We start from the raw sequence: 144,179 nt of genomic DNA, 5'->3' as shown, positions 1-144,179 counted from the left end.
AACTGATTTCAATGCAAATGAATCGACGATTGTACGATTCCTATCAAAATCAAATTTGTGAGCCTTCCGATGGCGAACTATAATACCACGCATCAGCCGAGAAAAAAACTACCACGATAAGGACGAATTTTGCAATACCCCTAAAAATTGAATAATAACACGCCTAGGGGACTCTAACGCCAAGTTTGGACGAGATGAATTCTCTTGATTTTCCTAATAGCAGTTGGTTGCATATTTAATTAAAATTCATCATCATCATCAACGGCGCAACAACCAGTATCCGGTCTAGGCCTGCCTTAATAAGGAACTCCAGACATCCCGGTTTTGCGCCAAGGTCTACCAATTCGATATCCCTAAAAGCTGTCTGGCGTCCTGACCTACGCCATCGCTCCATCTCAGGCAGGGTCTGCCCCGTCTTCTTTTTCTACCATAGATTTTGCCCTTAAAGACTTTCCGGGCTGGATCATCCTCATCCATACGGATTAGATGAGAATGAAGAACATCACCGATAACAAGAAGGAATAATATCAGTGACAGGATGCAATCCTGGCGGACTCCACTGTGGCGTACAAAATCCTCCAAGATTCTACTTGGGTGCAGCGCTTGACATTTTAAACTATCATATGCCACTCTAATAATAACTATTAATTTCTCCTCAATGTCTTTCCTGCCTAGGGGACGCCAGATACGCTCCTTGTTCAGACTGCCTAAAGTTTTCTTCAAATCGATGAAGAGCAGGTGTAGCAAAAATTTAAACTCCTTGCATTGTCCCAAAATAATCCGTAGGATGTTTATATGGTTGATGCAGGAGGATGGAGAGTGGAAACCAGCCTGATCTCTGTCGATCAAGTTTTCGAAATCTACCTTAGTGGTACCATTATCTTTCCGTCAGCAGGGAGCACGGAGATACTCCTCCAACTGTCACACTCAGAACGGGTACTCTTTTTTGGAATCTTAACGATAATTCCCTTTTCCACTCTCTGGGAAAGATCTCAGATTCTCAAAATGTCGGTACTAGTAAAGTAGCAGATTTGTGGTAACTGTAGGTGCAGCGATAAATAATTCTGGGGGGAGACCGTAAAAATCTGCGACTTTATTCTGTTTGAGTGCCTTGATGGCCGAAATGATTTCTCTTCACCTTGAAGGAACAGTCTGTATCTGCATGTTACGGTGAATGGTCATTTCATCCACAAGGAACGGAACCTCATCGGATGTCATACGGTTAAGAACCATGGTCAAGGGTTTTTACACCTCTTCAGTTGCTCGTTATCCTAGATGAGAAGTCGACGGTTAACTTCCGTCAAAGAACCATCGACGGATTTGCGAGCACATGCAAGCTTTTTCGTGAAGCGGTCTATACTTCTGAAATCAGTGCGTTCTGCGGCATCTTCCACTTCCCTGATTAGCTCAACGCAAATTCTCTCTTATCATGCCGCACACTACGCTGAATTTCTCGGGATTTCGCACGGTATCGGAGTTTGACCTTCGATCTTTTCCATCCATCGATCCTCTTCCACTATTATGCAGCCAGCCAGATCGTATAATGACCCTTCGGGACTTGCCCGATGACTTGCGTAGCACCCGAGAAAAGAGTATTTTTGATGGCAGCCCAATACTCACCGATATTTTTAGGTGGATCAGTCAGTATTTCTGCCATCCGATCGGCAAGATAGCTCTTCCACTGTCGAGCGACAGCTGGATCATACAAGCGGGCGATATTGAACTTGGTTAGTAGCAGCCCTCCAGCTCTGCGAGAACTGGCGGACGCAACACGCAAGCGAACGAAACCGACCAGCAGATGATCATCAGGTGACCCCTTCGTAGACCGATGTCAGCATTTCTCTTCTTTCCCATATCCAACATGCGACTTTGAACGCGAACGTTGTAAAGATGGCTATAATAATAATCGTTGGCGCAACACTCCATATTGGATCAGGGCCTTCAAGTCTGTTAGAGCACTTCATTCAAGACCGCAACGGTACACAACAGGATTACAGTACCCTGTAGGAGGCAATATGGTCAGTATTGCGCTTGCCCGAGATTATTACTTATTTATGGCTATAAACTTCTCTATTTTAATAGCCCACACACTCAATATGGTGTTGGGATTGCTATCTCAGAGGATTTCCGTGATGCCATTAAAGAAGTCGAACGATTTGATGATCAGCTGATGAAGCTCCCCATTATATCAGCTGATCGCATTATTCATTTCTTCACCGCGTACGCACCACAGACAGGTCGCCCTGATGCCGAGAAAGATGTCTTCTGGCAACTTCTCGATGAAAAAAGTTGTCACGTGCCTGCTGCCTTAATGGTCATGTGGGTGAAAAGGCAGACGGTAATAGGTGCCATTGGGGAAAGGGGTTCGGAGCGTGCAATGACGACAGCGAGCGTATAATCAATTTTGCGGACAGCCATGACCGTGCACTTATGAATACATGGCTCATCAAACAATTGTCTCATCTTCCTACATTTTATGGTGGTAACAGTAAAATGAAAATCGACTATATTCTCATAAGACGCCGACATTTGACCACTGCCACTGATTGCAAAGCCGTTCCCTATGAGACCATCGCACCTCAACATCGGCCATTTATTGCCTTCCTGCGAATTAAGCCATCGATAAAACAGGGTGAGGGACGCACTGGTCTCCCGCGCATTAAATGATGGCGATTTCGTGAGTAGAAAGAAGAAATGATCTCACTTACGCGATTACCAACCATTACGAATGTGGAAGAATCGTGGAACCTAGTGAAAGACATGATTCACAAAGTGGCCTCTGCGACCCTCGTGATCACCAAGCCGAGTAAGCGGTATATCAACCGAGATACTTGGCTTAGGAATGACGATGTTGAAATGAAGGTCCATGAAAAGAAAAGCCTCTACCACAAATTTATCGGCGATAAAACACTGGTCAATTGACAAATTTATAAGAATGCCAAGCGGGAAGCAAAGATAGCGATCGTTGTCACCCGAGCGAACCATTACAAAAATCTTTACGATAAACTGGACCCTCGGGATGGCGACATCTGTATCGACTTGCCAAAAGTCGAAACGACCGCACACAGGATATCGAATACTTCTGTTGCGTTAGTGACAAGAACGGTACTTTCCTTACCAACCGTCGAGCCACAACGGATAGATGGCGAGAATATTTCGAGCAGATTTCAACTGAAGAATATGTTCATCTTCCACTTGCACAATCATTGGCGACATTTGGACCAGTTCGACCTGTCAGCACAACTAAAGTCGAGGAGGCAATAAAACGAATGAAATTGGGGAAAGCCACAGGAACTGACGACATCGTATCTGAGCTCTGGAAAGCGAAGAGCTGGGACCCAACACTGAGGCTCAGTGAAATCTTTAATCGGATTATTGGGGAAGGTAGAACACCATCTGACTGGCAAGAAAGTATCACAATTCCAATATGGGAAAAGAAAGGTAGTCCAGCAGAATTTTCAAATTACCGTCCGATCCGGTTACTTTCCCATACGATGAAGATTTTTGAACGCATTCTTGACAACCATATTCGCGAAATCGTTGAAATAACCGTGAATCAAGCTGGATATGTCAAAAACTGCGGAGCTACTGATGCAATACACGCTGCGCGGTTACTTATGGAGAAACACCGTGAGAAGCATCGCCCTCTTAACATTGCATTTCTGGATCTAGAGAAAGCGCTTGACCGTGTGCCACACGAACTCATCTGGTATGCTTTACGACAACACTTCGTGCCAGAAGAACTCGTGCGCTGGGTTCAATTGCTCTACCACGATCCGAAAAGTAAAGTTCGAAGTATGGCGGGTGTATCAAAACCGCTTCGTGTCTCTGTTGGTGTTCATCAAGGAAGTGCCCTCTCACCACTCCTCTTTGTCCTTGTTATGGACACCGTCACACGGGATATCCAACGTCCAGCACCCTACACACTGCTTTATGCAGATGATGTTTTCCTAGCATCTGATAGCAAAAATGATCTCGAGCAACTTGTCCAAAAATGGAATGATCGCCTCTTGCAACACGGTCTCAGATTGAATCTAAACAAAACTGAATTTTTGACGACCGATCCCCATGAAACAGGCACAGCGGCAGTGATCTGCCCAGAACTGAGCGATTTAAATACCTCGGGTAAACGCTATCAACCAATGGAAAACTGCATTATGAAATTGCTTTACGCATTAATGCAACCTCGATGAAGTGGCGTTCCACAACTGGTGTTCTTTCTGATCAACGTATCAACGAACGTCTCAAATCTAAAATTTACCGCAATGTCGACCGTCCTGTCGCCCTCTATGGTTCTGAGTGTTGGCCGACTATGAAAGACAATGAACAGTGTCTTGCGGTAATGGAGACGAAGATGTTGCGTTGGACTAGTGACGTGACACGTTTTGATCACATCTGAAATGAGGATATCCGCGATCGTTATGGGGTTGAATCGATCGTGGAAAAACTGCTAGTGAGGCGTTTTCGATGGTGTGGTTACGCAATGCGCGCTAATGAGAATTCACTTCCCAAGATTGGTGTGAACATCGAAGTCGATGGTAAACGACTGAAAGTCCGGCCGAAACAACGGTGGCTTGATACGCTGGATGGGGATTTAAAAGCCTCGAGATTGCATCCAGATCAGGTATTTGATGACCAAGTGGCGAAACCGATCACGACGAGCCGACTCCGCTTGTGAACCGGACAAAGGCCGAAGAAAAAGAAGAAGATTTTAATTTCATGCTACATTTACAATAGATGGATAGACTCCCAGATTTAGTAATAATGTAGACATTTATTAGAGAACTTTATAGTGAAGTAGCTATAATAGAAAAGCTATTTGTAATCATCCTTCCACCGTGCTATTGACGTCAATTGGTCTGCAAAACAGCAAGTCAATTTTTTCTCAAGCAATTACCAGAATGGAATCTACAAGGCCAATCTAAACAGATAAACAAATTATCAGGGGATTAGACACATGATACTCGTGTACTCCACTCACATCAATTGAGTATTTACACACCCTTTCAATTAGCCTCCCTCCTCTTTGGTAATTCACTTTCAATGAACTCTCTCCTCAGTCCAGTTACACTTGCAACTCTATAGATCTACTCATTGGAAAATTCCCACTTTGATGCTCAACGGGAAATCCCTGGTGACTCGAGACCTTATGCAAGGAAAGCAATGCCCGTTCGCCCTTTATTTTGTCACCAACCCAACTACTTGACTATGACCAAATCCATCCAATCCAATATTTATAGTGTTAAACATTTCAAACTTAACTACCCAACATTTTTCACCCTCTTCGCTAACAATAAAACTGAAAGAGGAATGGAAATCTGCAGGGTAATTTCAATAAAGGCAAAAGAAAAGGTAAACGTACTTTTCACTTCAACAATTACTAGGATCAACCTTTTTCACGAACTGACACTTAAGGGCCGCACAAAAGAGAGATAATCAAGTGGATTGTAGCGGATATTCAAATTCAGAATTAGGTGTTCCTTTTCCCCTCATTTCGTATGCAATTGTAAAAAAAATCCTTAAACAGAATAGAAAAATCAGGAGCGTCGGCCGAGAAAAAAGCTTTTCATTTGTAGGTGAAAAACAAATGATTTGATTTTATTATTGCACTGAACGTGGAAAAATGAATGCTCGGCCTGAAATGTTGCTCTTTATTGTCGACCATCCCCCGGCCCGTTACATAATTTATAATGCAAGGAGGGAGTAATTCAATAAGTTTCCTTTTTTGATACAACCTTCCCAGTTTTCCACCGAGTGCCTATTAGGAGGTAAAGTTAAATTTTGATAATTTATTTTAGGAAAATTGTCCCGTTTTGTTTCAGGGTTTTCATTGGAAACTAACTATGTGCGCATCTATGTACGTCCGAGCCCACTTCGTGTATTTAAGGATGCACCCTAAATTTACCATCGATTTGATTTTGCACTCTATTTCAAATCAATTTATTTTTCACCCTCATGAAATATGGACGCGAGTCCATTCGTCCGTTTAAAATTTATTTCATGATTTCTCTATCATTCAGCACGTTCGCTTCCAGGCTACGAATGGAGCCATGAAATTTTAAAACGTAGGCAGAGGAGTCAACACATCCGTTGGTTCTAATCAACTTGATCCAGCACTGTGGAGTGTGACCTGCTTGAAAATGTATTGACATTTGATGATTTATTGTGTGAACGGAAATAGAAATATTTAGATGCAACCAGAATTCTTTTTTCCAATCTGAATCTGGATTTCAGGGTTGTTTTGAATTTTTTGAAAAAATGGGACTTTATCAACGCAATATTCAATTTCTTTGAAATTTCTATGAATTCGGTATCAATCTAAGAACTACCCCACGGTTAAGAAGTGTGGAGTATAGAGACTGCACGTTAAATCTCAATCGGTGGAAGAAAAGCTAAATCCAATTGCCCACGCTATTGACCGGGACGAAGGCTAACGAAGAAGATTAAGGTCAATCTAGCATAAACTCTTAAATAAAAAGCTTTGTCTAATGTGCCAGCAAGATAACAGTTTTCAATGGGCTGCAACTTTTCGACGGAGGACAATGAGAACGGGTGTAAAGCAGATTTTTGTAACAATTTGGAACCAACGTTCGGCATGAAGGCCCCAAATGATATCGACATAGTCCTGGGTAACTCCAGTCCGAAAATCGGTTCGAAAGAAAGTCCTAGGCGTATAATATTAAAAAGTCTTAAGGAGTAGGGATGGGTCGACCCCACCCGGGCTAATAGTACTTTCTACCAAGACGGGATATAGCCTTCTATGCCTGTAAGAGATCCTTTGCAAAGAAATGGGGTCTCTCGCCGAGGATGGTTCTCTGGATGTACACCGCTGTAGTGCGTCCGATCTGCTCTATTGTATGGTGGCAGGCTTTGAAGAGGAAATACAATAGAACGAAGCTTAATAGAATTCGAAGAACCGCGTGTGCAGGTGCTACGGGGGCTCTGTAGTCCTGCCCGGCAGATGCTCTTAATGTACTCCTGCATCTCCTCCCCCTACACCTCCACATCAAATATGTTGCAGCGTGCAGTGCCGTCAGACTACGTGAGTCCGAATGCTGGATAGCGAAGTCCTACGGCCACAGCAACATCCTAGATGAAATACCTCGAGAAATCTGAGCATCCCCCACAGACTATGTCACACGCAAGCTGAACTTCACGAGAAACTTTGCTGTGGACCTTCCAACCAGGGCAAAGTGGAAGACCGGCGGCGTGTTGCAAGACTACGACACGGTATTCTTTACGGACCAGTCAAAGATGGCCTATGGAGTTGAGGCGGGGGGGTTTTCTCGAATACACACGGTGTATTCAAGTCGTATGGTCTCCCAGGTTTCGCCAGTGTATTCCAGGCGGAAGTACCGGCGATATTGGAAGTCTGTCGATGGCTGGAGCGTGATTCGAGCCCCAAGCGTAACATAGCCATTCTCACCGACAGCCAAGGCCTTGTACTCAACGACGATATCTTCCCGGCTGGTGGGACAGTGCAGAGACGCGCTCAACCATCTGGGCGGCATGCTCAAGATCACTCTCCTCTGGGTTCCCGGGCATAGGAACATAGAGGGGAATGAGCGGGCTGACGGATTGGCCAGGCAAGGCTCTGCTCTTGGCAGTCCCTCGGTGAATACAGAGCTCCTGTGCCAGACGCGTGCAAATGCATTCAAGATTACGGCGGTCTGCACGGGGCACTGGCCCATAGGGGACCATGCTGTTAGGCTCGGCATACCCTACAGCTCACATTGCCGAAGCTGCGGAGAAGGAAGGGAAACCCTCATGCACTTTCTCTGCGATTGTCCAGCTCTGGCTAGAGTCAGGCTGTGGACACTGGGTAAACCATTCTTTGGGGACCTCAGAGAGATTTCTAGTTACGAGGTCGGAGAGCTGCTTTCCTTCGTGAATGCTACAGGCTGGCTCTGAAGATCCGAGCCGGCTGGACTCTGCTTCCCTGCTCCCATAACAACAGTCACGGTCTTAGGAGTTTGTGGCATCAAAACGCTAATTGGGTTCCTCGGAGCGGCCACTGATACCTACCTACCTACCTACTAAGACGGGAAGTCGGTGCCCCGCTGAAGTATTGACCCCATGTGAGTTGGGGATAGTAGAATTCACGTAAAGTATTCCTTGCTTGTCGGCGGCATTAAAAGCGATAGCGATTTGTATGCTTCCAACCTGGACGTCTCGGAAGTCCTTATGCTTCAGAAATGGCTACCAGCTCTCGGAATTGGACTGATCCTTCATGTGAATGTGCGATCAAAAGACTGTTAGCTGAGAGTGTAACATCTAAGTGGCAGCGTAGATGGGATGAATGTGGGAAAGGTCGGGTCACGTATGAGTACGTTAGAAACGTGTCTGCCAGAGGAAGTTCCGTCGTGGACTTTGGACTCGAGATGGACTTTCTCCTGACGGGGCATAGTAGCTTGAATGAGTTCCTCTTCAAGCGCAATCTTGCCTCCAGTCAGGGCTGTGTTTTATGTGGGGCTGACTCGGAGGACTGGTTACATGTTCTCTGTGTCTGTCCAGCGTACTGTGACATCCGCAATCTAGACGACATGGGCGTTCACGTATTGAACGGTATCTTCGATGTTAGCCAGTGCCTTGCTAGCAGTGGGACATTTAAATGCATTAATGAGTTCGCGCGTGCTGCCTTCCGATGAAGAAGGGAGCTCCTCGACGCTGCTTCGCCTGCAGTTCATGGGCGATTGGCCTAGTGTCCGCGGTGGTCAGCCACCAGTCTTGCGTGTTTGGTGTTAGTGTCGTCTTGTGATGTCCTTTGGGTTGTATTGTCCGCAGAGTGGTAGTTAGCTGGTGAAAGGTTCCGTTGCGGTTCTCCAAATCGGGCTGATTCCAGTTTGCCCGTTGGGGAGTTCCGTCCCCACGAACTCGAGGAGGGCGATCAGACCCGAGTCTGCAAGGGATTCATCTGAAGTGGCTCTGCCACGAAGCCTCACCGGAGGTTATCTGGTACCATGGGAACGGGGATGGCCCTCTAAGAGCATATGCTCCAGGAGAATTACTGGAGGATGTATTCTCGGCCCGGTTATTTGCGGTTGGCTCCCTAGTGGGAGTTTCATGGTGGTTGTGGTTATGCCTACATTGCGGGCGGAGCTCCTCGGAGCTTAAGCGTGGAGTTGCGCTGTAGAACTCGGGTGCCGTACCCCTTAGTTGAGGCAGAGGTCTTAGATAGGTCTCGCATCCACTGGTATGAATGCTGAGCCTGCACTCAGTATAAACCAGGACCGCTGTGCTTGCATGGCGGGGCTCTGATTGTGGTCCCAAAATCAATCTGTGTCCGAAGAGGACCGTGGGTTTATGCGTACACGCCAGGTACTAACGTTAAACTTTCATGTGAATGCGCGAGTGCTTCTCGACGACAACAGAAAATCTGCAGAATGCTCGCTTGGTTCAACGAGAATTTCAGCAATGCAAATTAGACACTCTGGGCACTGTGCTGCTGTATTCTGGCAAGTCAGCCGGAAGTAAGCGTGAATCTGTTGTCGTATTAATGCACAACACATTTGCTAGATGCGTTTTCTTCTTCTTGGAACTGCGACTTTTCTATCCAGGATGAGGAACATCTCGATATTGTAGGCCATTTATAAGCAAGTCAACGGACTCCAGGAGAGGCTTCCTAAAGTGGACATTGCGATGGTGACACAATATCTGAAAGCCAAATTTTAATAACATCTTCCTGGGAAATGAAATGGGGAAACACGGTATTGGGGACTATTACCACAACGGTGAGATAGGACGGTTTACGGTTTTCCAGAGCAGAGGTAACTCATCAGAAGCTGTCTCACCTTTGCGCTAGAAGCAACGAAAGTGGCTATAAGTGGTAATCGCTCCTTTATATATATTCACAAACACGATATAACTGCGAATTTGATTCAAGTGAAAACCACCTTATAATTAGCCTGTGGATACCAAAAATAGAAGAAAATTTCTTTTTAGTAGGTCCAATCCACCATCAGCTGGATGTGAACTTAGAAGTCCCTTAATCCTCAAGCAAAATAATGGTGAGAGGTTTGCGGTTTTCTGTAGCTTCCACCGCCTCAGCGTTGGTGGCTCTTGTTTGAGGACAGAGTCTACCATGAGGCCAGTTGGGTTTCAAACGACCGGCAGTGTACATCTAATCAGATGAGCAGTAGATTTAGGAGTTTTCTTCGGGATTTGCGAAATAAGAGTGACGCTGACATTGGCTTCGAATGAGAGGAACATTTAACGGCCCCTGCTTTCGCCTGCTTACCGTATCCGCACCTTTTCGCACGGGCAGAGAGATTCGATTTCTGAAGCAAAGCATGGTTTACTTGCGGAACTTTGGTAACGTCCGACAGTTGGAAAGCTATCTTACTGATTGGACGGCAGATGTATGGAACAACTCGTCGGATAATGTTGATGAACCGTGGACCACCATCCACGTGATTCATTATTGCACTAGTCAGGTAGACAGAAGCTGCTGCAAATAATTACGATTTCGCCACCACATGCCGTATCACGGAAGAAATGGCAGCCTCTCGATTGACCTGTGATTGACATCAACGGTCGGCTCCTTAGTAAAGTGGACTAGCAGTTTAATAGGTGAAAAGACATTCCACCGTGGTTCTCAACCATATAACATCAAGTGGTGAAGTTCCACCTCTTGTGTATGAAATGGTTAGTCACCATAACATGCGGATATTGACTACTTTCCCAAGCAAAATGGAAACCATCTCGAGCATCAATGCACTCAAGCGGGGCTAGATCCTTGGCGATCTCATTGCGGAACAATTCATTGCAGTTCGGGCTAATGTGCAGAGCTGCTTCTTTCACTCATACTTAAATCCTGGGAATATATGATCTTTTCGAGTAAACGGAAGAAGAAGATGACGGTCAACATTCCAAAGAAGAACACCCGTCGTGGCTGCAAAAATTGGAGGGTTATTTGCGTGTTTTCTGCAGTAAAAATGCGGTAATAGTTAAAATTATCCTGGAATGCATTAAAAAACATCTCGAATCGAATCTGCTCTCTTACTAAGTTATGGATCTTGCCCAAATGGCTCTGCATTTGGAAAGAAAGGCAAGTAAATTTGGACGGAAGATAAATACCAACAAAACCAAGGTTCTTAGTCAGACGGGGGAGAACATAATATTATTGTCATAATTTTGTCTATCTTGGTACCGTCGTTTCTGCAGATGGTGGCACCGAACTCGATGTCACCCAACGCATTAGCACCGATTGCTACGCTTCAACTGTGTGAAAAATGCAAATACCTCAACACAAATATTAGGTTGAGGTTGTTTCGCGCTAATGTTTTCTCTGTGCTCTTATATGGGAGTAGCCCATGACAAATGACGACCACTGTTACTCGAAAGCCTCGAGTCTTCGTTAACGTCTGTTTAGGCAGTGTCATCCGTATACTCTGACATGAGAAAATTTCGAATAATGATCTGAGCGGGCGTACGGTTACTGGTAGATGTGTTCATTAGAAGGCGGATGTGGCAGTGGACAGGTCACATTTTAAAAAAGGGCGACGAATGCATTGATGGATATGTCGGCAGTATAGTCTTCTCGGAAAGATATGAAGAAAGGTATGCGTGGTGCACGCAATATGCTCTATTTAGGAAATAGTATTGATTGTGGTGCGCTTAGCATTATCCCCAGTACAATAAAATAAAATGCTCTGATCCGAGAAAGATTATTAAATCCTGACTGATCTATTCTTATAACAGCTCTTGCGATAGATCTACCAACGAAATGCATTAATGGAAAAATAATAGGACGTTCACCTCAGGCGACGGAGAGAAAGGAAGACGGGTATTAGTGTACATTAAATAATGGTACCTTCACTGGTGAGATCGAGGAGCTAACAAGAGCCTTCCCCAAAAAACCATCGATATATATTTGCGAGAAACTAGATGGTGTGGTGCCAAAACCTGGAACATAGGACGCACTTTGCTACTACATACACTGAACATGGTCCTAGCATTGCCACCTTTAGGAGTTCCCGGGATGATATCAAAAAATTTGGGCTGACTATTATCGCACCATTCATCTTTTCGCTGTTTAGGTGCCACGGGGGGCCGACCCGATGCTGAGAAAGAGGCTTTCTAGCAATTGCGACACTTGCTAGAGATGTCGCTGGGGATTTTTGCTTTGGACTCCAAGCTTCTAGTCGCAGTTGGGGCAGTGACGATCAAAATAACTTATCTGATCGGACTGTTCAGGCTACTCGGAGAGGACGGGTTTTGTTCGTGGTAAGAAGAATGGAAGAGGAGGGGTCATGAGAAAACGTATGAAAAGTTTCGCCCAGCGGAGCGTGTTCGGAAATTGACAACAATCCGAGAGACAAGCTAGAAATGTTTAACCAAATCAACAAGTGGCACCCCAATATAAAATTCACGATTGAAGAGGAGTCAAACGGTGGAATTCCCCCCTCGGCATCAAAATATTAAGAAGAATAACATCTTTCAATTCGACGTATATAGGAAGCCGAAAGTGGTTTCCAAAATATTGGTATTGGCAAGATCAATAAATGCTACTAGCGAAACGAAAAAGCAAGTCTTAATTATTTCACATCAACAGGATGTTTCACAAAGATTGCCGGTAACTACTGCTTTTGGGGCGACCCACTCGTCGGCCATCTTGGGAGAGTGGATTCTATTGCATGGCATAGCCCGCAATGCAATCGTCGCCCCTCCTTAATGTGTGACCTATCCACTGCCACTTCCGTCTTCCTATTACATCGCATACGAGTGCCAAATTTGTGCGCCGAACAAGTTGTCCGTTTGAAATAGTGTCAAAGCTTGGAGCTTTTGAATAACAGCGGAGTTCACTTTCCATGTGCTAATCCTATATAGCAACACAGAGACAACACTAGCACAGAACAATCTCAAATTGATCTTAGTGTTGCGATAACTCCATTCCCAGATTTTAGAAAAGGTAGCGAAAGCAGATGTAGTGCAGTAGATACGTAGAGGAGGAACTAGGTGCTCCCCTTCGTATTTACGACACTACATCTGCTTTTGCTGCCTTGTGCCGCCGTCGGTAGAAACCACGCTTCTTAGATATACAAATTGATTGACGCTTTCGATGCTCTGCCCATTAAGGGAGTGTGCAATGACCCGTCAGACTGAGAAACTTTGTTTTGTTGGTGTTTACCTTCAGTACAACTCTACTTGCCTCTTTTTCCAAACCCAAAGATATTTGGCCAAGGTCCGTGTCCTGCTGCGAGAGTAACCAGATGTTATCAGGGTAGTCGAGGTGTTTGAGGAAATATGTCATCGTCCTCCACGTCCTCCGGTCAAGGCAGCATGAAAAACGTCACTGATAACTAGAAAAAAAATATCGGTGACAAGATGAAACCCTGGCAGACTCCGCTTTGCACCTCAAAATCCTCTGAGATTTTACCTCGGTGCAGCGCGTGACATTTTGCGCCACCATATGTCACTCTGATAATAGCTATTAGTTTCTTCAGAATGCCCCTCCTATGTAGAGCGCTCCAGATACACTCACTGTTCACGATATCGAAGAGCAGGAGCAGGTGCGAAGATCTAAAGTCCGCGCATTGTTCAAAAATGATCCGTATGCGGTTGAGGTGGTCGATGCAGGAGAATCCGGAGCGGAAACCAGCTTGTTCTCTGTCGATCAAGTTTTCGAGATATTTTTTAATGCTTTCCTGGGTTATTTTAGCTATTATATTTGCAACGGCAGTGAGCACGCAGATACTCCTCCATTGGTCACACTCAAAACGGTTGTCCTTTTTTGGAATCTTAACGACCATCCCTTCTTCTTCCACTTTTTGGGAAACGTCTCGGATTCCCAAGATTTTCGTATGAGTGGAAGCAGCAGATCAACAGTTACTGCAGGTGTAGTGATAAATAAATCTGCGGGGAGACCATCAAGTCAAGCGGCTTTACTCCGTTTGAGGGAATTGATGGTCCAAAATGATTTCTGTTCTGCTTGGAGGACAGTGTGTGTCCGCATGTTACAGTGACTAAGGACGATTAAGGACTCTGGTGAAGTGTTCTTTCCACCTCTTCAGCTGTTCATCATCGTGGATAAGAAGGCGAACGTTAACGTCCGTCACAGGATCAGTATATATTTAGATTAAAGATATTTCTGGGTTTATTCTACAGAAAAAGGCAGCAAGTGGCCGCTGAAATACGTTTACGGAGAATTACCAGAACCTAATTGAAGTTGAAGTTGAAGAAACAGAGATGAATAAAGGTGAGGAAAACAACTGGATCTAATGTTTTTGCAGCTGAGTTCTGAAATGGGAAGGGTTGAGACCCGTGTTCAGTGAAACTTTCATTCGTGCTACTGAGGAGGATAGAATACCAACCGTCGGTACGCTTTACCGTCGAAGCTTAAACGATCGTCTCAATTTCAAAGTCTACTACAGTGTGTTCGTCCTGTTACCCTCTCTGGTTTTGAGTGCTGCTTGACTATCAAAGACAAAGACTACCGGCTATGATAATGGGAACGTTGCATTAGTGACGTAACACGCTGTCGATTTGATGTAATACCAATCATGGGGAAATTGGGAAAGAGGCCGTCTTCAGTGTTATGGTTAGGTAATCGCGAAGTCGATGGGAAACAATCCAAAAACCAACCGAAACAACGATGGGTTGACTAAATAATGGGGATCTAAGAAAGGCGGAGAAAAATAAACAATTTAATCAGGAACCACTATTGGACGGGATAAAGGCTTAAAAAATGTAAAGATCGAAATAGTCCTTTGGCCGAACTACTGCTTCATTTGACGTTAGTAGTGAGACGCACTTAGACGAATTCCTAGTTTGCAAGGGAGTGGTAATTCGACAAATAACTAACAGGGAAACTCTACTCGGTGAAATTTCAGAGTAGGTGGTGAAAATTTCACAGAGGCTTATCAGAGGCTTATTATCAAAATCGTGGATGAAATAACCTTCAGATTAAGGTAAACCAAAAATGGCATTACCTTTAATTTTTTAGCTGTTCAGCAATTATCCACCCCTCAACTTTCATGAAACTACCACGGGCTAAAAAAAACGATTTTGAAACCTTCAGCAATTTAATCATTTAATGGCACGAACCTTTGCAATGACATGAACTACAGATTCACTATCAGAGGAAGGTGGAAACACAAAACGGAACAAGTACGGTTGAATGTTAGCAACAACTTTCCCATTACAACACCCCTGGTAGCCTGTCATTCAGCTTTGTTACAACTACACGAACAAGGACTTTCCAAATGCAATTTCATGTTTTTCGTTGATCAACACCAGCAAACACGAAATCAATTTCGTTTTCACCCTTCTAATCTACGGACAACAAACAAGCGAAGCAAGCCAACACACAAATTCCTTTTGGCCAAGTCGAAAAGGGGAGAGTAGCGACACTGTAACAGGACACCATGAGAACAAGTGAATGACAAATACAATCCTTCCCTTAGCATTAGATCTCTATCAAAACTTCAGAGAGTTTATCCGACGAAGATGAGAATGGAAAGTGAACAAAATTGATGATTCGTTTGATAAAGGATATTGGACTGACCTCTAATTTTCTGACCAAAGCCTATTCAAGGTAGCAGACGGTTCCAAATTTGATTTGCCAAAAGGGATGCATTAACTTTGTATTTGAGACTTGCTGCATAGATGTAAGTGGGTGGCAAGTATGTAGCCTAAGTGTTTTGGCCAATCTTCGATTAGGTCAAACGTTGGAGAGTTTGGGGTGTTAAAAAAAATTGTGAGATGCATATTAGAAAGCTTTAGTATCAGGCACTTTTTGGAAGAATTCAATGGTAGGAAAAAGAGGGATTTTGCCTCAATAGTTATCTCTCTCATGTTTACTTCGAAAAATTCAATCTCACATCCAATTCCATTCCACTTTGAAAAGCATTGACTGCAGACATACAAACTACATTGTATTTTCCTGACATGGTCATTTATCCTAAATGTTTGAAGGGGTAACTGTACGTTGAACAACGGTCAGAAATATGCCAAACAATAAGACATAAAGAGATTTGGTAAACCAATTGCCTGTCCACATCTTCGTCTGATAATCAATCAAACTGTTCAGGTCTAAAGAGACCCCCAACGTCCAATCCATACTGGCCATTGCCCAATGGCTACTTATTGGCTTATCTTCTGGAGAAGGAAAGCCCCATATAGTAGGATAACATACAGATATGTGTACATGCATTCTCATGATAAAATGAATTTCAAGGGTGTGTCAAGTTTGTGGCCAAATTGTTGGCCATTAAACAAAATGAAAAGAAAAATGAAGATATGAAAAATAGCCCAGCCGCGTAGACCTTTCTGAAACGAATTACAATTTTGGAAGGATTTGTTAAATTTTTCATGCAAATATGCATACATTCATCCTACCTTTGTATGTAGGACCAGTTGATTTTATATAAAGGAAATTGCTGATAATTTAATCTACATGCGTAAGTACCCAAAATATTTTGGATTAATCGGCAGTGAAATGGGGCTTTACTTCATTTATGTACAATAAAGTGCTCTATTAGTAAGTCATGTACTTACTAATAGGATACTTATTGAGTAGATACTATCGATGATGCCGGTTTCTGACTACTCTGATTTCTTGAGAAGAAGTTGATGGTCCTTCTAAACTGGTCTACGCCATGTAGACAACCCATTGCTTAAAAAGAATAGGGTTACAATACTAAAAGCAACACCGACTTGACGGCCGGCATTAGTAGAAAACGGGTGTTCCCACAAATTTGTAAAGAGTTAACGGATTGCCTCACGATCATTTATCGGTTTATAGGGTCGCCTGAGGCAATACCTCTGAAGGACATAACAGCACAGTCTGGACTGAGAGCCTCTGTCGAGAGTGGATTCCGCGCTTTGGTATTCCTGCTGTTTTCATCACAAAATTTACTCTCTTCTTGGAGCTCGGAAAGCTCCTTGGATTCAAAAGTTAGCGGGCAACTGCATACCATCCGCAGTCCAATGGGATGCTAGAAAGTTGGTTCCGGACGCTGAAGGCAGCCATTTTGATGCGCTACGAGAGGAGAATCTTCAACTCCTTGGCAACCTAGTCCTCCACGAAAGCGACGGCCTTGGAGAGACCAGATTGTTGCGCCTATTACGAGAGGCATCTCGTCACACATCCCTGGGAAACTTGAAGTTTGTACCCACGTTCTGTTGAGGACTGATGCCCTCCGGCAGCTGCTACATCTATCATACGGAGCTCCTATAAGGTACTAGACCGTGGGGAGTCTAAACGTGCATCGATGGCAAGCTCAAGAGCCCAAGATATCCTCTTCCTGGTAGCAGACGGCGCTGGAAGGAGCGAGAGCGGCAGCCGAGTAGCCTCACCGCGGGTTCACTCACCGAAACCCCTAGGATTCAGTTGGGGAGGAGTGCTGTGGCGGAGCGATATAGGGCGCACTGGGCACGAGATCAATTTGAAAGATTGGGGCTACTTTACATGGAGTAATCGTTGTCGTGTGAAGTAGTCTATCCCGGCTCAATTGATTTTAAAAAAAAATAATTGAATTGAATGGGTGAGAAGTCAAAATCCGAGGAGTGAAGAACTCCTCTCTTAGGATTCTTTAATTTAGTTTTATAGTTGTTAATAAATTAATTAAAAATAACAAAAGTAAAATGTTTTAATTGAATTAAATGTGTTCTTAATTGAAAAAATACGTCCTTTAATTCGATAAGTTTGAACACACCAAAACCTTAAATAGAATAGAACTTCTTCCATCAAAATTGAAATTCACAGCAGCAGTGGTTGAATTCTATTATATCTTCAGCGTAACATGATGCTAAGCAACGTGACTTGACGACATGGACCGTGGATTGATGTAGAATATAACTATTTTTTCAGGATTCTTGCCTAAGTGGGCCAAGAAAAACCAAGAAGACTCCGGGCTGAACAACACCGCGACAGGATCTTTTTCCCTTTTCGGATCATAGTGAACTTCACAGGAGTGTATTGTGTAGATGTCAGCAGAATGTCGTAGAATGTCAAAAGACAACCGATATAAATAGAAACTTGTCATTTTGGAATGTTCACTTGCTTATTCAGGGTGGCTTTGTTTTAACTCTTCCCCATCGTTTGCCATATTACTTCAGGCTAGTCACTGAACTCTTCCACCTAGCGGAGCCTTCAAAGCAGGGAATTCCTTCCACCAAAGGGAGGGGAGAGGAGGAAGGGAACTGCCAAGTTAAGGAATCTCCTACCATCTTCTTTGCAACGAGAAGGGTTCGAACGGAATGGGCAACATGGCTCCACCTGTCAGCGCTCCTAAGCATCTCCCCGATAGTGTTGTCTAGAGAGAGATCCCATATGCTTAAATAGAGCTGCTTACGAATTCCATTCCATAAGAGAAACAAGCCGGGAAACCGGAAGTTGGACGCTTCAGGTACGAAAGGTTTTGTGCATTTCTTATTACGTAGCACGTAATATATCCATATATTATATGAGAGTATCCACTTTCGGGTGATATTGACATTCATAGTCTCCAATTTTTAAAGAAGCAAAACCTTGGAAGTATTATAACTTTGCTAGTAATAGTGCGATTTCTACCAAACTTCGGAAGATCATGCTCTATATTATAGTCTACATCACTGCAAATTTCGTGGTGCTAGGATGAACTTAAGGTTAAGGTTTCCAGCCAATTATAAAAAAATATAGTAATATACTATTATTAACTTTATTTGCACAGATATCGGATGGAGCGATGGTGTGGGCCAGGACGCCAGACAGCTTTTAGGGATATCGAATTGGTGGACCTCGGCGCAAAACCGGGATGTCTGGAGTTCCTTATTAAGGCAGGCCTAGACCGGATATCGGTTGTTGCGCCGTTGATGATGATGATCGGCATGGAAGGTATTTCGGAGCCCAAGCACCATATAGTGGCAGCCTTCTGATTTTCTTCAGATTTGTCTCTTACTGTATGTGTGAGCGTTCACAGTTCCCACCTTTCTACCAAATTTGGTGTCAATCGCTATAACCGTCTCCGAGAAAAATGCGCGCGACGGACAGACAGACAGCCAGACGGAGAGATAGACAGGCAGACAGACAGTAAACCGATTTTAATAAGGTTTTGTGTTTGCACAAAAGTCTTCCAGAACTCGCCGCCCGTCCACTAGCGATACAAGGTTACGTCTGGAACTAGCAACCTGGAGTGAATCAGGTGTTTAAAACTACAAGTCCAGTTCTCGTCTCCATTTCGAGAAGTCGTTTACCTCTGGAGTCTGGGTGCGGTATGCCCTATTCAAGTGCCCTGGCATTGAAGCTTTCCCAATGATAAGGCTCCGCCCACCTGTGCCCAAGAAAACTTTCTCCGGCGCATCAAGTCTGCGCCGAAAGTCCGACATCGTCTTATTCAGTGTTAGATAGACATTAAAAAATGTTAACAATGAATCCAAACAAAGCCGTCCTTCAGCCTTGAGCAAGAACTTTAAGGTGGGTGCCGTCCCAAACCCGGATGCCAGCGGTACCTAATATGTTAGGATGCCGCTCCTTATTTCGGTACTGCCCAATGATGAGCACTAAATCAGCTTTGGTCCTGACTGCGTTCTAGCCTTTTCCAGTTCTTCTCTGAAGACTGGACACCGCCCCGAGCCTGCAGGGTGCGTAACATTCTCACCAGACGCGCCACGGCCCTTGCATAGGACGTAACTATTCTTTTCGGTGCAGGTGCTCGCTTTATAGCCTGCCTGACCACATTTGCGGCATGTTGCCTTTTTTCAATTTTCTTTTACTCTCTATGTCCACCTGCAGTACGAAATTCTATCCAGGAGCTCTTCCAGCTCCATCAGCCCGTTTTCACCCCTTTGCTGATGTTTATCTGGAGCAACGACGCAGACCGTATGCGCTTCACAACCCGCATTTCTTAATAAGCCTGTTCTCTTTAGCTTTCGCCAGAAGTCGAGAGCGCTCCCACTCGGCTCACATTTAAAACCCTCTGGTCGGGCGATGTCGGCTTTACGGTTTCTTAGTTTCTGTGCGGAGGCAAATCGTCAAACGCTGCCTCACCTCTGCCCTGGGAGCAGCGTGACGGCTCGCAGATGGTTAGCGCTCCTTTATATAATTCGTAGAACACAACATGACTTCGAATATAATTCGCGCAAATCCACCTTATTGACCAAAGCTTGGCCAAAGTTGAAAATATTTTTTTTGAGAACTGTGAGGTCCTAAGTCCGCATCAACTTAATGCCGTACCGGACCAAAAAAGAGGAAGTAAGTTGCTCCCCATTTGGCCCGGTCCGGCATTAAGCAAGGCATCTGGTCGGTTTCAGCATTTTCCACTGTGCCTCTTTTCGCAACTACAGGACTGCGTGGTACTGTCTGAGTTGTCGTCTCCGTCGCAGGTGCCGCATCACTTTGTGAGTCTTTTTCTCTATTTACGCATTGGGATGTCTCGTCGGGCATCTCAGGGCTTGCGGTGTCCTTCGCTGGGCGCTGGGCGATCGACGCATTTTCGTGCTGCATATAAACGCAACTAACTCATTCTCGATTCCCACTATCTGCTCGTTCGTATTGTTTGTGTTGGCTATTTAAGTTTTTTACCAGTGCATCCTGTGCAAGGGAGTAGGCTGCAATAGTCAGGAATGGGTATGCCCTCGTAGACATAGCCCCTACCCCAGTTCCCTGAGGCGTGATCTATGATTAGCTGATCCTGGAACTCACGGATGAATCAGCGCTCGTTCGGGGCAACGCGCTCTAATAATACCGGTTCAATGTACACTACCCGACCAGGGTCCCGAAGGAGCTGGCTCCTGATACTTATCACAACTACCACCTTGGTAGAGCTAGGCTCACATCACCCCATCAACGTCGACAAGGACTCCCAGTGTCCCGGCGTGTATCGTTCATCAGCAGTTCGCTCTTCACCGAGAAATTTTCTCGAGGCTACTACCCAAGACGCAGGTATTATGCCAGCTAGGGGGTCAGAACTACTTGCTCAGGCACCTCGGGGACGCCACTCACCCGCCCCGTTTATCGTAAGCGACCCAGTAAGGATCGTTGACGACCGGCGAAGGTATCCTTGGGAGTGTTGAGCTAATGGTAAATGCTTTATAATGCTTTTTGTCAGCGGGCCCTCCTTTTATTTTAAATCGCATTTTCCAACTTTTCTACGGTCTGGGTATCTTACCCAGTTGATGGTGTTCCCCTGAGGTAGATATCCGATGCTAATTATGCCTTTATGATACCAAAAGATGGATGCCATAAGTTTTTTTTGGCTGAAATTGTGCTTTTGTATGTTAAAGGTCTGACGTCACGGTTGAAACTATCTTTTGGCTTCAGGCGTGTAGTAGGCAACCCTTGTAAACAGTTTTAACCTCATTAAATACTTCCACTGGAATTTTTCCTTTCACAAACAGGTAGTGAGGTAGTGGATGACTCCTCGGATTTCGCACTTGGAGGGAAATTGGATCGACATTTTTCGCAAGGAACATACTAACCTCGAATTGGTCTTATTTTGAAGGGGAGGATTCAAGTCAGTAGTGGCCGAAATGTGCATATTTATATAAAGACATGTCATTCTTTAATAATGCGAAAACGAAAAGATTCGGAATTTAATTTTAATTAAAAGAAGTATTGACATTGGCTTTGAAAATAAATAAAAAAATAAATCTTTTGAAGAAATATGTCAGTGGCTTTCCATAGATCTTTCTTATGATTATACTATTATATATTCGGTTAGAGCAGCAAATTTACTTGATTATATCAAATTTTAGTCTTCTGGGTAAAAATTCATCCGAAAATTTCCACTCTCATAAAGATATAGTACTCATTCAGGAAAAAGATTTCCAGTATATTCGAATGTTCTCCACACGTGGATTGATTCATTTGATTTAATGGGGGCATGATTCTGTAAATTTATCAATTTAGGGTAACAGAATTGTCGGTATAGAAATTTATGAGGAATGCAAAAGATCCTGCGCCAGATGCAACTCTATTCCTTTTTTCAGATTTGCCAAAATTTTAACAATAAATTAACATTTCTTATATCTATTGCCGCGAGAGTGAGAAACAAATAAAAGGCTTCGGAAGGACACATCCCTCCATATGACGGGAGCGTTCTAGAATGATGAGTATCTTTATGTCCTTTTAATATCGGAGAGAAAATCGAAAACAGAAAAATAAAGGAAAGCCATTTTATATTCAAAATTTAGGTCTAATATAATTTCGTTTTTAGTAGTCCATATAGAGATTATGATGATTTTTATTTCTAGAAAGTAGTAAACTAATTTGGATTCAGAACAGAGCGTCGTCTTCTTATTCCACCTCCATTCTCTGACCTTCCTTCCTCCAGGTCTTTCCTTTTATAATAAATAGAAACTTTTCAAAGAAATAAGCTTCTCTTCTTACAAAAATCCCACTAAATTTATCACTTTTGCCCTTAATCTTTCTCAGAATTATGTTTAAATGTCGTAAGCATTCCGAATATCGCCTGCCGTCCTTTATGAACCTCCCTTTTAACTCGTGTCTATCTCAATGACAAATAATTTCCACGAAATTTCGGAATTTTCTTGATCAATTTATAATGCTCCTAACTACAGGAAATGCCTAATCGCTTAAAAGGACACAAGTAAACTATAAATGTGAATCGCGCAATCTGCTGCTCATGGTTAAACTAATCGTCGTCAATTCGTTTCTTATTATCGCAAGACAAATTACAGGTGAATGATCAGGTCCTGCAGTGCGAGAGCTAGTTAACTATAAATGACTCACCTGACCATTCATCTCTATGGCGGTTCCGAAATACGTGCAAGAGCCATTAATTCGATCATATTGAAACGCGGTGGGTCTGTCTATTGAAGGCTGCCTAAAAACAGTTCCGCGCCTCCGAAACATACGGTCATTTGGCCTATGTTTGCTTTAGATGAGTCCTTTTTGATCACACTGACCCGTTGTAGGTTTTAACAAATAAAACAAATTAAAGAAGGATGTAATCTTATCGGGATAAGATGAAAAAGGAAGTCTCCTCGAAACTGTGTTTGGTTTGCGCTAACCAAAATGACCGTCACAAATTGCGCAGGTCCAATAAAATAACGATAAATTTCGTTGATCTCGTGTTCAAATTGTATAGCGGTTGATGATCAAAACGCAATCTCATGAACTTTATCCCTCTGAGTTGCATGTGTGCATCGCTTGCGCCCTGTATTTAAGAGATCCGGCAATTATTTCCTAGTGTCTTTGGCGGTATAAAAGTGCATTATCAAACATATTTACCAGAGGATGATAATGGCGCTAGAGGAAGACACTCCTAATTAGGCATTTTATGTCATTTGGATTCGGTAGCGCGAGTCTTTTAGCATTCCTCCAGGCGATCAGAAGCTCCGGAATAATTTGTTGTGTTCAAGAGGGTTGTCGGATTACAAGATTTTGGGTCTATATAAAAGTTAACTATAAATAGATACTTTTTAAAGGTTTTGTGTAAAACAAAACCTTATTAAAATCGGTTTACTGTCTGTCTGTCTGTTTGTCTGGCTTTTTTTTGGCGCGGGGCTGGATCAGGATTTATTCTGGGCTTGAGGTAACATTTGCGTTCATTCTTTCGGATGACTTCTTCCTGCCTAAGCTTCTTTTCGATGGTTGCAATCACCTTTTCGACTTCGGTTCATATCCCCTTTGCTTTCACCATAAGTTCCATTATATCTTCCGGTGTAAAGTGCTCCCCGGTTGTAGCTTCTAATGTAGTCCCTCTTTGAGCTTCAAATATAGGGCAATGAAAAAAAACGTGTTCTGCGTCCTCTGCAATATTTAGGCACTTTGGGCAATATGGCGAATCATCACGTCCAAATCGATACAGATATGCTCAATAGCCAACGTGTCCGCTCAAGAATTGAGTTAGGCCCATATGATTTTGTGAGTCCAGCGACCTTTTTCTGACTCGTCCCACTTTTTCTGACATTCCGGAACAGTTTCAGTTCGTGCGAATTGTCACTGACGGGCGGGAGATTCTCCTGTGAGATCCGTTCGATCGTAAAGTCGTTGTATTTCTTTCGCCAGAATCTCAATCGGGACCATTCTTGCTATTACGCAAGCTGCTTCATTGGACATTGTTCTGTATGCGCAACATGTTCGGAGTACACTTATGCGATACGCAGCTCCAATCTTTGTCTTAATTGCTATATTTTTCAGTGCATCTGCCCATACTGGGGCTGCATACAGCAGGATCGAACTGAGCACCCTCGAAATAAGCAGTCGACGACTCTAGCGGAATTGAAGGCGATCTTTACATCAAGTGTGATCACTGCACAACATTTGTCCTCGTCAAGTGCCGTCTTAGCTGACAACTGCATCCGTTGTAGACCTCCTCGTTCGAAAACCAAATTGATTTTTGGAGAGACCGCCATCCTTTTCGGCAATTGGAAGTAATCTGTTATAGATTACTTGTTCGAATAGTTTGCCAAGATTATTTAGAAGGCATATATGTAGGACGAAGCACCCTCAAAGATTTGTTTGGCTTGGGGACTAGGATCAATTTCTGCTTCATCCATTGTGTAGGAAATGCTGCTTCTTTAAGGCATGTGGTGAACGCCTCGGCAAACATATTTGGAGCTATTTTCACTGCTGCCTTGAGACCTTTCTTGGGGATGTTATTCAAGCCAAGTACTTTATTTCCAACAATTTTTTCCGCAGCTTCGAGGACCTCCTTTTCACTTACCATGGGAACTTCGGTGGTGTCTATCTCGACAGTGGGAAGGTTAACGGTACTCATATTCTGTGGGAAAAGATGCATTAAGCAGAGTAGGGCAAGAAATCGGTGGGGAGAGTTTATCTTTGACTTTCGATATTTTTGCTTTATTGGCGCCACCCTAGGGATCCGTGTCAGCTTCCTTACACAGTCGCTTAAATTGTTCGCTTTTACTTTTTATTATGGCCACATGTAATTTGTTCCGAGCGTTTTTGTATTCTTCAAGTAACTGCTCGTATCCAGATCGGTTTCTATTTCGCTGCTTGCGCCTTCTGACCTTGCGGTAGGCCTTGCGGCATTCCCCGATTTCAGAGTTCCACCAAAAGTTCGAAACTTGCTTCTGGATACAACAGACCTTGGCATGGAGACGTCATATGCTCGCCGCAGCTTTATTTTCTGCGCTTCCTTCAAGCGCTGTATTTTGCTGCAGAACTTCCTCGAAAATGCCTTCGTCAAACTTATTAGCTGCCCACTTTTCAGTTCTCGCCCGAGACCATTTGATTCGCGTACCATGCATGATTTCACAAATGATGGCCTGGTGGTGGCTATGTGTATATTCTCCACTGATTTACCACAGGAGATCCTTAGCTATAACATCGCTAACAAAAGTGACAGTGTTAGCACAAGATTACAAGATTCAGACGAGAAAGAGTTTCAAGTAATATTCGTCCTCTTGCGTTCCTTTCTCGGCTGCCCCATTCTTGAGCCCATACATTGAAATCGCCAGCCACTATGTTAGGGCTATGGTTGCTTGCTCGGAGATTATAGCAGCGGTTGACACCAAATTTGTTGAAAGGTGGAAACTGTGAACGCTCACGCATACAGTGAGCTACATCCTTTTATGTTGAATTTACGGGGAGGTCCCCATACATGCAAAGAGGGGTGTACATTTTTTTTCACCAAATATAGTCATGTGGGGCATCAAATGAAAGGTCTTGGTTAGTGTTTAGTAAAAGAAATACACAAAACATTTTATACCTGAAGCGTCCAGCTTCCGGTTTCTCGACTTGTTAGTGGTTGGATTTGTAAAAGGCGGACATACTACTCCTCTTCTTTTTCTTCAGCTTTTGTCCCGTTCACAAGCGGGGTCGCCTCGTTGTGATCGGTTTCGCCATTTGGCTCTATCGAATATCTGATCTGGGTGCAATATCGAGGCTTTTAAATCCCCATCCAGCGTATTAAGCCACCATTGTTTCGGCCTCCCTGTTGGTCGTTTACCATCGACTTCGATGTCCAGACCAATCTTGGGAAGTGAATTCTCGTTAGCACGAATTGCGTGACGATACCATCGAAGACACCTCTCTCGCAATTTTTCCACGATCGGTGCAACCCCATAACGATCGCGGATATTTTCATTTCGGATGTGATCTAAACGTGTCACGCCACTAGTCTAACGCAACATCTTCGTCTCCATTATCGCAAGACGTTGTCCATTGTTTTTTATAGTCGACCAACACGCAGAACAATAGAGGGCGACTGGACGGACGACATTGAGGTAAATTTTAGACCTGAGATGTTCGTTGATACGTCGATCACAAAGAACACCAGTTGTAGAACGCCACTTCATCCAGGTTGCGTTAATACGTGAAGCTATTTCATAACGCAATTCTCCATTGGCTGATAGCGTTGATCCGAGGTATTTAAATCGCTCAGTTCTGGGCAGATTACTGCCGCTGACAGTGGTTGTGCCTGTTTCATGGGGATCGGTCGTCAAAAATTCAGTTTTGTTTAGATTCAATCTGAGACCGTGTTGCATGAGGCGATCATTCCATTTTTGGACAAGTTGCTCGAGATTATTTTTGCTATAAGCAGTGTATGGGGCCCTGGCCGTTGAATATCCTGTGTCGCTTGTCCCTTGTCCATAACAAGAACAAAGAGGAGTGGTGAGAGGGCGGACATACCACTGTTTGCTACATTATAATATTATAATAAAAGTGGAAATTATTGAAATTGTTCATAACCAATCGTATGGACTTCCTTTGGCTTTCTGAAAAGATTTTCACTAGATATATGTGAAAGGTAGGTAACTCCGACAGAATTCTGCATCACTACGATTGTTTTCGTGCGACTTCATAATTATCTTGACAATATCCAATTTGGGTTTCTGTTGGCTTTTTCCTGCCAGGTATCTGGCGCTAAACAGCGTTTATGTATCTCAACCTGGCTCGGGCTACAATCTGCACAAGTGGCTACATCCGACCATTATTCTTAAACAATAATTGCATCTGTCTATCGATTCAACTATTACAACGACCAGACCTTCCCTACGCATGCTTATCAAATTAAATACATGCTTCCTTTTCAAATTGATTAATCAAAAACATCTTTCGTTTGTCATTGCTCACATGTAGCCAGGACAGATTGCAACTTTGCCAGTATCTAAGAACCCTGATAAATTAATAAGAAGGCATCCCCTCATGTTTTCCATGCGAAATATTAAGTCACAAAGCGTAACGCATCACGCATCCGCCTCTGAACGATTCACTCGGCTTTAGGCGGGATATTTGAATTCATAACGAGATAATCGATCCTTAGGGATTTTCCAGCCACTGTGCTTTGGGGTTTTGGGAATAGACAGGGCACTTTTGGATGTATGGCGGAAGGCATTTTCCGTCGCACGCCAAAGCCGAAAATATGAACGACTGCATGGATTGTAATTGCATTTTAATGCAATTAAGGGTCCTCTATTGGCAGAACAACGGCTAAAATGCCAGGATGATGGAATGCACGTGTGTAATTCCAATTGAATTGTCGGTGTCCTGGTTAAGCTCCTATTGGGATGATGAATATTACAAGGCAACGGATCTGCTGAGTTATATAGTTATCAAATGAAATTTTCAAAAAATAAAGTTTTCCTTGTTGGATTGCAAAAGCATGTTAACTATGCTGTCTGCAATTTTTTTGGCTGTGATTCTGTTCAATACGTTTTTGGAATAGATGGCAAAGTGATTTTTCATTTTTCTCATGTATGTTATATGTAGTTACCAGTGCATGCTTTTCATTTTTAACTGAGAAAGTTACGTTGATTTTGAATTATTTTGACCGTAATTCTATCAGAAATTCATAGGTATTTCTTTTAGGTTCCTCAGTTGAGTTCACGGCTTTTCATTGTTTATATAAGTTTGCTTTCACTTACAATTTTTCAATTTTATAAAATGAGCGATTAATATAATTATCAAGTATATATATCGAATATTAAATGAGTTCCACGCCTTTTTTCTCTTATTTTTCAGAAACAGATATGATGAAAAAATTACAGACGATTCATTGGCTCACCATCATGCCACGTTGTAAAAAATGTTGTTCACGATCAGGTTCGTGGAAAACTATTAGGATGAGTCCTATCGTAATGTTAAAAAAAGCTTAATCAATGACAAAGTGTTGATTGAAGGTTTTGTCCAGGACAGAGGCAACTCGTCAGCCGCTGCTTCCCCGGTCACGCTGCTCCCAGGGCATAGGTGAGGCAGTGCCTGATGAGTTGCCTCTGCTCTGGACGAAACCGTCAGTCACCCTTTTGTTTTTTAAAAAAAACTTGAGTGTTTAACTCAAAACGAAGGGTCCGTGGACCACAAGAGAGGAAGTAAGTTGCTTCCCGAGTTGTCCGGTCCGTCAACAAGTGGATGTGGACTTAGGACTTCCTGCATCCTCAACAAAAACCTCAATCAATGTTTCAATTTCTTTTTAAATCACTCGCTATTATCATTTAGGGCATTTTTCATTGGTTATCTAGTAACTTTGAATTGAAATTAAATCTACTCGTACTTAAAATTTTAATTGTTAAAATTCCTATTTTTTTGCTTTCTATTCTTCTATTTAAAAAAAGGGCATTTAATAGGCTCATTATAGCAACTCCTTTAGACAATCGCAAGCATTCATGACTACAGCACGGATTTGAACGACGTCGCGATCGTAAAACTGACGTGTCGTACATCTTGGTCATCATACCTTCTTTTTTTAAAAAATGATCACTCAAGGCTAATAGTAGTCACAGGAATGCTTACCAATAAAATAAGTATAATATATAAGAAATCGGAAAAAAATTCATTTATTTCATGAAAAAAAGGAATCTTAGTTGTTTAATAATGATGTCCAATAACGATGGTTTACAGTCAGTCTGATTGTCTTTTTTTGGCGTTGGCAGGTGGAAAGGCTTAAAACCTAACGCTGGCTCCTGCCATATGGTTATGTGAGACTGTTACTCACTCAAACCCTCTCCTTCTCCTTCTCTAACCCCGTGGGGCTGCCATTTCGGTGTTACTTCGCGGGGAAGGATCAGTCACGAACTACGGTTGGTGTCGTTATATCTTGTACCACAATAGTCACTCCGATGTCGACATGATTACTTGCAGTTCTTTCGTTGTCTTCTTATATTGGCTGTGCAACTCTTGAAACTCAGGCCCGTATCTACTACCTTCCCTGCTTTTAAGGCAAACTTTGTGAAGCTCATCGATTACGGCAGTCCACCAGAAGTTGCGCATTCATTGCTTGAGTACAGTGCGGCGTGGCATGAAAGAGTCTGCTTGGCTGTCTGTCTGTCACATGCATTTTTTCGGAGACGGTTATAGCGATTGACACCAATGTTGCTGGAAAGGTGGGAACTGTGAACGCTAACGAATCCAGTGAATTACACCCTATTTGGTCGGATTTAAAGGGGGGTCCTCATACATGCAAAAGGAAGGTGTATTTTTCTTCACCAAATATAGCCATGTGGGTTATCAAATAAAAGGTCTCGATTAGTACTTTCCAAAGTAGATCCTAGTTTTGACATTTCTTGAAAATATGGAGAGTGCGGGGGTCAAAAGTGATCATTTCTTTAACGGACCCATTCTCAGAAACTACCAAACCAAAAAATCTGAAAAATCTGAATAGCACCATTTATAACAAGGTTACAATAGGTCAAAGTTGTCGCTTCTGTTCAAATTCAAGACTGAATGTCAATACCACTTGAAAGAGGATATTCTCACATAATAAATGTATATATTACGTGCTAGGTTCTAATGAGACAAATTCACACTCAAATATCTTTATAAAAGAAATACAAAAAACCTTTCATACCTGAAGCGTCCAGCTTCCGGCTTCCTGACTTGTTATGATGTATATGTAGTAACGAGTGCACGTTCTCTTTTTCTAACTGGTAAATACAGGCGTTGCATACTTATCCCCTTTCAACAGATGTGACGTCTGTCAGACGCCTATCTATTTTCCTTTTGACAAACGAGTTCAGCGACTGGTTTTGAATTTGTTTATGCTTCAAATATTTTCTGTTAACCACGTTTGAAGGTAATCTAAAAATAATGAAACAAAGAACGGAGAATATGTGGCGAACTTTATGTTTTAGAATGCTACGAAATAAATAATTAACAAAAAAAAAAGCCAACTCTTTATTCAAAAAGCAATAAATATTTTTGAAGAACACTAACAATGTAAAGCAGTGACGGTTCGGGTTAAGATATTTTAGCGAAAAAAATTATTTTTGGGCAAAATTACACATCATTTTCAAAAGATACTTTTTCAAGTGGAACACGCTTCCATATCTTTCTGGTGCATTTTAAACATACTGGACGTCTGCATTCTATGCAAAAATCAGCTGTTCTTCTACTTTTTTTGGAGGAAATAAAAGACAATTTTGTCTTTATCCAGTTTTTCCAGTATTTCTGTTTCACCCCAATCAAATTCCTGTCGTATATTCAGGGCACGTCCAATGCACATTCTTACTTCGCGATTTATATGAGGATTCTTAAATCTTCGTTCTAGCTCAGGCTTAATCAGCTGCATGCCTAGTTTTTTTATGTAGTTGTATCTTATTAATTCAGCATTATGCCGGAACGACTGATGAAAAATGAAAGAGTTTACTGAAGCAATATCTACAAGCCTGAGAAATACTGCCGTAGGCCAACGCTTGGTCTTCCTATTGCATGAATTGATAGAGCATTTTTCATCGATTGAGTCAACTTCTCCTTTGGTTAAATTAAAATGTGCTATTATTTCCAGCTTCCTAGTATCAACATCTAAAGCCTCGTTATGATGCATGGATGAACCCAAAAGACAGGTTTGTTTTTCTACCTCGTGGCGAAACGCTAAAAACAATCCCAGAGGGGTATTTTTTAAATTTAAATTTTGGATAGAGCAATACCAGTGTTTAAATGGGAATTGTAGTCCGACCTGGCCCGGGCAAAATCCTATCTGAATTTGTGCATTGCTGACGCGCCTGAACTTTAGTTTCAGGAATTCTCAGCGGAAACTACAAACTCTTCCTTACGATAGCGGCCATAATGCTATTCTTATTGAGGTTCTATTTGATGAACGAAGAGTTCACCTTCTGCCGATGGACAGCGGCGTCCACAGGCTTAAAGTCCAACAGATTGGAAGAAATTTCAAGAGAGGTTTATTCGGGGATATCGAGAGGAATGCCTACCTTTTGATGGGGAAAATGATAGTACAATTGCGCCGAGTGACAGGAACCTGATCAACGAGGAAATACTCGAATATCATCTCAAGCTGGAGAACTAATCAACTAACTAAACAATAAGAGATCTCTCAGTAGGCATTCCCAACGTAGTTCTTAGGCATTTTAATGGACATTACTATTCAGAATTATTGCATCTTGTTCAATAATTATCTTTCCAGGACAATGGACGAAAGCCCGGGTGTTTCCGACCTTAAGTGAGGGAACGATTCATTCAGTTTTAAGACATCTGCAAGGTATTTGAAGTTTTGGTATTAAAAGTCTTGAACGGGCATAGTAAGAAGAAGGAATTATTGTGGAATGTGCAACTCGGACTTCGATCTGGACATGTACATTTGTGGACGGTACATGCAATAACGAAGGTAACGTCTGATATATCCTGGAGGATTAAAAGTGGTGAGGGCGAAGGTGCCTGCCTTATAGACTTGGAGAAGGTGAGCTTCCCAATCACCTCGTAGCGATGATGTGTGGCATGCTGTACGACAAATGCTTTGTCATCACAGATGGAAATCTCACTACTAAATGTTCTGAATGGATTGCAACAAGGAAGAGTGACTGCGCCAAAATACCTAGGATTGCGTCTTGACGAACGTCTTCAATTTAACGAGCACGTTCAAGTTGCCCTAGAAAGCGTTCGCATGGCATTAATGTCTCTTCGAAGACTCTTTTATACTCCACATCTTAGTCGAGATGTTAAAATCATTTGTTACCTAACTCTGGTTAGACCGGCATCCACATAGGGGTGTCCTATTTGCTTTAACTTGTGTGCTAGCCAGATGGTCTGCGCGCGTGCATGGGGCTAAATAGGACTGATTCGTCAAATTATGAACACTAGGTAACTAATGGCGGTGATATATACAGCTGCTGCTGTGCCAAGAATCGACATATTTATCGTTAGATTGATTTGCAATCATATAGTCCGATCCGTTTCGCATGGTGAGAACCCTTGCGTTTCGAGAAAACTCCCACGACAGGTTTCATTCCTCCCGAAATTTCCGTGCATCTCTGGATAGGAACGGTTTGGTTCTTGATCCTGCCGGTGACCCGATTATGTATCATATATATAGGCGAGCCGCCGACAAGAAGAATATCCCCGGAACTCGACTGCGGGGCTCCAGGATTCGGTTAGAGATATTCAAGAGCGAGAACAATTGATATAAAGCAGGATGAAAAGAAGAAATCCAGGTACTAGCGGCTTTGGGATGCCGACTATATTGCGTTGTGTTCATTTCCTTCCCTCATCAACAAAAAAAAAAAAAATGTAAAATATAAGAATCTTTAAATACATATATTATTCATTTTATTAGCTTTAAGGTAACTAATTCTATATTTTTTGTATTAGCCTTAAGAATAAATTTAAATTTCAGAACTAGTTTTTTTTAAAGATATTAAGTGCTGAATTAGGTTAGGGCATTCTTTTACTTTTTTTGTGCGTTAACAAGACATAGCTAACTTTGCCGGGGTTTTGACCATTTCCCGACAACCTACATATTTTTAATTAATTTAATTTTGCAATTTAATGTATTTTGTTATATTTAGTATAGTTGGTTGGCCATAAAGTTTATTCCAATTTTTTTTTTAATAGATTATAAGATTGTTTTTCATTCATTTTTCTCAATCTATATTATTACTGTTCAATGTTTGCTTGAAATAAAAATGATTTTGAAAATGAAAAAATGGAAATGTTTGGAAAAATTGCTTAAATATATACGGATTTCGTGGGAAAAATTTTCCTTTGTAATTTTATATGGCAAAAACTGTATCTTGTAAGTTTCAAAGTTTTTCTTCTATTTTTAAAAAAAAATATTTATATGTAAAAATTCATTTAAAAAGCGATTTTGTATTTTCCGAACAAGCAATTAAATACATATTATCGGAATGGAAACTTACCATATAAACAACATTTTTGATTGAGTATTAATGCATTTTAACAATGAAGAATAATAGTAAAGATGATAATAGTGATGACGACGAACGTGAAACGGAAGATTTAATGGAAAATTTACGGAGTGAAAGCATGGTTAAAAAATAACTTTTTCTCCAATAATAGTACTACCGGAATTAGCTATAATGCTAAATGTTAAATGAGAAATAATTTATATTTTTCACAATAATTTCGCACATCCGCTCAAATGTATTTTTAGTTTCTGGTTAATATTGTAAACAACTTCAGTGGTTATTACTTTTTTTTTGCGCAAAATACCACCAACAAAAAATAATTTTTAAGTATGGCTATAAGATGTATTTAAATAAATTGTAAGGATCTAATTATAATAATATAAAATAAAGCTAGTAACCAAATCAAAATTGAATTTTATCTCCTAGAACACTAGGTAGTTCCCAATTCCAATTTTAATGAGGCAGTTTTATTCAAGCATTTTTAGATGACTGAAAAATGTAAAATATTAATTAAATACCAAAAAAAGCCAATAAATTCAAGGTTATATATTGATTTGGCTCTGGCAACAAAAAAAAATGATTTTGACCTTAGGACCAGAAACGTTCTACAAAGTTGTTTGCCTAGAGTAAGAGGAATCTGATCATCCTCTTATTCTAGCCAAATTTTCTTTGCGTAGGCACACTCAGGCAATATGAACTATATTAATAATGAACTCCACTTACAAAAGAAGGATACATACATATGTATATATGAAATAGTCCGAGTTATTTTTCTGTTTTAGTCTAAAGTCTACTATATTAAATAAATGTATATGCCGTGTTGCATATTTATTAAAATTAAGCATTATTCTAAAACGAAAACATATTGCAACACTTTTAATTTCTTGCGAACACACATTCTGCGGACTCAACAAAGATATATATTTGTTCACCAAAAATTGCGAAAAAGAAGTGTGAAATCCACTTAATCATCAACGAGAATACAAGTAACTACCAAAATATCTGATTTCTGGAATTCTGGATTTCTGAATGGAAATAATATTACAGAAATGGGGTACAGCCAACACACCCCATTTCTGTAATATTATTTCCATTCTGATGAACAGAAGAATTCTTATTTACCATAGAAAAATTACATAAATTACAAAACAAGAATATTAAATTTTATTACCGAGTACCATTTAGCGGCAAACGATAAATAAAATATATAAATGACTTTCGATGTTATTTTTATCCTGGTGGCTAGAGCTCATCCTGAATAAACAACTGCTTAAAGATGGTTTTCATCAAAGTGGTATAATTTCAGTTCGATGCAATATTATTCAAGTTATTTAGATTTTAATTTAAGGTTCAACTGTTTCCACCATGGTAGCAGGCTTAACAAATATATGGAAGGCTTTATCGATAGAAAAAAAATTAAAATTCGTCCCATTAATAAATGATAACGATTATCTTTTTAAAAGAAAAAAGATTTTATATTATTTTCAGTTTAAATGTCATTGGAAAATTGTCAATTTAAATTGTTTAGTAACAATATTAAATAAATAAAACTTTGATTATTTAATTTGATGGTGACACGCACAGAAGAAAGAAGGATCTATCTCTCAAAATATGTATATAAGCAGAATGAAAAGTAAATGTGTGTCTGCCCTCTAATTAAGAAAAATCGCTAATTGCCAAAGTGAGGGTTGTTCTTGTTAAGGAAGTTTAAAAATATGTACTTTCTCCTTATTTATTAAAGTATTATATATTTATTTGAAAAAAATATTCCCTATAGACGCCTAGTTTCCCCAGTACCACATTCCACGCCCTAAATCTCGTATCACCACTTAGATTGAATACCAATAAATACTAAATTTACGAAGGTGGTCAAAAAGGTACAAAATGCGTGGAATATTAAAAATATTTTCGAAACCTAAAAAACCTTAAAGATGTTTTTAAATACTACCTGGAAGATCCACCTTTAATTGTCAGGCATCGCATTATCAAAATGGAAGGAGAAGGAAGTATTCCAATTTCTTTGATTTGATTGGATTCGAAAATTCATGGTAGATGATTTGCCACTGCTTTCAGGTAGGCGTGGCAATATTGTTTGAAACAAGTTGCAAGAATATCGAGATGGTTCTACGTAAACCAGCAGGTGACGATATACTCCCAAACTAGCGAGAGCGCTTAGCTTAATACGACTCGTCTATAGAACTTTTCAAAGAATAGATAGTTTCATTATTTCGATATACATTCCCTAAATTTTCTCTTCATTTCTTTTTAAAATTCTGTGTTAAACAAGGCTTTGTTAAAATCGGTTTGTCTGCACCTGTGTCTGTCTGTATTTTTTTCCATGCTGGGTGAAAAGTTTTGTTGGGTTCTGCCAGATCGTTATGTGAGACCCTCCATCATCATCATCATCAACGGCGCAACAACCGGTATCCGGTCTAGGCCTGCCTTAATAAGGAACTCCAGACATGCCGGTTTTGCGCCGAGGTCCACCAATTCGATATCCCTAAAAGCTGTCTGGCGTCCTGGCCTACGCCATCGCTCCATCTTAGGTAGGGTCTGCCTCGTCTTCTTTTTGTACCATAGATAGCCCTAGACTTTATAGACTTTCCGGGCGGGATCATCCTCATCCATACGGATTAAGTGACCGCCCACCGTAACCTATTGAGCCGGATTTTATCCACAACCGGACCATCATGGTATCGCTCATAGATTTCGTTGTTATGTAAACTACGGAATCGTCCATCCTCATGTAGGGAGCCAAAAATTCTTCTGACGATTCTTCTCTCAAACGCGGCCAAGAGTTCGCAATTCTTCTGAGTGGTAAGATGATTGTCTTGTGCAGTAAGGGCTATGTGAGTATGTGAGACCCTTGCCCACTAAAATCACCTTCTTCTTCTTCCACTCTCCCTACCGAACTCCAATATTATACTATGTTGCGAAGCTGGATCAGAGTTTATCCTGCACTAGCGTCCACGTTTGTGTTCTTCACCTGTTCTTTGTTCCGGCCGACCTCCCCCTGTCTAAGTTTCTAATGGATGTCTGTGATAACCTTTCCATTGTAATATGTGCTCTATGATGTTTTCTGGTGGAAAGCGCTATTTCTCTTTTATTTAATTTTTTTTCAGTGGATCTATCCACACTGGGCTGCATATATCATCGAGCTGACCACTCTTGAAACAAGGAGGTGACACCGCCGCCTTAGGCTATCTATATTTGGTAGCATTTTTGTGGTCAATGCCCCGATATTATCTCCCGTTGTTGTTTCAATCTGCTTTGAAATTTAGCCTCTGGTCAATCATTATGCCTAAATATTTGAACTTAGGTTGGGAACATATGGCCTGTGTTCCAATTTTGATCTTCATGGATGTGCACTTCCTTCCCTTAGTGGTGAGCACTACTTGCCCTTTATGGACTTCATTTCATAAGAAGGAAAAACTCATTCTCGAAATGCGATATTTGTTTAATAAAGAAAATTGTAGTCAGCAAAAAAAAACCCTTCTTTTTCTTTCCACATGAAAGACTACCTAACAAGCTCACTCTAAAATGTTTAATTTTACCTTTTCTTCTAATTTTGGGGCAAGCGCAGAAGCTATCTATAGCCCTATTGAATTTATCCTTAGTAATTACCAATTTGATAATCTCAAACGACTGGGAATGCATAAATAAGAGTCTCATCAGCAGCTTCCGTTCAGGAGCCTTCCGACTTTTCAAAAAAGAATGGGCTCCTGGGTTTCTTGCTAAAACCTTACTAAGTTTCATAGACTCGCTGGAACTTCCAATGTTCTGACAGTCTTATTGCTGATTTTTACGTCTTCCAGTGATCCTTGTATGACTGCCAGTATTTATGCCTGTAGCAGGTGTTGAAGACCTGCCTGATCAGCTTCCTGACCACTTCGCTATTGTAACGATGTGTTTTTGCTGTATATGTCGTAACCGAGTAATCTAGAATGTGTCATGCAGGATTACTTTTTGGACACAAAACTAGCTTCCTAGCTAAAATGTAATGTAGTAGTTTGGCCAAAACAGTCCATTGTTGTCGGTGACTACTTTCCCTGAAAAAGTTTGCAATTTTGAATTTTAGTTAGTTTCAAATTCATGATTCAAAACATGAAAAAGTTATGGGGTTAAACGCAAATTACCACGACCCAATTTCCACTTTCCCTATAACAGATTTTGCTAATTATAAAAAGGAACGTTAATTGCTGTGAGTGGCTCCAGGGGAAAATATGCTTCGGCAGCTTGGTCTTTGACGACGGTAATTGCTGAAAACCACCGAAAACGCAATTAAGCACTATTCGTTGTTGGCATTTGACAGGAAAACTCTTAAAAGGATTCTGTGCGGAGCCGAACATAAATATGGTGAATCTCTAGAAGATTGTAATGGAGTTCCTCAAAATACTTACAAGGGATCACATGCAATGATTTTATTATCATTCAGGAAGTATGTTAGCAAAGGTGTGATCGTAGCTACAAGAGGAACCTTAGGAGATAACAGCAGGATTCCCAGTAATCTGCAAGCAGCTACTCATGATTTCATTAGGATTTATTCTTGCCGTTAACTGAACCACTTAGGTGAAATGAGCCTAATTGCTCATTAACATAGGTGTCTACATGACATTCGAAAGTAAATTATATGAAAAAAAGCACAACGATCATGTTGTTTCAGAAACCATATAACTCAATGTTTATTAAAGATGTTTTAGAATTGAGGACAATTTTAAAGATGATGGATTTTAGGTAGCAATTTCGCCATGAAGTTAACGTTAAATCTTAAAATTGTGGGGTCCAGGTGGATATAGTTAATTTGAGATGAGATGATGCAAATTATAGAAGATGCTATGAAAAAGGGAATACTGCGTACAATCAAATAAAGAAATAGTATGGTTTGCATTGCGGATACTATAACTTTCGTTGCTGATGTATTTATTTTTAAGGTTTTGTATGGAACAAAAGTTTTTTTAACCTTGCTGGGGTTAATTTCTACAATCTTAACAGCCAGGACCTACATAACATAACATTTAATGAATGAAACTCGACGAAGTAATGTTTCAAAATATTTTTATTGCAGATGATTTTGTTTATTGCCTTAAATGAAATTTTATACACAGAACCGACATCATATCAGCACTTTCACCGAACATTATAAATTAAAATCAACAGCGGCAAAATGTCCAGTTTAGTCATATGCATTAAATTGAAGTGATTTTAGTGCGAACTGATTTTGCTGGGATTCAGTTTAACTACAAACTTTTATTACTCTGTTGGTCACAATAAAACACCACTCCCTTTTCCTTCTTTGTTATTTCTACTAAAGTTAAGTATTGTTTCCCAAACGCTGCTTTTCTTTGATAAAGTAACTACTAATTTATCATCTAATATTTACACTGCTATAGCTAAGTAAGCGACATTTGTAACATCTAAATTATTCAATAGAATACTATACGTAATAAATTTTCTCGGGTACGCCACAATCATTGATTCTTAAAATTCGGCCCTTACTTCGGCGGGTTTTATATCCTAGCATACTAAATGTTTGTCACATTCTGCTGCGATTCTGTATTTACAAAAGGAGCTTTTTCGAGAGCTAAAACTACCAATATCACAAAACATTATTTAACTGAAATCCAAACGGAATTCATTAGCATCCGGCGGCATGTTGCTCAGCCCAAGGTTGAAGGCCATGGAGAGCTGCTAGAGGTGCCCCATTTGTGGGCGGTGATGATACGGTAGAGATAGGTGCTGCCGCGGGTGGTGCGAATCCTTTGCTTAAGGCTTCAGCCTGCAATGAAAGCATTAGTCGATTGGCTGCTTGCCGTTCGGCTTCTCTTTCTTCCGCCGTTTGTCGCCTGGAATTAGAATAAAATTATGAAAATTAATTCCCAAAGAAGAGAAAAGAATTTAAATTTATTTAAATCTATATCTTCATTTCAAAATAGATAGATTTACTTTTTGCTCCAGCTCCGACTGTATCTTATCAAAATTTAGCTATTTGTGGTATTTTAGAGTGACAGTAATCTATGGAATTTGTATCTCCATATGTTTATTTATGCATACTACACATATACATATTTATATATAAATAACTAATCAGTCGGTGGGGGTCTGGTTATTCAAATGAAATTCCGGTGCTCATATCTTCAAATTAAATAATAATCAAATGAACAAATTAATCATAATGCCTAGTTTGAAACTGTCTACATTAATTCATGTAATCATACGTGTGCATGTCATTGTACCTACACTTCCATATATCGAATGTGTTACTAAGTTTCCTGAACCATATCATCGCCATTATCATCCCTTTAATAACCTGAAGACAAAGTGCTGTTTCCCGATGACATGCTCATGTTATAGCTTCGCCACTCCCCTCCGATTGAAACAATTGTAGTCCCAGTGTAATTAGGAGCCGAAAACTACACACCTTCGCTGAACAGCCCCCTCTCATCCCTCCTCGTATTTATCCCTTCATCAACAGATTATGAAATTATATAGTTCGAGTGGAATAAATATAATGGGGGTATATTAACTATGGCTGTACAAATTTACTGGATACCATTAGATTTTCGGGAATCCATGTAAGCCAGACAGAGATGTAAGAGCGATGAAGGTGCTTGCCTAATGACTTTTAAACGATCCTGCATATGAGTATGATGTTACAAATTGGATAGAGGAGGATGAAAGGTGGTTGAGCCGACGAGAATTTTCAGTCGTGGTAAATGAGTTTCAACCGTGTGAAATTCGGGAATTTAATAATAAATGTGATATGCGAGAAGTGCTAAATTCCCCTCAATTTTGGTTAGAAATGTAATTTTCGAATATCGTGTGTGGAAATTAGGAATTTGTTACGTAGTCGGATTAGCTTTAGATTAATGAGCAGTGGATTTTACAATTTACAGGCGACAATGTCAAATTTTATCTAGAATTTCAACTATATAATAGGTAGCTCACGTAGTTTATGCTTTCCTAATACTGCTACCCTTTAGGACTTAGGAAATCAAATACGAGTACACGGCAAGTTTGATCTGGACTGTACTGCATAAGAAGTAGCCTTTTTTTTGAGGAGGTGAAAATCTTCAAAAGGCACTGGTCTGGACACACCTGTGTGTGGGACTTTTACCCACTAAAACCACCCCCGACTACCTGCCCCCCTGCCCCCTGCCCTGCGGAACTACTCTAAGGTATTATATCATGGGGTGGAGTCAGCTCATTCTAGCTTAATCACCTTTCTTCTATACGCCGCATACGTGACCTCGCTTTTCTCCTCTCCTCTGCCTTTCGCAGTTTATTTTGAATATTTTGAATAGATACAATCATGGAGTTGACCACGTCCCAATTCTCTTGTTATGCTACCATTTTCGGCATCAGATTTTCTGGTACCAGCACCTCTACTAGAGTCTCCTCTAGATTTCTTCTTTCTTCTACGAATCTCGGACAGTGGAAGAATACATGTTCTGGGTCCTCTGGGACTCCGTCACAATTTAAACCTGTGCAGGTATTGGCGATATCTTCGGTGCCCTGTGGGAAACTAGGTGAGATTATAATTAATCTTCAACTAGGAAGGAGCCGGTGATTCCATCGACCGTTCCCACCGCTCTTGCTATCTATTTCTAGATCTCTCCCTCTCAGTGTTCTTCGTCTGCGATAAGGGAGAGGTTGGCTTCGCGTTGTATATATTCGTCAATTCATCTGCCAAGATGTCAATCGGCATCATTTCAGAAATGACGAATGCTGGATTATCTGAGACAGTTCTGGAAGCAGAGCATACCCTCAGGGCTGTCAGCGCTATATCGTCAGCGTTATCCCCCATTATGGCCTCCCTCGGAAGGGGAAAGTTAAGTACATCGTTGTACATGATGTTCCACAGTAGTGAGTCCAATGCGGAATCCTGCGGGACACCCGCGTACTCCTGGGGTCCGTCATCAGTGTTATACCAGAGCCTCCTTTCAGTTAAATAACTACCGACGATAGCAGCGAGATAGGCGGGAATACCAACCTTCGCTAGGGATTTGCGTATTAGATTCCAATTGCCCGAATCGAATGCATTTTTCACGTCCAAAGTTACTACCACGCAATATTTGCTGCTACTACCCTTTCCGTGGATTGCATCTTCGGTCAAGTAAGTAACCAATTTGATCGCATCAATGGTTGATCTGTCTTTATGGAGCCCATACTGCCGATCTGAAAGGCCACCTTGGCTCCCAACAACCGGGAGTAATCTATTATAGATTATCCCCTCGAACATTTTCACACAGTGTCCAAAAGACATATGAGTCGGTATGGGGATGATTCACCTGGAGGTTTACCAGGCTTGTACCAACTTCTGCCGCTTTCATTCCGCTAGAGATATTCCCTCACGGTAAGCTTTAGGGCCTTATTTAGTACTCCATGCAGGCCTGACGCTTTATTGCCTCCTATTCTACCGCAGATTTCCAGTAGTTCTTCGGAATTGTCGTCACATTCAGAAGTAGTTGGAATGTGTCGGTGCTCTCCTCTTGCTGAGGGAATAAGCCCTGGATGATTCTCAGCAAGAGGGGAGGGGAGCGGATCTGCGGAGATGCACGGTCTCTAAATCGTCCCATCACGATTCTATAAGCACTCCTCCATAGGTTTACGTCTCCTTAAAGCATTTCCTCTTGCTTCGCTGAATGGCGGGCTTGAGGGTTTTGCGGGCTGCCTTATAGGCGCACTCTTTTCGCCTCTGGTCGACTCAACCTACCGCCCTCTGAACCGCTCTTCTGATCGAAAGCCGGTCAGTTCATCATTCCACCAGGAGTTTGGTCTTCCACTGGGGAATGAGCACCTCCTAGGCAAGGACGCGTCACATGTTTTGGCGATGCATTGAGCAACAGGGATGGCTCTTTCCGTAGGGGCGCCTGCTTTATCAGGTTCATCTAACCACACCTCCATAAAGGTCTGTTCATCCAAAGCTTTTGCAGACCAGCCTGAAATCTTTTTCGGTTTCGAGCATGATAGCTTTTTGCCCTGTGGCTCGACACATGTCTCAAAGAAGATTGTCTAGTGATCGCTATGGGTGTAGCGTTCGCTAATGAACCAGGACGTACTACGCGCCAACGCAGGGCTCACAAAGGTCAGGTCTACAACCGAGCCTGACCCCTCTTTCTGAAAGGTGTTTACAGCAACTTCGTTAGCAATGATTCTAGAATGTGTGAACAAACCACGGGACAGGTCCCACCAACACGTTCGTCTTCACCGAATATTAACTTTCCTTTCTCCCCTCTTGGGGATTGCTTGGATATTGTTGTACTCTGGTAAGCTTCCAAAGTAAACATGACAGAGATTGTGTTTGTCATTGTGGAATAATATGGGGAACTAAGTCCCGCACTCCACCTATTCTTGATTGATTTCGAGAAGAGTTCTGAGAGCGACAACGGAGAGTATATCTAGAGTACTCTTTGTAAGAGAGTGTTCCGGAGAAACAACCAAAAAATTGCAAAGCTGTTCAAACAGGAGAAATGACAACTACTCGAAGTTGCATTATTTTAAAGAATTTATTACTAATACCTTTACACAATCCTGATTTATAAACTACCTTTCCTGCGTGTAAGTTTTTCAACTGTCCCTAATACTTCGTTTCAGCCACTCCAACTGATCTTCCAATTGCTTAAGCTTCCTTTTCTGGTTTTGAAAACTTTCCGATTTTACTATTTTCCCTATAGCCAGGATCTTCTCTTTGATTTCCGCCACATCATTTTTCATGCCCGATATCTTTTTGTATTCTAGGGCGTCTTTCAACTGAAGAGCTAAATAGGCAAGTCTCTTTACCGACTCCATGACTCCGCCGTGGCTTTTTGAATTTGATAATATCACTGATATCTGGGGATTGCTCCTTTTTGACACCTTTTGAAGAGAGTAGCCGTTTAGATTTTGAATGAGGGGCCTCGCTCTTACTGTCCTTATTTTCACTAAGCGCACCCTTTGAGTGCTTCTATTTGTGCTCATCAGTTTTTCTGTCTTGAGTTGTTTGCCGTTCTTCCGTCGATTTTTTGCTCTCTTTGGAGATTTTCCGCTGATTTCCTTACGTAATGTTTCCGGCGAGGATTTCGTCATTTTGGATAGGTAACCTCGGTTTACTTTTGCCTGAACATTGCTGTCGTGTGGTTTCGGTTGATCTTGGAAGTTCGCCTTGCACTCCTCCGTCTTTTGTAATAGTTCTTTGTATGATTCGTTTTTAAAATGGACCATTTAGGCGTTTTCTCTCCGGCCGATCAGTTTCAGATTCCGACGACTTTACAATTTTTCCTGTTATCTTTTGCTTCTTTTTAACAGGATCAGCTATTTGTATAATATTTTCGACAGACATTCCACCCTCTTAACCGGATGATTTTGAGGTCAACATTTGGCTGGCATTGCGCTTATGTGGCTTTGGTCGGTTATCGGAACTCAGTTGGACACCAGCCTTCCTTTGTAACAGCTCCTTTCCACGAGCAATCTGGCTTTCGATTTGTTGTTTGGAAAATTTACCTGTCTGCACCTTCCTAGCTACCGGCAATGTGAAATTCTCCGGAAGGGAATCTAATAATGGGGCAGAGACTTCTGGTTAGCATCTTTACCCATCTGATTGGCAGGAATAGTTGCCACTACTTTCATCGGTTTTGTGGTTTGCCTGCTTGAAGGATATTCAAATTGGACGTGGTTTTTCTGATCGAGCTATGAATGTCCACTCAATAAGGGTAGGTCCTTTTTCTCAGAAGGTGGACAATTTTATGCCCTAGTAGCATCTTAGTGTAGTCTTTGTCTTAGTTGTCTTTGTGCACCTAGCGTATGAAGCTCTGTCTCCTCTACCGTCGAAAGAGCTAAGCTAAGCTATCTATCCGTGTGAAAGAAATCTACCAATACACGTTCAAACTTATGCGAATGATATGGTGAGCTGTTAATCGAGATCTTGGAACCGTGTGTAGAGATACACAACGCGCCATTGGTTTGATTGATAGTTGGTGCCCCAGGCACGGTCCTGTAGTAAATCCAAATGAAACCACGATGGTATTATTTACAAAGTCGCCTTTGTCCTCCCAAGATGAGAGGAATAAAACTTTAATCCGCCTCGTAAAAAAATTATGGAGGTAAACGTGAAATGAGCTCCCATAATTTATAGGCTGAGCTGACGGCGGTGGTCAAAGGGTAGTATAGGTCCCAGGGCGAAACGTGGATTGGTACCCACGATGGAGCATAAAACCTGGGAAATGCCTGCTGAACCAACACCAACAGCTCTCCTACCAAACCCTATCTCCACCTCCACGTGGTGACCGCTGGGAGCTCTTTCTTAACGAAAAGCTGCAGACGGAGAAAGATGAAGGCGAGTCTTCCGCGCCTAAAAACGGGACAAATTGTACCAACTGATCCTCCAGGTTAGTGGTTGGGTAGGGTTGACAACCCTACACGGAAAACCGATGTTACGAAGCTACAGAAGGAATCTCGGACAGGATGGACTTTAAAACGACGAATCTGATAACGACAATGGAATAACAATTTGCGCCTGCCTGTACAGTCTGTACAGACCAAATGCTGCTCAGCAGCTAGCTGGTGCCCTGTGCCAATATAAGGTTGATGAAACAGAGCTGCAAGAGATACGCTGGGCAGGGACCGGTTTTCTGTAGAACAGCCACTACAGCATATATTATAGCGGCCATCCAGTAAATTATGTGCTCGGAGTAGGTGGAAATGACTTCTCTGCCATTTCCCACTGCTTGTTTTCCTATTTTTAGGACTAAACTTTTCACTTCTTCGAAGAGCCACTTCGCACTTCGATGAATTTATTATTGCGAAGTGGCTCTTGGAAGAAGTCAAAAGGTTAGGCCTAAAAATAGAAAAACGAGCGGTGGGAAACGACAGAGAAGTCATTGCCAGGCTCAACTTTTTGGTTAGTATCCATAGTTCAATTAGAAAGCAAATACATCTCAACGGTAGAATAAACAATTCAAGATAAATGAATTAGGTTACCAGTCACCAGAAATATTATAACCGATGACAGAGTAGAAGTAAGCACTTTCCTGATTATAATCTGTGCACTTTTGTCTATTGTTCAACTAAGAAAGCTTAAAAATTAAAAATTAGATTTTTTCTTGTAATTTAAGCAATGGAAGGTCACTGTTTTTTTACAACTCCATCCATAATTTTGAGGCCTGTTATTGTTGACGATATGAAATAACAGATCACTTTTTAAACAAAAAAACTAATAGTTAACCGAATCTGTCCCCCATCTACATTTACACTCTACCCAACAACTCTTAACTTTGATGAATCTGAGCAAAAAGAATATAGTTATCTTTTGCAATACAACTTTGTACCTTTCATTGTATTTAAAGAGTTTCAAAGATTATAAACTCCCACCAAGTTCGTTGATAACAGTTTTAGTTGTTTTCTAGCAAATTGGATCCAGCAAACAGACAGGCAGACATCGGATCGATTTTAATGGGGTTTTCTTTTAAAATAAAGATGCTTTTTACAATACTGTCGCCGTCAATGGTACAACATGAAAAAGATCTTACTCTTATCGTTTCTCCCTACTGCTGTATTTGATGAAAGTTTCACCAATTCTACTAATTAATAAAGATGGACCACTTTGTACATTGATAGAGTTAGTGGAACTTTCATAAACTACATAGCAATAAGTATATATTTTAATTAAAAGCCCCTCTATACTACTATTCTAGAAGGAAAACCCCATATTTCGTGGATACATTCTTGCCTACCTGTATAAGTGCCATAGATTCAGTGGGTGCAGAAATAAATTATAATTTGTCAAGTGTAATTTTGGTTTTGTAATAATCTCTGTATATAATAAAAGGACATAGTCATAAATACTCCACACCACGAATAGGAACACTCTTAATGCTCTTAATAGCCATAATATAATGTTGTCTGCTTTTTATCATTTGTCATAAGCACGACATGCTGTTTGTTTTAATGACTGTTGAAACGTTGGGGAAAATAACTTTCAAACTTTATCTATAATATTACTGAATGTTGTTGTCAATAGCTAATGGATGGTAGATTACTTTTTCAAATCGTATGCCAGCTTAATATCTAATTATCTTCAATAATTTGTGGTTATATGGTTTAAATAATATGTTACATGCACTTTGTGGTATTTATTAAACGCGAGGATTATCATTGATCAGTCATGGTAAATTATGTATATTTGTATGTACATATGTGTGTATTCATGTATCCCCGGAGAAGCCATTAAACAATAATTGAAATGCGAAGTACATTTGGAAAATGAGGTAATTGAAATATATTGCAGTGTGTGGAGGTACATTCGTTTCGGAAAATTAGTCGCACACGCTGTGAATGGTATGGATACCATTGAAATTTCATAATGGCCATTAAATTATTTCAGGTATTAGTAATTGTATGGATGGTTAACTTTTGTCAAAGGCAATATGTGTTTTCCCAACTTTGGAAATAATTGAATAATATAGAACAAGTCAACATTGTTTTTGATAAAAGTCAGTCCTCGGAAGTCAAATGAAAAAAACTTGACTTACATGATGATGACCGGCAGCTTGTTGATTTCGTCCCTCCTTACCCCACTCATGGACGACTGTTTGACTTTGATCAGCTGTAACAGACTCACCATTTGTCCAGTAATCAGAGCAGATGACAAACGGTTTTGTCTAGGGCAGAACCAACTCGCCAGACGCTGCCTCACCTCTACCCTGGGAGCTATGTGACCGAAAGCGGCAAGATGGAACTGGTTCCCTTGGATAGAGGTGGATTTAGGACGCCTTTTATCCCAAACTATAATTTGACTTGGTCTTAGCCTTAAACTATTGGCGACTCCCGCTGCTTAATTGTCTCTACCTTAGATCGTTACTCCTGAACCCGTAGTATTGTCAACGGTGGCAGATGGTGCCAACTTCACGTTAAAGTCCATCGTAGTTTTGAAGGAATATAATGCCAGACTGTATGGTCTCATTGTCCAACTAAGTTGTCAAGGGAAGCGAAGATGGTAAAACAACGGATAATATCATCCGAATCAAATATGGAGCAAACACCAATCATTCGCATTTTTATATGGATTACAATCAAGAGATGCTGACTGTGGGCGAATTGCAGCTTCTAATTGCAGTCGACAGACATCCACGGCGCCGGCTTAGGAAAATTTGAGGATCGATTCCAATCTGTAATGTGGTAGCGCATTCCTTCGGCTAATCAGCCCCCAACCCAAGGATTAACTGGACTGTATTTATTGACAAACAGAAGTCATTAATCGTGTAAGCTGCACAATTCTGTATACATAATTCCATCCAATCCCTCAACAAATTCCTATATTCCTGGAAACTCGTCCTCAATCCCAACGACTATAAAGTTACCGTTTCTCAAGGTTAAACCACCTTTACCGGCCAAATGGTAGGCGATACGAGTAACCTCCAAATCAAAATCGGAACAACCCGTGTTCCCACTACCCAGTCAACCAAGTACCTTAGGACAGTTTTTCAGGTAAACTCCATTCTGTGTAAAACCTTCACTGGTTTGATCATGGTATAGCCTATCCTGAAGAAAAATTCTGCTTTTCGTCCCGTAGTTAAAATCTTCTGCTATATACAGCTGATCCAGTCCCTGATCATATATGGTTTCCTCGCATGGTGCGACCTCTCCTCCGCCCAAGTGGAGCCACTTCGAATACATGAAAGGACCTTCCCTACCCACCTCTCATCCAGATGCCAACTGGCTGTTCATGTTAATGTAAATTGCATTCGCTCAACAAATTAATGACCAGATGCGAATTCCATGACAACAACCTCATCTAGTTTTAGATTAACCTACGGAGCGACTGCACAAAACTCTTCTATCGACACCACAGACCTAACCCTGTCCAACCAGAGTAGCAGTTACCCTCACGGTGGGCTCATTTTATTCAGCCGCCCCTACAATCGGCATCGCCCCGGCTTTGTTTACTCAAGAGCCCAATAACACCTTGCTTCTCCATACGTATCCTTCTTCCCCCCACTCACGAATACCCATTATTCCATCCTACATCCATCAAGCTAAGAGAGGTTTTTTCTGACCTTCCCGTCTCTAAGCATAAGTTCTAGGTAAGTTAAAATTACTTTGGATTAAGTCTAGGAATGAACAACATGTCATTCTCAAGGTAAAACCAAGTTGTTAGAGATAAGTCATATTGTTAAGTTTTAGTCATTAGTTGTATATTGTATGATATTCACTGTTAAATTAAGTGGAGGCAAGAAACCAGGGTCTTTCTCTCAAATATTCTCAGCGGTGCTATATGATAGGAGGACATTGCCATTTGACGACAGTCCATTGTCATTCAAGCCATACTGGCCTGACAACAAATTCAAAAGAATATCAGTGTCATATAAGTACCTGCACATAATTTCATATAAAGAAAGCGTGGCCATTCTATTGCTGGGCATGTTATGCAATACAATCTATTTGGTGAGCTGTTAAATTATTGGGTTATTCGTCAGGGAGTTTTCCGGCGAATGTCGGGGAGTGTTGAAGCACAATGTTAAACACCACGGCCTTAATTTTTTGCAGCAGTCGACAATCTGCCTAGACGGTGTTGCAGTATTTCTGAATACAAATAAAATTTCCAGGCCCTTGCAAAAAACCTTTGCTCACCTGTTTGGCTTTACGCGAAAAAATAGCATTTCTTCAATTTTGATTTTGGTGAAATGCTCCACAGTGCATTGATTATGTGTTGAGTTTTAGTGTTGGACTTTCTGGTTGCCCTATGGACAACCCTCTTTTTCTTCAGCCTTTGTCCCGTTCACAAGCGGGGTCGGCTCGTCGTGATCGGCTTCGCCATTTGGCTCTATCGAATGCCTGATCTGGGTGCAATCTCGAGGCTTTCAAATCACCATCCAGCGTATCAAGCCACCGTTGCTTAGGTCTGCCTTTTGGTCGTTTACCATCGACTTCGATGTTCAGACCAATCTTGGCAAGTGAATTCTCGTTTGCACGAATTGCTTGACCGTACCATCGAAGACGCCTCTCTCGCAACTTTTCCACGATCGGTGCAACCCATAACGATCGCGGATATCCTCATTTCGGATGTGATCTAAATGTGTGACGCCACTAGTCCAACGTAGCATCTTCGTCTCCATTACCGCAAGACGCCGTTCATTGTCTTTTATGGTCGGCCAACACTCCGAACCATAGAGAGCGACTGGACGGACGACATTGCGGTAAATTTTAGATTTGAGACGTTCGTTGATACGTCGATCAGAAAGGACACCAGGTGTGGAACGCCACTTCATCCAGGTTGCGTTAATGCGTGAAGCAATTTCATAACGCAGCTCTCCATTAGCTGATAGCGTTGACCCGAGGTATTTAAATCGCTCGGTTCTGGGCAGATCACTGCCGCTGACAGTGATTGTGCCTGTTTCATGGGGATCGGTCGTCAAAAATTCAGTTTTGTTTAAATTCAATCTGAGACCGTGTTGCATGAGGCGATCATTCCATTTTTGAACAAGTTGCTTGAGATCATTTTTGCTATCAGATGCTAGGAAAACATCATCTGCATAAAGCAGTGTGTAGGGCGCTGGACGTTGGATATCCCGTGTGACGGTGTCCATAACAAGGACAAAGAGGAGTGGTGAGAGGGCACTTCCTTGATGAACTCCAACAGAGACACGAAGCGGTTTTGATACACCCGCCATACTTCGAACTTTACTTTTCGGATCGTGGTAGAGCAATTGAACCCAGCGCACGAGTTCTTCTGGCACGAAGTGTTGTCGTAAAGCATACCAGATGAGTTCGTGTGGTACACGGTCAAACGCTTTCTCTAGATCCAGAAAGGCAATGTAAAGAGGGCGATGCTTCTCACGGTGTTTCTCCATGGGTAACCGCGCAGCGTGTATTGCATCAGTAGTTCCGCAGTTTTTGACAAATCCGGCTTGATTCACGGTTATTTCAACGATTTCGCGAATACGGTTGTCAAGAATGCGTTCAAAAATCTTCATGGTATGGGAAAGTAACCGGATCGGACGGTAATTTGAACATTCTGCTGGGCTACCTTTCTTTTTCCATATTGGAACAGTGGTACTTTCTTGCCAGTCAGATGGTGTTCTTCCTTCCTGAATAACCCGGTTAAAGAATTCACTGAGCCACAGTGTTGGGTCCAGCTCTTCGCTTTCCAGAGCTCAGATGCGATGTCGTCTGGTCCTGTTGCTTTCCCCGATTTCATTTGTTTTATTGCCTCCTCGACTTCAGTTGCGCTGACTGGTGGAACTGCTCCAAATGTCGGCAATGATTGTGGAAGTGGAGGATGAGCAAATTCTTCAGTTGAAATCTGCTCGAAGTATTCTCGCCATCTATCCGTTGCGGCTCGATGGTTGGTAAGCAAAGTACCGTTCTTGTCATTAACACAACAGAAGTGTTCGATATCCTGTGTGCGTTCATCACGGCTTTTAGCAAGTCGATACAGATCTCTCTCGCCATCCCGAGTGTCCAGTTTATCGTAAAGATTTTTGAAATGGTTCGCTCGGGTGACAGCGACCGCTTTCTTTGCTTCCCGGTTGGCATTCTTATAAATTTGCCAATTAGCAGGCGTTTTATCGTCGAGAAATTTGTGGTAAAGGCGTTTCTTTTCACGGACCTTCATTTCAACATCATCATTCCAAAGCCAAGTATCTCGGTTGATGTACCGCTTACCGGGCTTGGTGACCCCGAGGGTTGCAGAGGCCGCTTTGTGGATCGTGTCTTTCATTTGGTTCCATGATTCTTCCACATTCGTAATGGTTGGCAATCGTATGAGTGAGACCGTTTCTTCTTTCTCCTCACCAAACCGCCACCATTTAATGCGCGGCGGGCCAGTGCGTTCCTCACGCCGTTTTATCGGTGGCTTAATTCGCAGGACGGCAATCAACGGCCGATGTTGAGGTGCGATGGTCTCATAGGGAACGACTTTGCAATCAGTGACAGTGGTAAAATGTTGGCGTCTTATGAGAATATAGTCGATTTGCGTTTTATTGTTCCCACTATAAAATGTGGGAAGGTGAGACAATCGTTTGATGAACCATGTATTCATAAGTACAAGGTCATGGGTGTCCGCAAAATCGATTATACGCTCGCCACCTTCATTGCGCGCTCCGAACCCCTTTCCCCCATGGCACCTGTTACCGTCTGCCCTTTCACCCACATGACCATTAAGGTCGCCGGCAATGATTATGTAATCGTCAGCAGGCACGTGACAAGTCTTTTCATCGAGAAGTTGCCAGAAGGCATCTTTTTCGGCATCAGGTCGACCTGTTTGTGGTGCATACGCGGTGAAGAAGTGAATAGTGCGATCAGCCGATCATCAAATCGTTCGACTTCTTTAATGGCATCACGGAAACCCTCTGAGATGGCAATGCCAACACCATATTGAGTGTGTGGGTTACCAAAATAGAGAAGTTTGTAGCCATTTTTACCGCGTTCGCATTCAATGTCGCAGCTTTTGGCACCAGACCATCGGGTTTCTTGCAGAGCGCAGATGTCAATGCACCTTTTCCGAAGGGCTCTTGCGAGTTCCTCCGTCTTTCCAGTTAGGGTACCAAGATTTAGCGTGCAGACACGTATTTGTTTTGTTCGTTGTGTGCGGACTAACTTGCTTACGTCCTGACGCCGTCCATGCGTCAAGAACCCTTGCCCATTTCTCGACAGGACCGGGGCCCGTCCTGGCGCGTCGACTGAGGTGGACGCCCTAGCATTTCTCCGAGGCTTGTGACTCAATCCGATCATCATGTTTATAACGACATTCTATGCATTTGCTTGGTCGACCTGTCGCGGGGCCTGTCACCAAGAGAGATCAGGTAGGATTTAGCATAGTAGAATAACTCCAACTATACCCTATTTATCTCTTTCCCTGATCTCAGCATTTTATTTTTGTTTTACTGAGGATAGTACAGAGTACGTTGCCTCAAACCCTCCTCCTTTACCTGGGCTTGGGACCAGCATACTATGTTAATAGCATGGACAACCCTATTGTTTTTATCTGTAGATTTCGATATTTCTCTAACCAGTTGCTAGCACTGAAGAAGGGAGCAACTGGCTCCCGAAAAATCTGTATCTGCAAATAAAAATAATAGGGCTGTCCCTAATCAAAAACAATCTTTTCGTTGCACTGTTTATGGTTAATTAAAAATTTTGGTTGTAATATTAATTAATTTATTTTATTGGTGATATTTTGGCTCAAAATAGGACCTTTTTAAAACCATTTTATTATTCAACATTCAAATTAAGAAACAATTCCACCACAAATAAACCTATCGAAAATGCACGCAATTATAGATTCATTAAAGTCACACGTTTGCCTACATAGATGCGAGTATAAATAGGTTTGAATAGGTCGAAATGAAAGTTCTAACTAAAAAGCTCTGAATTAAAATGGTTTTTGTGTAACTTTCTGAACAAATTTACCGAACTTCATGATTCAATTATTGCATTATCAAGGAAAGGCAATTAAAAAAGTATTCCGCTGCAATTATAGGATTGAATTGGCGTCGCACTTTCGCATCTGTGATACTCAACTATGAGCAGTAAAGTAAGTTGATTTTCATTAATTTTGTTTTTAAATTGTTTATGTAGCTTTTACTGAGCGGGAATTATAGGCCACAGGAAAATTTTTAGCAAAGTTTTCGACTGGGGGGGGAGGGGGGTTTTTTTAGTGTGGAACGCGTAAAACAAGTTACCATTTTAAAACTGTTATAAAAGGCAAACTGTAAAAACTGTAGACTTGAATGATTCTTTATTGATTCCTTTCGTTTTAACGAAAATCTAAAGTTTGGATGTAAATTTTGCCAATTGGCAAACTTTTGAACATGGCTCACCCGGTTTTCATCGAACTTTTTATTGGAAAATGTTTTGCCAAATTTCCAAAAATTAATAAGTGCCATGGGTTTGTAAAAAAAATTAATTAAATCGTTTCATTAGATTTTTATCTGAGCCCTTATAGAATTAAAACAAAAATAGATATCAACATAATATTTTACGCAAGTATTTTTCAATGCGGTATCTATTAAACTATGCATAGAAAAAATGGAAGAAAAATGTTAAAACTAGAATAACCCCATAAGGAAACGACTCAGAATGATTGGAGTTGAGTGAGATTTTCTTTTCTGGTACAATGATTCTGTGATAAATTTCAGGATTTCATTTCGACTAGACGGAGATTTTGGGACCATAGGTAATATGCGTTTCTAGAAGTTAACGATTGGCGATATCAAAGTAGTTCTGTCTTTTCATTGAAGCTACATAATGACATTACGAATAGAATAGCGTGTGAATAGTGAATCACATGGCTGCCTCGACTTCCATGCCAACACTTCAAGCATTCGGCCCAATTTTTTGGGTCTATTATGTACAACGTTACTCTGTTAATAGCATCTCGAATGTTAGCCTCGAACCCATTCAAAGTGGTGGGCTTGTTAGCGTAAATTAAGTATTTTATGTGACCCCAAAAAATTATGGAGGTTTATTAACCAGCACTATCGCGGTGACCAATTGATGAGTGCCAGTCGTCAAATTTTTGCCTCACAACTTTGAGCGTTTCGTCGGGGCATGTAGCGCCGTCTTGCTGAAACCACAGCTCGGATTTAACTCCGTTAAGTTGGTTAGCGTAGCTCTGTACTGAGGATCACTGAGGGTAACAGTGTATCCTTATTTATTTTGAAAGTCTGATGTTGCCGCCCTACCATAAGCCGCACCAAATCATCCATGTTTATGCATGCATTGATGCTTTTTCTGACACCCGCTTTTTCGACAAATGGGAAATGATTCATGATGAAATGATAAAGCTTAATGAATATTTTGACAGCTAAATGTCATTGGTAGCTTTCACAGTGACAAACATAACAATTGAAAAAACCATTATTGTAATCCGGTCACCCAATATTACATACAGCAATAAAGCAAAGCTAAGCCTTTGAATTGAACACTTTTTATTGTCTCCTCCTTCGTAACTCCTGCAAATTCACACTAACAAGGAGGACCTTGAAATTTCATAGCGTGAGGTTACGGGACGGGAACTCCTCTTGAAGATCTAAGGAAGGGTAAACATCGATTGGTTCAAGTGTTACGGCTCCACGCACGCTGTCTAGTCGGTATTTTTTTATTTTAAGGGGGTCATCCCGTGTGTCGGGTTGGAGAAATTGATTTTTTTTGCATGAATTGTATCTATATATAGTGGAGAATATGTGGGCAAAGGGATTTTCCGATATTCCGAGTCGTCCGAGTCAACATCAGCAAAGAAACTTTTAGCAAGCATGAACATGGATGTTCCAATTGCGGCAAGTTTTGTATATTGTATATTGGATTTTGCTAGAGTTTTCTCCGGTATTTCTGCAAATTTCTGCAAATAATAAAATGTACGTGGTAGTAAAAAAAGAATGCGTAGGCCATGTCGAGAAAAGAATGGGAACGCGGCTTAGAAATGCAAAGAAGAATCATAAAGGCATTGGTTGAAAAGGGGCTGGAGAACTTACGGATAAGGTTATTAACGACCTCACTACATTTTTTGGACTTGCTATTTGTCGACACGCAAATTCGATAGAAGGAATGAAGCAAGAAATTTGGGCAACTTTCTTCCATAAATGTTTTACAGAGGAAAATCCTCAGCATCAAAATTGTCCAGCAGGCGAAAAGAGTTGGTGCAAATGGGGCAAAGCGGAAGCTAAAGGAGAACTGGATAGCTTCCACCACGAGAAGGCACCTTTGACTGAAGAAGTTCAAACAGTCATCAAACCAATCTACGAAGATTTGTCACGAGATGATCTCTTGAACAGATGTTTAGGAGCAGGGACCCAGAATAACAATGAGTCGTTAAATGCATTGATCTGGACTTTCGCTCCTAAACACCTTCATTCTGGGGCCAAGATCGTAGAAATAGCCACTTTTCTGGCTGTAATTATTTTCAAAGAAGGATTCAATGGCATTTTCAAATTCCTAGTGACAGTGCGATGTCAAGTTGGTCACATGTGTCAGGTTTATGTCGACCGCCGTAATGAAGCGCGAATTTGGCGGTCCGAACGACAATCGACTGACCTCGCTAAAAGAGCCAGAATTGAAACCAGAGAGCAACCATCGGCCTTACAAGACTTTTTTGAAGAAACGGAGAGTGCTCTCTATGGACCAGGTATAGCATATTAATGGTGAGGTAAAATTTTACTGTTGATAATCACATTTAAATTTTCAAATACCTTTTTCTCGAAACTGCATCTTGAAAATCGGCTGCCACCATAGCTCAAAATCTATCCAACCAAATTCTTTGAAATTTTCACGACTTCTTTGATACATATTTCTACGGTCCGCAAACTAGGATAATTGTAATTGGACAGGTCGTTTTTTTTATTCATAAAAAAAAGGTAAAAAAACACCAAAATCCAAAAAATTAAGTTTAAAAGCCCATCAAAAATTTACCTTTTAATATTTTCTAATTATCCTACTTTGTGGACCGTGGAATATTATCCACATTAAAATGCCGTTTAGTTTTTTTCCTCAGATGAACACAGCGCGCTCCAGCGTGGCAGCAGAAAAACACCTTTTTTTGGAGATGGGTGCACGTATTCCGAAAACTAGCTACGGTATCAAGCTGAACAATTTATCACATATACTAGAGATATCAGTAAACATGTGGTGAAAAAATCACGTTTCTATCTTTATCTAGTCCTCCAAAATAATTTTTCAAAAAAGGCAAAAAAAACGGCCTTCACACGGGATGACCCCCTTAAGTTTAGATTAGTATATCTTTTCCGATAGATTTGAGCGATATTCCCTTTTTTGTTTTCCAGGTTTAAAGATATACGAAATTTTGGTAAATGACATGTGACGCCTTCACGGTCAATTTTGCCAACTGATTTAGGCTATTGGGATTGTTCTGTACTCCCTCCCTCTCTCCCTTTCTGCCTTCCAATCTCATAACGTCATTGAATTTCTTCCACTGTTATATATGTCGTTTTGACCGGCTTGGTTAGAAAAAAGTCACATTTTTTCGGTAATCCCGAGTAGTCTAGTTAAAGTAAGATTTATTAATGAAGAGAGTAACTGGTCCTCGAAATATCAATACAGCCGCTCGAAAATTAGAAAAAACAGTTTTGGCCAATTTTAATTTCTTATAATTTCTAATTTCCAAACGAAACACTCTCCGCATACCTGTCGCAAGATGAGCATTGGGAACAGGAAGATCTGAGCTGGAGGATACTTTGGGAGGAGGTAGCGCTTCGTCGTATGTACTATGATCCTGATAACGATAGCCTACAGGACTTCAATGCCCCGAAGGATACACTCTATTGCTGATCTGCAAAAAGAACTTCATTAGATTTGTCGTTCAATACAAGGTTTACGTGACCGGGAGATGGCACGCACCATAATGACAAGGTACGGATCTGCTAAAAAACTGACCCTGAAGCGGAATAAACAAGAGCAGAACTCACTGCTGGGTACGAGCTACGAGATGGATGGGGAACCTTGGAGATTTGTTTATAAACTGATCGAGCCTTGCGAAACCCTGTTCACTTTATGCTGGACAGATGGACCCGTTTCGGTCGATGACAATACCATGAAAGGCGTACTTTTCACCATCAAAGGCTTGGAAAAGGCCTCTATAAAAAATAAGAAGGCTGAGAACGCGAGATAATCCCGGCAAAGTTGCACAACCTAAGATTGCAGTTATGTCGAACACACTAGAAAATTCATTTCACATGCTGGGCTACCCTTGGCGCATATTGAGTGGTTATTTGAGAGACCGCTCCTCATCGATGAGATGCTGGAGGGAGTAAATTACCTCGGGCCTCTCGAATACTTCTTATAATTCTGCTTACTGTTGAATAGCACAAAGTAGACTTTGCATATTGATGTGATGATTAAGAGGACCAATGAGAGCTTATGGTTTCAGTCTTGCGCTGGAAAAAAGCCGAACTAATCATTTTGGCTAAAAAGAAGATCCCGATCTTCCATCCCTTGTGAACCGGGGTGATTATTAAGAGTCAAAACAAAGTACTTTAGATTGACCCTCGACTTAAAAAAGAAGCTCTTTCGGCTGTGTCAGAATCGGTAGGGATGGGGATGGCGGGAGTGATTTTCGTTACTCTTCTTGCCAAAGAACTTGAAACGATTTACAAGTAGAAAGGAAGAGTATTTGCTCGTGAAGAATAACAACATAAACTAAGGGAGTGGGTAGATTGGGCGGTTTATCAACTACTTAGGTCCGTGTTTGAACCCAAAGTATGGTGAGATTGATTATTTCTTCCTCCAGTTTTTAAGCAGGCATGGAGATTTTAAGTGTTACCTACACAAGGTTGAGAAGGTACGTACTGACTGACTACGTATTTCGAAATGGGGTGGTGGACGGCGCTGATTCCATTATTTTTTTGTGGAAGTTACGACGGGATTCATTGTCAACTTTACGCAGATACAAGAGCTGCTGACAGATAGACTCGTTTGCGCAATATGTTTAGGTTCTTGTTGTGAAAAAGATAGATCTCGACTGATGGGGTATTGGAAGGCAGGTGAATTTTTGAATCTTCAGGTCCATTCTTCCCCTGTCCTCCCTTTGGTGATAGGAATTCCCTGATTTTCAGGCTCCCTTATGTGAGGCTGGCCCAAAGTAATGTGTCAAACGGAGGTGTTCAATTGGTAGTCCGACGGCTTATTGTTAGGGAAGGTCCACACTTAGTGCGTAAATACAAATTAAAATAAAATTCACTTTGAGTCCGTTTGGGAAGGATCGTATGACCATTCTATATTAAATTCCAAATTTAGACTAAAGACTACTTACACTATTTCTTACAAAGTAACCTATCTTGTAAACATTATCCTATCTTTATCATGTGTCGCGCACATGTCCATATTGCATTTTACAATGCGCAGGTCAAAGTGTCTTCATTAATGAAGACACATTTCTTACGAAATAGGGTACAAGCAATATAAATAACATTATGCTTGTACCATTTTTATTATCAGGCCCGTTCACACATGTTACAAAACAAGATGCGTTCTTCGAACAAGGTCCTGTTATTATCTTAAGATAAGAATATGTCTACAACTATGGTACAGGCAATATAAAATACATTATGCCTGCACCCAATAATATTTATTCTATATGTATACCCTAAATATTTATATTGTGCTATTACTACCCCTCCCCTTAAGCTGATTCGTCCCGAATCTGTTTGTGATCGGCGATGTAGCGTACGATACGTTCGATTTCATTTTCGACGTCGAAATTCATAGGTCGGTTAGGTCGTCTGATCGTCGGCTTACCACGGCATTTTCTACGCATTACTATGATACCAGCCGGAATCACTGTTGCCACGACGAGGACAAATGCATACCATGCATACTCATTGTTGTTGACTTTGTCGGCATCAAATTGTCGGATCTTCTCCAAATTGCGGAGATGTATCTTATGCAGGTACGGCAATGTCAGCTGTGTCGAATGTGCTGACACATTAAGCTGGAACTGCTTTGAAATTTGCGGAACCACTGATGACACCTTACCTGTAACTTTGTACAGTGTGTCGTTGACGAGAATATCCTCTTCAAACTGTACGAGGAATGTACCCGTAACAGTCACCGAGTGATTTTTCTCTACTATTGTGGCTGTTGCATCATTAATGATCAATGTATCATCATCAACCCTTTCGATTGGTGAGATGTGATATGAAGTGACCGTTTTACACGTTGCGACGTTTCCATTGAAGATCATTGCAAGGCATTTATCAAAACGATCGTGCTTGCAGACTGCTTTGCCCTTACCATCCTTACAATTAACCAGTGGCAGTGTGTTTTTTTTTGCACTCGGCAACATACCTATTACTTAAATCTAATATGGTATTGTTATGAATTACAGGGTACATAACTATGAGAGAACAAATAGTAATTATATTTGGTACTTTAACTAAATATTTAAACACATTATTACTAATATATATTTTAACAGTAGAAGATGAAGTCAATTCACTTATAGTAATGGGCATTTCTTCCTGTTTTACGATTGAGAGGACCCCTTGGTCTGTTAAAATGACAGGATTTACAATGTTTAATTGAACAAGGGTAACCGAGTAGACAGTGTTCGTTAATAAGGATATTACTCTTTGATTTCTAATGGTAATAATTTGAAATAACTCAGGAAATCTTGGTTCGCTGATATCATAATACTCTTTTTTTATTAAATTTATGCGCTTAGAGACGACAATAATCTAGACATTTCATTCGCATCTGCGTCCAGTGATTCCTTCTGTTCCGATATTGAAAACATTTCAATTCAGTTAAATTTATATTATGGATAAGGTATATATAATCTTCGTACAGTCCCACGTCCCCTTTTCGTAATGATATATAATTAGATGAACTATAGTCAAAGATTTTACCGGCGACGGTGGTGACCAATGTTAATCTGGATAGAGAAACATTAACGAATATTATCTTTGTGCACCTCTTTACCATCTACTAGTACCGCAGTACCTAAATCTTTCTGCACATTTTTCCTATCATACTTATTCGAAAGCTTATTCCCACAACGTTTATTCCTTTTGACAAATATTTCTTGCCCCTTTTTAAATTTTCTATTGACCCTTTTTTTGTTGTGATAATTATTTTGAGCTTTTTGGGCATTTAACAAAAGTTTTTCCGTATTAAGTTTATTTGAATCAGAGATGTTCCAAAGTAAGTCAATAGGTCTTGCTTTTGTTACAGAGTGTATAGAATTGTTATACTTTATTAACGCTAATTGGATAATTTCACTAAGATCTGTAAGTTGCATATCCTTTTTTATCGCTCTCGATATTTCTGCTAGAGTTGAATGGAATCTCTCGACTTGTCCATTGCTTGTACTGTGCATAGCTGGAACTTTATAGTGAGACATACCAAAGTGGTCCCTAATAAGGGATTGTATAACATTTGAACAGAGTGATGGCTCATTATCCGTAACTAATGTTTTCGGATTTTTGAAGAAACCAATTATTTTCGTAAGAGGAATTTTAATATCTACAATTGAACGTGAATCAATTTGTTCCACTAGAGCATATTTTGAAAATTTGTCTATGCACGTAAGGAAGTAGTTATTCTGAGTACTGTAAATATCCATATGCAGGATTTCACCAGGATATTTGGGTAATGGCGTACACTTCATAATTTGCCTTTTCGGATGTCTTTGGTATTTAGACTCTACGCAAATTTTACAATTACTAACGAATTTTTTTATTTCCTTACGAAGTCCAGGAAAAAAGTATGTATCCAGAATTTGGTCATAGTTCTCCTTCGCTGAACGATGCGCTCTATTGTGTTCCATTGCAATAGTTTCCAGCTGATCATTTTCATTTATTAAATCCATCACAATCTTTTCGGTATGCTTAAAACGAACCGAGGGAAACAGATTGATAATATCATTCTGTATTTTTCCAAGAATTTCCAAAGAACAGTGGAGTCCATTAACTACCTTCGCGTCAACTATCTCCTTTAACTTTGAATATAGACTTTCGGTGTTCGAAAAATCAATTTCGTGACGTAGGTACCCATTAAACAATCTAATTGTTGTTACTTTTAGATCCTTGCCCACTGAAAGAATAATCTGACTTTTAAAGCAATTTATAGGCATTGACACTGTCCTTATGACCTGAGATAGGGATACCTCACTGTTATAGCAATTTCCGCTAGATTCACCATTTCCAGTAAGATTCTGAATATACTGGCGAGATAGCGCGTCTGCGACAACATTTTGAGACCCAGGCTTATAATGAAAAGTCGGTGTGAATTCTTCGATAAAGCTTTTCCAACGCTTTAGCTTGGTGTTAGGATTTCGATCAGATATCGCGAATGTTAGTGGTTGATGATCGGTATAAATGTGAAGATTGTTTACTCCATAGAGATAATTTCTAAGAGACTGCAATGCCCATACTATGGCAAGCATTTCTCTCTCATTGGTCGCATAGTTTTGCTCAGTCGCACTAAGCGTTCGTGATACGAAAGTAATCGGATGTTTGTCCTGAGATAACACAGCACCAATTGCTACCGATGAGGCATCAGTTGTGAGCTCGAATGGTCTGCTGAAATCCGGAAAACGTAAAGTAACGTCCTCTGATACTAAAATCTGCTTTAACTTGTTGAAGGCATCTTGAGCATCCTTCAACAATGTAATTTTCTTTTTCTCTGACTTTTTTGCACTAACATTACTATTTTCTCCTCGCAATAATTGAGTCAAAGGTTTTGCAATTTTTGCATAATCACGTATAAACCGTCGATAGTAACCCGATAATCCTAAGAAGGATCTAAGGCCCTTAATAGTAGTTGGCTCTTTGAAATTAAGAATAGCACTTACTTTGCTATCTGCAGTTTTTAAACCATTTTCAGATACAACGAAACCCAAGAACTCGAGTTGCGTTTTGAAAAATTTACATTTTCCCAATGAAATGCGCATATTCGCATCTCGAAGCTTTTTTATTACTATTTCAATATCTTTTAAATGACTCTGAATATCGGAAGAAAAAATTATAACGTCATCAATGTAGACGTGGCAACGGACTCCTATGTCGTCCCTTAATACATCATCGATCGCTCTCTGAAAGATACTCGGAGCATTTTTCAGACCAAATGGCATTCGACAATATTCGTATTTGCCATTATTAACGGAAAACGCCGTTTTCTTACGATCTTTTTCTGACAACAAGATTTGATGAAAACCTGACTTTAAATCTAAAGTAGAATAATACTTGGATTTTCCTAAATTCGACAATATAACTGAAGTATCTGGAATAGGATATTTATCCGAAACAGTTTTCGCATTTAGTTTTCGAAAGTCAATTACCAGACGTAGTTTAGGATTTCCCATTTCATCTACACCCTTTTTATTAACTACCCAAATTGGGTTATTATAAGGAGAAGAACTCTTTCTGATTATACCATCACGTAGCATAGTTTCAACCTCAGAATTTACAAATTTAGTTGCCGTCATCTGGTATGGGTAACTCCTTGAATATATTGCTTCGTCAGTGGTAGTTTTAATCGTAGCCACAATGTTAGTATTATAAGGCAATGCTTCATTTGGATCAGCAAATGCTTTTTGATTTTCCGTAACGATTTTCTTAAACCCGTCTACACCTTCCTCAGGAATAGAATTGTAATCTAAATCCTGTAGGAGATTTATTTGTGTGCTATTAGAAGGAAAAACCTCTTGAATTCCACCTATATAATAAAGTTTACTACCAGTGACATCAATCATTGCATTGATTTCCTTTAGAAATCTGTAACCTATAATTCCATCCATATCATTTATTTCAGACAATACATAAAAATCAGAAGTACGTCCCATAATGCTTATCTGACATTTCGCGGTGATACGTGTTTCCCCATGAATGGAATGTACATCAAATTCATCGTTTTTTAATTTAGATACACCAACTAGAAATGGAAGATTTTTCACATAGTTTCTTTCGGCACCTGTGTCCAAAAGAAGTTTAATTTTCTCACCGTTTAACAAAGTGTGTTGAACGTATGGAAGACATGCTTTTGATTGTAAAATGTCTACAACAGAACTATCCTTTAATTTCTCTACCCGGAATGTGTTCAATTGATGTCTTTTTGAAAAATTATTGTTTGATGATTTCGAACGAAAATTATTATTTTTTCCCGAATTTTGTCTAAATCGAGACGTTGATGGATCTACATCCATTGGTTCAGGTGGAGATTGAGCTTCATCTCGGGTAGTTTTGTTAACCACTTTATAATGTGGACTTTTACCCAAATTACTCGTATGTTCCCTATCAGAGTTCGAATTAGCAAAAGCAGCGGCGAAATTATAGCGTTGTCTGTTAGACTCTAGTTCCTGTGCGAGAGCCAAGGCAGATGGTAAATCCTTTGGTTGACTCGCAAAGAGAGTATCACCGATAGGTCTTTTAATACCAGAAATGAAAATACGCAATGCGTCGTCTCTATACTTTTCATTCAAGGATTTCAAAACTACGCTTTCATCACCATATTGCATAATAGCTTTATTGGTTATTAAAGTCAATTGTTTTTCTACCATATCATAAAATTGTGGAATAGAAAAACGACCTTGTCTAAGAGTAGACAATTCCTGCTCGAGTAAATACAGTGGTCTCTTATCGGAATACGTATGGTCCAATCTAGCCAATATAGCGTCAAAATTCAGTGGTGTACTGAACGACGATAAAACCATATCAGCAGAACCAGTTATTTTGTTGCGGATAATAGCAACAGCTTGATAATATATGTCAGAACCAACATATGGTTGATACGGCTTTATTGCAGCTTTGGCTGACTGTCGCCATGATGGATACTTATCCATAACACCGCTAAACTCGTGCATTGATTTTGGTAAGTCAAGCCTCATATTACCACCAACAACCCTACTTGTGATGGCAATTTCCTCATACCTCTGTACAGAAGGACCTGGTGTCTTCAGTTGCTGCAAAGAAGACTGAAATTCTTCCCTTAATTGCGAAACAACCACATTAATATCACTCTGTTTTTCAACAGGTGGTGCTGACGCTCGCAGTTCCTGTATGGTAGAATGAAATTCCTGCCTTAACTGAGAAACAACACTGTGAATGTCACTCCCTTGAGTTGACGGACCTGGCTGAGATTTCAATTCCGCAATTGCGTCTTGAAATTCCTTCCTAAGCTGAACAGCTAATGAAAGGTTAACCCTTTCAATCATATTCGAAATAGCTTCGGCAGATAAAGACATTTCTATTACTTTTTTTCTAAGAGATTTAAAAAATTTAAACTGTCGATTCGGTTAACCCTGTAATCGGCCCTTTTTAAGCTTAAATTTCTCAATTTAATATATTAGGATGTTTTTAAATTAATTGTACATACATAATACTCGTACAGATATTCATATCTGTTTGCAAGTTAGACACACGCCACCAGTTGATTCGATACGCTTTGATTAGATATCTCGTTCACCCAGTCACAGTCACTTGTTGCAATATGTAGGTACGTCTGAAAACTCCGCTGCCAGCCGCTTCACTCGATTATTGTTTCGTTTTAAATTCGCACGATCGTGAACATTTATATAACTAAATTTTCACACACTTTTTTACGAAATTAATACCGACTCCTTATACAAGGATTAAAGATTGTGGTTCAAACCACGTTGGGCGCCAATTAAAATAAAATTCACTTTGAGTCCGTTTGGGAAGGATCGTATGACCATTCTATATTAAATTCCAAATTTAGACTAAAGACTACTTACACTATTTCTTACAAAGTAACCTATCTTGTAAACATTATCCTATCTTTATCATGTGTCGCGCACATGTCCATATTGCATTTTACAATGCGCAGGTCAAAGTGTCTTCATTAATGAAGACACATTTCTTACGAAATAGGGTACAAGCAATATAAATAACATTATGCTTGTACCATTTTTATTATCAGGCCCGTTCACACATGTTACAAAACAAGATGCGTTCTTCGAACAAGGTCCTGTTATTATCTTAAGATAAGAATATGTCTACAACTATGGTACAGGCAATATAAAATACATTATGCCTGCACCCAATAATATTTATTCTATATGTATACCCTAAATATTTATATTGTGCTATTACTTACATTCTGGCTCTAAGGTTGGAAGTTAGAGCCATGTCAATGATGGGGGGGGGGGGGCTCACCGGCCATGTTGTTTGCTCTAATTTCCAAGCTTTTCGTTTGCGAGTTCTAATCTTTGAGCGGCTGCTGTATTGAAAAAATAATTTTCTTTTCGCCATTATTGGAAAAATTGTTTACCACTAAGTTCTACACCCGAGTTCCGAGTGTTAATCATTTTTAACATTCTATAACAAATTTACCCTTTACACATCTATAAATTTTATACTTAGACTGCTCAACAGTACGTTATCGACTTTATATTCCACTTTACTAATACCAAGCGAAATTTCCTTCCCACTAAAGTCCTAGCATCTTGCTCGTCCAAAATTATGTACGCTAATTGACTGAGAATCCAGAAGTAACCAAACAAAACTATGAAGATCAATCCCCTTCTCGCTCAACTTGCAGATAGAAAACGTTTAAATTACCAACCCGCCTGTCGTTTAGCTACCAAGGTTCATATCTTAACCCGAAATCAATTACAAAAGTCGAGGAAAGTGTAATTAAAACCAAAACCCAAGCAATCAAGATGTCTATAATTAATCATGAGTAATTAAAATCAGCCGCAAATTTTGCAATGTCTCAGCCAATTATCTATTCGATTCGTAAAAGACGACTTAAGCATTGGAAAACTTTGTTCAAAACTCCTCCATCTAATTTTTCATTTCACTTCACTCGTTGTCTGAGCCCTTTTTACATAGATTTCCACAAATAAATTACAAAATGGATTTGCTTATGTACTCGCCTAGCATACTTGGTGGATTAAAGTCAGATATTGTATCTATTTCGCTCAAATGTTTGTTACCTCCAATTCAGCCGCTAACGTGGGGTGAGTGAAACCAATGAAATACAAACACTAAAAATCTGAAATTCATTCGGTTGCTCCTCCATAGGAAAACGGGTTAACACCAGTCAGCGGCTCCTGTATGATAAATTACCAAGCGAAAATTAAAATGGAATAAATTATATTAAAGCGAGATTGTTCCGTTTTGGAAATGGTACCGAATTCTACATATGAGGGCTAAACGATGCGAAGACAAGGGTGAGATAAAGCAATTTCCCTCAAATGGTCCATTCCGGTGAAAGAAAATAATGCAGTTAGTGTTTGAGTAATATTTCAACCATTCAATGTTTGGATTATGTAATAAATAAAGGAAGAAAGAGGAGTCGTAAATTTCACTGAAAGCTTTCCTTTTGATTAATGCTCGGCAATTTGCAGGAGCTTGGAATTGAGTAGCAATTTAAATCATGGTTATATTAGAAAAACCATGTGAAATTTGTTATTTGCAGGAAGGACGTTTTTGTTGATGAGAGTATTTGCAAAAGGAAGGTTTGATAGTAGAATATTTTGATAAAATTAATCGGAATCGTCATAAGAAAAACAAAAAGAGCAACCCAGCGGAGCATACTAGTAATGTTCGCTCCTGTTGAAAATAAGCCATCCCCAAAAATATGTTACTTCAAATGCACTATAGAAACAAGTCGGGAAACCGACTGTTGTGTAGTTTCTGAGAATGGGTCGGTTAAATAAATCATCAATTTCCACCCCTCTCACTCCCCACCTTTCTAACAAATCTCGAAACGAAGACCAACTTCGAAAAGTACTAATTGACACCTTTCATTTAATATCCCATATGGCTATATTCGGTGAAACAAATTTTTACACCCCCCTTTTACATGTATGGGGACCCCCCCCCCCTTAAATCGCAACGTAGAAGGATATCACTCACTGCATGTTTGGGCTTTACCGGTCCCATCTTCTCATCAAATTTAGTGTCAATCGGTATAGCTGTTTCTGAGAAAAGTGCGTGTGACAGACAGACAGACCTGTGCGGAGTTGCAGATCTCCCATCAGGCGCATCTCTTCGTGCTGATAAGGGAATGTTCGACGGATGCTTAGGAATATGCACATATACGCATTTGGATGTGTGTGTGTGTGGACATGTTTATGCGCAGGCCGGGTAGGTGAAAAGTAAACGCTCACCCGTGGATAAAAATTGGCTACGGGAAGGATACCCAGAAATGAAACCAAATATGGAGCAACAGAAGGAGAATAAAGTTACGGAGCAGGGCTTCGGAAACCCAGTACCACCAGCTTTTGAGAGTGGGCAAGCCGATATCCCTCAACTGCAGCGACTCGGTGTTGGATTACTTGGCCACCGTTGCATCGAATACCACAAGTAGTCTGGAGAAAGAGGCATTTAAAAGGAGTATATCACTCCCGAGAACGCCTGTTCAAAATATACGGAAAGATGCCTCACAAACTGGTCATTCATTAGCCCATAGGGGGGTGACTACACCTGGTCGGAACATGCCGCAGGACTTAGTTTTTGATCCATTTAGGAGAAGCTCGATGATTCTTCGATCTCCTCCGAAATCAACGTCGATGAAGGAGGGAAATCAGGGAAGCTCCCGGAAGACCAATAAATACGTAAGCACCCGGTGGGAAAACCAAGCTGAGGAGCTACTCGGAGGTAAAATATAATAGAAGAGTTGTCTGAATTTATAAAGGACAAACACAATGGGCACCAGGCCATCAAAAACATGGTCCGCACCATTCGTGCCTCGAAGAAATCAAGCGTCACTCAGGTAACACAAGTGAAACCCCTTCGAACTCCAAAGCGCGGTAAGCTTGAAAAGAGGAGTAAAGAGGGCGCGAACGATTCTTTCGGATCCTCACAGGACACGAAAAGGCAAAAAGGCCTCTCACCGGTAAAAGGCAAGGCAAACAAAGTTACCAAATCAGTGGAAACTGCAGCGCCGGCTCCAATCGACCCAAAGGAGGCAAAGCCTCAAAAAGAAACCAAGGAATCATGGACCAAGGTTGGCGGAAAGAAAAATGCGGCACAGAAAAGAAGATTACGGCTGGAATTAATTATCATCTCCAAAAAAGGTGATATGACTTACGCTGATATCCTTAGGAAGGTCAAATCCGATCCTGAGCTGATAACCTTGCTAGTTATGCTAGTCTCGGATGCAAGAAATCGAAACCCCAAGATCATAGCGGGTGATTTCAGCGCGTGGGCCGTAGATTGGGGCAGGCGTATCCTGCTCGAGGCTTTCGCGGAGCTAGACTTGGTGCTTGCCAATACGGGAAATGTTTCCAATTTTCGTGGGACAGGGTTGGGTTCAATAGTCGATCTGACATATGTGAGTACCACATTGGTACGGCGATGTGCGTTCCCGTGAAGTTGGAAACCAGGGCTGGTCCGTGAAAAAGTTTAAAAAGGATGCATTCATAGAGATGCTATTGGAAGGCCAAAATCCCGGTGATGCGGCTACATGAAAGGTAGAGCAAATGATGGGATGCATAACGAAAGCATGCGACGCTGCTATGCCGAGGCGACGAATTCCTGCAACAAGATGCTCAAACTATTGGTGGAATGAAGAAGAAGAAGAGCTAGAAAGAGCTAGAAGGATCTGCCAACGATTTAGAGGAAGACCGGACTTTGATGAGAAACGGCAAGTATATGTGAGCTTTAAGCAGGCTATACGGACCAGCAAGCGAGAATTCTTCAAGGAACTTTGCGCAGAGGCAGAACAAAGCCCCTGGGGGACAGCATACAGGATGGTCCTGAAGAAGATGAGGGGGCGAAAACCACAAAGGAAAGATGCTCCAAAGGGTCATTCACAACAGACTGCTCCCTATCATTGAATATAGGGATGGACTATCGGAGCGACAATTTGGATTCCGTCAAACCCACTCCACGATCGACGCCGTAGCTGGCTCGAGACGCGATGTCATATAAAAAATGCTGTGCCGTGGTGACGTTGGACATAAAAAATGAGTTCAATTCCGCAAGTTGGGAGTGGATAAAGAACTCACTGACTAAAATGGGTGTCCCTAGTTATTTGACTAAGCTCCTCGACAGTTACCTTTCGAAGAGGACACTTTGGTACAACACGGATGAGGGATCCAAGCAGTGGACCCTCACCGCAGGAGTATCACAGGGCTCAGTGTTGGGTCCTCTCCTATGGAACGTCATGTACAATGGGGACCTTGTCCTTCCCGTGCCAAAGGAAGCCACGATAGTCGGTTTCGTAGATGATCTAGCTGTGTTGACGTTGAAATGTACGCTAACGCAACCATTAGCGCCATAAAAGCGTGGCTGAAGATGGTTCAGCTTGACCTTGCGGAACAACAGACGGTGGCGGTCTTGATTACCAATCTTAGGAAGAGCAGTACGGTTAATATTCGTGTTGGTGGTCACGTCATCACTTCGAAACCGGTTATCAAACACCAAGGGGTGATGATTGGCGGTAAAATCAGTTTCAAGGGACATCTGGACTATATGAGAAAGCGGCAAATACCAGAGTATCTTTAGCGCGGATGATGTCTAATATTGGAGGCCCAAGATACGATCACAGATTACTTGTGGCCGGAGTGGTTCGGTCCACATTATTATGCGCGGCACCAGTTTGGGAGGAAGCACTAGCGTGTGAGAGTAATCGTAGGAGGGAAAATATGACTTACCGCTTAGTGGCGCTAAGGGTGTGCAGCGTCTTCATTCACTTTGAATCCCCGTATTGAGGATTGGATCCAGTGACGACACGGCGAGATTAACTACCATCTGATGTAATTCCTGTCAGGACATGGTGGTTACAGGAAGTACTTGCACCAATTCAGGCTGGATGATTCTCCCGTTTGTCCTGAATGTGGTTGCACACCTGAGGATCCGGAGCATGTTATGTTCCACTGTCAACGATTTTTCTCAGAAAGGAGGAGTCTGGAAGACTCCCTGGAAACCAACCTAAGCCCGCAAAACATCGTTGGGGAAATGTTGAAGTCAAAGGGAGACTGGTGTGCGGTGAACTACGCAATCGAAAGAATACAGGAGGAACTTGGAAGAGCGGAGTGCGCAAGGTGGACGCGAAGAACGGAAGGCTGGATTACTTAAAGCGCAGTTCATCCCGTGAAGTATAATAATACTTTGCGGCAGTTCCGCGGTGAAAGAAAAAGGAGAAAGTGGGGGTGGTTTTAGTGGGTGAGAATCCCACACACTGCTGCAACCTGGCGCGGCAGTGTCTTTGTAAGATTTCTACCTCCTCCATCAAAAAAAAAAGACAGACAGACAGACATTGAACCGATTTTAATAAGGTTTTGTTTTGCAAATAAAACCTTAAAAAGGAATATAAACGATAATATCGACCACAGAAATTCTAATTTCATCTCAATAAAACAACTCGTAATTCAAACCTTCTTACTAAATGCTCACTCCTGCTAAGATTATAGAAATACCTCAGGCCCGAATAGGATGAAAATTAATTAAGAAAGCTTCTTCGCCATGTCCAATCTAATTTAGGCTTCCCAACCAAAAATCTGGAGAGAAGTACCCACCCCATTATCCTGAGCAAAAGGAAACAATATAAAAGGCTTACCTAATCCATTCACAATGTAAGGATAAGTTCAGTAGATTTAAATCTACGAACGGACTAAACTCCCAAAGGATCAGTTAGTGATTTGCCCATTGAGAAGGGTTTTCTCTGGTCGGAATGGGGCATAGAGAAATTACAAGCTCCAAGCCTACAGCCTGCAAACCTCTTAAATGATTTGGGAAATGGCTGGCAGATAGCTTTTATGCGCCAAGTGATAATTACAATGAAGCTTCATGGGAGTTTTAATTACATTTTTATGGGGCCACTCTCTTAAGAGTGTCTAAATTGTGTCGTCGACGGAGGAACTTGATTTGGGTCTTACGAGGGCTCCAAGAAAGGGACTCATCTGCACCATTCTCCCCAAAATATGGTAGTCTGTTATTTATTTCAGCTTTTAATTCCATTTGCCACCATTTATCAGTTGCCTGTGCGTGAGGATAACGTCTGAGTTGATTGTAGGAGTTGCAAGCTGTAAAAGAATATAAGGGTCGCACTGCTCCAGAAGTTTTCCAACCTACTTACATACAATATTATAAATAGATATTTGAGGTAAACGATGTTTTCGTGGAATTCGCTTTCTTTTTTTGCCTTCCAGGAAACACATAACACCGAGCAAGGGGAAACATTCACTTCCTGCTCAACGTCTGTTCGGGGTATTTTCTGACTGCCAGAGTAATTGCGTGCCATTTTATTTCGGCACTTGATTCAATTACTTCGTCCGTAAATGGGATGCTGTGTGGTATTGTTATTTTGTCGGAAAAGTCTATGGTACGTTTCTGACTTTCAAAGCAACCAGACATATAGAATTTGGTGTGTTTAGGCCTAGCCCCGTATGGAATGCTGATGGGAAATGCCAACAGGAATATGTAGGAGGATATAAGTCCTGTGTAGCTTCTTGCCAAGTCCATAGATACTTGATAGAATCATTCGTGTTTACTTTTATTTTACTTTGGTAGCATTAACTCGATGTACGAGTGCCGAACTCAATGTTTCGTGTCATTCAGATAAATTCCAGTTTAGGAGAATGTCGTTCAATTTGTGGTCAATCAATTATTCACTGTTATCCAATGAACAAGACGACAAATTTGTAAGATGTAATTTGATTTTGTCAATACGGAACGAAGAGCGCGACACATGCGACACAATTTTAATAAAAAGTGGAAGAACTTCCTGCCTTGATTCAACTGTTACTGCAATAGGTGGTCTCCCAGATCACTCGATGGGTGACGGAAGCATGCGATGCTACTATGCCCAGAAGGCGATTGCTCCCCAGTAGGCAACCCAACTACTGGTGGAACAACGAAATCGCAACTTTGCAAGCCGCATGTTTTCGGGCAAGGAGGCTTTGCTAGAGGCTCAGGGGAAAACCCGGTGGCGACGGTCGAGAGGAGGCACACAAGCAATTGCGTGGCCGCCTAAAGGAAGCCATTCGGAGGAGCAAAAAGAACTGCTTCAAACAGCTGTGCGTCCATGCCGACATAAACCCTTGGGGCGAGGCTTACAGAGTGGTGATGAAAAGGCTGCGGAAATCACCCCAGGTGACCTGTCCGCGCCTCCTGAAACAGATTGTTACCACTCTGTTCCCTCATCACGAAAATAGGGGAAGGCAAATTTTTGCTTAGCTAAATGGCAGCATAATACCGCCTGTAACTGTGTGTGGTGGTAGGTTCGGTGACAACAAGGCCCCAGATTTGGATGGCATCCCCAACCGAGCTTTGAAACTGGCAGTGAAGACTAGGTCCGACCTTTTCGCCAACACCTTCGAGGCGTGTCTAAAAGAAGGAATATTGCCTGCCCAGTGGAAAAAGCAAAAGTTGGTGTTGCTTCCGAAGCCTGATAAGCCACCTGGAAACCCAGCGTCGTATCGTCCTATCTGCCTATTGGATACAATGGGGAAGATGATGGAGAGAGTCATCTACAACAGACTCCTGCCCATCGTCGAAGCCAGCAATGGTTTGTCGGAACGCCAGTTTGGTTTCCGACGCGCCCACTCTACGATGGACGCAATTGGCATGGTGGTAAACCTGGCAAAAGATGCACTGATTTCTGGCGGCTGCTGTGCCGTGGTGGATGTCAAAAACGCATTCAACTTGGCCAACTGGAATAGAATTAAAGGGGCGTTGGCTGACATAGGTGTCCCCAGATACTTAGCGAATTTACTTGTTGTTGTGGAATATCATGTATAATGGGGTGCTTGCTCTTCCCGTCCCAGAGGGGACTACGATTGTCGGCTTTGCTGATGACCTAGCTGTGGTTGTTGCAGCAAAACACCCAGAAGATGTGGGGGTTTACGCAACGGGAACAGTGAGAGCGGTAAAGTCCTGGCTAAAAAGGCCGGGGCGACCTTGGCGGGCGCGAAAGCGGAAGCGGTCTTAATAACGAAACGCAGGAAAAATAACACTGTAAAAGTGGAGGTCGGTGGATATACGGTCGTATCAAAGCCGGCTATCAAATATCTGGGAGTAATAATTGACACCAAATTGAGTTTTAGGGAACACCTAGAGTATGCATGCCAAAAGGCAGCCAGTGCCACCACGGCACTTGCAAAAATGTTACCAAATATTGGTGGACCGAAACATTGCCGAAGGTTGGTGCTAGCCGGGGTGGTGCGCTCCATCCTGCTCTACTCGTCGCATGTGTGGGCAGAAGCGCTTGCAAACTCTCAGAGACGGAAGCAGATGGACTCGGTTTACCGGCGGATGGCTTTGAGGGTTTGCAGTGCTTTTAGAACAACATCAGATGAGGCAGTATTGGTGGAGGCAGGCATGATCCCGGTTGACATTCTGGCCAAAGAAATGAGTGTCCTGTACAATGCAAGACATATGGAAGGGCATGCACAGCGTAGAAATGCGGCAAGGTCAGAGTCGCTTGATCTCTGGCAACACAGATGGGACGAGTCTGCGAAAGGTCGGTGCACGCACAGGCTCATTCCCAACATTAGGGTGTGGCTTGAGCGAAAACATGGGGAGACCAACTACCAAATTACCCAGTTCCTCACAGGACACGGTGGTTGCTACAGGCAGTATCTGCACTGCTTTGGGTTGGATGATTCTCCGAACTGTCCCAGATGCGATGGCATACCGGACGATCCAGAGTATGTGATGTTTCACTGCCCACGATTTGCGATGGAAAGAAGGAGCTTAAACGAGGAGCTGGGCAGGAGCGGGATCCCGGAGAGCTTGGTTACTGAGATGCTGAAGTCCGAGGAGAAGTGGCTTTCGGTTGGCTCCGCAACCATCCAAATGCAGGAGGAGTTGCTGAAGGAACAAAGAAGGAGCAAAGCTGCAAATAGGAGAAGGATGAGTGCCTAAGAGCAAACCTACCCCGCGAAGTAATACCTCAATGGTGGTCCCGCGGGGCTGGGGCTGGAGAGACCGGGGGTGATTTTTAGAGGGTGTGAATCCCACACGCGCAAAAAAAAAAGGGTGGTCTAACGCACTTACTACCAATAATTAGGTAATAAAATTCCAAATCTATGTCTCCTAAAAGTTATGTGAAGCCGCGGTTCGCGGTGGAAGCGGAATCCCATTCGCCTCTTTCTGAATTAATGTGCTCAATTAATGCATTCCATAACGTGCAATTACCCTAATCATTGCCGCAGATTGCACATTATTGAATGCATTTGGGTGAATTAATCTTGACATAGGGAAATGATTTGTCATATCCGTAGGCAGACGCGCATATTGCTACAACATGAACTCTCGGAGTTCAACCGAGTTCAAGGCGAGCGTAGCGGCATGGGGACCGGATCGTGGGTGGACAGCGGATCAACGGCCGGTGGGATTTCAAAAAGGGATTCGCATCTTGAAGAGCCGTGAAGGTGACACTGTGGGGAACGATCTCACAATTTCCCTTGAGCCAAGAATGCTAATCATCGCGAGAAGATGAATTGTTCTTTTTGAAACGTTTCCAAAAGTTCCGTTAGGTGAATTATTGAGTTTTGTTATTGTGAATTCGTCAGCAAAATTTCAAAATCCCGAGTTCGCAGGGTTCTTGTCGTTCTGTGTGTTTGCCAAAAGCGAGTAAAAATACATCAAAAAGTCTCGAAAGAAGAAAAATTAATTGTTAAAATTTCGACAGGAAAATATCGTTTTTGTGGTGAATAGAATGATTGTGAAGAATCGAAAATAGAAAAGTGGAAAAGTTTTCATAAAGTGAAATCAAAAGAGAAAATTCTCATTGGTACCAAAGGAAAAAGTTTTCAGGCAACCTGTTGGCGTGGTTCATTGCTAATCGTACTCAACGCGACTCATCGAAAACCAGCCCCTGAAGAAACCACGAACGCTTAAAGTGATTTTGGAGAGAAAATTCGGTCGAGTTTTGGTGTCTCGAGGAAAATCGACATTCGTACTGGACGATATAAATTTTTAAATTTCGAAATAATCTTCTAGAATTTCAACGGAAAACTGATTAGATGCGACGAAATCAGGAATATAGGAACTTGCTCAATAGAAAAGAAATTTAAGAATATTTTAAAAATTTATTCGGTATTTGTGTCATCCAAAGTTTATTCAAATTGATTTCCACTTAAAAAAATCTGAGCATGAAATGTTGATGTTTAATTATCAGTCGAGCTAATGAAGTAATGATATTTCCAAAATCAGAGACCAAGTGTTCAAATCGCAGACATTTTGAATTAATAGAGAATCAAATATATACAATTAGCACTTTAGTGGTCTAACTATTTTATCAACAGACAGAAACAAAGCAACAACAAATACACGCCACGCCGAGCTCGGAGTGTAATCAACGTGTAAGTTTTATTTTGCTTTAATTTAATTTTTCTTTTTTTTATATTTTTTTAATTTTGATTTAATTTAATTTTTTTTTCTTTGATATATTTTTGGTGTTTTGATTTCATTTTACTTTTATATATATTTTTTCTTGATTGTAGGAATATAACATGAATTTAAGATAACTTTTTTTGATTTGAGGACCCCCCCCCCCGCACAGTGGCGTGCAAAAACGAAGCTAAATTATCCAAGGCTTCAAAAGATACAATTAATCAAATTGAACATAACTTATATCCACCGTATTATAGAATCTAAGAAGCAAAAAGGGCCTGTTATCTGGCTGAAAAATATGTGACGGTATCAGAAGTTAAGCTCCCGTTACAAGCTCTTTTGAACTTAACAACTCATAGGCTGTGTAAAGTACAATATTCTGTGCTCGAGCAGTTATATCAAACTAGAATTTGTGAATTTATTTTGCTTAGTTACATTGGCTCTGATGGAAGCAGGGGTCACAGTAAATATTCCAATTAATATGCGTACAACTAAGGACAGAAATGCATCTTAAAATCCATTTTCAAAAAAGAAACAAACTTCTTGAGTGCTTTCCACACAAATTTGAAATTGTCAGTTCACTTCCTAGTACAGCAGTTTTTGATGGTATCAAAATATTTATTAGGCATGGTCATGGCATTAGTGGACGACAATTTTTGAAAAGAAAGAAAAGAAAGTCTTATTAAAATTGGGTCAATGTTTTCTGTCTGTCTGTCCATCCATCTGCATGTTTGTCTATCTGTCTCTCATCCTCAATTTACTTGAAACTACTAAAGCCATTGTCATGAATGATGAAGTCTGCGAAGCCCGTTATACACAATTGCAAGCATGATTCTCTATTGAGTTTAAAGGAGGTCCACCAAATATGCAAAATTGAAGTGGACTTTTTTTTCTCAAAATATACTCGGGTGCGATGTCAAATTTAGCTTCAAAAAAGCCAAACACCAGAAGTATGACAACTTTTGTCTATTTCCTATGTAAGGATATTTGAGAGTACATTTGAACCATTTGCACCTAGCCCGTGATGTTTATGTATTTAGCATGTTCACTTCAGTGTGATAAGGACATTCGGTCTTATATTGCAGGATTGAAGAGTTGACAGTTCGCACCAAGTTTGGTATCAATCGGAGTAATTATTTCTGAGAAAATGAGTGTGACAGGCACACCGGCATTTAATAATTTTAATAAGGTTTGGTTTCATTAAAAACTGGTATCTGTGCACCTAAATTTATCTTCTTTCACTATCGGTTGAAAAATGGTGGAGTTAAGACTAACAATTTACACAACTTAAAGTGATGCAACCTATCCGCTTGAGTAAAATTCATTTATTTATTTATGTCGAAATCAAGTATTAGGTACTCTAATTAGCCGAACTCAACTGTTACTAACAAAACGATGGTAGGTCAAAATTACTTTTTTAGGTGAATCTGTTTTACACCAAGGCATTGTAGAATGTCTGTATGACACCAAAGTGAATAATCTGATATACTGGAAAACCCGTGTAATATAATGATAGAACAACTGCATTTTTTTGGAATCATTATTATAACTACTGTATCGTTCAATTCTCTTGAAATGTTTTTTAAAAGTACTTGCAAAGCCAACTCATCTATCGCTTACGTTATTCATTTATTTAAAATTGTCTGTTTTTTCAACCGTTCATAAATGGTAGAAATGCAAGAAGTTTAAGTTGTTTTTGGTCGTGTGTGTGGTTTTAGTGGGGAGTTTTTGGAATTCTGCTAATCACTTCTGCCAAAGCTATGGTGATATTGTGAGGTTTTGGCTGATCCCAAAGCTAAAACGGTACGCGAAAATCTTCTGATCTTCCCTAAATTATAAGTTATCGTAAAAAGCGAAAAATTTTTAACTCAGCGCCAGTTTAAACAAAGGGTACCTCAGACTTCGTAGCGAATTTGCACTCCACGTTGACCATATGACAATTTAGAAAACCGTAAACGAGTGACCAAACCTCAAGTATGAAATTACGCTGTACAATTCTGCGGTTGTACCTCTTAATCGCTAACTGCTGCTAATTCTGAAGGTCTGAAATATTCAGAATTGACCGAACTGCGATAGAGGATGAGGTGAAAGTTATACCGGCCTACCACGAAATTATACAATCAAGCTTATGTTGCTAATTTATCTATTCCGAGACAGTTTACAGGACCGTACACTGACAAGGTTGCGTCTTTGGCAGTCCGTCGGGGTGCAGAGTTTGTGCCTTCCTGGCTATGGAAAAAACTGAAATCTTGTCGCAATACTTGCCTATTGCTGACTTCAGATCAAGCTCACCACCCAAATCGATCAAAATTGGCTCTACTTTGGCAAAATTTAGATACTGAAGCTAGCGCTGCAATTTTCAAATATCTAATTACCACAGCTCTGCCTTAAATAATAAATGGCTTCCCTAAATAGAGTCATAAATACTGTATATATATGTTCTCGGCTCTACTCGTGTAAATATTGAAGAAAAGGTTGAACTTCCTTCTTACACTATCAGCACTTTGATCAATATTTTCTTCTCTTGCATGAAGGGTTCAATGTACTTATTTGGTGTTGTTGTATACTTTACGTTTTGAATGTAATAAATGCTTGGTAAATTATTCAAGTAATAAATAATATTTGGCATTATGGGCTGCCAAACGACAATAATTAATTTTGATGGTATAACATCATATGTACGGTTAAGGTAATGAAAGGTGATGTTTGTGATATTACTTTGTAATATCACCTTTTGTAAAAAGTAATATGATATCACATTACCCACTAAGGCAATGTTTTGCGCACCTCTATACGACAATCTTAGTGCTCTAACCACTGAGCTATGCAGACGCCTTCAATACCCACCTTAATCTGCATCGATAGGCTAAATATATTGAGCAGTACATATATTATTTTTGACCTATTATCTCTTTGTTAATAATGGCACATTTGCACTAAACTTTTCTGTATCTTGTTATATATTATGGTCAATTTTGTTCAATTACAATAAATTTAAGAAGGATGTTCTGTAAATTCTAAAAGGTATTTTTTTCAGATATCAATTATCGGGATGAGATGAAATTCTGCAGATGAACTTCACACAACAACACCACAAGATTTTTTTTCGGAATTTTTGATTGTGTACTTTCTGAGAATCAATATTATCTCCCTACGAGTCCATGCTTTCCATTTTGCCATAACTCTGATATTTATTGTAACTGAAAATGCGGAAATTATGTTTCGAACTATTTGAATCTTTACATAACTACCTAATATTATCCATGAAATTGAAGCTGAAAGAGCTTAGGGTAGTTTCGCTAAAGCAGAAGCGATTTTTAAGGTTTTATTTGTAAAACAAAACCGTATTAAAGTCGGTTGAAGGTCTGTCTGACGCACGCACTTTTCTCAGAAACAACTATATTGATTGACACGAAGTTTGGTGATAAGGTGGGAATTGTGAACATGTGGGCGTTGCTGTAAGCTTGAGTTTAAGGGGGTCCTGTAAATTGCAATTTTTTTTCTCTGAATGCAGTCATCTTGGGTTTCAAATGAAAAGCCTCGATTAGTACTTTGCGAAGCCCATCTAAATTTTGACTTTTGTTGGAAATGCGGGGAGTCGAAAGTGATGATTTCTTTAACGGACTTTTTCTCAGAAACTTTCTTTTTCTTCAGCCTTCGTCCCGTTCACAAGCGGGGTCGCCGGCATTTTCAGAAACTACCCAACGGAAAAATTTAAAAAAAATCATGAAACTGCCGCTATACGGTGGCTAGGCCTCAAAATACTCCCCATATCGATATCTACTCAAATTAAATTTATAATAGTATCCTACTATGTTGGGGAGACTGGCTTGAAACCCGCCTCAAGTTTACCCTAGAGTTACAAAAAGTAAAAAAGACGCAGTAATATATACTATGGTATGAAACTTTAAAACCCTAAGTTTGATCAAAACTGGTTTAAGTATTAGTAAACAAATTACAGTAGCTCAAAGTTGTCTTTTTACTGCAACCCAATAAATAAAATATAATATTACAGTGAGTATTTTGACATGCTAAATATACACATAAATTACGGGCTATGCGGGGGGTAGTTCTGCACTCAAATATACTACTTAAATAAGAAACAAACAAAACCTTTCATATCTGAAACTTGTAGCTTTCGGTTTCCCGACTTGTTTCAATTAGAATGAGATTCCAAATATTATTCTTCAAAAATATATTTCTTACTGACTTTCTGACTAATACGCTTTCTATTTGACATCTCCTCTACATTAAAAAAGAAATCGATTCAAAATATAATACATATATGTAAGCTGCTTTGTTTTAAATGTGCAAGTCAGGTAAATGAAACACTTCTTCAAATTTCGTCCTGAAGCATATTATTCTTTTTGTAACCACCTCCATTATTCTTCTTCAGTAAAGCTGCATACGAACACCACTAAAGTGCTGAGTATTTAAATTCATGAAAAATTCACAAGGCCATAATGTGAAAGCAGGAACACTCCCGAAGGAGTGGAGAGGGTCTAGGACTTATGCTTGTAAAGAGAATGTCAAGCGTTATAGAAGCCATTGCTTTCATTGTGTCATTTGGTTTTCTGTTCTCTTTTTAACTTTTCCCTTGTCTGATCCCTCCTAAAATCTCCATGTATCCATCCCATCAACTTGAAATTCTTTTGTGCCTTCTTCTCAAATCCTCACCAATACAAGCAACGTAAGCTTGGTAACTTTCCTCTTATCTCAGAATTAAGGGGTTTAAAATAAAAACCGAATGAATTTTTAAAACCCCTTAAAATTGTGTTGCCACATTTTTCCCTTTCATTTAAAAGCAACTGTGTTTTCAGCTCGTACATGATCTCGCCGCATTTTCTGCTCTTATATAGCTGCAAAAACATATATATCGAATAAATGCACACATAAAGCATTCCCGTATGACATAGCCATGAATGGATGTGCTATTAAAATTCGCTTAAGTGGCTAGGATACATCATTAAAAATCAATAAAGAAATGAGTAGCTATAAAACAAATCGATTAAAATATCATCTTGCCTTATTTCCAATGACAATATTTTTGAATGGCACTCATTTTATTACAAGGTTTCATACAAATATGGCCGACATACATTCCCTTGGATCGATTCAAATTTAGACGCCACCTCCCCCACCCCACCACCATGCCACGTCACTCGAAATCATCCCCTCCACGAAACATTAAGTTCCCTTTTCCATGAGAAATCATTTATTATGGGCAGAGCGCTACTATGTAAATGCAAATAGAATCGACTGAGCGATTTGGTGTAAGGGATAGTCACCCTCTTTCAGGACGAAATTGAATAAAGAGGGAGTTCAACCGACAATGCTGGAGTCCAAACAAACGAATTATTTTTGGAAAAACGAGAACTTTTCACTTGGCAAAACACACTCCTGTAAACGCTCTGTTTTTATATGGAAATGATGTCCATTTGTGTAGAAATATTCTCAATGAAATTAATGTTGGAAAAAGCAAAGGTTAGCAGATAAATTCTGCAATTATAGGATTGAAAGGTCACGTCTATGGGAATAAAGTGGGTTTAGAAACAAATAAGAATTGATCTTAAAGAGACTAATAATTTTCAACGGCGCAGTAGAGAGGAAACTGGCATCAACTTTTTTTATGACAGTTGATTTGAGAGCACCTATGCACTGCTAAAAAATACCATTTTTCAGAATTTCATTGAAACCAGCTGACAGCAAGTAAGTCTATCGAATAAAGCAGCTTTCGGGCATGAATACAAAATTGTCAGCTCACTTTCCACTTACCTCCACTTTGTCCGCCTATTCTGGAACCACGTTTTCACTTGAGCATCAGTCATTTTCAAACCTCTCGCTAAGGCCGCCCTCTCAGCCGATGCTAAGTACTTTTGCTTATGAAATCGTTTCTCTAATTCTGCTACTTGTATCCTTGTGAACGAAGTCCTAGGTTTTTTCCGTTTTGGAGGCGTCCGATTTTGGTATGGATGTCCGATCCGTCGGGCAATTGGAAAAGCAGCTGAAAAGAATTTACAGTTTCATTACTCATTTAAATTATAGTGTGGAACCAATAAATTATCAAAAGATACTTTCTCATGAAAACAATGATATAAATTCTCCAGAGTAATAGGTTTTTGCCATTCAACAAAATTGCTCGCGATGTAATTATTACTTTGTGAAATTCAATTTATAAAATTACCAGCTATAGGGGAAGCAACAGAAAATAAGTTGAAATTCATTGATATTGCTGTAGAATGGCTACAAGATTTTTTTTTCATGTAATCAGAGACGATTAAATTAAATTGACACAACTCGATTTGCTTGTGAAATCCGCTTTTCCGTAATTCCCTTTTGACTCAATTTTTGCCATTTATGTGGTGATCAATGTAGTAATGGACTGTGAATTGATTGGTCGTTTTCTGCAATTTTCTTTCCTGTCATGTGGTGCATTTTCAGCGTAGCCAGATTATTTATTGGAGGCCATGCTGAATACCTACAATGTTATTGCAGAATCCCAATTGGTTAAGACAAGATGAATGGTAAGTTGGTATGACGATAGGAATTACAGAATCGAAGGAGGAGAAGAAGATTGCAGCAAAAATATTTACACGTCTTATAAGTAATGATATTCCTTTTGGTATTTAACGATAACACATGACAAACGAATGGTGTAAATTACAAAAGAAGAGAAATCTAAAAACCGCCTTTTAAAATGTCCACAGATAAACGTACTCTATCTAATAAAGTATCAGCTCGCAAATTAGAAAAAAAAGTTTTGATTAATTCTAATTTCATATAATTTCTAATTTCCAAATATTTTAAATACAAAAATAAACCCCCCTTCAGCGCCCACATCTGTAACTTGCAACCGTTGTCACATTACCTCAGACCAGGCCTATTCGGTACCGTGGATTCAGGGAGCCTCAACTACCCTGGCATCTCTCCTATCAACCTCCCTGTTTTTCATCTTAAGAATGCCTTGAGTGTAACGTGCTACTCGGCTCCACATGTCCTCCCTCTGCAGCATGGCCTTAATCATGACATCCGGTGACGTAAGACACCATTCCATCGAAAGGTGAGGGTGATGGCGTTTCCACCTTCTGCAAAAGAAAAAGGTGTGGCAGGCATCATCCATCATATCCTGGGGATAAATGTAATCGGGTGACCTTGGTTTCCCGATGGTGTGCAGATAACATTGGAAATACCCATGTCCACTGAGCAGCTGGGATAGGTAATAGTCAACTTCGCCGTGATTTCGGTTGAACCAAGGCTGGCCGTTTTTATAAGGCGGGCGGCCCATCTACCGCTCGATTCTCTTTCCCAAAATATGGCAGCGCAGAGAGCACGGGCCCTCTCTTCCCAAGCGACAGTTTCCGTATTTCCCTCGTCTTTTCTGAGGTATATAAACCTTCGCTTGTCAGCATACAGAGCGATCTGAATAGCTCCCGCTTTCAACAGTACTGCTGACTTGAAGACGATACGATAGGCGGACAAAACTCACGAAGCCCCTCGTCTTTGTAGTTGCGGTAAGCGCTTGCGACACATATGCTTACTGAAGGAATCCTTCCATACTTCGGAACCGTAAAGAAGGACGGACTAAACCCCATTTATCACCAAGAAGCGTCTGTTGGATATGGTACTTTCGACATTGGACAAACACTCTAACCGCAGCCTTGTCTACTGTGTTGTGAATCTACTCGAAGAAGGTCATCTTCGTGTCTATCATGATGCTGAGGAAATTCGCCGCCGGCTTCGGCAAGACTATGATTTCACCAACCTGAATAGGGAGAACTGTGGGAATTCTTCCCTTGGTCAAGGCAATAACTTCGGTTTTCTCTGCTTACTCGCCGCAACACGATTCCCAGTGTGCGATGAGCTTGCTTAACCGTGCATGCGGTAAACAATGCTGCAACATGTGTATCCGATCAGAGGCGATTCAATAGGCATCTCGAGTTGTAGAACACTATCGTATAAACCAATCCAAAGATCCGGATCAAGGATAAATCTCTGAGCTGCCCCCCATCTGACATTCATTCTGCACTGCCTTTCGTGAGTCCTGTAGGGTTGCGCACGGTCCTTTAAATAATCCCTCAATATTCGAAATAGGTAGCCTGGAGTATGTAAACGATTTTTCACATCACACTATTAAAGGCGTTTCTTACGTCGAGGGTCACAATGAGCACCACTCGGAAACAACTGTGACTATGTACCTCAGTGAGTTTCACCACTTCTACTACCTCCTCAAACGAATCAATTGTGGATCGCCCCACTCTTTAACCATATTGTATTGGTGAGTACTCTCTCTACCTTAGAATGTATTGCGTCAATCAGTTTTGCCTTGATTAGCCTCTCAACCAGCTTCCCCGCTGTGTCCAACATACTGAGCGAACGATACGCTGACGACGCCTTGGGGTCGCCATTGCCCTTGCTTATCAGCCACAAGTTTCGCAACCTTCCAGCGAGAGGGGAAAACATCGCGGTGAGAGATGCATTGAGTGTGCCGGGTAGGCAGTTGGTCATGTATTTACATACTAATTTCAACACTTCGCTGGGAATACCATCAACCCTGTTGCTTTTTTGCCCTTCATGGACACGACCGTCTACTCTAGTTCCTTTACATTGACACTGTCAACTCAGATGTGATGAACAAGAAGAAAAGCTTGTATGATTTCTTCTATGTTCACTGTTTCCATGGAAGAGGGTGACTGCAGCATGCCCTCGCTTATATTCTTCGAATACAAGCGTCATCTAGCCTTGGCCTCTTGCACGCTGAGTAACCCGCCGAAGTCTGAGGCAGTTCCTCCAAAAGCTTGTAATTTTACCCGTCCAAATGTGCATATGTAATATTCCGGGACGTAGTTTCCTTTTGGGAGCCAATGCATCGGCAGCGCTGATAAGGTTTATTGTTGAATGAACTAGCGATTCAGTCGCAGTTCTTTTGTCTGCGCCTGGCTCTTGTCGTTGATATACCGCTCTTTATAGGGTTTCGACAAATTTTGCAACGTCGAATTTCTCGATTTTCCACCCGGCAGGCGTTTGTCGGACGTTAGAACATTGAGAGGAGCCGCTTATAACTTCGATGAAATCTTAGAGTGCTTTCCATCGTTACACCGCTGACACTGAGGACGCCGCAGCGGTAGTTACGTCGGGGATAGTTCCCTCGCAACCAGGACGTCAGAATGTCGGCGTGCTACCGATATTTGGAACAATAAATCCTGGAATTAAAACTCAACACCGTCTTCGGCACTAGTAGTAATTTTTTGTTCGACATATGCACCAGGCACTGAAGAAAGGAATAAATTGTTCCCGAAATATCAATATATGTCGGTATTGTTTGCTGGGAAACAACAAGTCAGCTTTTCTTTCCTGTACCATCAGCCCCATCAAGTTGTAAACAGTTGCACTGCTATGCTTGCATGATATGAAGCCACCCAGAACGGGGAACTTGAGTCCCATCTTTTTTTTGCAGATCGCGGTCTTTGCAAGGGTTACAGCACTTTGCCGACTCACAAGTCTTCGCATTGTGTCCGGATTCACCACATTTGTAACAGAAAGTGCTTCTGTCCTGCCCTTTGCAAACCCCTGCTATATATCCATATGCTTAGAATGCTTTAGACTATCTCGCAAAATCCGTCTTCGACCCATGTATATCGCCGGTTCAAATTCGTTGATAGATTTAATATCCACCCAGCGTCTCCTGGTTTGGCATTATTGCGAACCTCTCGAAGAAATTTCGCGAAAGGTCTCCCTTCGTTCGACTTGAGGAGAATGGCCGTGTCCGTGGTTTGCCTCCTCTCTTTATCTTTGGCGTTGATATTGCCGTAGTAGTTGCCTTCGACTTTGCTATAGTGGAGCCGCTGCCGTCGCCATTCAACTTAGGTTGCGTTTTGAGTTTTCTCCCTTTTCGACGCTGTTTGATTACCACCTTACAGAGTTCTTCTTGAGGCGCCCTCATCGGAAGATCCACGCGGTTTGCCCTCGTCGCCTTTTATCAATTATTTATTCTTCTTCTGGCGGGCTAAGGGCAACGCATTTTGTGCAACTAGAGGCTGCACTAACGATGTGGTTTTCCACAGCCACTATTCGTCTGCGATTGATTGCGCGTTCCCGTTCTCTCGGGCTGAATTCATCGCATTTGGCACAACCCGGGCTGCACTAACGATGTGTATTCCCCCAGTTCCTATTTGTGTGCAATAAAGTTCTGCAATAATAAAAATTTGTTGTTTCTTTTTCGTTGGTGTGAATATTTATTCTTGCAAAAACCGATATTTCGGGTACCAATTGTTCCCTTCATCAGTGCTAACAACTTGTTTTTCAAATGAGGGCCATCCTCTTCAGTGAGATGAGGGGTCTCACGCAGCTCGGAGTATGCCATCTTTTCTCGTGGCCCTGTATGCGAACTCGAATTCAATGCATCTCTCTTTTTTGGTCCCCAAGACTCTTAGCCTCCATGATGTCACTCCCTTTTTCACTTCCAATCGCCTTCACCATTAAGACAATGTGCCTTTCTACTTTTTCAGTAGGTGCCCGCCTTAATTTCCCGCTTTTTGCAAAGGGATTTATAGTGAAATTTCCCATTTTAGCTGCCTGAAGTGGTGAGCATGATATATTGTTGCTCCTTCTACAAATTTCGGCTATTGCCGGTTGTGTCGCCGTGTTTTCCATGCGATCAGGGATATCACGTGTCCTTATGGGAGTTTGTGTTCAGAGCCGAGATCAGGCACTAGTCAGGAGTCTATTCCAACTGAGCCTGCATTGCTAAATTAATGGTGTCATAGCTTTGAGCATACTTGCAGCTCTGGCAAGGTTATTATTGGAACGGAGGCAGCTGTAACATTAACCTGAGATGTTTCCACGTGATGTACTAAGTTAACAGAATGCTACAGCTGTCAACTGATGTGCAACCTATTCTGAATCGTTTTCCAAATTTTAAATCAATGCCAGGTCGTCGTCGTTATCACGGCTCATGTTATGTCGCCACCAGATTGACTTGAAGTTATACGGCGTTATCAACTTAGAGGTGTGAGTCTGTCTAGCAATTTTTCCTTGTCTGTCCAAGCCCGGACTTTGACAGTGTATACGAATCAAAAGACCCTGCAAGAAAAGCTAAGATGGTGAAACAAAAAGTGCTTCAAAGTATGAAAAAGTTCGACCCTGTTAGTCGATTTTAGGATACACAAGTGCTAATAAATGAGCATCTACCGGCGAATTTAAGAATTTCAAAAGCATGATCAAGTAGAAACACAGTAAAAAGATAAACTTCCCCTCAATCATCCATGGAAGGGAGACAGTAACGCTCAATTTGACCACTAATTAAAGAGTTTCGGCATCACGCGTCAAGTGACAATCCCCAACAACCCAGAGTAGAGCGGAATAACCGAGAGAAAAAACCGCATCTTAATTGAAATGATCCAATGTCTATCGATCTAGTCTGTTCCTCCACTCGCGGTCAATATAAAGATTTCAATCGGGAACAGGCGTTGATATTGCTAGACAGGGGATGAATCGCATGTCGGTAGGAGAATCGACCTGCATGTGGTGACGCAGGAGAGCATTGATGTTATACTGAACAACGAGGGAACGATAAAATTCAAGCTCACCAAGTAAGTGAGGCGTCGGATTCAACAGAAGGTCCGGAAGATGACGGGCCAAATTTCAAGGACGCTTTGAACGAGGATTATCCTTTCTGAGCTTTAATGTGACTAGCTTCCTATCCAGATAAGGCTCCAACTTCTGAAATTGCGATTTCAACGAATATTAAACCCGAAATTCCGATAAAGCTACCCAAAAAAAATCCAAGCAGTCAAAGGAAGTACCACACAACTGAAGAAAAAGGGAAGGATGATCCAGATATCGTATCCACAGCAGAAGTTTAAATTAAATCCGTAGCTTTTGGTACAGAGAGGAGCCAATCAATTGCTTATGAATGCAGGCGATGGGCAACTAGTTTTGTTTTGCTGTTCGAAGCTTCCTGTAGTCTAACCTAAACAAAACGCCAGAATAATTACAGAGAGATTCTTCCAACGACACCCAATCACACATTGTCGGGCTATATTTGGGTGAAATGAGTAGTTTACCGAATAGGAACCATGTAGGTGTGAAAGGGTTTCATTCGGTTCGGTTCGTTTTTGGTTACGGCCGAAAACGTATACTGTGAAACGAGCCTAAGTCAACGAGGATACACTCTAGACATATTGGATCGATTTAGAATGTTGTCACCCAGTTAGCACAGCTTGTGCTAGCGCCGCGACTCACGGCTTTGTCTCCAACATTTTGTATGGCAATAGGGTCATTAATAAAAAATTCTTCTTCTCTCTCAACTAAGCAAGCCATTAGCAGAATTGTCGTGTATGTTCAACTCCTCGTCCTCGAACTCGCAGCTACTACGACCTCACTAAGCTCGCAAATTAGAACCACTTATTCTAATTTCAAAGCGACATATGTAAATAAGTTGTTTGCTCTAATTTACAAACTTTTCTAATTTCTGCGAATTCAAATTTTCAAGCAACTAATGTAATATTGAAGCAATGAAAATCGTCCCCTCGCTCCACAGCTATAATGTCATAGGAATTCATATTTGCGTTCTCCCTAATAAAATTGGTTCAACATCATTTTTTACTTAGAAGTAAGTTAATATTCAATTGGTAGAAACCATTGGCATAGCAATAATCAACTTTTTCGTACCCGCCATAAGTGATCATCAAAATGTAATTTTCCCTTCATATAAATGTTAATGCGTACTCTATGTATGAAAGTACCATAATAACAGGTAACTAAAATGGCGGAAATATACTCTAGATATTTATCATTCACTAAAGTGATGGTTATGAAACCACCAACAATAACCCCAAATCGTTTCGGAGGCATTCTCAATGAACAGACAAAAGGCAGAACCTGGTAAACTATCCAGTAAATAAGTATACGACTGTGAACTCCCGTTTTACTATTATTATGCATACGAAGCCCAGAGTTAGTACGTTAAGTAAATAGTTCATAAAAGAAAAACTCATTTTCCAGCTCACGCGATACGTGTATTTATAATGAATTACAGGCGATTTCATTCACCGCTTTACGTAGCTGTCGTCTTAGATTAAATAGCATTTGTTTTTTTTTCAGTATCGTTAATTAGATGCCAGTTGCACGGTGTGACTGTTTTCATTACTAAGAGGCAGAGGAACAATTAAAACTACTCATTTTTTGGAGTTTTCGTCTTTATCAAGCTTGAAGTCATTAACCATAAAAACGGAGTGTTTAAGAACAATGACTTTTACGCAAAATAGTCATTGGCTTTACTAGTCTTCACAGCAATCTGGAGTTTTAAATAGTTCATGGTTTTGACTATAGAAGTTGAATTATCATAATTAAAATGATGGAGGGATATTTCATAAAACTGCGTTTAAAGGAAAGATGAAGATGAAATATCATATCTCTTTCCAAACCATATTTTAGTATATGTTTTTAGCCTTATGTTTTGGAAGGACATCCATATGGTGAGAAGATCCTTTTTTTTGCATAGAATTTGAAAAAAATGGTCTTCATTTTGTTCCCACTTTCAAATCTAAAGTTTCTGGGAAAACTAACCTGAACAAGATATATAATTTTAGGAATTATTTTGCTTATTCTATTCCATTTACAAAAAATGTTTTATTTTACTATTACATATTCTCCTGCCAAAGAAATGTATTTTTGCCACCAAATGGGGGGTTTTTGAATCCCATCGTCATAAAATTTCTTTGGACGTTCTTGAATCTACTGGCGTGCGAAAACCTCCACTGCCACATCGTCGTCAAATCGCTTTCGTTGAAGCGCTTCTTTTAGTGCCTCAACAAGATGGAAATTGCAAGAAGACAAGCCCGAACTATGGTTTAGTTACGTGAGGCCTTGCGTTGTCGTGAAGAAGAGTAGCACCTTTGCGATAAAAAAGGTAGTTGCCATTGCCTTACCAACTGACAATCTGGCCTTGGTCCTCACTAGCACCCTCTTTTCGCTCTTCCTCCACCCCATACCGACGTGTTTGGGCTCGGGAGTTTAATGGTACACACAAATATCGTCACAGGTAACGATTCTATCCGAGCTTGCAATTGTCCTAACAAACGCTGAGAAACTTCCAACCGATTCCGCTTGTGGTCTTCCCATAGGAGACGTGGCCCCAATTTACCGAAGGCTTTCCGAAATTTCAAGTCATCTCTCACAATGTCTTGGACACTCGTCCTTGGGCGGCGATCCTGGCTCAGATTCTTAACTTTCGCACGCCCTCCAGAGAACTCCTTGAAAGGGTAGTCTCCGTATTCGCTCCAAAATTTTGGTCTAATTTGCTCCCTCCCTGCCCAAACATTTAATACTAATTCTTAGCTTCACGGATACAGGCATTTCTTCATCGCTCATGTTTTTTTCATACTAAGGGGTTCGAGAGAATTACAGTCGATCCCCCTTTTTCAATGCAGGTACTGGCTACCTGCATATCAATTATTTCCACCTTCAAAATCTTAAAAAAAATTAGTCCTTTTTATATTTGATACACTCCTCTATTTTCTTATTTTTTGTGCCTAAGTTGGGAATGGAAGCTCTTCATTTGACTGATTTTGTGACTATAGATTGTCCAGAATATCCTTCCTTTCCTAATTTTCTAATAATCATTCCTATTCAACGAAAAAAGGAATACCTTTTGAAAGGAATATCCCTGATATAGTTCCATGCCAAACCTGGTTGAAAAGAGTTGCTGAAATCTCAATTATTAAGAAATCTCTTAGTTAGGTTTAGTAAATAGTTATCCTGTTCATTCAAAAAACCTATTGAAGTAATATGTAACTTCAAAGTGGGATGAGTTTTGAGAATGGTAACATCATTTTACATTGGGACCATCCTAGTTGGCCGAAGTCGACCGAGAAGGAAGAGCTATCTCAACAATCTGAAAATATGATGAAATTGATCCTTAAGTTCCATCAGTAAATACAGTAATGAACCTGGGGGAAATCGGATGATCAAACGACAATCCTGAGTGGCTGAAGACGAACTAGAAGGAAGAGCTATCCCAGCAACCTAAAAATACGCAAATACTGAAGCTCCATCAAAGTGCTTGGTTGACACGTTCTTGCACACCTCTATGCTAACCAGGCTCGAGAATGTGGGGGACCCTTTGACCGGTTTGATCCCTCACGTCTGATTTGTCCAAAAATTAACGTGTTTATGCTGACGCGTCGGTTCGCATGGGATCTAAAAATGAGACAAGAACAGAGGAATTCACGACGGTCTAACGAAATAAATTAAAACGCATTCTGGTTTATTTCATTAGGCCGTGGGAAATTCCTTTCTTCTTGTCCCATTTTTAGATCCGGTGCGGACTCACGCATCGGTATAGACACGTTAATTGCATAATGTAAGATAAACAAATAGAAAAATTTGGCTCAAACTAAATTTTGATAAATAGCGTAAGCTATCTAAACTTTTGTTCCCATTTGCGGTCAAAATTCAAATGGTAATCATCAGACTCGACAATATGTTTGCCTGAAGAACCCATAAATAACTATTCGACACCCAAGATCTATTCAATTTTACAACCCACAATCGGCAGTTTCTCGGTTTAGCCATACGAATATTGTCGTTCATAATTAGGAAAAATATTAGTTATTATTCTGTTTGGTACTTGAAAACTCATCAAAGCTTACAATAAGACACTTTTCATTTTTTCAAAATTGTGTGGCATACGAACAAACACTGTACAGGTATAATTTTGAGAACCATCTATCTCCTGCACTCGACCACAGAGCAAGGATAATGTTTATAGAGGTTTCCGCGAATCGTCCTCTACGATGTTATAGCATCAATATTTCCATACATAGAGGCGTCGCAATTGCCCGAAACAAATGCTAAAAATGCATTTACCAATATTAGCCATGTAATGCATGGCGAAAACAACAACAAAAAGGAAAGGTTAATGATAATTTTTGAATGTTCAAATATTTCTTTATTGTTCTTGAAAGTACTTAAATGGATTTTAGTGTTTTGGGGTAATTTAAAAAGTGAGTTGTGATTAAAATATTTAAAGAAAATAAAAATTATCATTATTATAGGGATGAATCACAAGTTTTTTCCGATTTTTTATTAAAAATTTAAACAAAATTTTACAACAAACGAAAAGAAGTAAATTTCATAGTAAAAACCATTTGAATCTATGGTTCAAATCCATCAATCAAGTTGTTCAATCCCACCGCCGGACCATTGGTTGTTTTTAGAGGTGAAAAATTCGCGGTATCCGTTTTCGACGTCATCCAGATTTTTGAAGTTGCGGCCACGAAGAAAGTGCGCCATGGAACAAAAGAGGTGATATTCAGATGACGCAAGGTCCGGACTATAGGCTGGATGCGGAAGAAGAGCAATGGCGTTTAGATTTTTTATTTTTTCTAGGGTTTGTCTGGCGGTATGTGGTTATACGATGTCTTGCTGTAGGATAACGAGCTTTCGATTGATAAAAGCCGGATATTTTCCGCCAAGCACATCATGCATTCGATCAAATTGAGCATAGTGGAGATTTGCATGGACTATTTGGAACAGGCTCGAAGTGAGTTACACCTTCGAAATCCCACCAAATGCTCAAAAGTGTCCTTCTTAAAAATCGGTCCCGTTTTGCTACCGGTTCTGCCATTTGTCCGAGGTCCAACCATCGATTTTGTTTGTCTGGATTGTTCAGCTAGACTCATTTTTTGTCACAAGTGATGATTCCGCGGATAAAACCATCGTCACGTGGATTTTGTAGCAATTTTTGGCAGGTCTCGCCACGCGGTTGAGCTTAAAATTTAATCACTTCGTCAGGAACTTCTCGGTAACCCCTATTGACTATTCCAAAAGCGTGAAGATGCTGCACGATTGAAGCTTGTGAAATGTCGAGTCTAGCGGACAATCTACGAGTGCTGAGTAAGGGATTGATTGCAATGGCTTCACGGATTGCTTCAAAACTCACAGTCGAAGGTTGGCCTGAACGTGTTTTGTCTCCGAGATCAGTGTCGCTGTCGCTGAACTTTTTGAACCAGTTTCGCCCAGTACGATCCGATACTACGCTCTCGCCTTCAACTTCGCATATCCTTTTTATTGCTGCCGCTGCACTGAAGCTTTACTTCGAGTAATGGCGTAAAAGGACTCAAATTGAAGATTTTTCCATTATTTTTCGATGAGTTAAAAAAAAAATTAACGATCAGTTATAAATGTCACTATACACTATGATGGAGGAATTCAACAGCTTTACAATAGTATATAACACATGCATATCAGATTTCTTTGTTTAGTGAAAAAAAAAAAAAATAAATCAGAAAAAATGTTTGCATTTTTGTATTTTTGGTGCACTAGGACGTCCGGGCTTTGTAATGACTTATGGGATAAGGGTATGGTCAAAAGAGGTAAAGGGGAGAGCAGTCCAAGAAACCTAAAACCTTGGCGAAATCAACCGTGAAGGTCAACAAATATTGAAGCTCTACTATAATGTCCATCGATTCACGCACGCCTCTATGCTAACCCAGCTGGGGAATCTGGAAGGGTCCTTATGATTAATTCGGTTCCTCACGTGTCATTATAATTTTAAAGAAGGATAATGGACGTACTAAAATAGGCTAAAGATTAAGGAAAGAAAAATGCTGCACAAAACCAAATGCATTTTCTGGCTAGTTGGCCGCACTGAGCGAAAGAAATGATAAGATCACGGTGCAGTTTGAAGGCGACGAAGAGTTGTTTTCTTTTTGGCATTGTTTGGTTTGTATCTTGATCATTAAATTCAAAAACTGTTAATATATGCACTGGAAGAATTGAACCAGTCGTAAGCCATAAATTCAGAAATTTGGGAGCCAAGCTGTTATTAACGGGCAATTCCAGGGGATCTGCTCGTCGTACTGCAAAGGAGGATATGTTTTTTCCTTCTAGATATTGTATTTCTTTGTCAGTGCGAAATTATTGCATTTTCGAAAGAAGCGCAGGATTTCTGTGGGATCCGCTGTGAGGTGGTGGCATAACCTACTCATATCCGCTTCACACATTGGGCAGGGATCCATACTGTATGAAACCAGGGCAGATTAGGCAAATTGGACATCCCGTCCCCCGTATGGTAGTTTTAGCGAAGAAACTGTGGCCTGTTCATCATTGACTCATCATCAATTCAAGCATTCTAATTCAGTGACAAATTCGGTGAAAAATATAATGCAAACTGAAAACCGGCTGATAAGACCATGCTTGAACAGCTGTCCATCACTTAATGCGTTTCAGGGAGTGAGCTGCCCTAGTATACAAAGAAAGAATTTTGGGAAAGGAATATTAACGGATATTTGTTGGAAAAAAGGCAATTGTAGGTACATATATCACATTATTAATTAATTATACTTTTCATATTCATTAGTATTGTGAATCCCTTAAAAGTTCTAAAAGGATGAGGGTTCCTGGTGGTCTCATTCGAAGAAAATTAACATTATCGACCTTTAATATGTTATTTCATTTTTCATTTATTTTGAATTCTAGTTGATTTTCTGATTATTTTTTTATCTACTACTCATCATCCTGTATCACTTTTATTTTCTTATTTTCATTTTATTTTTAGTTTTTTTATTTTTCTTTCTTTCTTTTTTTAATATAATTTTTTAAGTTGATCTTTATTATTTTGGGTTGCAAACGATTAACAAAGTGGATGAGCTTATCCAATTCTTTAATTTAAAGATTCTGATGTCTCCTCTCATGTCCCGAATACCCACGAACTCACACTAAATTAAGGGATATTTCCCATTTTTATGGTTAGGTAGCCAAGGGAGGGCGTTCGCTGGTTATTCGTTTTTTTTTATATTTTAGGTTCCGATGCAGTCCCATGTGACACGTGAAATTTTGTAAAAGGACAAGGGGCGGACTGAAATATCTAAAATATATCTACTCCACTTTCCCAAGCTTGGATAGCACACACGCTTTCAAGCGCTTATGGAATAGAACGGTCACTTTAGTGGAATTTGCGGGACGAACTTTCATCGTCAATTCGCCATTTTTTGGAGATTTTAGGGCAGTTGAATAGTCGAATCGTTCAATTCAACAAGTGTCTAAAATTGGTATGAGATGAGTTATGGGGCCTAAAATTGTGTTTGTAGAGGCATCTACCCGATTTTTGTCAGATTTGCCGGTTGGGTAGCTTTTTAGAATGAAATATGCCTCAGTTGAACTTTGTATCTCCTAACCCCTACCTTTCCTACTTTGCAGCCAACATCAAATCTAACTCCCCTTTTGAAAAGTACTAATTGAGACCTCCCGTTTGACACTCCACATGGTTATATTCGAAGTATGAAATTTTGCACTACCTTTTCACTTGCGTGGAGACCTCCTCAAACTCCATACAAAAGAATGTCTTTCATTGAGGTTTTCATAGCCTGAATAAGAGCACCAAATTTCATTTCCAAGAACAGGGTGTGTGACAGACAGAGGGGCAGACAGGTAGTAAATCGATCTTAATATGGTCACTTTGACAAGGAGCAATTTAGTTACTGAGCCTACATAACTTAAAAATCATTGAGAAAATGGACATTCCACATGTAGGCAAGTCTACCAAAATGGTAAGGTAATAATTAAATTAAATATGTTGGCAACTCCAAAGGATTGAGAAAGGGAAAAGTCTTTGCCAGGTCGTAATAATATTCAATCCGAATGTCGCCGAAATGGGCAAAGGATACCACACAATCCAAAAATCATGGGTGGTCTTTCTGCAGGGGTATTCACTTTTGATAGATAAATGCTGAGTATATCCTGTAAGCCTCGATGCATTCGGTTGAGTTGAGTTTGATTATTTAAAACAAACTCTAAATGTAATATTAAATCTTCAAAGTTGTAGTAATCACAAAACAAAGTCTCGTTGATAGTCGGCTTTGTTTAGCTGCAGGTGGCGCCGTTTTTACAGAATTCAGCCACCTATTTGGTGTATCAGTCCAGTCCACGGTATTTTAGTATTGATTTTCACTTGATTATGCACCTTTCTGTCCCTGTTGGCCTTTCTGAGATTGGTATGGGTATTTATTAACACGAGTACTTCGGTCACTTCAATGACTACAATGGTTTTTCGATTGGCTTCAATATTCACTGTCTCTGAAGTTAGTGTGTCCTACAATAAAGTTTTTGAGCCAGTTTGCTGCATGTACTTAGACGATTCCTACTCCGCACAATTTGTTTGTTCTAAAACTCTTTCCTTTTCTCTGCCACTGGCAAAAACGCAATCGTCTCAATGGAAAAGTCTTCTTCCCGTTAGTGCATTTTCACTTTCGGGTTGAAAGAAAACTCCGTCCGGCGGTAGGCTAGTGGGAGAATCCGTCGAGAACTCCCCGTAATATCGAGCACGTATACAGAGAGTTTCAACACATTTAATTGAAGGCCACTATCTAGCCTGCGTAGCTATCGAGCTGGGGGTTGTAAATGTGACAGAAGACTGGAAGAGATGAGTCCGGGACTAATCGTAAATAGACGAGGCAGGAGGAGTCTCCCGAGGTTCTAATGCATTTGATTCATTTGATTTTCAATTTACCTTTCTGTGCTTATGAAAACTTTGCTCATTGATATGTTACCATTTGGCAAAGTTAGTTTGTAAAGGCTTGCATATGTAAAGCTCCACCTTAAATTTCTGCGTCTGTAAACCTCAACATCATCAACGGCGCAACAACCGGTATCCGGTCTAGGCCTGCCTTAATAAGGAACTCCAGACATCCCGGTTTTGCGTCGATGTCCACCAATTCGATATCGCTAAAAGCTGTTTGGCGTCCTGGCCTACGCCATCGCTCCATATTAGGCAGGGTCTGCCTCGTCTTCTTTTTCTACCATAGATATTGCCCTTACAGACTTTCCGGGTTGGATCATCCTCATCCATACGGAATAAGTGACCCGCCCACCGTAACCTATAGAGCCGGATTTTATCCACAACCGAACGGTCATGGTATCGCTCATAGATTTCGTAGTAATGTAGGCTACGGAATCATCCATCCTCATGTAGGGGACCAAAAATTCTTCGGAGGATTCTTCTCTCGAACGCGGCCAAGAGTTCGCAATTTTTCTTGCTAAGGACCCAAGTCTCCGAGGAATATATGAGGACTGGCAAGATCATTGGCTTGTACAGTAAGAACTTTGACCCTATGGTGAGACGTTTCGAGCGGAACAGTTTTTGTAAGCTGATTTCCTCATCGTAACTGTTATCGGTCGTGATTTTCGACCCTACATAGGAGAAATTATCAACGGTCTCAAAGTTGTATTCTCATATCCTTATTCTTCCGGTTTGACCAGTGCGGTTTGATGTTGTTGGCTGGTTCGTTTTCGGTGCTGACGTTGCCATCATATGTTTAGTCTTGGCTTCATTGATGTGCAACCTAAGATCTTGCGCCTATCGTCGCCTGCTCGATCTGGATGAAGACAGTTTGTACGTCTCCATCCATTTCTCGTCTGTAAACCCCACATAATAAATGCACCGCATCTTCGAACAGGTGAATTCAGATTACCTACATATGTACAATTACCACAAATTACCACTAGGCTTCCTTTAGGCACTCATGCTCAAAATCCCAAGCACTTTATTAGATCGGCAATAACGTGTCGCCAAAATGCCATTTCTTGATCACCTTATCATGCTAAGATTTGACCACATTGACAAGGATATCAATTTATAATCCTAGTTATTCCCCATCAATGTGAAACATTATTGTAAATCAGGTTCAATTAATTCAATTTACCGATTCCTAAAATACGCCAACCGAATATAATATTCATATCTTTTTGAAAAACATGAAAACCAATTGGATTTTCAAAAACAGATACCTAATCAGCATAATAACACCAACATGCGAAAGCATCAAATCCTGAACAAAGTTACCATAAATTGTTTTGGAAAATTTATCCTTAGAAGCGATTTATTGCGCATATCTGATCTCTACCATTTGGCGAATGAAGCAAGTGTGACTATATAGGTACAGTTCTCTCCCAGCTTCATACGTATCCGAGTATATAAGCGCGTAAGTAAATGTGAACGCGTTAGGCGAAAATTCGCGTGTATTTCGCAAATCAATATTTGAATGTAAGTGGGAGCGATCATCTTTAAACCCATATCCATTTCCATAACAATATTTACAACTGCAACGATAAAATTTTACGATAAACCGCCGCTGTCAAATGAAGGGTTCAAACATGCTATTTTTGGGGAATCAAATGACAAGGACGACTCCCATGTGAAGGCAAATATTCAAACTTTCAAGAAAAAAGTATTGGCAACTGCAGACGTGGTAGAGAAGGAACCCCTTTTCGCTAAGGACGATGATGTGGAACATGTTGTACGGGTACGTAAGGTAGATGCAAAGCAAATATAAAAGATGAAATCATTTGAATTGACTACAAGCTCCCTTAAGGGATCTAATGTTGGAAATTTACACGGTGGTATCTATCTGATATCTATACTGTGAACCGTTCGGGAAAGATTCAAATCCTAAAAAATGAGACTTTTAAGCTTTTATGTCTGAAGCTTTGGTTGATTTAGACAAATTGAAAGTGAAGGTTGGAATGATAGCGGGAGTATGTTGTGGTTTTATAATATTATCTAATGCAATCCATGGATGTATAATAAATTATTTTTCAAATTTTCTTAAAGAAATGAATATGTGGAAGGAGCGCATCGTTCGATAGGAAAAAATATTGCCGAACAGTGTTCTATATTTTCAGTACAGCACAGTAGCTTTGAGAAATGATTATTTGAGCAACCTGCTTCCTTTTTCTCGATCCTTTCCATGCATGTAATACCATTTAAAGAAGCAATTACTCTTTTTTCTGTGCTTGACGCAATTAATATTGGGGTTTAACATTTTTTTCGAATTCCATTCGAGAATTTTTGCAGGGAGCCCCTAGAATAGTGAATAACTCTGTCTTTCATCGGGCATCCTTTCTTCGTGGTGGTCCAGCTGTGACAAGCCTTGTATCTATTGGCAGACAATGGACTTGCCGAGCTATGGCAGAAGCGTGATAAGCTCCGCTGTTTGGCTTAACGTTCAAACGGCTAGTAAGAGTCATGGCAATAGAACGAGAAAATACAGATTATCAAAAAATACTCTACAACACGATACATATAAGCTAGTTAGATTAAGTTGACAACGCTGCTTTGTGGAAATGCTGTTTACTTAATGTCAGACAGGTGGACCACATCGTACGAACATTTTTCCTGCGTATGCCATTCGAATCGATGTCAGCAGCGTGAAAGACACCGAGAATTCCTCACTTTTCACCATGTAGAAGTTGGAAGAGGCAGTCTTCTCTCTCAGCGTTATCCCACAAAAGTACATAAACTAGTGTTCTATAGGCCGCACCTACTGTTTTTCTTCTTATTAGAAGGTGGCAAGGTTGACGCTGATCAGCAAAGACAAAGGAGACCCTGAGCTGTCGTTTGCATATTACTTTGTATGCTTGGCACTGTCAGGCAGATGTTCGAAAAGTTCAACAGGAGTTGACTTGTTGAAGCGACACGTGCCATCGAGAACTTATTTCCAAGGCAGCTTTGTTTTGGTGCAGGAGAATGCATAGTGAATGGTTACGTGGGCTCTAGATACGGCCTACGAACTGGAGTGTCCAGCCATTGATCTTGATATGCTCTCGCTCCCCGTAACATTCCATGGTAGTAATGACTTCGATTTCTTTAGATAGAAGAAAATTTCAAGCAGTGATCAAACGTCTCTCAGGCAACAGAAGTAACGCCCCCACTCCCCTGCTAGCAGCGGTGCCACTCCAATTGACCCAAGGAAGGTAAAGCCCAAAAAGGAACCAAAAAATCATGGACTAAGGATTACGGAAAGAATAGTGCGACATGTAAAAGAAGATTACGATCCGAATTGATTATCATCTCGAAAAAAGGTTATATGACATATGTCAATATCTTCGAGAAGGCCAAAGCCTTAGCAATATCAGACGCTCCCGAAAAGGAGATTTGCAAAATTGCCCAATCAGAGGCCAGAGGAAGGCAGGCAGCAGCAAATTCACAATGTTTAAGAGAACCTTGGATCAATCTCAACCACTGCGAGGCAACGCAAGACCTACTCTCTTAAACCATCTATAATCAGCGGGCCTTATCGCAACAAAAAGAGTGCTGCCTGGGCTGCAGACGTAGCTGGCAAGGCGACAGTATGGGGTGAAGCTATCCAAGAAGTGATGGAGTTTCCAGAAGTTGGACACATCAGGGTAAAAGTAGCTGGCATCCTCAAATATAGTTGCTATACTGTACCAAACCACAAGTTCATAGCGGGTGATCTCAACGAGTGGACAGTCGAACAACGAATACCAGGGATCGTACCCTGCTTGAGGCTTTCGCGGAACTAAACTTGGTGCTTGCAAATACATCGCTAGACTTGGTGCTTGCAAATACGGGAAATATGTCCACGTTTTGTGGGACAGAGACGGGCTCAATAGTCGAACTGACATATCTGAGTACCATATTGGCGACGAAAATGGCCAGGTTTATCTGTGAGCTGAGCGATTATCAGGCAATTTTCCTCCAGATCGAATATGGGTCAGGCGGCGATGTGCTTTCCCGCGTAGGTGCAAATCAGGACAGGCCCGTAAAAAACTTTCAAGGGGTCGCATTCATAAAGATGCTATTGGGAGGCCACAATCACGTCGGTGAAGAAGAAAAATAAAAAAGAAGATCAAATGATGAGACACATTATCATCGGCGAGTCCTCGCTAAAAGGCGGTCAAACCGTTGGTGCAGTGAAGAGATCGCAGAGTTGCGGGCTACATGTTTTCCAGTTAGAAAGATCTGTCACCTATTTAGACCACGCAGCGACGAGAAACGGCAAGTGAAAAAGCTTGCTTTAAGGACCGCCACCACCTGCAACACCTTACCTGCGGCAACTGAGGAGGTGCGTGCGCACATTTGCCCGATAATTGATCATAACAAAGCTCTCCGTTTGGATCCTGTTCCCAATAGAGCTCTGCACTCGCTGTTAAGACCAGACTCCACTGGTTTATCAGCGTATTTGAAAGATAGAACGAGTTTTCCCCGCTAGGTGGAAGGGGCAAAAACTACGTACCCTCCGATTCGCCTTATCGACACAGTAGGAAAAATGCTCGAAAGGCTCACTGACTAAAACGCTCCTCGAAAGTTACCTCTGGAAGAGGACACTTCGTTACGATACAGATAAGGGATCTAAGCAGTACAGTGTCACAGAAGGAGAACGAAAGGGCTTAGTGTTGAGTCCTCTCATGTGAAACGTGATGTACAATGAGGACCTTGTCCTTCGCGTGCCAAAGGCCACGATAATCGGATTTGCAGATCATCTGGCTATGACTGTCGTCGCAAAACAACCTAAAGGCGTTGGAGTACACGCTAACGAAACCATTAGCGACATAAAAGTGTGGCTGGAGATTGTTGAGATTTTGGAATAAAGGACGGGGACAGTCTTGATTAGCAACCCTAGGAAGAGGAATGCGGTTTATATTTGTGTTAGTGGCCACATCATCACTTCGAAGCCGGCTATCAAATACCTGGGCGTGATGATTGATGCTAAAATCTATTTCGAGGGACACTTGAACTATGCTTGTGGGAAAGCAGCTAATACCAACGTATCATTACCACGGATGATGTCTTGGAGGTCCAAGATACAGTCGGGGATTACTTGTGGCTGGAGTTCCACACACTCGGCATCAGTTTGCGAGAAAGCACTACCGTGTGAGACATGACTTACCGCTTAGTGGCGCTAAAGGCGTACAGCGGCCTCAGGCGAGAAAGCGTGTGTTATTGAGGGAATGATCCTGACGGACATTCTTGCAAGTGAGGCACGGTCTAAAGGTGTATACGAGAAAAGAAGAAAGAATGATTCCACCTGAAAGGGATACAGAATATTGAAAGGCAGCAGAGCGAGAGTCGCTGGAAAAGTAGCAATGCTGGGATGTCTCGCAGAGGGGCCACTGGACTCACGCTTTGATTCCCCGAATTGAGGAGTGGATTCAGCGACGGCACGGCTAGATTATCTATCATCGCTTGAAGCGCAATTCCGGTGAGGGTATGGTGGTTGCAGGAAGTATCTACACCAATTCAGTTTGGATGATTCTCCCTTTTGTCCCGAATGTGGTTGCAGCCTGGAAGAATGTTTGCAAATCAGCATAAGTCCACAGAACATCGTCGGGGAAATGGTGAAGTCGAAGGCAAACTGATGTACGGTGAACTCGGCAATCAAAAGTATACAGGCTTGGAAAAGCAGAGCGCGCAAGGGCGACGCGCTTAAAGCGCAGTCCACCTCGCGAAGTAATGCTTTCCGGCGGTTACGCGGGGAATGAAGAAGGAAAAAGTGGCGGTGGTTTTACTGGGTGAGAATCCCACAAACTGCTGCAACCTGGCGCGACAGTGTGTTTCTAAGATTTTCACCTACATCCAAAAAGACAAACAAGTCGGGAAACCGGAAGCTGGACACTTCAGGTATGAAAGTTTTTCTATCTTTCTTTTATGAAAACATCTCCTATATTATGTCACACCATAGGGTCAAAGCTCTTACTGTACAAGACAATGATCTTGCCAGTCCTCATGTATTCCTCGGAGACTTGGGTTCTTAGTAAGAAAAATTGCGAACTCTTGGCCGCGTTCGAGAGAAGAATCCTCTCAAGAATTTTTGGCCCCCTACATGAGGATGGACGATTCCGCAGTCTACACAATGACGAAATCTATGAGCGATACCATGACCGTCCGGTTGTGGATAAAATCCGGCTCAATAGGTTACGGTGGGTGGGTCACTTAATCCGTATGGATGAGAATGATCCAACTCGGGAAGTCTATAAAGGCAATATCTATGTTAGAAAAAGAAGACGAGGCAGACCCTGCCTAAGATGGAGCGATGGCGTAGGTCAGGACGCAAGACAGGTTTTAGGGATATCGAATTGGTGGACCTCGACACAAAACCGGGATGTCTGGAGTTCCTTATTAAGGCAGGCCTAGACCGGATACCGGTTGTTGCGCCGTTGATGATAATGATGATGTGGAAAGGAGTTGACAATTTAGAGACATTCTCCAGAATAAAGGCCTGAGGATATCAAGGAAGGAAGAGAACCGGGGGTACTGCTCTTCAATAACCATGGGAGGGAGGAAAAGCGAAAATCAAGACTGTGTCCGCCTTGTATCTTTCCTCCTCGATTGCGATATCCGGGTCCGGAGATTTACGTTTGTTTTTTTTATTTTCATTTTCCAGGTTTTAGCTCGCGTTTTGGTTCGACTCCTTACAGTTGACTATCACAGAGGCATGCTAGCACGTGTGGATCGAGCGCTCCAATGGAGCTTCAATGTTTGCGGGCGGACCGTCACGGCAATTAAGTCAACATTTTTTAGGTTTTTGGGATAGCTCTTCCTTCTAGGTCGTCTTCGGCCACTCAAGATGGTCGTTTTGACTGTTCCAATCCTCTTAGTTCATTACAAAATGCTTGCGAAATGCCACTTGGATACTTGGAAACTATCTTAACTTCTTCAGCTGAGAGCATATCTAGGCTCAAAATCCTTCTTCTACTTTCCTTTACAGATTTTCAAACTCAGAAATCACAATAGGCACGAACGAAACTGCAGCAACAAACCCGAACCAAATACCTCTAGTTAGTTGACTTATCGGTCCAAGGTCCCGCTACTTTTTCACCCGGATAATTAACTCAGAACTCATCATCAATAATGACAAAAGCTATTTTGACTTTTTCTGCACTTTGTATCAAGCCGTGCTTTATCGAACCGACCTCTGCCCAACAAAATCCCTGCAATATGCCAATATTTGCATTTGCAAGTATGGCATTTCACCTTAGCCCGAAATAAACGAAATAATATACAACATAATCAGGTCTATGGTGAAAACAACAACAAAAAAGGTTAGTGATCATTTCTGAAATATTTGATTTTTTTTTCTTAAATTTAATAAAAATATTTAAATGAGTTTTAGGGTTTCGAGAAGTTTAAAAGATCGAAAGGTTTTGTGGATAAATTGGCAAAATAGAAATAAAACTGATCATTTGTAAATTAATATTTGAAAATCAGTGAATGGGAAGAGGGAAATTGAATTGAGATTAATGAAAGTGTTGAAGGAAGCAAAGTAAGAAAATGGGTAAGAGAATCGTAACCTGAAAAAATTCTGCGGTAACGTCTGACATAATAACCACCCAAATAGAAACTTATGTAATTTCGGGGATAACACGAATATACCGATTGCCCAATAAACAAGATGGATATCGATGAAAGCATTTCATTAAAGATTCAATCTATTTCATTTTTAAGATACAAAAAATACTAAATTTGATGTAAAATGTCCTTACGATGCTGCCTGCATGACCTATTAATAATAATATTTATTCATCTTGAATACAAAACTTTAAATTCCACAAGATACTCGGTGTTCAATATGCCATAATCATGGTAGTTTTACAAGAAAAGTTTCACACTTTTTTTCATGGCATTTCTCACCTCTTTATAATATCTATGAATAAGTAAATGATTGGGCCATAAACGTGTGCGACCTATGACTCATGCATACTCCGTATCTACCGTTTCGAGGTGCACTATTCTTGAACGCTATTGACTTCACCAGTGACTTCACTTTGAAAAAAAATCTTAGAGATAAGAGCACCTAAGACATTTTTATGGAATGACCAACCTCTTAACATTCCTCGCCCATCTTCAATAGATAAAATAACCGGATATCGTATTTGTGACTCTTCAATTATGAGGCGCCTATGCTATATCCTTTCTTGGGTTAAGGATAATGATACAATCAATGGAATAACCTTTTAACGTAAGAGGATTTGATGCCTGATATTTTAAGTACATACATATGTACAAAACAACAACTTTGATGTGTAAAACAAATGATATAATTGATGGGGACTACTTTATGACATACTCTGGATAAAGAAAGGAAAGAATGGGAATTGCGATTGGTATCTATTGCCAAGGGTAATAAGTAATGCATCATTCATATCTGTTAAATAAGAAAATAGTTTGTTAACTTAAAACCTGGCAATTTTTAAATTACTTTCATTGGATAGTATTCTCATTAAGTAACATAAAATCTGAAATTATACTCGTATAAAACAACCAAGATAATGAATACATGAATTAATAAAAGTGTTAGATAGATTGCAATCATTAAGTGATAATCAAGAGAAAGCCATTCAGATTCAAAACATCCATCAGTTGTAGCATTCGCCTTGGATTTCATCCGGGATATAAACATAGATACCTTGACCATAAGCCTCAAAAATGTGTGGTCTTTGGAGTCATCAAAGGAAATGAAAATACATATTGGATTTATCAGTCATTAAGAACATTTTCTCTTGTCTCTTTTCAACTGCCTTTAGGTAATAGATTGTATTTTGTGAGAGTAGCCCCGTGTCTTATTAATTTATCAATGCCGATTCCGACTCATCTCCGTAGATCCATCCATTTTCTTCGAAATGATGGCTTGAATTAAATTGTTTTATAGCCGATAATAACGACATCAGACTATCATTAAGTTTACCTCAATCAAACAAGTTGTACGTCTTTAAGATGAATAATGGGCCTGGGGCTTAACAAATTTTCTGGCTTCTGGTTTTTAACTGAGCAACACGAACGGTCGATGACGGATGTTATTTCGTCTTTCCTCTTTAAATTTTCTACCTAGTTAATAGTAATCAAATGAACTGGCGTCTTTTTGGGGAAGAATATTGAAAAGAGCAGTCGTTACGGTGCTGGTGATCGAATTAAATGGGTTTTGAAACACAAAGACCTTTCTGTCAATGTTAGCACTGGGCATGGTACTCTTATAAGCAAGTCCCCAAAAGAATAACAATTGACTCATACGTAAATACAGGTAATTATCACTACTCGTAATTAAGGTGCGTCTCATTTTTCATTGAACTCTCTTGCTTCTTGAGAATTACAAAAGGAGCCCCCAAGCTAAGAGGAGAATTTACGCAACTCCTTACTTTATTTGGGGAAATTAATTTCCGTACGTTTTGCGTTATTTGCAATACGAGTATTTGTTAAAATCTTTCAGGTGAAATAATTGTCTTTATTACATATATGAATGGCATTTCATTCGAAAAAGACGGATGGAAAGACAATAAATCGATTATAAAATTTTCCTTTTTTGCAAGAAATCCATTTTAAACAAGTTAAAAACTGGATTCCGGGCACTTTAGGTATGAAATATTTTATGGTCCTTTGATCTGACATTGCACGTGCAATGTATCGATATTATAAATGACTAAGTAAGAATGTTGTCTTCTACAATTTAGGGCAGTATTCTCTTGAGTGAAATTGCTTCCCACTGAAATACACTTTTGAATTTTTCTTCGTAGCACTACAGTGCGCTTCGAACCTTGACTTCCAGAATACATTGCCTTCAGTCCACTCGGTTCAATGATTGCGTCCACCAACTCCTTATAACTAGTAATCTCTATCGGAGCCGACAGCCTTCCCGTCGTTTTCTTGGTTTCCCCAGTATGGAACTTCCTTTCTCTTTGAATACGCTTCTTTCGCTGCACGATTTTCACTATGGTTTCTTTGACGCCGAGGAGGAGGGGGGGCGAGCAAATATTGATGTCATTGGCACACTCTCCTTCTTGCCTTGACTTATTGAGCAATGTACGTTTGGTAGTAACAGGGATTTTTCTGACTGCGTCCTTAAGGACTAAGTTGGAGAGCATTGGAGCCAACTAGTCTCTCTGCTTGAGATCGCTCCGTGTTCAAAATGGGTCAGTCAGACTGTCTTGATTCCGCATCTGTGAAATTGAGTCTATCATGGTTGCTATCTAGGTTATCTAGGTTTTCTTGTCAATCCCGTTGTTACTTTACTGTTTTTTATGACTTAAGCTGCTCGGCGGACTGGACTCCAGTGTTTTAATGAGAATGTTGACAAATATCTGTTTTTGACATTTACCACCCCAGTCTCATGTCAGCCCGTCAGTGTTTCTGCGGCGATTGAAGCGGTGGAGGTGAATTCATAATGGTGCCTAGGTTCGCGCTTTCGATGTGCCGTCCGTTTCAGTGTCAACGTTCCAGCATAACATTGGACTGTGGATGGTACGCAGTAGCCCTATGCCGTGTGAAGCAAAGGAACTTTCTTAACTCCGCGAAAAGAGTAGATTCGAATTACATTCCCTGGTCCGTGATGGTTACGGCTGGAACCCCAAAGTTCGGAATCCATTCTCGACAGAGGGCCTCGGCACATGATTGTGCCGTAATGTTAGATAAAAGGATTGCTTACTTGAACCCATGGGGTGGAAGCGCTTGGCTGGAATACACCTACTTCCTTTCGAACGTGCTGGTTGACCTCGCATTTCTGGGATGCGATGCACTATCGGGCCCAAGTGTTTACGTTCTTCTTCATGGACGGCCAAAAGTATTTTTCCGCGACTAACCGATTCGTCGTCCTGATGTGGTGGTGGTGTGCAAGATCGTGTATTGCGTGAAATAATTCCTGGCGGAAATCGGCCGGAATGAATGGCCTTCGTCTTTTATCTGAGGTCTCACAGAGTAAATAAGAGTTTGAGCTGGAAATAGGAAACTCCTTGGACTTGTATTTGGAGTTTCCCTTCTGGCTCTGTAGCTCTGCGTTGTCTTCTTGTGCCGCGGCGACTGCCGTATAATCGACTGAGGTGAAGACTGTGACCTCCGAGATTCGAGACAAAGCGTCTGCAACAACATTGTCTTTTCTATACACGCGTTGTATATCAGAAGTAAACTGTGTGGTATAACTCAAGTGCCGAAGTTGGCGAGGGGACGCTTTGTCGGCGTTTTATCTAAGGGCTAAAGAAAGGGACTTATGGTCCGTGAACACAATTGCCCTCAAGGGAGAAATGGAAGTATTTTATAGCGACGTACGCGGCGTGTAGTTCACGATCGTTGCTGCGTTGAGTCGGATTAAGTTGTTTTGAAAAGAAGCTCAATGGTTTCCAGATTTGATTCACCAGTTGGTGAAGAGCGGCGACTATTGCTGCATCTGGCCGAGGAAATGCCAGTAGTGCTGTATCAACAAGCTCCTGTTTGACCGTCTCAAACGCTTAAACGGCCTCAGCAGACCGCGCAATCTCGAGGGAGTCTTTAGTTTTAGGCCCAGACCAGTAGACGTTCAGGATCGCGGCCTTGGGCAAGAAACGACGAAAGAAGTTTAACATGCCTAAGAACACATCCTTTACCGTAGTTGGGAGGGGAAAGCTCTTAATTGCTTCAACCTTGGATTTAGGACAGGTACTGCCTCAAGGAGACGTTGAAAAATGCTCTCGAGATATTCCAAGTGCTCAGATTCTGAAGATGAAGCAACCAAAACATCATCCATGTAGACGAGAGAAAAGTTCGAGTTCCGCAAGACAGAGTGGATGAACCTCTGGGATTTAGTGATACGCCTTAGCTAGATCCAAAGTCGTAAAAGCACGGCAGCTCGTTAGTGATTACGCAAAATTATGGATGAGTGGAATAGGGTATCGGTCTGAAGCTGCCTGAGCATCCAAATGCCTTTAAACTCCACATGGCCGCCTATAATCTCCGTTGAAATGAAGTGGAGAGGACCAACAGCTATTGGAAGGTCACCTGTTTCATTAAATCGTTGAACTCTTTCTTTGCAACAGTAAGCTTCTAGAGTGAAAGAGGATGCACTTTTGAGAAGATTGGAGGACCGCTAGTGTTGATGTGGTGTTGAACATTATGCTTAACCTGCTTGAAAAAACTACTCTACGTGGTAATATTGTGATACTTTCTGAGGAGTGCGCGAATGCGGTGGTCAGGGATATCCTCGAAAATTATCGAAAGAGTGCCATTTTGGCAGGTAGAAATTTTCCTTGACGTCTGTAATGAAGTCGCGGGGTCTATCAAAGCCCTGTTTTACAAGTCACCACCAGCCGATAGTGACACAAAGCGACTGCGCCTAATATGGGCATCACGTCACGAAAACGTCTGGCGTAATCCGGGACTCACGCCCACCTGCCTATGGCGCGGAAGGTAGGAGAGTTGGCGGCTGCCAGTCATAGGTTTTGCAAAATTAGGATGTTCGGACCTACGCTTAACAAAGTCGTGTTACCGTTCACTATGTGGTAGCCAAATTGGGCGAGCAATCAGTCGCTGACACATCTTTCCAAGATTTTGGAACAGGAGGAGAGGAGCGAAACGGGACGGTAATTCTCGGCAAGAGTACGATCGTCACTTTTATGAATGGGGATGATAAAAGCCCCTTTCCACAGCCAGGAAAATGATTCTTTTCGAAGTTTTTGTTGAAAGTAATGCATAGAAGAAGGGAGGTGATCAGTTTTAAGCAAAAAGAGGTTTGGAAGACCATCGCAGCTAGGGCAGACATTGGCATCAGTATCAAATCAATGGTTTGCCAATGAGGTACTCGACAAAGAGAGGAGTAAGAAGGGGAATTATAGGCGATGGGGACAGGCTACAGCCACTAGCGAGATGGAAGATGAGGAAGGAGAGGGAATATAGACTGAAGAATAGTGACGGCAGAGTAAATCACTTGATAGTTGGGGCGAGTTAGCTGAGGAGCCAGAGAATTTAATGGATGCGAGAGTTACGAATATGGGATGAGAAAGGTTTGAGATTTCCACACTTCAGTGAGTTTTCAACACTGGCCAAATATTGCTTTCTGGACTTATGTATTAAGGATTTGACCGAGGAACGCAGAGTTTCGAAAACAACCAAGTCAGCACAGGTTCTAGAGAACAGGAACATCTTCCTCGCAGTGTGTTTTTGATGAATTTATTAGAAGGCAGGGAAGGCCGCGAGTAGTAAGTCAGGAGAGCACAGGAAGATTAAAGCCACAGAGGATGAAAGGAAGTGAGAGGAACAAAACGATCAGGACTTCTTATAACCTGGCGAAGAAATTCTCGTACAGAGAAGGGCACAGGATATAATAAAGAGGCATGCGTTTGGCGGAATGACTCGAACGGTGACAGAATCGTAGATGGAGGAGGAAGAAAAAATAATTTCGACACGGAGAAGGGATTTAACAGCTATTAGGACACTTTCGCCGGTTTTCTTGCAAACCGAAGCGCAGTCTCTGCCACAACGGAAAGCAGAGTAACCTTCGAGGAACTGTTTTTGAAAATGGAATTGATGAATTCTTTCACCCAAGCTATCGAGTAGACAATGAGGTGCGAGCCTTGTTAATGCAATCATGGCATATTCTACTTTAACATACTATGGCCCACATTTTGGATCACCTTCCAACTAGAAGGATCGTGAAAATGGCTGGTCATATTTAAACGAAGAAGATAAATTCCATAAAAAAAATATTTGAATATCATTGGTTTATTTTCTGAAATAATTTGGCTGCAATTTAGGGAACAATGGTTCAAATTGGGATGAATAGATTGTAAGTTTCATTATATCAACTGTTAGTTACTTTTATTCAAGTTAGTAAATTCTGATTTGTAAAAATCGTCATTCAAGCATCTTTCTTGTAAGAAAGGATGAATATCCTTCGGCAGCATTGAACCCATAGGCAGTGCAAGTTGATTTTTCGGTTCCTCCTCTGTAAATCATAATTGATAAATTGTTAATATTTGGTCTCCATTAGAACTCAAGACTCAAAGAGTATCTACAAATTTTTATAGCATCTTCTGCAACAGTTGCAAAAGAAGCCAGACCAGATACAATGTAAAACTATTAAGAGGCAAACACATCATTATTATCAAAAATTCCTGAATGCCTCACGACAAGCTCGTCAGGAATGACGATGGGATTTAGATGAGCCGCTCAAAGACTCGAAAACTTGTCACCCAGGGTGGATTAACTATTTTATATGCAAAGCGGACCGCCTGTGCCTGTTCAAATCAAATCGATAAGAAAAGAATCCAAAAAGAAATTGGTTCCACAATCACTTTAAGGCTAAATCCAAAGTATAAAAACGTGTTTTGACAAAGTGGCGTAATGTGGGGTTTGCACTTCTTGGCTACTACCTTAATATTTCGAGAGAAGTGATCCTCCGCTTGCAGAATCTGATATATCGTGAGGCTACAGTCTGAGTTAGCTAAGAACATTTCTAAAACGTTTTCGGAGCCAATTTGGAAGCCAAAGTGGCCATCGCTGGCTAGCAAACCTTAAATCAGAGGACATACCTTCCTTCTGCTGGCTGACGGTACACCTTTTCTGTACAATCTGTAGGAACATTGCGGATCTGTTGATTGCCGTCGCAATAATTTGTTTACACTGCTAACATTTATTTTTATTGTTTATTATGCTCGTTTGTGGCTTCTGTACCAACGATCTTCAGCAGCATCACTAAAACGAAATTAGTGTAGTTTGGGGGGGCATGTTGTCAAATCATGCACTGGAGGCAAATCCGCGTATCAAAGGGAAGGAGATCGCCTATCACGTGCGGCCGTATTGCCGGCATTTTAATTAGCTGGTAAACATAACTTTTTAATTTCATCAAAAGAATTAATTACGCTTTGGGCGGGCTACTGGCTTACGCTATTCTTGATTGTCGAACTTTACGTTGGCAGAAAGGAGATGAAAGATCGTAATCTAGACATGCTAAAAGCAGAATGATGTACGACCATCGATTCACGTTCGTTTAGTGCAAGCTGTATGCATGCGCTCAAATTTTTAATTAACTAAAGATAGGTACTAACAATGAAAGAAGACACTTCTCATTTTCCATTTTTATTGGTGTTGACGCGTTTCTTGAATATATATTAACGTTTTTGCACAGACAAAAAAACGAAAATTTTTTGCTATATGTATTCTAAACAGAACTGGGAGGGAGTTGATTCATCTGTGTTTTCATTTCACCTTTGGATGCTAAAATAAAATAACAATACGAGCGGCCGATATTCATATTCAGGTTTATATCCGAAATATTAATGAATATCCCGTGCGATGCTTTCACAGCCTACATAGGATTATTGCCATCCCATCCATTTACTTTGGAGACAAATTCATCTAATTTTTTATGTCCTTCCATTTGCTCAAAACATAGCGGATCCACTTTTCCTAAACTTTCCTTTTGCCTATTTCCGCCCTTTCAACACTTTATTTCTAAATTTATTTTATAAATTTATTTTCCTTCCATTTGGTATTTACAATTAATTCTAAATATAATTTGGTTCAAACATTCTTTTATAACTTTTGATCACTTTCCGGACCACTTTCGTACACCAATTATTTTAGCCTTGCGTCTGATATTTGCGGACTGTTTTCGCATATATTTATGGTTTTTGCAAGGGGTAGGGGCGATTAGCCTGCAGTGATCTCTAAGTATTTCGTTATCATCCTTGGTCAGGTTTATGCAAATCTGCTAGCGCTTTGGTTGGACTGTTTCTTTCAACTGTTCCTCTTTATTCCTTGTTGGGACAGCCACTAACTCCACAAAAGGGTTTCAATCCATATAGCGGTACCTCTGCTCCATTGCTGGTATCTGGTACCGGTTATCCGCTGTCTCATTGCCTTTTAACTCAATATAGCATGACCCTCAGAGATTGCAGAACTTATTGTGCGAGTCAAGGGTAGTCATTTTCCCATATCAGCCTAGAGTTCACCTGGTTGAACCTAAGTGTCTTGACAGCCGCCTGACTATGCCGGTTATGATCACAATCTGAATTTGCCAAACGTGTAAAACAGCCTAGCCTATTACATGGTGCGAGAGAGCAGAGAGGTGCAGAGACGAGGAGCTTTACGGGTGGCGTCTGCGTACCGCACAGTCTCTGAACCGGCCGGGATGGTGATCGCGGGAGTTATCCCCGTTGCCCTTCTTGCTAGGGAGCGTCAGGCCATATACAAGCGCAAGGGAGATGAGCCAAGGGAGGTGGTTGCTCGCGAAGAACGGCAACACACTCTAGACGAGTGGCAGCTCTCTTGGCAAAATGAAACTAGAGGCAGATGGACTGCGCGGCTCATCGGCAACTTAGGTGCGTGGCTGAATCGGAAGCATGGTGAGACTGACTATTTCCTTACCCAATTTTTAAGTGGGCATGGAAGTTTTCAGTCTTACCTGCACAAGATTGGAAAGACACGTTCTCCGGCTTGTGTGTTTTGCAATGGAGTTGTGGACGACGCCCACCACACTTTTTTTTCTTGTGGAAGGTGGGATGGGGTTCGTTAGCAGCTCTATTTAAACACAGGGGATCTCTCTCCAGACAACATTGTGGAAGAGATGCTGAGTACTGCTGACAGCTGGAACCGTGTTGCCCATTACGTTCGGGCCCTTCTCGTTGCTAAGAAGATAGAACTCGACCGGTGGAGGAGCCGGATGGCAGGGGGTTCCTTGAACTGACGGTTCCCTTCCTCCTCTCCCCTCCCGTTGGTGAAAGGAATTCTCTGATTTGAAGGCTCCGCAAGGCGGGAGAGTTCGGGAGCTGGCCCGAAGTAATGTGACAAACGGTTCCAGGCTAGCTCTCTGACGATGGGGAGGTGTTTAGTTGGTAGTCCGACGTCGTACCGAATCGGGAGTCCAACACTGTGTGCATAAATGCATTCACCTACCCTACCCCAAAAAAAAAGAAAAAAAATTACATGGTGCGAAAAGCTAATGGTTATTGACAACCTTGTTGAGACTACCACGCGTTAACGCTTCACGACCCCGAATGGTTATCCTATCGAGTTGACAAAGCCTTTCACCAGATTTCAATAGAACAAGATAATATCCCGAAAGCGAAAATCAATACGTCATTCGCGTTATTCGAGTTCTTATTCGTCAATATTAATGACATTCTATACACGGGATAGTAAAGCGCAGTAGAAGAACTGTCTGCGATTTTTTTTCCCGGTTAAGAGAATGGTATAAACTTAGAAAAGCAGAAGAAACCAGGAAATCGCCTTTAGAAACGCGATATAAAAAGGAAGACTGAGCTAGTCCTGCCCTGTAAAATCACGAGGTAGCGAGGAGAGGAGAATAGTGAGTAGTTTCATTGGGTGAATATCTCACAGACTGACGTCAACATTTTGGGTTGCATTAACCTGACTACTAGAATCAGAGGGAACCTTTTCCATACCAATTTTTCCTTTAAGCTGTATTATTGATAACAAGCGTTCACGAGCCTTAGTTGCAAATTTTCCTTGCTCTCCATTGTAATTTTTCATTCTTTTCTACACTACTTTAATATCCCATGTGACTTGACATATTTGGAGGGCTACTTGCGCGTATTCTTCACATCATTTCATTCGCTTTCTCAGTCGAACGAGGTTCATATTTCCTTTTTCTCCTACTTAACTTACCCCTAAACCTCCATTACCCTCCTTTCATTTCAGCACTCACTTATTTTAAAATAATAATTCAAAAATTGTCAATTTTATTTTCCTTTCAACAATTCTATTTATATAGCGCTTCCACCTTTTAACTTCCTCCAAAACCCTAAAATATTATATATTTGAATATTTCAAGGTTGATATAGAAATTTTCAAAAAGTGATCGTTAATATGTTCTGTTGGTATTTTCACATAGATCTGATCATGTTGCATATTATGAAATCCATTTCTAACGCTTGTTTCTGACTAGGGTGAAATGTTGTGCATGCATTTGTAAATACTGGAATATTACTATATACCGGCTCGACAAAAGATGGCTGCTTTGTTGGAGAAGTTGAGTGGAGTTTGGAGTGGCGGCGAGTGCACGATGGAAGAGATTGTTAATATATAGGATTTCCGGAAAATGTTGGATGATTTTGTCAGCGGAAACAAAGAAATCCAATTCGCCTTGCGTTGAAAGTTTGACATATTCTAAGTGTTGGAAAAAAATTAATGGGGTGGGTTCGGATCTGCCACTGGAGTAGCATTGGTTTTTTTGGGTACTTCCAGGATTTTAAAGATGGAAACTAACGTGGAAGAATTGATTGTCCTCTTGGATTTGCTCTCAACGGAAAGGGGGATACCCGGGAAGGGTTTAAATGATGCAGTTTGTCAGTGGAAATGACTTATACTGTCTGCTCGTATTCATGCGTCGCTGAGTGGAGGTATAGTAGTCAGTTTTCAAGATACTTTCAAATTATCCAAGAAGTGAAGTCGCACTCAAAAGGTCCATATTTTCATCAACTGGCCCCCGTCGCTGGGTGTGCTATAGCGAAGAGGGTTGGCCAGCCTTTTAGACTATACATCTTTTTTGAACGCTCGTACTCCGAACACCTATTTCCACTTGAAAGGGGCAACTTAGCTAGACCATGTATGAATTTACATTGGCAATATATACTTCAGGATTATCCAGCAATATTCATTAGAAAATTAACCTGTTTAGAGAAGCGTGAGGCAATCATTGACACCTTTCTTATCTTTGGTTCATAGTTAATGAGAAATTTCCTTTCCATAGTAGTCTGTTGTTCGATAGATCCGATCACGAAAATATTATCAAATTAATAAGATATTCTCTGTGCACTTCAGCCGTTTTATACAACTATATTTACGATAAAAAGAATGAGCTCTTGGATAAGATAAATTCATGTAAACTGACCATAGAACTTCTTTTTCAAGGGTTTTCCTTATTTGATTTATTTGTTTTAGTTTTCTGTGAATTCTAACGATATAAATTCGATCTGAAATTTTTGAATTGAGGACTTAGTCTTCCCCTCTTCCTCTTTAACCCGCGAAACTCACAATCACATAAAGGGGCACCCAGCATTATTATAGCCTGAGGATGCCAAGGCGTAGTGGGAACCTCAGGGATGGCGCGCCTCATGAATATCTGCTCAGTAGAAGCATCGATTGAGATGTGATCCATCGTGGGTCCTCTTTCTCGATGGCGAAACTCAGGTCCCACTCTCTTTCAACTCCACACGGACAATGGAGCCGTATTTTTTAAGATTTCATGTGCCTTATTAAAATTGATTAAATGTCTGTCTGTCCATCGATCGCACCAGATGTGCTTCGAAACGGCTTCGTCATACTTTTTTGGTGGGAATATGTGGTCTGTGAACAGCTACACGTGCACGATTGCATTATTTTATGTTGGGTGTAGGGGTGGGGGGTTTTCAAGATATGCGAAGGAGAGGAAAATTGTTTTTTGAAGAATATGGTCATCTGGGCTATCAACTCCGCCATGCTATTAACATAGTATGCTGGTCCCAAGCCCAGGTAAAGGAGGAGGGTTTGAGGTAACGTACTCTGTACTATCCTCAGTAAAACAAAAATAAAATGCTGAGATCAGGGAAAAAGATAAATAGAGTATAGTTGGAGTTATTCCACTATGCTAAATCCTACCTGATCTCTCTTGGTGACAGGCCCCGCGACAGGTCGACCAAGAAAATGCATAGAATGTCGTTACAAACATGATGATCGGATTAAGTCACAGGCCTCGGAGAAATGCTAGGGCGTCCACCTCAGTCGACGCGGCAGGACGGGCCCCGGTCCTGTCGAGAAATGGGCAAGGGTTCTTGACGCATGGACGGCGTCAGGACGTAAGCAAGTTAGTCCGCACACAACGAACAAAACAAATACGTGTCTGCACGCTAAATGTTGGTACCCTAACTGGAAAGACCGAGGAACTCGCAAGAGCCCTTCGGAAAAGGTGCATTGACATCTGCGCTCTGCAAGAAACCCGATGGTCTGGTTCCAAAAGCTGCGACATTGAACGCGAACGCGGTAAAAATGGCTACAAACTTCTCTATTTTGGTAACCCACACACTCAATATGGTGTTGGCATTGCCATCTCAGAGGGTTTCCGTGATGCCATTAAAGAAGTCGAACGATTTGATGATCGGCTGATGAAGCTCACCATTATATCAGCTGATCGCACTATTCACTTCTTCACCGCGTATGCACCACAGACAGGCCGACCTGATGCCGAGAAAGATGCCTTCTGGCAACTTCTCGATGAAAAGACTTGTCACGTGCCTGCTGACGATTACATAATCATTGCCGGCGACCTTAACGGTCATGTGGGTGAAAAGGCAGACGGTAACAGGTGCCATGGGGGAAAGGGGTTCGGAGCGCGCAACGAAGGTGGCGAGCGTATAATCGATTTTGCGGACACCCATGACCTTGTACTTATGAATACATGGTTCATCAAACGATTGTCTCATCTTCCCACATTTTATAGTGGGAACAATAAAACACAAATCGACTATATTCTCATAAGACGCCAACATTTTACCACTGTCACTGATTGCAAAGTCGTTCCCTATGAGACCATCGCACCTCAACATCGGCCGTTGATTGCTGTCCTGCGAATTAAGCCACCGATAAAACGGCGTGAGGAACGCACTGGCCCGCCGCGCATTAAACGGTGGCGATTTGGTGAGAAGAACGAAGAAGCGGTCTCACTCATGCGATTGCCAACCATTACGAATGTGGAAGAATCATGGAACCAAATGAAAGACACGATCCACAAAGCGGCCTCTGCAACCCTCGGGGTCACCAAGCCGGGTAAGCGGTACATCAACCGAGATACTTGGCTTTGGAATGATGATGTTGAAATGAAGGTCCGTGAAAAGAAACGCCTCTACCACAAATTTCTCGACGATAAAACGCCTGCTAATTGGCAAATTTATAAGAATGCCAACCGGGAAGCAAAGAAAGCGGTCGCTGTCACCCGAGCGAACCATTTCAAAAATCTTTACGATAAACTGGACACTCGGGATGGCGAGAGAGATCTGTACCGACTTGCTAAAAGCCGTGATGAACGCACACAGGATATCGAACACTTATGTTGTGTTAATGACAAGAACGGTACTTTGCTTATTGATCGTCGAGCCGCGACGGATAGATGGCGAGAATACTTCGAGCAGATTTCAACTGAAGAATTTGCTCATCCTCCACTTCCACAATCATTGCCGACATTTGGAGCAGTTCCACCAGTCAGCGCAACTGAAGTCGAGGAGGCAATAAAACAAATGAAATCGGGGAAAGCAACAGGACCTGACGACATCGCATCTGAGCTCTGGAAAGCAAAGAGCTGGGACCCAACACCGTGGCTGAGTGAATTCTTTAACCGGGTTATTCAGGAAGGAAGAACACCATCTGACTGGCAAGAAAGTACCACTGTTCCAATATGGAAAAAGAAAGGTAGTCTAGCAGAATGTTCAAATTACCGTCCGATCCGGTTACTTTCCCATACCATGAAGATTTTTGAACGCATTCTTGACAACCGTATTCGCGAAATCGTTGAAATAACCGTGAATCAAGCCGGATTTGTCAAGAACTGCGGAACTACTGACGCAATACACGCTGCGCGGTTACTCATGGAGAAACACCGTGAGAAGCATCGCCCTCTTTACATTGCCTTTCTGGATCTAGAGAAAGCGTTTGACCGTGTACCACACGAACTCATCTGGTATGCTTTACGACAACACTTCGTGCCAGAAGAACTCGTGCGCTGGGTTCAATTGCTCTACCACGATCCGAAAAGTAAAGTTCGAAGTATTGCGGGTGTATCAAAACCGCTTCGTGTCTCTGTTGGAGTTCATCAAGGAAGTGCCCTCTCACCACTCCTCTTTGTCCTTGTTATGGACACCGTCACACGGGATATCCAACGTCCAGCGCCCTACACACTGCTTTATGCAGATGATGTTTTCCTAGCATCTGATAGCAAAAATGATCTCGAGCAACTTGTTCAAAAATGGAATGATCGCCTCATGCAACACGGTCTCAGATTGAATTTAAACAAAACTGAATTTTTGACGACCGATCCCCATGAAACAGGCACAATCACTGTCAGCGGCAGTGATCTGCCCAGATCTGAGCGATTTAAATACCTCGGGTCAACGCTATCAGCCAATGGAGAGCTGCGTTATGAAATTGCTTCACGCATTAACGCAACCTGGATGAAGTGGCGTTCCACAACTGGTGTCCTTTGTGATCGACGTATCAACGAACGTCTCAAATCTAAAATTTACCGCAATGTTGTCGAGTGCCCCAAAAAGTGTAGCATGTCTCATTCTCAAAGCCTGACCAATCGAAAAATCTGAAAAGAATCACAGTGATGCACCTTTAAAAAATCTAGGCCTCAAAATACATCCCTTTGCGATATCTGCTCAAATAAAGTTGATAATTGTATATTACCGTATTTTTTTCCTTTCTAGGCCTGCCATAAAAATTTCACTTAATACCGGAGATAATGGGATACCCATCGCTGTCCCTTGAGTCGCTTTATAAAACTTATTTTCAAAAATAAAATAATTTTCTGACATACATGCCGTCGCTAGTTTAGTATACAGCTTGGCTTTTCTTTTACCCTCCGGAGTACTATCGTACTCTTCGATTTATTCTTCGGCTTTTCGTAAGGTTTGCTAGGAATTAGGGTCTTTACATCATATGAAACTAGGATTTTATCGTCCTCTATACGACACTCCTTCAATCTCTCTCTCTCTCTCTCTCTTACTATTTTTCTGTTGTAAATATTACCAATTTTCTGCATTTCGCATATCACCCATTTGGCTATGTTGTGCGCTGGAGAGTTCATATCTGCCAGTATCTCTAGCATTTCTTCTCCTTTGTTTATTTTTGGTGAGCACCCAATTCTTGGAAGGGGCGTTTGGTATACTTGGACTTTTCAGCCCGTTTAATTGAATCCGGCAATGGATTGGTTCTTAATTCGAAGTATCCCCTAGATTTTAGTTTTTCGAAAACTCGCCTGTCATATTCCTCTTAGTCCATAACTAATAATGCGTTACCTTTATCCGCCTTTAGATAATAGTTTAGCTGTTTGACATGTTTCATTTCCTTAGAAGAACGACTGGGCTTACTGTTAACCACAAATTTTACAACTTTGGCCACTTCTCTTCCAGTGTTATATTTTGAATCTGTTTCGAAATATTTTATCTTACTTTCAATATTCATTACTGTAGTTTCAATTGGTGGTGTACGTCTAACTGCGTAGCTCATCCCTTTATTGAACAGTTTTAATTCGTCTATTGTAAATGGATCAGTCGATTTATTAATATCGTAGTTAGGTATCGTTTCAATAGAGTATTTGGTTGCCTTATTCGGTTGCGGCTGGCATCTTAATAGGTCCGCCGGTTTTTTGTCATAGAACCTCCTTTTTTTAGCTCTCGCGCATTCCTGTGCTCCCGCTATTTTTGCGAAAGGACTAATATCAGTCGTCTTTCATTCTCCGATTCTCCCGATGAAGCCTTGGTTGTCATCTCAGTAAATACTGGTACGAAGGAACAGAATCGTCCGACAACTTTATTTGAACAAGAGAGGATGAAGATGGACACACGACGAACCAGCATAACATTGTCAACTCTGGACTGGACGAAACCGTCAGTCAAGATTTTTTCTTCTTCTTTTTGAACTTGGGTGTTTAAACCAGAAAGAGGAGTCCGTGGACCACAAGAGAGGAAGTAAGTTGCTTCCCAAGTGGTCTGGTCCGTCATCAAGTGGATGCGGACTCAGGACACCCAGCATCTTTAACAAAATTTCAGCCTGGTCTAGGTTTGGACTTGGGACGGATTTCACCTCAATATAATTCGCACTCATGTCGTGTTTGCGATTATATATAAATGGCGCGATTACCACCGGTCGCCATTTTCGGTCACACTGCTCCCAGGGCAGAGGACCGTCAGTCAAGATTTCTTCTTCTTCTTATTGTCAACTCAATCAAGTAAGATTCACACGATCAGAGCGCAATTAGGCGATGAAAAAGACCCCAAGAAGCAAGAGGAGAAAAGTGTACCATCTACAGGATGTCTTGCGAAGATTGCTTGTAACTACCTAGCGCAAACCAAACGGCTAGTCAGCATTCAACAACATATTGTAGAACATGACCATAAAATGGAGAGGGAAATGGTGCTAAACGAGGTCAAACACTACAAATTGGTTCCCTACGAAAGTTTCTTCCTTTGGAAAAGAACCTTAGGAAGACCGGCTGAATAGAGATATGGGTAGCGCGTATTCATATCTGTACAATTAAGGCGTAGTCATTAAGATAGTCAGATTAAAATAGTTAGTATATATTTAGATAAAGGACATTCTTAGGCTTATCTGTTGAAGAAGGCAGCAAATGGCTGCCGAAATACATATCTAAAAAGTGTTCACCAGTCATAAATAAAAATAAAATTAAAATTCTGGTCCACAGCTTAAACAAACATGAAATCCTCGCTCACATCGTAAACAAACATCTCTGACCGGTTGTTTTTCATTTGAACACCGGTGAAGAGTCAAAGCCGACAGAACAACTGCATCCAATTCACGTTACGGCCGCCTGTCAAACGCGGGCTTTTCAGGCGTAACTGACAGGTCGAATTGAGCTTGGGTGGCAGGCTAAAAATTTATATGGCATGCATGGATATTTTCTCATATGAAATGAGCACAAAACCTTCATACCCGAGCGTCTATCTCCGGTATTCCGACTTGCTTCCTTTTGTTTCCACCTTAAGCTCGTGTGCTATCTTCCGATATGTTCACGGGACATACCGATATTTGTTTTGGTTTCCAGGCGCTAGTGTGGACCCACGCATGGCTATAAGGATACGTGAAGTTTTGCGTAATGACAAGTCAGGCACTGAAGTGCTTAAATCACCTCTCCCCCCCCCCCTCCATTGCGAAGTCTAGCTAGCAAAAAGGCGGCGGAACACTTTAGTGGGGCTTCAATATTTGCGGGCAGACCTTCACGATTAATTGCGCCAACTTTTTAAGTTTTTGGGATAGCTCTACCCTCTAGGTTGACTCCAGCCACTCACAGTAGTCTTTTAATCATCGTCCTATCCAGATTCATTACTACGTCTGTTGAAATGTATTCGAAAAATAAGTACCATGAAAACTGTCAACTAGGTTGAAAATAGGAACATCCCGAAGCTTCACGAAACTGCTCAGTAATGATAATTCGAGTCAGAAATAATAATTATATAATATAATTAAACTCCGCAGAAGCCGGTCCCAAGCCCGGTTGTGAAAGGAGGAGGGATGGATAGCTTCAGTCTGAATGGCTGTACGCCACCGCAGCGTCTCAGGGGGTAGGTGAGGAAAGTGCAGGAACTTTGTAGTCTTGCAGATTACTCACTAAGGAAGCTATCTCAACACCTGGCAGCCAGGGATAAAATGCACCATCAAAAATGAGAAGAAGGAGAAATTTAAGGTCCGGTACGGATAACCGGCGGGAGTCGTCTGACTTGGTGACTGGGTCGGGCTCTCGTAACGGACAGCACGGCGTCGAAACCGGTAGTCGTGGGGCGGTTCGACGTCTAGGCGCCACGACGACCAGGAGCACAGCTCCGCCTGCTGCAGCTGTTTCGCCACAATCTGTGGCGACCACTTCAGCAGGTTCGCGTAGGAAGCGGATGAAATGGACTGAAGAAATGAACCTCTTCATCATCCGCTCCTACTACGAAGTAACGGCGGGGGCAGGTACAACATCTTACCGCCCCTTGTTGCACCAGAGATTCGTCGAGCGTTTCCCGCAATTCGCGCACGTGACTGTGCAGCGAGTCGCAGACCAGTACCGCTTTATTATTCGCAGCGACACAATCCCAGCCACCATCAGGGAGCGTGTTCGACTTGAAGTCATCAGGGAAACTGGTGACCGAGAGTCGATGGGGGCAGAGGCGGCGGCATCAACAACACCACGCCGCACTGCAGACAACAGGTTCAGTACTCGCCGAAGCACTCTTCTCCACCGTCCAGCTGAGGTTTCCGCTGAGGTTCGGGACGAATTCCAAAGAGCGTGTATAGAATTCTCGGATATGGATCCTTTGCATAGACCAGGTATTCCCAGGCTCTATGCATCTCCAGCAACTCCGGGAATTCTATCTCAAATCAATGATGAGATTGCATCTCGATTGTGTGCTGATATGTCGCCGCTGCTACTACAATCACTTGTGTATTGTGGTGCAGTTACGGCTATCAGATTGCACGGTCAGAAGATTCGCTTTCGTGTTATTGGTTTGAGTGACATAAGGGATCCACCATGCAAAATTCGTTTGGAACGTCGGCGGGATTCACTAAGGCAGGACATTGCTAGACTGATTCAGATCAGCACTGGCAATGCCAGCCGACGGGTGAGAAATAAAGTGCACGGGTGAGACATCCGTAGTTGAAATTCTGGACACACTAAAACATAAACTTTCTGTCATATGCAGTCGGTTACGACGGTATGGCGAAAGTTATTCCAGACGTGTCCAGAATGCAACATACGCGAGGAATCAGTGGAGCTTTTTCAGATCTCTCAACGAATCCCAACAGAGCGCCCAGACAATACAGTTCTCGGTGACGTAAGCGAAAGAGTATTGGGGTGGACTTTGGGGGTTACCTGCCCAGCATGCTGAGTGGATCACCGCCGAAGGCACCCGCCATGCCAATACACCTGGTATGCATTTTGCGGATGTTACCGAAGAGGAAGTTCGACGAGCCATAAACATCTCGAAGAACTGGAGGAGCCCAGGTCTGGATCGGGTGCAGAATTTCTGGTATAAGAAATTTACCAGCGTACACAATCGGTTGGCACGCAGTACAAATGAGGTCATGAGTCGGCCGGAGGGATTTCCACCTTTCCTCACTGCGGGGATTACCTACCTTATCCCTAAGAAGGACACGGTGCAGGACCCCGCAGACACAAGACCGATCACTTGCTTACCAACCCTCATCACGTCCATTATTAGTGGAAGGATCAATGCGCACCTCGAGACCAACAACATTCTGTCCGAGGAGCAGAAGGGCTGCCGAGTTGGGTCAAGGGGTTGCAAAGAGCAACCCATTATCGACTCGGTAGTTGTAGGACAAGCAACCAGAGGCCAAAGAAACCTCTTCAGTTGCTAAATCGATTATGCCAAGGCTTTTGATAGCGTTCCGCATACCTGGCTAATCGATATCCTACATCTGTATCGCATTGATACGAAACTAATAAAATTTTTGGCGACAGTCATGGAAGGGTGGCATACTACCTTATTGGTGCGTACATCTAAGGGTGTCAAAGTCCATCCGTATACGGAGAGGCATCTTCCAGGGGGATTCGTTGAGTCCCCTTTGGTTTTGTATGGCACTGAACCCTCTTTCATGGTTACAGAATGATGCTAGAGGGCATGGTTTTGCAATAAAGTATGGCCTACGTGCTAAGTGCGAACTGACACACTTGGTGTACCTAGATGACATCAAGCTGTATGCTGGTACTGACAACCATCTTAGAAGTCTATTGCGAATAATAGACATGTTCAGCCGTGATATTCGGATGGAGTTTGGATTAGACAAGTGTCGAATCCAAGCCACCCGCAAAGGTTATCACGAGCCGCATGCCGGACATAGCATTGGTGACCTCCACATCGAAGCTATAACCGAGACAGACTTCTACAAGTACCTAGGAATTCTGCAAGGAACCCATGCTCGAGTTGGTGATCTGAAGGAAGCTCTGCTGTCCGAATTCCTGCGACGTGTAAAGCTGGTGCTGAAATCGCATCTCTTGAGAAAGAATAATAATAAGATCTGGAAAACGTCCAGCGGCGGATACGGACAACTATGCATCACCCAAAGTCTGCCGTGGAGCGGATGAACCTGCCTCGTGACATCGGAGGTAGGGGCGTGGTTGACGTGGCGGCTCAACATCATCGCCAAGTCGACTCGCTGTGCGCTTATTTTTACAGCAAAGAGCAGGCGAGTCCCTTGCATGCGGTTGTCTGTAAGGCAGACTGTGGACTGATTCCACTTAACTTGAAGGATCGATCTTTCAATCCTCTGAGTGGGAAGAAGTCAGAGCAAGAGCGGATCGATGAATGGAAGTCGAAGGCAATACACGGTAAACACGTGAATTGTCTTTGGCAGCCATTTGTCGATTTGCATCTGTCGAACAGATGGCTGTGTGCTGAGTAGCTCTTTGCTGAGACGGAGGGGTTCATGTGTGTCATTCAGGATGGCGTGGTCGCCACCCGAATTTATGAAAAGCTCATCATGAAAGAACGCGTGGAGAACGACCAGTGCAGAATGTGTGGTTCGGCGTTAGAGACGTTGGACCATCTTATTTCTGGCTGTACTGTTATGGCACCGGTGCAATACATCACCAGGCATAATGCTGTATGTAAGATTATCCATCAAAACCTTGCATATAAGCATGGGCTGATCACGGGAACATGTCCGGTTTACCGATATGAGTCGCAAGCAGTACTTGATAGTTCTGCTTGCAGCATGTATTGGGACCGGCAAGTTCTCACTGATCGCCATACCGCACACAACAAGCCTGACGTATTGTTAGTTGACAAGACGGGTCGCTCCGCGTATATTATTGATGTTGCTATCCCCCATAATAGCAATATTGAACGGAAATACGTGGAGAAGAAGGTGAACTATGAGCCATTGGCTCGGGAAATCAAAGAAATTTGGCGTCTCGAGCGGGTGGTTGTAGTTCCCATAATATTGTCAGCTACAGGTATTGTACCTAAATCCCTCACGGCTTCCCTTGATGTCCTGGGACTTTCGCACAATCTAGTTCAAACCATGCAGAAGTACACTATTCTGTTCGATGTTGCGGGGAGTACTCGACGGATTCTGTCACTGACCTACCACCGGCCAACACCACCAGTGCCCCTTTAGTTTTTAAGTAGGTAGGATCGTCCGAGCCTAGATGCTTGGCACTTAGTGCTAGTACTCGGAACCATACTTGGAAATATAATTATATTTTAGTTGGTAAATTTATAATAACCCTGAAAACATATGTAATTCCTCGAAGTCTAGATTCAGTAAAAATAGGACAATGCAGGTCATCCGCAAGTCTTTTAATAAGAGTCATGATCACAGTATTTTTTCCCTATGAGTATCTTTTCTTTTATTCCTTCAATCAACAAGTGAAAAGATTGCAATTTTTGGCAATCAAACTAAAAATAATTAAGTAGTTAACGAGATCGCGGTTGTTAGATGTTAATAATATTATTAAATAATTACCTAAAATCTTGTGTGTACTCACCTGCCAAACGATCTTTGACGGCTTGATGTGCTAAAGCGGCGTGATGCAACGGTGGTAAAGCCCAGGCCAATGGTGCACGTTGCGGAGGCACCCTTAGGACATGTCCGGGCGTATAAAGCGGATATGTATAGAGGGCAGCTGTATGTGAATACGCACTTGTCCCTAGACTTGTAGCTAACCGAACCTCGTTGTCTAATGAATCCTTTTCTGGACTTTTATTATTATTCTCGAATGGTTTAGATAGCAGCCGTGATATGCTAAAGGGCAAATTTTCGCTTGATGACCTCGTTTGATCCGATTGAATTGATTCACTGTGAATTTTTATGATAATAAAATATTAACAAAAAAAAGGTGTAATAAACATGGGATAAATTTATAATAAAGTTATTTTAAAATTTTCTCGGAAAATTACTCGGTTTATAAGGTTATCTGTGGATCGTATCTGTGGAGAGTTGGTATCTTTTCTGTGTACACAACTTTCGCAGCTAATCTGGGTGCTTTTGTTTTGCACATCATTCATTGAAGAAGTAATAACTGTGACATGTAGGAAAAAAGAGGGGCTATTGAGGTGCTTCATATATGGTAACAGCGTAGATAGAAATGAACGGTAAGTACAATAAAAAGAACACAGCAATTAGTTTTCAGTGGGTTTATTCGCAATTGCGCATGTAATGACAATTTTTCATTCTCTAATTGATTGCAAAATGATGTTTCACAAACTTTGTAATAAGAATTTCCTATTTTCTACTATATTCAGTATACGAGCCCCTACTGCCACCCTTATGAAGTGCGAACTCAAATGTATATTTTCTGCGAAAAGATTTAAGTAAAATTTTTCAAAATCCAAACCACTCTCTCGAAGAGATGGTTATCTGTGAGATACTTTTGAAAAAATTATTAATTGGTCCTGCTCCCAATGTCAGACATAGTTATCCCAAAAATATAAGCTCGCCGATACAGGTATTGTACTATCTTTCCTAATCTATCGTAACGACTTACTTATTCAATCTGTAGAAATTACGAATGCACAGATTCAGATCATACGAGTTGTGTTGGGCTGAAATTAAGTTGCGTCGCCTAAATATCATTTAGTTAAATTAAAGTGTGGACATGAATACAGACTGTTAATTCAAGTGTGGTATAGATTTGCTGAACGGCTGAATGAATGACCGGCCAACCTTATCTGGTTAATTTATGGCTGGGACGCGATTTGAGTGCTCGAAATGGACGATAAACAGACATATTATTCACGCTGTGGATGCTGTGCCATTCCTTAAGTGCATTTTGGCGTTAAAGAACAACCAGTTTCCATAATATTTCTTGTTGTTACTTGGAATTATTAACCCTTAGATAACTGTGTCGTTTCAGGGAAAGAGGGATCCCAATCTTAAATGTGTCTCCACACAGACGCTTAACTTCAACCATATAAGAAATGTGTGTTCCGTTCTTATGAATAATACTTTTTGAATTGTAGTTTTGGAACAGTACATAAAAACGAAGAGGTACTCATTATGCAATGGGGGTACAGACAGTACAGGTCCACTGTTACAGGGCCAATGTGTCCCTTTATATGCAATCGTGTGATGCCAATTTGTTTCAAATTGTCAAATCTTTGCTATAACGCCAGACAAAAGGGTTAACATCATTTGATCATCACATAAATTTTAGAAATAAATCGAACGTAATACTGGGTTAAGTCATTCCTCTACTAATCATGGTCTCTGAGGTTCAAATCTAGCTTGGAGCTAGGGTGAGAAGCGAAAGACGATTGAACCTCATTACCGTAATCGTTGTTCATGTTTTGCAAGGAATAAAGAGATGAGATTGCCCACGTTTAAGCGGGGACATATTAAAAGGTGTTTATTGACGACAATTAAACCGGTTCGTCTGGACGCTGCACAAAAAGGCTCGTGTCATATTCCTAGATAACATTATAAAAAGTTATCAGCTATGCGACCAAGAGATTGAAAGGGAGGCATTCGAGTTATTTGAATTTAAAAAGTCATTCACTTAACACTTATGTTTTAACATATTGAAGCCATCGCTGGGCGACGTTATTAAAATTGCAAATTTGAAGCTGTTAAGTTTTATTTCGCGAGTGGGCGGAAAATAAATTTAAAAGGAATGTAAAGTTATTTTCTGTCAATATAATTTGCACGAAGGTACCTTGATGTGAAGTACACATTCGTAAGCTCGTGGAGATATGTAGCAGAACTTCTTAATTCGACATATACTGTACACATATAATATAACATGTATGCCCATATGAGCAGGGCACGTGCTTCAATTTCATCCTCAACAGTTTGTTTTTGCGTGCTAACAGCAATTTGTAACAGATTTTAAGAATATTTCATCATGCGAATTTACTGTAATTATTCCCAAATTTTTGCAAAAGATAATGGATTTAATTGATTAAAAAATACAGGACACGAAAAATGATGTTTCATGTGTTTTTGAAAATATTTATTATATTATGAATTTCAAAATTACTAAGGACAAATGCCAATTATGATCATCATCAACGGGGCAACAACCAGTATCTGGTCTAGCCCTGCCTTAATAAGGAACTCCAGACACCCTGATTTTGCGCCAAGGTCTACTAATTCGATATCCCTAAAAGCTGTCTGGCGTCCTGACCTAAGCCACCACTCCATCACAGGAAGGGTCCGCCTCGTCTTCTTTTTCTACCATAGATATTGCCCTTATAGACTTTCCGGGCTGGATCATCCTCATCCCTCCGGATTAGGTGACCCGCCCACCGCACCCTGCTGAGCCGGATTTTACCCACAAGCAGACGGTCATGGTATCGCTCATAGATTTCGTCGTTATGTAGGCTACAGAATCGTCCATCCTCATTTAGGGGGCCAAAATATCGTCAGCGAAGGCCAGTAGTTGGATGGACTTGAAGAGGATGGTGCATCTCGCATTTACATCGGCATCGCGAATCACTTTCTACAGGGCCAAGTTAAAGAGGACGCATGATAGCGCATCCCTTTGTCGTAGACCGTTGTTGATGTCGAATGGTTTCGAGAGTAATCCTGCTGCTTTTATCTGACCTCGCACATTGATCAGGGTCAACCTAGTCAGTCTTATCAATTTCGTTGCAATACCGAATTCTCTCATGGCCGTGTAGAGTTTTACTCTGGCTATGCTGTCATAAGCGGCTTTAAAGTCGATGAAGGGTTGGTGCAACTAATGTTCATATTCCAACAGTTTTTCTATCGCTTGCGCAGAGAGAAAATCTGATCTGTTGCTGATTTGCCAGGAGTGGAACCTCTTTGGTATGGGCCAATGATTTTCTGGGCGTATGGGACCTATCAAGATAGCGGAGGGTATCTTATAGATGGTACTCAGCAACGTGATATCTCTGTAATTGCTGCACTGCGTTATACGTCCCTTTTTATATATGGGACAAATAATGCCTCGTTGCCAGTTGTCAGGCATTGATTTGCTGTCCCACACCTTGAGCATTAGTTGATGGACCACTTGGTGTAATTGGTCGCCTCCATATTTAACCAATTCGGCTTTAATTCCATCAGCCCCTGGTGATTTATTTTTTCTAAGCCGGTGGAGCCGGTGCCACCATTTGTCCGTCGTCTTCAGTTGCCGGGACCTCCAACTCGTCGATATTTTGGTTCTTGAGTATTTCATCAAATACTCAACCCATCGTTTCAAAATGCCCATTCTGTTGAAAATTCGATTTCCCTCTCGCCATAATGAGCATCGAGGTATGTAAGGTTTCATCCTGCTGACTTGCCGATAAAACTTGCGCGCCTGGTGCGCTTGCTCTCTGTACTTTTCGAGTTCGCAGACTTATTGGTTCTCCTAGGCTACCTTTTCCCGTCTGTGAAGTTGCTTCTTTGAAAATACATCATTACTCGGTATGCAGAATTCTTCCGTTCCATTGCTAGCTAACATTCATCGTCAACCCAGCCGGTTCGACTTATTTTGCGGCTGGGGTGAAGTATATTTTTAACGTATCAATGATAACGCTCTTCAGGTGGTTGTGAAGAACATTTGTTGAAGTTTCATCTGCAGGCCATCTGTTAGCTGCGGTTATTGCGACATCCATTCCCCCCTTGTAGGTGTTACGGAAGGCTGTGTTGTGAATGGCTTCTGTATTCACTCTCACCTTATTGTCAGAGGGAATTGTAGGTGGTGTTGTAATTTGAGCTCGAATCACTATGCCAACAAGATTGTGATCCGATTCTATATTGCCCCCCCCCCTCTCTATATGTTTTGACAGTTATCAAGGCTGAGAGGTGGCGGCGTTCAGTAAGCATGTGGTCAATTTGGTCGAAAGTGGTCCCGTTTGGAGAGGCTCACGTATGTTTTTAGACCGGTAACTGCCTCATTTCCAAAATGGACTGACTTTGAGCAAGGAAATAGGTTAGACACTATGCACTGCCACTACGCTCCCCACTATATGAACAAGGTGCGCCCCCTAAGTTTTAAACCTATGCTTCCAAAACAATTTTTAAAAATGCAAAAAATTTGAGAGTGTAATTTTTATCCAAAACAATTTTTGTTAACACCAATATACTCGTTGGCGCGATATTGTAGCTTATCCATCGCTTTCTTAAACTAGGAAACTGGAAATGCTTTCAATTTGGTCGATAGAGATTTTCAGATGTCCTCCCTTCATCTCCAATTTCCATCTTGGAAAGCGAAAGTAGTCTGGGGGACTCAAATCCGGAGAGTAGAGGAAATGGCTCAACTGAGTTACACCCTTTTTATCCAGAAACTACTGAACAACAGTGGCGCATGCGGCCAGGCATTATCTGCCCTCACACGTGCGATACGTGTGCACAAACGGTCCAAAACATGTTTGTAAAACTCGGTATTGACAGTCTGATCCTTCGGAACAAACTGAATGATCCCTTTGCTATCGAAAAAAAGAATGAGCACTGTCTTCACTTTCGAATTTGGAAACCAAAATTTCTTTGAAGTCGGTTTGTTTGGACCACACCATTCTGCGATCTGCGCTCTGCGAAGCCCTGTTGTTATCGAATCAAAAAAATGTGGATCATTTGCGAATATTTCCAGCAGATCTCGTGAGTGAGCCGCTGCTCCTTTTGTTCGGCAGTTAACGCATCCGGCACAAAATGCGCGCATACTTTTCTGTTCTGTGCCAACGAAATGTTCTTGCACGAGGCACAGCTGGTCCATCAGACACTTGTCTTACCAGTTCATAAAAATTGCAAAATTTAATCGCGGCACGCTGCTCGAAATTTTTAACCACTTTTTCAACAAAACAATAGAACAGCATATGTTACAGAAACGGTCAGTTAGGAAACCGAAAGCGAAACACTCTAGGTATGAAAGGTTTTGTATATTGTTAATATAACCATATTTAAATGGACATTTGTACCAACATCGTAATATTTATGCATTTAGTGTGTCAGACCATTCACTTTAGTATGATGCTCTCATTTAAAGTTTTGGAGCGCAATAAATTTGCACAAAGGCGACAATTTTGATCTATTATAACTCTGTTAGTAATAGTGCGATTTCTACCAAACTTGGTAGTATCGTGCTCTATTGTATCATTTATTACCGCAGAACTTAATGATTCTAGGATAAACTCAAGGAGGCAATATACTATTATTAACTTTATTTAAGAAGGTATAGATGTGGAGAGTATTTTGAGGTCCAGATACCATGTGTATATATTACCAAAATTGTTTTCAAATATTTGGGTTGAGTAGTTTCTAAGAACGAGTCCTTGAAGTAACTAGTCTTTTCTTGACAACAGAATCCTTCTATTTGCAGCCAATGTCAAAATTAATATCATTTTTGGAAAGTAATAATCGAGAGCTTCTATTTGATATCCCATCGGCTATACTCGGTGAAAAGAAAAATTAGACCCCTCCCCCGTTTGCGTGTATGAGGACCCCCTTCTCCTTTAAACTCAACGTAGAACTATTGTACTTACTGCATGCAATGGGGAGTCCTACCTTTCAACCATAAGTAGGAGTAACCGTTTTTAAGATAATTGGTATGGCAGATAGACAGACAGACTTTCAGACCGATAATTCGGCTTCCGTAAGGCCAGATCAACCATCGACGTAATCAAACTAGTCACTGGCTTAGTTGAAAATGCGATGCACGAAAAGGATGGCACTGACAATTATTGCGCAGTGATTAACCTTGACTTGCAAAATGCGGCTAGTTAGAATCGTATAAGGAGGTATCCACAGGACTCTGTTCTGCGTCCGCTATTGTGGAACATCATGTATATTGATTTGTTCGAGATATCCCAGTTGCTAGCGAGGGCCGATGACAGCGTGGTGATTGTTGTGGCAAAACATCTCGCGAACGTGGAATTGTATTCATCCGAAGCAATCACTGCTATAGAGAAGTGGGTAAAAAATGCAGGTTTTGTACTCGCGGAGATTAAATCAGAGGCAGGGCTTATCACGAAGCTGCGTAAGGAAACCATTGCCCGTATCACAATGGTCGAGCATTTTATCAATTCAATATCAGCAGTTCAGTAAAGTATGATAGATGCGAGGCTGAATTCCTATACTTACAACATGTTTGCACTAAGGGGTTCCATGTCAGCATGGCGGTGGCAAGGATGATTCCAAATATTGGGGTCCATGACGGACCCGTAGACTGTTTATAGCTTTATACTGTTCTACACAATGCTAGTATGCGAAACTGCAAAAGATGAGCACGGCTTATAGAAGAACCGCCTTAAAGACATACTGTGGTTTTAGAATCATCGACAAAGCGGCTTACGCCGTAACCGGAACGATATCGATCGACATTTTGGCCAACGAAATGACGCGCATCTATGATGGGTCCGATTCTTCCTCTGATCAGCATGTAAAAAACGCGAAAGGGAGGTATCATTAAGCAGGTGGCAACAACGGTTGGAACGGGTGGAAAATGGTTGATGGATCCACAGATTCATTCCCAGTATCAAGATGTGAATGCAGAGAGAACATGGTATGATAAACTATGATCTCCTTCAATCAGCATGTAAACGTCGTAAAAAATGCTGTAAGGGAGGAACCGTTAAGCAGTTGGCAACAACGGGGGGGGGGGGGGGACCTGGTAAAAATGGTCAATAAACCCACAATTTTATCCCCAGCGTTAGCTATGTCAGCTACCAGATTAATTGTATCGGTCATAGACCTCACTTTTGGAAATCTGAACTGATTCTTAAGCCCGCCATCCGCGTACGTCGGTTACACCGAAAGAGCTCTCAAAACATCCGCCCACCAGTTGAACTGAATGCACCATCCATGTACGGGCAAGTCGCAATACCATTACTTCAACTCTGGATGTAAAATGAAAATGCCTATAAAATTCTTGTAAAATACAAACAAGAAATCCTCGCTCAAAGCCTAAACTAACATGTCTGGCCGTTTGACCGAATAATTTTTTATTCGATCACCGGCTGTCAGAACAGTCGAAACTGAGGGGCAATCCCATCCACGTGACGGCCGCTGGTCAAATGCGGAATATTCAGGCGTAGCTGGCAGGCCGAACTGGACGTTGATGAGTGGCTTTAGAGAGACAACAACATTTTTCGACTGTTGAAGCAAATCTATTATAGTTTATCCTTTAGAACAATTTAGTAGTATTATTTAGAAACCATCTAGGCCTTTAGAATGAAGGTTTGTTTCGCTTGGGGATGAGGATTAACACAGTATGAGGGGATACTATCTAAACCAGGCTTGTTATTTTCGGCTACTTTCCTCTACCTTCCTTACTTCTAGAATCTCTTCCTCACTTACCGTTGGAACTTCGGCAGGGTCTATCTGAACAATGAGAAGATTAGTATCAGATACATTTTGCAGGAAAAGGTTCAACACAATTTTGTGGAGCAGGTTGGGGCAAGTAATCGCTAGAGAGGATTTGCCTTTTATTTTCAAAATTACTGTTGTATATGCGCCTTCCCAGGTTTCGAAACAACTCCCTTACGCAATCGCTTAAATTGTTTGCTTTTATTTTTTATGATAATCACATACATCTTTCCCCCGTCTCTTTGTATAACTCAAGTAGCGGCTTGCATCAAGATCTGTTTCTGTTTCTGACTACATCTTTTTTTTATCATTAGCGTTTTCTTTCAGTGTTGTATTTGCAGCAGAACCTTTTGTTAAAATTGTTGATTGTCAATCTTGCAGTTGCCTCAGTTGACGGTTGTGGGATCCTAAGTCCGATTCCACTTGGTGTTGGACCGGACCAAATGGGGAGTAAATTACTCCCTCTTTTTTTGGTCCACGACCCCTCGTTTGGGCTTAGCACACAAGCTTCAAAATCGTCTGACGGTTTGCTCTGCCCTCTACGAAATCAAAGAAAGGGTCCCTGAACCAAAAAAAGTAGGAGGAAGTTGCTTCCCATTTGGTTCGGTCCAATGTCGGGTGGATGTGGACTTAGGATCCCTCAATCCTCAAACAAAATACCCAAGGTTGCGCTAAGACATTTGAAAAATATCATCAATGCACCCCTCCCACATTGCATCTTATCAAGCCGTCATCAACTTCTCTTGAGGTGTTTTAAAAAATTGCTTCTTTGAACCATCCTAGCCCAAGGTAGAAACAAACCGGTTTGGGTTTCAGGTAAAATGCGGTATGCAGAATAAATACAACGTGGTTGAACTTCGTTACCGTGCGTCGTGACAACATTGTATTGATGAGGGAAGCAGTAGCTGGTGCAAATAGCAATAACTTCGCTACTATGTACCGCATTACGAAGGAGTTTGCAGGTGGTCATGGTGGTGATGGGTCCGTGAGGGACCTTAATGGTGGGCTTGTCATCCTCGATGACGAGCTGAATAGGTGGAATACTACACCGCCGAATAATATCCGGCAAAGTTCCACCTTTCGATACGGCAAGTCACTGTTATGTACGGATACGAAATACTCCCCTAAACACATATAAGTGAAATTATCATTGCCATCAACGCACTCAAAAGGAGTAAAGTTCCAGGCCGTGATGGCCTCCCTGTGGAACTTTTCCGCGAAGCTCCTGCAGAGTTTTTACTTTCACTCCTCCGTAAATATTGGGAATCTGAGATTTTTTTTCAATGTGTGAAAGAAAGGGATGCTCGTTAAGATTCTGACGAATGGCAGACGTTAGGTGTGCGACAACCAGAGGGGAATATTACCTAAAATTATCCTAAAAAAACATTAAGAAACCTCTCGAAAAGTCCACGGATAGAGGGCGGGTGGGTTTTCGCTCTGGATCCTCCTACACCAACCACGTTAACATCCTCTGGATTAGTGAGGAACAGTATGCGGAGCTTAGATCATCGCTCCTCCTGCTTTTCATTCATTTGGAGTAGGCTTTCAACAGCGTAAACATGGAAGAAGAAGTGTATTTGGAATGCTCTACAAAGGGAGAAAGGCATTACGGTGAAACTAATAACTACAGTGAAGCCCATGTTGACTTATCCTACGGTCCTCTTCAGACACGGATTGAATTTGTGACCACAATCAGAGCCCCGCTGAGACAAGCAACAACGGTACCAGTCTATATCAAGTGCATGGCTTAGCATTCATACTGGTGGATGCAAGAATTACCTAAATCTCTACCGAACTATGGAGTACGGCACCCGTGTTGATACGCAACACCACGTCGAGGCCCGAAGGTCTCTTCTCGCTTGAGCACAACCACAACCACCATGAAACTCCCACTAGGGGGGCCAACCGCAAATAACCGAGCTGTCCTCGCATACAACAGGAGTTCACCCGAAGTATGTGAGTCTAGGGGCTTTCCCGGTTCCCATGGTACCAGTATACCCCTGGTAAGGTTTCGTGACCAATTGCCACTTCAGATGAGTCCCCGTGCAGACTCGGGTCTGATCGCCCTGATTAGGTCTTTGGAGCATTCGCCTACTGAATCACGGCCGGCAAACCAAAGTGATTACAGCGTCTCCCGGTGTCACCACTATGGAGGTTCTCCTCGACCACTTGGTTTTGGTTTGGCCGATAGGGTTGCCGCCCCATCTTCCTCGCCGCCACCTATGAGCACCAACTAATAACTACAATCGGAACAACATATGATGGTGTAAAATGTAACTTGCTCCATTCAGGTACAATCTGGGAGAAATTCGAACTCGAAAACAGAGTCTGCCAAGTTTGCATCTTGTCACTGATACTTTTTCTTCTTCTTGTAGGGGACATTCCCCATGTAGGCTTGTCTGGAAGACGTGGAGAAGTTCAATTGACAATGTTATTTTTCTTCAAAAATCAACATCAAATTGAGGCTATTCCAAACGGATATTGCCATTTTTGACGAAATTTTTGTTCGTCTTCGTCACTATACACCTGTGTTCAAACAGACAATTATGTGCAAAAACCATATATTGAAGAAAGCATTTATTGTAGTGCTCTTATCAAATTTCGTCGTTTAGGAGAAAGTTAGATGTGACAGACAGACGTTTTGTTTCACATAACATTAAAAATTCGGCTTTCTACCTATAAGAATATAATAATAATAGTAATCGTTCGCGCTACAATCTATTTGGATCAGGGCCGGTATATTGCCGGATTACACTACCCTGCAGGACTGTTGTCCACTAGCTCAAAAATGATTGTCACGCCGTTAAGAATGAATTAATCTGTAGTAGTCGCTCTCAGCAAAAATTCATTCGAAAGTTTGCATTTAGAAGGATAATGGGGATTTGACGAGAGTAGTGGACAAAACGGGGAAAAAAGCTTCGGAGAACATGATGTACATATAAGGCAAAATTGGTTTACTTTCTCCTCTGTATTGTGTCAAACTGATAAAAGACAACAACATCGACCGGGTGATTGCGTCTTTCAAGGTCACTTATCCTCACGAGTTTGAAGTCCTCGGTAACCCTTTTTCTGACCTGAAGGTGTATTCATCAACCCAGTTTACGGGTAAATTTCAGGTCAACCCGCCTGGCTCGCAAAGCAATGTAACTGGATCCATGTTTGCTCTCCGTCTGTTTTATCAGAATGTTATTCGCGTTGGCTCAGCAAGACCATGCCATATATATCTCCGAAAGCTGTTTGGATGATGCCATATTAAACTCCTATATGAAGAATTGTTTGACAGTTTGTCTGAACTCCTTACTGTCAGATACCCTTCCCTCCCTTTCTTCCTTTGCGGAGATTTTAAGTTTCCCATGCTCCACTGGCCTAATCATCCTAGCCTTCCAATTCCTTCCAACAACCTCTCCCATTCTTCTCTTCTACTTTCTTCCTTTATAAACACTTGCTCTGCCCTGAATTTCAATACCACCAAAAACTTCTTGGGCCGCACTCTCGGTCCATTCCTTTCCAACCTCTCCGCACGCCACCTCTCTTTATTTCCTTGCACATCCTCGTATGTCAAACCTTATGCCCACCACCCCTTGCGTGAATTTGAAGCGGAGCTTCCTCGTTCAAACTCCAAAATCGAGAGTAAATTCAACTTCCGCAAAGCCAACTTTGACGGTCTTAACTCAGCTTGAGCGTCTTTCAACTGGGTACATATATTAAGCAACTCAACTTGTGATCAAGCTCTAAGCGCCTTTTACAATAACCTGTCCGATCTCTTCTCCTGTTATGTCCCTTTTTTCCCTGCTTGTCTGCGTTCGAAACATGCACTGCGAAAGAAGTTTCCGGCTTATAAGAATGACGCCGACCTAGCTCACTTTAAGGCTATGCGCTCTACTGTTAAGTTAATGATGAAAAAAACGCATAAAATGTACTTATAGAACGACGTTCAAGCCGCCCTTGCCAGTGGTAATTTGAAACCCTTTTGGTCCAAGACTCGATATTCTTGTAATCCCACTCAATTTTTTCCTTTTGTTTGTTTGTTTGTTGGCTCCACTGCCAACTCCCCACAATAATTCTGCCATCTTTCTGCACATACTTCTCTCCTGTGTATTCTCTCTCGACCACTCCACCCTCTAGGCCTCTTCTAACTGCTCTGAATCTCTGGCCATTCCTCTCGTTACGCCTTCCTTGGTTGAATTCCCCATTGCTAATTTTGACCCCAATGTCAGATCTGGTCCCGATGAGCTTCCTAACTTCTTCCTTCTTAACTGTAGACAACGCACCCCTCCCCCCTTCCCGCCTCTGTGTATAATCTACAACAAAAATCTAGAAGAATGCTACTTTCCCGATCTCTCGAAAGTGGCCCTTATCATCCCTATCCTCAAGAGCGGAGACCCTTCTCTTGCTGTGAACTACCGCCCCATCTCTCTTCCCTCCTCTTCCTCCAAAATCGTCGAAAGATACATCAACGACTTTCATTGTCCTGAGCAGCATGATTTCGTGAAACATAGATCTACGGCTTCAATCCTGCTGGTCTTTACCAATTGTTAAATGCTTTAATTCACGAGAGAAGGTACATGCTAATGCCATTGATTTGTCCAAAGCTTTTGAAACGATTGACCATAATATTCTCCTCTCTAAACTCCCTCAACTCAACTTCCCTCCCTCAATCATCTCCAGGCTTTTCTCCTATATCTCATACCGTTTGTGCAGAGTTTCTTTTAATGGTTACTCATCTCGTTCCTTCTCTCCTTCCTCTGGTGTTCCATAAGGCTCCCTACTTGGTCCCTTACTCTTCCAATTTTTATCAAGGACCTCGCCTCCATCCTCACCCGCCCATGTTTGCTTTACGCAGACGACCCTAAATTATTTGCGTCTGTTTGATCTCCGCTGGACTACGCTCTCTTACAGTCCAACCTTGGTAATCTAGCCCGTTGGTGTTCGGTCAACAAGCTGACAATGAATGTCAGCAAATGCCACTGGATGTGCTATTCGCTTAAACCCTGCCCAACATCCTTTTTCTATTCTCTTTGTGGACTACGGACCTCCTTCCAAGATCTGGGTGTAATACTCGACGACAAACGACTCCGTACCCTCAATCTCCCTTCCCTGCAGCAACGCCGTATCTTCCTTGATATGTACACTCTTTCAAACTCTGCAATTGCTTGATGGACTGCCCTGCCAACTCGGATTTTACCTCAGAACACACGTAGTGCGGAAATTTTTGAAGCAGCCTTCGCGAAGTTTGAGATTTACTTTCGCTCTCTGATCCCGACGCTATGTGCTGGTCCTACAACCCCCTACAGCTTGGTCTCCTTCTTTAGTTTTAAGCGTAAGGTAAGCCATTTACTTGTTCCTTCTCGTGAGGACAAGGAGAAGAGAAGAGAAGAGAAGAGAGAAGAGAACAAGAAATTTGTTTTCTGTACATTGTCTTAATTATTTAAATAAATTAATAAACATGTGCCAAAACTGGAAGGTACTAATGGAGACATTTAATTCGGTGAAAAAAATGGGAACTCTTAATCTAAACGTAGAACGATATTGATCATTGCATATGAGAGGATTCACAGTTCCCACCTTACGACCAAATTTCGTGTCAATAGGAGTAGTCGTTTCTGTCTATTTTAAAAGAATTACCCAAGAATTTGATTTTTGACAACACTTTGTATGAGCAGGTCCTCACTATGGGCTGGTTTTCAGTTATATCAAAGTGACCAACCCGTTGTGGATTTTCTCTCAGGACACATGCTTTTTGGTAACGACGTGTAAAGGGTCGAAGTACCATAGGATATGACATAACTTAACGAACTGGCTGGCAGAGAGGCGAGTAAAAATGAACCATTAGTTAAGCGAAACTTCTCTTAAGTCCTGGCGGCCCAGTACGGTGAACAGCTTTGGGCTGATGGTTGACAATAGTTAGCTCCAATGACCAACGTGAGACAAAATTTGGAATTACTCAGTGAGCTGAGAACGCAAACAGCGGCAATTCATGTTACCTGTTTTCAATACCAAGGTCCATGCCTCAATATCAGGGGCAGAAAGAGTGTCAACTGAGGATGCAGTCCGTTGTAGTAGCGGGTTTTTCATGGTTGAAAATAATCAACTTAGATATGTTTTGTACAACCCCTCGAGGCTCGAAAAAGGCTGGAGGAAGATTTATTAAGAAATTATGACAGTGGAGAAACTTCCCAACTTGTCGTATTCATTTTCATGTTAAATGACCTAAGCCTTCTGACCTGGAAGGACAACGAAATACTCGTTGGGTAAGTATTCATCTTCGAATAAATAGACTTCACACGAAATCTAAATAGTTGATCTGGGATTTAAACCCAAAATGTATAGTTCATGCAGTTGGTCGTTCTCTCCCAGAGAACAAGGACTAGATATTTCAGGGAGTTAGGTGGTAATCGTAAGCAACTCAGGTTAAAACGAGCCAGAGAGTCCTTTCCTTTTGTTAAGTTTTTAATTCTTTGTCTATCCTAAAACTAAATAAATAAGATCGATTTGTCCCCAGTAGTAATTTTCAGTTTTCAGTTTAATTCATAATGGAAAAAAATAGATAAATATTCACCCTAAAGCAGTTTCTGATTCGTCATAGCAGCTTCCACCGTCCAAATCAATATCGGACCGAGTGTCGCAGGATGCTCTGGAATCGGAATCAACATCAACATTGATTTCCTGCTCAATATCTTGATCGTCGTCTTCGTGCCCGGACATTTTGCACTAATCAAAAACCGGCGATAATCGAAGCAAATCTAGTAAGTCAGCGATAATTGGAGCAACGGCAAGGACCGGCACCAATTAACAGCGATTGAACTAATTTATCAGAATGGATGCAAATTGGACAAACAACACCGTCACTGTCAGGAACACTTTCGCAATCGAGTCACAGTCACTCACGGTACACAAATCAGGACACAAACGACGGACAACTGAGGTTAACTGGCGAGCGGCTATCACGACAACGACATGTTAATATTGGCATAACGTTCGATAAAAGGTTGCTCTAAACACCACCAGATGAGTGACAAACAGGCTCCATTTCAGGCTGCGTCCGAATATCGTCTATTTCGGTACTGGCAGAACTACACCTCCTCCGGACAGGGCAGCCAAAGTCTTAATTAAACCTTTATCTCAGATGTCACTCATTGAAAACCTTCGAACGGGTTTTCAAACAAAGTGAGTAGCGTAAGCACTTAATCAAGAGACAATCACCGCCACAGACGCCCGGCTCGTTACGGGAATGCCCTCTTACTTCAGGTTCTCGACTTCTCGGATTCGACGAAATGTGTAATGAAATCAGATGAAATCACCCAACCGTGCTCGTTCAAATGAATTGCAAGCGAGAACTGAGCAGGGATCCTTCCTAGCTGGAAGCCAAGCAATCAGCTCGACGGGCCAGACCCCGCCCTCGGCAGTCACTGCATTCAGTCTCCCAGGCGGACGCCAGTTGCGCTCATCACACAGCCTATTAAAATGCATATAAATCTTAGCCGAGACATTGGGGGAGGGGTCTCGATTTGCAGAAATGGAGGAATCAGCGGCTCCTCGTATGCACTTCAAGTTGACTCCATGCCGACGGGGCGGGTCTCGCGCCTGATTGGCTGCAGTGGATATAACATCGAGCTATGTATTGCTGTGGGGAAGTGGAAGTGGATGAGAAGCGGCACAGAATGGGTTGAGCGTGGAAAAAAACGGGAAAAGTAAGGAATGAATGAAAAGGCGGAGAGCGGGGAACGAGTATTTATCATGATTTGGCAACAGTTTAGTGAACAGGATTTGTTGAATGTTTAATTTGTTGGCTGCAGACGAGAGGTGTTTTGTTTCCTGTCTTGTTCTTCCACTCGATTCCTAAGTATTTAGCAGTGGCTGGCAACATTCACATATGATTTGTTGCGGTTGGCTTTGAGATTCGTGGATAATTGATAAAGTTTTATACCCATAACCATCCATTATTTAGCTCTGATTAGGCTTTGGAATGAAGTTTTACTGTTTCCATGTCTGTCATTAGGTTCGATAGTGAAATTTTTGAGTGCCTATTACAGCTTGCCCTCGACCGAATGTCTTCGATTTGGGGGAATCGGTTCGATAATAGTTGAAAACTTATCCACTCATTGGAAGTAAGTATTAGCTCAATTAAATGTAACACGGTTTAGATACTTTTCTGTGTTCATAGTTTTCAGTATTAGTTGATTATAGGTTTTGATTGAACATTCGCTTACTTAATTATCAGTGAACGAAAGTTTTTCTGAGAAATGTAACATCCAAACAATCGTTTATTTTTAAAAAAAATACACATTTACAAGTTATAGATGTTGACCATCATTATGGCTCGTGTCCGCATCACTATAAATTTATACCGAAAAAAATACAAAACGTAAATTTTTATGCATGAAATAGATTTTGCTCGTCTCAACGTGCACTAGATTTATATTATAGTACGTTCAGCACATGCGCTGTGGGACCTTTTCGATTTTTTACGAACATCGAAGGATTTGCTTCGCATAGATACGCTCGACTTGCACCTTTCTGCCTTACGAATGTTTGGTTACCCGCCAGTCTGCCTAGAGTCGTTACCTTAGTGAGAATGATGCAAATAATAATTAGGGGACAAAAGTTGCGGTACCAATTCGTTTTTAAGGGGGGCATCCCGTGTGTCGGATCCGCGGAATCGAATTTTTTTTTTCGCATCAATTGTATCTAGATCTAGTGTAGAATATATTGGAAAAGTGATTTTTTGATATTCGGAGTCGTTTGGAAATTATAGTGTCAAACACGTGATAAGTCACATGTCAGATTTACTCGTATGTCGATCGCCGTAATAAAGCTCGTATTTATCGGTCCAAATGACGGGCGAATGACTTCGCTAAAAGGAGAAAAATTGAAGCCAAGGCCGTACATGTGTTTCTTCAAGAAACCTAAGGTTTACGGACTAGGTATGGCAGATTAATGGTCAGTTAAGGTTTTATGGCTAAAAATCGCATTATACTTTTTAAATGCGTTTTTCTCGAAACTGCATGTTGAAAATCGGCTGCCACCATAGTCCAAAATCTATCCAACGAAATTCTTTGAAATTTTCACAACTTATATACAACATATTTCTATGGTCCGCAAACTAGGATAATTGCGATTCATTCAGTAGTTTTTTTTTTCATTGAAGAAGCCGTAAAAAACGCCAAAATTCGAAAAAAAAGTTTAACAAGGCACCAAAAAATGAATTTTTCAATATTTTTTAATAATTCTAGTTTACGGACTGTAGTTAAGTCTGTACGTTACAATGCCGTTTACCGTTTTTCTCTAAGATGCTCGCAGCGCCTTCTAGCGTGGCAGCAGAAAAAGACCTTTTTTTTTGGAGATGGGTGAATAAATTGCTCTGTATTTCAATAACGAATTATGTGATCAGGCTAGCAAAAATACTATGCACGCTCGAGATATTAATAAATCTATGGTCAAAAATTCGTATTTGCATCTTTCTCCAGTTCTTCACGAAAAAAAAACTAAATAAAGCCAAACAAGTCGGGAAACCGGAAGCTTGACGCTTCAGGTATAAAAGGTTTTGTGTTTCCCTATGTAAGGAGCATAACGTAGTTTTCCATTGGCTTATAGCATTGACCCGAGATATTGAAATCGTTCAGTTCTGGGCAGATTACTGCCATTGCCAGAACTGCGCGATTTAAGTATCTCGAAGGGAAGGTTACTGCCATTGCCAGAACTCAGCGATTTAAATCTCGAGTCAACGCTATCAGCCAATGGAAAACTGCGTAATGAAATTGTTTCACGCATTAATGCAACCTGAATGAAGTGGCATTCCCCAATTGGTGTTCTTTGTGATCGACGTATCAGCGCACGTCCCAAATCTAAAATTTACTGCAATGTCGTCCGTCTGCCGCTCTCTATAGTTCTGAGTGTTGGCCGACTTTAAAGGACAATGAACGGCGTCTTGCGGTAATGGGGACGAAGATGCTGCATTGCACTGGTGGCGTGACACTTTTTGATTACGTCTGAAGTGAGAATATCCCCCATCGATATGGGTTTGCACCGATCGTGGAAAAACTGCAAGAGAGGCGTTTTCGATGGTGTGGTCACGTAACTCACGCTAACGAGAATTCAACATCTAGTAGTGGTCAGAATATCGAAAGCAATGGGAAGCAACCAAAAAGCCGGCCAAAACAATGGTGGCTTGATACGCTGGATGGGGATTTAGAGGTCTCGCGATTACATCTTGATCAGGTATTTGATAAAATAAATTGACGAAAAAGATCACCACGAGCCGACCCCGCTTGTGAACTGAAGGCTGAAGGAAAAGAAAAAGATGTGAGGAGCGACGAGTGCACGACAGCTCCGCGTAATATAGTTAAAAATTCCATTACCCTCTATTTTCTAGAAAGCAATTTAAATAAATCTTTTGATGGAAAGCCCTGTGTTGATAATGGTCAACTTCATACGCTTCACGCTCTCAGTTTAATATTATTAGCGAATGAAAACAATTTAACCAACATCAAATATAAAAAGGGCTAGGGAGAATTAGATTCTTCTTGAATGGAATTTTAATATTTCACTCGAATTTCAATTATTCTCGTTAATTATGACGTCAGCATCTTATTTGTATGGCTTAGGATGCTGTTAGTTAGCACGAAATTGATAAGTTTGAACTGCTATAACTTTCCCACTAATAGTTGGATTTTCATGAAACCTGGCATGTGTATGCACAAGGCTGTCCTCTATGTCGGTGCTAAATTTAGTACACTTAGGATGAACTTAAGGGGAGTTTTTTAGTCTATTTCTAAAAGTTGATAATATACTATTAGTAAATTTTTTGAGCAGATACCGGAATGGGACATCTCTCGAAGATTAGATTTCACATAAGTGTTTTACACAAAGTCTTGATAAGGGCTGCAGATAAATAGATTCTTCATAAATGTGACTTTAATATTCCACGCGAATGTCAATTATTCCGGGTAATTATGACGTCAGCATCTGATTTGCATGGCTTTGGAAGCAGTAAACTCGCGCGAAATTGCTACGTTTGCACTGCTATAACTTTGGCGTTAGTTGCCTGATTTCCATGAAATTTAACACGTATATACGAAATATTATCCCCTATGCTGGTACAAAATTCGGAAGTCCTAGGATGAATTTAAGGGGGGTTTTTCAGTAAATTTCTAGAAAGTAGTGATATACTATTAGTAAGTTTATTTGAACAGATATCGGAATGGGACATATTTTGAGGCCTAGATTTCATCTAGGCGCACCACCCTGATTTTTTTCGGATTTTTAGGTTGGGTAGTTTCCGAAAATGAGTCCTGTCTCACTTCAAATGCGTACATTTTGACTCCTTACTCACGCGCTTTGCAATTTATGCCAAAACTAATGTCAGTTTCGGAAAGTACAAATCGGGACCTTTCATTTGATATCCTACACAACTATATCCGGTGAAAAAATTTTTTGAATCCCCTTTTTGCATGTATGGGGAGCCCCCCTTTAAACTCCACCTAAATTTATGCCACTCGCTGTATGCGTGGGATTTCATAGTTCCCATCTGTCCACCAAATTTCGTTTGGATCGGTTTAGCCGTTTTGGAGAAAAATGCGTGTGACAGACAGACAGACAAACAGACATTGAATCGATTTTAATAAGGTTTTGTTTTACACAAAACCTTAAAAAGCGGCCTGCACACGGGATGACCCCCTTAAGGGGAGAAATCATATTAGGAGGTTTTCAGGGCGACGGTTGAATGAATTAAGACTCGGAGCGCGAAGACAAGCAAAAAAGTCGATTTAAACGAAAGGCTGAATTGGGCATTAGAACGACGTGACTGAACTGTGGACGATTGGAGGCGAGTTGTGTTCTTTGATGAGTCGAAATTCAATTTGTTGGGATCTGACAGTCCCTACCCCGTGCGAATGAAAGGAGAGAGATTTGACCCCCAGTGTGTTGTACGA

At 41.3% G+C, this 144,179-nt stretch overlaps 2 protein-coding genes across 2 annotated transcripts; both read right to left on the bottom strand.

The window, feature by feature from the left end:
* Positions 1–30,236: 30,236 nt before the first annotated feature.
* LOC119656979 lies at positions 30,237–30,671 on the bottom strand. Its single transcript, XM_038063712.1, has one exon. The coding sequence runs from the start codon at positions 30,669–30,671 to the stop codon at positions 30,237–30,239; it is 435 nt and encodes a 144-aa protein (XP_037919640.1).
* Positions 30,672–38,082: 7,411 nt separating this feature from the next.
* On the bottom strand, positions 38,083–139,566 carry LOC119658247 (T-cell leukemia homeobox protein 3). Its single transcript, XM_038065522.1, has 4 exons — positions 138,809–139,566; positions 124,493–124,803; positions 80,514–80,742; positions 38,083–38,849 (listed from the first exon to the last, which is right to left on the bottom strand). Exons 1-4 carry the CDS (start codon positions 138,952–138,954, stop codon positions 38,642–38,644), a joined length of 894 nt encoding a protein of 297 aa, XP_037921450.1. The 5' UTR covers positions 138,955–139,566; the 3' UTR covers positions 38,083–38,641.
* Between the last annotated feature and the right edge of the window lie 4,613 nt (positions 139,567–144,179).

Source organism: Hermetia illucens, chromosome 5, assembly GCF_905115235.1.
Source record: "Hermetia illucens chromosome 5, iHerIll2.2.curated.20191125, whole genome shotgun sequence".
NCBI lineage: Eukaryota > Metazoa > Arthropoda > Insecta > Diptera > Stratiomyidae > Hermetia > Hermetia illucens.
Note: the sequence above shows the minus strand (reverse complement) of the source record. Positions and strands in the feature narration are given on the sequence as shown.

Bases quoted from the DNA above. Each gene is read 5' to 3' on its own strand.
- LOC119656979 (XM_038063712.1), bottom strand. From the start codon at position 30,671: ATGCATCATAACGAGGCTTTAGATGTTGATACTAGGAAGCTGGAAATA.
- LOC119658247 (XM_038065522.1), bottom strand. From the start codon at position 138,954: ATGTCCGGGCACGAAGACGACGATCAAGATATTGAGCAGGAAATCAAT. The intron at 80,743-124,492 runs GTGAGTACACAC...AATTCTTTTCAG, and splicing joins CGTCAAAGATCGTTTGGCAG to CTGCTTTTCCAATTGCCCGA. The intron at 38,850-80,513 runs GTAAGTGGAAAG...TTCTAATTCCAG, and splicing joins AATAGGCGGACAAAGTGGAG to GCGACAAACGGCGGAAGAAA.